Raw genomic sequence first — 137824 nt, forward strand, 5'->3', positions numbered from 1 at the left:
CTAAATGGGAGAAGGAAGCAAATTATGTTGAGTTTGAGGAAAAAGAAGAAATGTTGTTGATGTCATATGTGGAGTTTAATCAATCAAGGAGAGAAAATGTTTGGTTCATTGGCTCAGGGTGTAGTAATCATATGTGTGCAAATAAGGAGTGGTTCTCGAATCTTGATGAGGAATTCTGGCAATCTGTGACGCTCGGGAATAATTCCAAAATGGTCGTACTGGGAAAAGGCAACATTAGGTTACAAATTGCGAGAGTTTCTATTATTTGAGTTGAAAAATAACTTATTAAGTGTTAGACAATTGCAAGAAAGAGGTGCAGCTATTTTGATACAACATAGAGTTTGTAGAGTCTATCATCCCAAACGCGGGCTTATTATGCAAACATGATGTTCATTTTTCTTGCAATAATTCTACTGAAGCTCCTATTTGCTTCCAAATTTGTCCAGATTCTATTATTTAGGATCTGTAGATTACTTCCTTAGTTATTTACCATGTTATTAGGATAATAAGACGGGGGTTTGCTTTTCTATTTTTAGCTATTTGTAAGCCTTACAAAATCCAATAATATATTTTTAAATAATATTGATCCTTCATTTATTTTTTGAATTGCATTGTGCTTATAGTCTACAACTGTCAGAGTGTTTCCGTCCACTCTTGTAGACGATAACTTTCACCTAAAAGATCGGTCTGTTGAGTATATTAGCTAGCCGCTATCAACAACTACTACTGTTTTCTAAACGAAAAGGAAACAGTTACCAATAAAAACTTAAAAAAAAATTAATTATCAAAATTTTAAAATATTATTTTTTTATTTTCTTTTCCATTTCTTATATGTATCCAAGAGAAATTACATTTCTATTTATTTTCTCTCCTATTTACCATGAACAACCAAAAGAAAAAATAAACTTCTTTTCTTTCCTTTTCAAACACAACCTTTAGTAATTTTTCTCCGATATAAGATTTGTTAGCAATTGATTACGGGAGACCAGGAATGTGTATACAGGTTATCTAACTTATGTGACAGAAACGATAAAACTACATAACATACAGACAACGAACAAATATACGAAACCCAAGTGCCAGGTGCCACTGAATCTCCCTTAGAGCTTGTTTCAGACGTCGAGTCAAATAAATGCTTCTTGATCTCTTATCATTAACTCTCCATCAAACTTCTTTCCAATCAGTTTTAAGCGATTCGACACTGACAAACTTGTCGACAATACAGATGAGATCATCTCCTTCAGCGCCAACAGGAAACCAAAAAGAGGTTAACGAGTTCTTGCCTTCTTACAGACACGATAACGGAAACATATAAACCTGACGTTTGGCAGAAATCTAGTGCAGTAAATCCAAGTTTTTAGCGTCCACTGTGTAGATAGCGCAGGCCATACGGGTTTAGATTATATGGATCATTAGAAATTAAATTATATAATAAGAAATTTAATTGAGAATAACATGAATTATATAAAATTAATTAATACTAACAAATTATTATTATACATAAAATATTCTTATCATATATACATAATTAAAATTTATAATATTATGTATAATATTTAATTATATACCAGAAATACATAAAAAATTACAAAAAATAAATATATAAATATTCAACATAATTAACACACGACAGCCAGTGATGGCGCCAAATATGTTGAATTCGCGGGTTCGAATCCCGTCATCTCTCCGGCGTCTGAGAGTTATAACGGTGAGCCAAGTCAACTCGTTCGAGTCGACCTGAATCTCCTTATGTTTTTTTACACAGCCTGGCAAGAGACTCGATTGCCGAGTTAAAACAACTAATCGTAGATGACTCGGTCTAAAACAACTCACTAGTATTTACCAAAATATCTTATAATTTTAATTAACCATGACTCTGCATGCTAGGTTGTCAACCTCCGTTCGCGCACAAAAACTTAGGTGCGTATGCAGTCCTTAAACGATATCGACGCCGGTAAATCTATCGGAATTGTCGCTGGTGCCGACTTCGACACTTTACGACTACACGAGAGTCGTCGACTATGACGTGCAGTGAGCGCACAGCGAGCACTCAGTGGCGCTGATCAGCCTTCTAAGCGAACGCCGCTGGTATGTATGATCAGCTATATCCGCTCAATATTCCCGCTGGTCTGTATCAGCTTATATCGGTTCCATATTCCCGACGATTCTCAACCAAAAAAATTTAATTTATCGTATAAACGATGCTCCATCCTACTGAAACAGAAAGCACGAGCGAAAACAACCCGACGCTCAAAGGGAACCGAATACGTAACATCAGAGACCAACTATAAGCTAACATAAATTTTAATTATCCTCATAAAATTCATTGAATAAAAATATAAACTGTAACTAGAAATCTTACCTCCCCCATCATATTCCGATTCCATAAAAATCACCGCCATGCTATGCTTCTTTTGCGCTTCCGCTCTCCAATCACTAACGATAGTGTAAACAGAAGGGTAAATCCATGAATGAGATTGAGACCAAACAATTTATTTATAAGCCAAAAGCCAAACTTCCATCGGACTTCCTGGAACTATTACCGATGGGAGGGACGACTTATAAACTGAAGTTACTCCGCGAAAGAAGTTTACCAACCACTACTTAACAATTAAAAAAAAAAAATTATCAAAATTTTAAAATATTAATATTTTCTCTTCTATTTATCATGACCATCCAAACGAGAAAAAAAAACTTTTTTTCTTTATTTTTTCTATTTTTTTATTTCTCTTCCTTTTCTTTTACTCACTACTGTTTGTATTCCAAACACAACGTTAGTAACCTTCCTCCGGAGATTTGTTAGCAATGAATTACTGGAGACCAGGATTGGGTCTGTCTTATGTGACAGACGACGATTAAACTGCATAACATACAGAAGAACAAATAAACGAAACCTAGTGCCAAGTCTCATCGAGTCTCCCTCAGACGTCTAATCAAATAAATGCTTCTTGATCTCATATCATTAACTCTCCTCCAAAGTTCTTTCTAATCAGTTTTAAGCGATTCGAGACTTGACAAACTGGTCGACAATACAGATGAGATCCATCTCCTTCAGCGTCAACAGTAAAGCAAAAAGAAGTGAGCTCATTCAAAGAGAAGCAAACGAGTTCTTGCCCACGATAACGGAAACACATAAACCTAGTGCAGTAAATCCAAGCTTTTTAGCGTCCACACTGTGTAGATAGCGCAGGGAAGAAATAGACTCCAGACGGGTGAAATCTCAGTTCTCTTAACAGACATGGAGTTCCGGTATGAGCGCAAAGGAGCTGCTACTCAAGACTCGGACTCGATCTTATTCATACATAGACGCTTATTACATGACATTTCTCGTACATAAGCCAAAGTACTTATAGACAACACTCAGAAGCAGGCAGCTGCTGCTCTAATTATAGGTCTCTTCTTGAGTTTAATTCTCTGGAACCTCTCCAGCATAACTACAACATCTACCACAACCGCCACCGTAGTTTCCGTGATAGCAGCAACCATGGCTACAGCCACCTCCCCCACCGTGCCCTCCACCACCATATCCACCGTGCCCTCCTCCACCATATCCACCACCTCCCCCACCATATCCCCCACGTCCACCATATCCCCCACCGTGCCCTCCTCCACCATATCCACCACCTCCCCCACCATATCCCCCACCGTGTCCACCTCCACCATATCCCCCACCGTGTCCACCTCCACCATATCCCCCACGTCCACCATATCCGCCTTGCCCTCCACCATATCCGCCATTTCCACCTCCATACTTGGCATCCTCAACTCCTGCAATATCAACTTATCAGTGACATATTAATGTGAGCAAAAGTCTTAAATATGGTCGAAGCACTCAATATGCTTTATCAGGTGAAAGAGATGTTTGAAAAAAGTAGATGTTGTCTTCCCAAAAGCATATATAAACTCTCTCTTACCTGCCGACTCTTCCTTAGAAACCTCAGCTAAATCTCTACCGGCTGCTTCAGATGAAGCCATCAGGAAAACTGCCAAAAGAAGAGCAAGAACTGCAAATGCCTTGGAAGCCATTGCACAAAACACTACCGAGTATCGAGTTGGATGTAAAGCTTAGAGGACCCTCTCATCCTATTTATAGACTGAGATGCAGCGAGCAGACACATAAATGGATAAGCTTATATCGGGCTGACTCACGATGCAGTTAATTGTTAGCAATAATAATTCGATTCAATCGCTTCAGACGGTAAAATTGCTGGAGAAATATGAGTAGGGATTCCTGTCAGAAAGAATAATGAATGTAGAGCCAAGGACAGCGACCATGGTAGCAGTCAACAACCGGTGTCGGCTAGAGATTCTGAGAGGATTGCCATAGTAAAGACGCCTGATATTTCTTCAGCCGCCCTGATTTTGTCTTAACAGATGCTGGGGCAAGGGGGGTCGTCTCCCCTCCCAATTTGGAAAATGAAGGTATTTTCCGTTCCTTTCACCTTAATTACTAGCCAGCTCACCCCTCTACCATTGTTGTTCCCTTCATCCCTGTTCCTCTTCTTAGAAATAGTATTTGACCATTTACCACAGATGTAGAGTTCTAAAGTCAGCCATACAAAAAGAAAAACTCTTAGTTGCAAGACCTCGATAGTGAGCCCAACAAATATATATCCAGCACAAATTTGTTAAAAAAACATTAAATGGAGGGTATAAAGGCATAAACGGTACTTAAGAGTATATAAAGATGAAGCTAATATATATATCCTTATTTAATTTAATCTAATTTATCTAGTATAGTTTACTATACAAGCATTTGTTTTTCTTCTAGAGCATAATGTGTGCCACAAAATAAGTAATAAGTGATGATCTAATATATGTATTTAACAAAATTAATCTTATCTAACCTTAATACCATAAACGGTCCAATATATGTATTTAATCAAGTTGAAATTGGCTTCTATAGCAGGGCTACAAACGAATCGTTACTCAATTAATGATTAAAGATTCAACCAAATTTATCGATTTACTACATATTCAATGGAACAGATATAGATAGTAATTATATTATAACTAATTTCCAAAAATTATTAAAGGGTAATTTTATAATTTTATAATTTTAATTTCAATAAAGAAAGACTTATAAAACCCTAATTTTATTTACCTGATCCATACCCTTATCTAGCTTGTTATCCTCCTTATCAATTATATTATCAATTGTATGAAATTGATTTAATTTTTTATTTTATGGGAAATTGAAGAGATGAACAACATGAGCCTACCCTAATTCAATAAAAAAAAATTTCTTTTACCTATTACCATCTGAGATTAAATAGTAAATGAGTGGACAATAGAACACCTTCTCCCATTTCAAATGCCACAAATAATAAAAATGAAAAAAAAGAGTTTTTTAACATACTAACCAAATGTTGTTAGACTAGATTGAAAACATACTAATAAACCAAATTTTCTATACTTGTCTTCTCCTCATAACTACATGATTTTACTTAAATTTTCTAAAAAGTTTCTCATGACTTTTTTTTTTGGTCTTGATCATCTTCTAGCTGGCTTTCAATCCCTACCATTTACTGCAAGCAGCTTTGGAGTTTCAAAATTAACACTGGAAAAAGGTTTTGGATGCCCAGGTGGTTGATCATACTTTATGCTTGTCCTGTCTTGAAAAACTCCTCAAGTAGAAGTGCGAATTTTTATTAGAAAATCACAACTAATAGAGGTCTACTTTTGATGAAAAATTACAAGTAATCTAGAAGAGTAAATGAATCATAAAACAAAGACTAGCAAGCCAAAGGCTAATGAATGAGAAGAGACCAAAGCACACCTTTGTCGATTACCTCCAATATTGTTCTACCCAATCAAAATCCTCCATCTAATTTTATAAAATAATAATGGAATAAGAAAAGTGACCCAAGAGGGATTTACATTTCCTTTGCCCACTTCATTTAGGGGAGAGGTATCCAAGTAAAGGAAGAACATGGACTTAAACCTCAAGGGTCTGTTTGGAAACCATAGAAAAGAAGAGAAAATAAAAGGAAATGATAATTTGACCATTATTATTCCTAAAACAGTTAGTGAAAATAAAATAATAATCAAATTCTTTTTTTCACAAACTATTTTTAGGAATAATAATGGTCAAATTCTCCTTTTTTTCCATGGGGCTCTAAACATACCCTAAGTTTCTTTACATGAGAATAGAGTGTAAACTCACTTCTAAGCCTTCCGTTGTGCCAATGATCCCTACGGGGAATTTCTCATTCTTAAGAATCAAAGATTTTTTCAAAGTGAAAACACTTGTCCTAAGAGCATAAAGAAATAATCCTAAACCAAGAGTATTCAATTTCCTAAAAACAAAATTTGAAGTTCATCAAATCAAAACTTGAACAAATATCCTTTCATGCTCATACAAGTACATGAAGGCAGAATAATTTCATTTTGAAAATGAACATTCACCATATCTAAAGAAACACATGGTACATAAGAGAATTCTATATGACACTATCTTTAACAATTGACATTAATGTAAAACTAGTATTCTTGAATTTAGGACCCCATGAATAATACCTTGAACAAGGGGAGAGAGAAAGAAAAAAGAAAAGAGCTCTCGGGTAGAGAGAGAAGAGAAAGAAAATAAAAGAGAGTAGAGAGAGAACACTTAAAACGAGAGAAAAGAAAAAAAAATAAGAAACTTGCTTGATAAATTCTGAGTTACAATCACCCTTATTTTAGGTGAGGAGGGATAAAGTCCATGTACAACTAACCTTAGGAATCCTAATTACATTCCAACTAGAACTCTTTAAGATAAACCTATTATGATAAGATTACATTATCTATTTAAGAGACTAATTTAACTCAACTACAAACACTTTCTTTAAGGACGCGAATCAAGCTAGAGAGGCAGCTCTTGGTCTTATCCTGTGGGTCTTACATGGTCTTCCAGCTCATGTAGATAGAGATACCAGTTCGTGGTATCTTTGTGGGTCCCACTTAATCTTCAAATCTTCTATTTAATTCCAGCACATGTTGCTTATCTCTTAGCTAGAGCCACTTTGTATGAGGACTCTTGTTGACACCTCTCGAGCTCACGATGGAAACCATCAGTTTGTGGGGCCATAGTAGGTCCCACATTGTAACATGTATGATTGTCATAAGTTAATATATAATACGTGTAATTCTTTTACTGATAAGTTTCTTAGTTTCCAAAATATTGCAGCTAAAGGTACTAGAAAGTACAACCAAGCTACTTGGAGTCAGTTTCCAAACAAACATAGCAAGAGAAGCTACCAATAAGTATGAAAAATCTACGGGGATTTAATTTTCTTAATGCATTTACCACATGTTGTTTGGCAATATATATGCAGGAGATTTGTTGTTGAGTGTGAATGGTGAGGAAGTGTGCTTGTGAAGAGCGAGAGACGAGAAGAGTGAATGATCAAATGATGCCTCTGACCTTATTTTACATGGGCATCCAAATAAGAAAAAATAAACTTTTTTTCCTTTTTTTTTCGAGGGGTTCCAAACGGACCCTTAGAATGGTCTACCAAATGTTCTATATATCAATTTGTACATATTTAGTCTTAAGTTAATAGACGCTAATAGACTTCAAAAATATCTCAAGAATGAATTACAATAGGGAATTTCACTTAAATACCCATTTAAAATAAAATATTTTTAAAAATACCGACGTCATCAAAATATTTCTAAAACTACCCAACTTTGACCGGTCAAATGCCTATGTGTGCAGTCAAAAGCGACACATAAGCTTTGACTGCTTATGTGTCACCACGTCATCTGTGCAGTAAACATAGATCGACACGTCATTATTTTACCATGTCATCTGCCACGTAAGCTGACACGTCATTAAATAAAAAATAATTATTTTTTTTAAATAAAAAAATCAGATACATTTTTTATTACCTAATATCTACAATATTGGACATTTATCTTTGGGAAAAGTAATAAATGTTATGTCTCGAAGCCTAAAAATTATTTTAGAGTTTAAAAATACAATTTATTTGTATAATTTTTATCATATTATTTACAAAATAATAAATTATTAAAAATATATATTAGTTAATTAAAAATCTTACAACACCTTTTATTATCAATTAAAAATATTTATTAAAGAAAAAAATATAAAATTTTTACTTGAGTTTAAAAAATAAATGTACCGGTACATTTTTTATTACCTTATATTTAAAATAATAAGTTATAAAAAATCTTACTCTTACCATTTTAACACCTTTTTATTATCGATTTAAAATTTATTTTATTAAAAAATTTTGAAAATTTTAGTTTTGAGTTTAAAAATCAAATTTAACAATAAGTTTTTTTTTTTAAATTTATTATTACCTTATATTTAAAATAATTAAAAATAAAATAAATATATAATTAATTAAAAAAATTTACTCTTACTAATTTAACATATTTTATTATCGATTTAAAATATTTTTTAATTTTTTAATTTTTTAATTGAGAGGGGGGCGTCGAGGGCGAAGTCTGAGGCCGAGCGGTGGGGAGCGGCGGCAGCAGATACTGCGAGAGGGGAGAGGAGAGGGGGGGGAGAGGAGAGGAGTAGAGAGGAGAGGAGGCCGAGGCTGAGCGACGGCAGCGAGAGGAGAGAAGACGAGGCCAGAGGAGGCCGAGGCAAAGCGGCGACGAGAGAGGAGAGGAGAGGGGGCGAGAGGAGAGGAGAGGAGGCCGAGCGGCGGCGAGAAGGCGAGAGGAGAGGGGGCAAGAGAAGAGGAGAGGAGGCCGAGTGGCGGCGGCGGCGGCGAGAGGGCGAGAGGAGAGGGGGCGAGAGGAAAGGAGAGGAGAGGAGGCCGAGCGGCGGCGGCGAGAGGGCGAGAGGAGAGGAGAGGAGAAAGATGAGAGGGGACACATAAGGCATTTAAAATAACTTATTTTGAAATACAATGCGGTGGAATACAGTAAGGATTATTTAATTTTTATTTAATGATGTGTCAGCTTACGTGGTAGATGACATGGTAAAATAATGACGTGGCAAACGATGTGTCGATCTATGTTTACTGCACAGATGATGTGGTAACACATAAGCAGTCAAAGCTTATGTGTCGCTTTTGACTGCACACATAAGCATTTGACCAGTCAAAATTGGGTAGTTTTAGAAATATTTTGATGACGTCGGTATTTTTAAAAATATTTTATTTTAAATGGGTATTTAAGTGAAATTCCCATTACAATAATTCCTTAGAAATATCTCACAAAATTTAACTTCTTTCATTATTAAAACTTAATAAACATTATTTTTAAAAAAAATATTACATTTTTATTATTAAATTAAATACAAATTTGAGAGGTGCTCAAACTCCGCAATGTGTTTCTAACTCGATGAGTCGATCATGACTCTATTTGGATTTGGGCAGGTTGAGTTGTAGGCTCAGACTCAACCACGATTTATTGATATGCTGGGTCGACTATTGACTCGATTACAGGGGTGGGGTTCCACCTACTTTAGGCTAGTCTTTCCGGCCTGCCTCGTGTCTGGTGCAAAAAATCAAAACTCCGAGCCAATTATCAATTCCGAGTCAAAAACCATCGCCGGGAAGAGGGTAATCCCTCAGATTAAAATCCAAGTAAACTCAAATCCAGCGTTTTTCGAGCCACTGGAATTTGCTTTTATCAGAATTTTTACAAAACGAAGCTGGATGCCACTTCCAAAGAGTTTCAACTCTCTACTCTCAAGACTTTGTTCTTATCATTTTATGACACGTGGCATTGCCACGTGGACGCCTAACAGTATACAGAAAACCCTGCCTCATAAGCGTACGTTAGAAGCGACCGGTGAATTTTCACAATTTCATGCATCTTCTGATCCGTAGAAAATCGATGCTCCACAATCAACTGCTTGGAAAATTGAGGGAAAAGTGGAGATGAAATCGTAAAAAAGTGAAAAACGGAAATTTCATCGATAACGCTTGTTAAGTTCTCATGGTGCTTCTCTGACGAGTTGTTCTCTGGACTGTGGTTAGAGCTGGATCCCGTGGAATTTTGGTTTGGCTTTGATGGTGTTTCGGGGTTCAGGTTCTTAGTCTCTTAGTTTGATCAATCTTGTGTTTTTTTTTGTTTCATCTTTGAGCTGTTTTGTCTCAATTGATCGTCATCTATGCGTTTACTTGATTGGTTTGGGGAAGCGCAGCCTTTCTGTTTTATTTGTGATGACATTTCTATGCATTTGAGATTATGCAACTTTGATCTAGCTTGTGGGTGGATCAGTAAGTGACTCAGTTCGTGGAGCTTCTTATTCAGTAATCTAAGTTTCGATTTTCTCCCGATGAGGGAGTCTCAGTTTTTCGTTACCTTTCTTTTACCTCTCGTCTGGTAGTTTTTTCCTCATCTGCTCGTTTGTTGAGCGTCCTGAAATCTGTCGATGATTTGAACTCTTTGTGTTTCTGTGAGTTTAATTCTATCCTGAATGGCGGAATATGGCCCGGAGAGGGAGAATGGTGGATTGGGCTCCATGGACTCCATCGAATCTCGATGGGTGTTTCAAGATGAAGACAACACTGGTGATGATGAAAGTGATGATTTGCCACCTAGGATGAGGCTTGATTCCGAAGATGAGGAAAATGGCGAGCAACGGCTGATTCGAACTGGGCCTCGTATTGATTCTTTCGATGTTGAGGCGCTTGACATTCCTGGTGCTCAGAGGCACGACTATGAGGCATGCTAATTTTGTTTTTCATTTTATGATGTTTTCTGATATATAAATAGTAGTATAAAATCTTCGAGTTTATTAATGTAGCTGGTAAGCAATCAGACAGCAGCGCACTTTAAGACCAAAGTATGGCATACTGTGGACAATATTGCCCAAATCTCATGGTAGTTTTTGCTAGTTTTTCGCTGCTTGATGTGAATTAGTTGATCGTTTGAGCTAAAACTCAGTCTAGGCTGTCTACAATGATTGAGCAATAGCCCTTTATCATAAAGAACGTGAAATTTTATATGAAGTTTCTTCTAACACAATGATCATATGTGAAGTGTCATTCCGTGGTTCTTTTCTTCTTCACTTAGCTGATTGGAGCTTTACATCTTGGTCATTTATCTTTTTTGGAAGTGGCAATTTGAAAAATGCAGTTATCCTGGTTGCTTTTGAAATTGAGATCCCTTCTTCTTAGTTTTACTAGTTTATTCATTCACTATTTTGTTGGTGTTGGACTTGGTTTTAGTTGGACAGTGCATGTTTCATTTCTTGAAAGTGACAGGTTGACTGTAAGGTGCTTCTTAGGCACTGCATATTATACTGAAATTAAAAACTGTAAACTTAAAAAATTTGTCTGATTTAATTGCAGGACTTCACCTTGGGCAGGAATATTGTACTTATTTTTCAGACACTCGGGATTGTCTTTGGTGATGTCGGGACAAGTCCATTGTATACTTTCGATATAATGTTTAATAAGTCTCCTATTCAAGGGAAGGAAGATATTCTTGGTGCTCTCTCTCTAGTTTTGTACACGTTAATTCTCATCCCACTGATCAAATATGTTCTCGTTGTTCTTTGGGCAAATGATGATGGTGAAGGTATTGTTAGCCTAGATCTTTGATTTGCATACATGGACAAACTCTAGTTCAGTGGTCTACCTTGCATGTTGCATGTCTTCTCCTGTACCTGAACCCACCCAAAACGATTTACAAGTTTTGAATAGCTTGCCAGTCTAACTATTGTAATTGTATGATGACAAGAATGACTCGGATTCTACATCTTAAAACAATCAACTAGGATAATCCCATGGGCATCTCTAGAATCATTACTCTTCTTGTTGCCCACTGATGATTCTAGGTGTCTAGTTTTGATATGATGTAGATTTTAATGTATTTTAAATGATTTATGCATGCTAAATGCAAATATTTTAATTATAGAATAATTCATGGAGGTTATCATAATGAAGTATCTGTCATAGCTCATCCTTCCCTTTGGTTGCTGCTGATTGCATTTTCAGGTGGCACATTTGCTTTGTACTCATTAATTTGTAGGCATGCAAAGGTCAGTCTTCTTCCAAACCAACTTCCATCTGATACACGTATCTCCAGTTTTAGGCTCAAAGTTCCATCCCCAGAACTTGAGAGGTCGCTAAAGATCAAGGAGAAACTTGAAAATTCATTTACACTAAAAAAACTCCTTCTAATGTTGGTGCTTTTCGGAACATCTATGGTGATTGCAGACGGAGTTGTTACGCCAGCTATGTCAGGTTTGATCCACTCTTATTCATGTTGTTGTGCCAATTATGTAACTTACAGGGACTTAATCCTTATTTAATTTTTTCAAATATATATTAGTATTAAAATGGTTATCATCCTCAAATATTAAATTAGTCCTTTTGCTCAATTGTAATTGATTATATGTTTTGGTCAAGTGCAGTTATGTCTGCTGTAAGTGGTCTCAAGGTTGGAATTGCTGGATTTCCACAAGGTAATTCTAGAAATCTACTGCTGTAACATTTCCTAAGGAAGCCACTGTTGGTTAATTTATTTTTTCAATTTCTGCAGATAAAGTGGTGATGATTTCGGTTGCATGTCTTCTAGTTTTGTTCTCTGTACAGAGATTTGGAACAAGCAAAGTGGGGCTTGCAGTTGGTCCTGCTTTATTTGTATGGTTTTGCTGCCTTGGAGGCATTGGAATATATAACCTCCTAAAGCATGATACAAGTGTCTTGAGGGCTTTTAATCCCATCCATATCTATTATTATTTCAGGAGAAATTCTACTCAAGCATGGCTGGCTCTGGGTGGCTGTCTTTTATGTGCAACAGGTAATTATGACATCATATGCTGTAGTTTTAAGATGCTTTGCAAATGGATGATTATTTGCATTGTGAATGATTTGATCAGTATTATAGGTCTGACTTTCTGACAAATTGTGCTGATAAATTGATCTAATATCTCTATTTGGAAGTTGCATGGAAAGATAAAATCTGTAATGAATGCTCTCCTTTTATATTGCCACTCAAGTGTGGATAGAGGGGCTTTACCCATTTGTGTTTTGGCTGCAGGGTTTTAGCCAAACTTGAGTTGACTGAGGTGATGATATCATATATCCTAGTATTCATTTTTTTTTTATATAAAAGTGATTATCTCCTAGTATTCTTTTTTTTTTATATAAAAGTGATTATCTCCTAGTATTCATTGGAAAATGGAAAGTAATAACTATGAGGCAACCACATGTATGTCGTGGATTTTGCAAATACTATAGCTTCTGAGAATGTGATGGCTGCAATATAGTTGAATTGAAGTTTTTTCTGTATTTATATTCAGTTATTCTGAAAGTCTAATACCTGATTATATTCAGGGTCTGAGGCAATGTTTGCTGATCTTTGCTACTTCTCTGTTAAATCAGTTCAGGTAAAAACACCAACAAATAAATAGCTTGTGAAACGGTTGACCAAAATTTTCCACTTAGTTTTTACATTAGTTGATATGATTTTTTTTTCTTATTTTATGTGATGACCAGATAAGCTATGGATTACATAGGATGAATAACTTTAATGATTTTCAGAAGAGCAGTATAATTTCACAGGCTAATTGTATTGCCTCTTATTATTTGTTGTTTCTGATTTTATCTCTGTTTTTTACAGCTTACCTTTGTGTTTCTGGTGTTACCTTGTCTTCTATTGGGGTATCTTGGTCAAGCTGCATACCTTATGGCTAATTTAGATCAATCAGAGCAGGTTTTCTTTTCTTCCATTCCAGGTATTCTTTATAATTGAAGTATTTCTTCATTTGCTACAGTCAGTGGACAGAACTTTGTTTGTAGTCCCATTAGCAAGCTGCATGTGCGATGGGCCTGTTGAGGTCCACGAATCTCTTTGTTGAAGATACTTCCCCTAATGAGCCATGATCCAAATATCTGATCCAGTTGAATTAGCATAGCAATCTGACTGTAAATCTTCTGATTGTAGTTAACTTTCATTATAAATCATGATAAGTAAATCTTCAGATTGTAGTTAACTTTCATTGTAAATCATTATGTCTTTGCTTTTATCCTTTGTATCTTTCTCTCCTTTCCCCACTGTTTTGACCCAATTATGATATCAATAAATTTTATGTCATGTATTGTCTCTAGGTGGAGTTTTTTGGCCGGTCTTCTTTATTGCCAATATTGCTGCATTGATAGCCTGCCGAGCCATGACGACAGCAACATTCTCATGTGTAAAGCAATCCACAGCACTTGGGTGTTTTCCTCGCCTTAAGATCATTCATACATCTCGAAAGTTCATGGGTCAAATTTACATCCCAGTTATAAACTGGTTTCTGCTTGTTTTCTGCTTGGTTTTTGTCACCACGTTTGGGAGTATATATGAAATTGGTAATGCATATGGTAAGCCAAAAGATCTTTTGATACACTGTCTCTCGCCCTGTCTGTCTGACACACACACTGATTAAATGCAGTATATAATTTGCTGTACGCTGGACATTTTCATCTTTTCATGCTTAACATACAATTTTTTTTCCCGGAGGTGGTTGGGTGTTTGGATGCATGGCGTCATCCTGGTCTAGTGAGTCTAATCTTCCTTTATAGAGTTCATGATATGAACTTGGTAGCTGTGAAAACATTTAAACGGAGAGAGTCTATGTAGATACAGCACATGTAAATGACGTTATTGAAATGGCAGTGAAATACATACTGAAAAAAAAAATGTTCAGAACTTGTGGTAATTGTTTCAAAAAAGCTTTGAAAATTCATCAAAACTCAATAGTCAGCTTATGACTGCAAGGATGATGGGGCTATTGAAGGCATGATGGTTTTCAGGATTACCGGAGTGGTGGTAAACCTGGCCTGTTTTTAAAAAAACAGAATAAAAACTGTCAAGAATGATGAGAGTCAAAACACTTTTTTTTCACATACATTAGAAAATCTATTTGAAAATGGTGATTGAATTAAACGAACAAGGAGAAATACTGGCTGGCTAGAAGCCAAGATACAGATATACAAGGGCAAACATTCACAATGAGGTGTTTGAGGTCAACTCCCAAGAAAATCTTGAACGGCAGTCTCTAGGTCATTTCTTGTCCTTTAGACAAACAAATGAAGAAAACAAAAGAAATTGCAGAGAAAATGACTTAGAGACTATCCCTTAATATTTCCTTGCATCAATTTTTTTTTCTGTAACTAAATCTAATAATTAATTTAGAGAATGATTGCACTTAACTTTCATGAGCTTGAGTCAATATTCCTTGTATACACACTCTCTATTTGTGATATTTCCTTATTTATCTTGTCACCATCTCCTCATATTCCTGTTTTCCTGTATTACAGGCATTGCAGAACTTGGTGTGATGATGGCAACAACTATCCTTGTAACCATAGTCATGCTTCTTATATGGCAAATAAACATCATTACTGTCTTTACTTTCCTGATTTTCTTCCTCGGATTGGAACTCCTCTTTTTTTCCTCTGTCTTAGGAAGTGTGGGTGATGGGAGTTGGGTGTTACTGGTGTTTGGCGCAGTTGTTTTCATGGTAATGTTTATCTGGAATTACGGAAGCAAGCTCAAGTATGAGACTGAAGTGAAGCAGAAACTTTCAATGGATTTGCTGATGAAGCTGGGCAGCAATCTTGGAACAATAAGAGCCCCTGGAATTGGCTTGGTTTATAACGAGCTGGTGAAGGGTATTCCAGCTATTTTTGGCCATTTTCTGACCACCCTTCCTGCAATCCACTCCATGATAATATTCGTTTGTATAAAGTATGTGCCAGTTCCAGTGGTTCCTCAGAATGAGAGGTTTCTTTTTCGGCGAGTTTTCCCAAAGAACTATCACATTTTCCGTTGCATTGCTAGGTATGAACACTTTTAGTGTGGTTGGCTGAAGATTTAGAACAACTTAGCTATAAGAGGATCTGTTGGTTCTGAATCCATGCTTTGCATGTCAGTGCCATTAAGAATAACTTGGAAGGACAGTTGGGTCCTCCCACAGTAGCTAAGACTTGGGTCCAAATTTCTGACCTATGGAACAATCCTGCCATACTTCTGGTGGGCTTTTACTATCTGAACCAATGTCACTGATCTGCTTCATTTTTGTTTACTGGTCGTACATGGACCAATGCCTTGGATGGTGAGAACAAATTTTAACTTCTGGGCTCTTCATAATTCTTGGACAAGTTTAACCTCAAGATCAACAAACTTGATCATCATTTCCTTTATACCTTAATGATGTCAGACTTGCATTTAGTTCCAGTGGCATTCATTACTCAGTAGGTACTTGAGTATACTGTGATGGATATGCATTACTACTCAATTGTCTCAGCATCTTATTTAACATCAACTGTGCAGTCATTTACGGTTGCTTACTTCTGCTAACTCACAAATACAGGTATGGTTACAGCGTTGCTTACTTCTTCTAACTCACAAATACAGGTACGGTTACAAAGATTTAAGAAAAGAGAACCATCAGACGTTTGAGCAACTTCTGATTGAGAGCCTCGAGAAGTTCATCCGCAGAGAGGCCCAAGAGCGTTCTTTGGAGAGTGATGAAGATGGTGAATCTGAGTTTGAAAGTGACAATTCAAGCTCAAGACTTTTAGTAGGTCCTAATGGAAGTGCTTATGCCCTTGGGACTCCGTTGTTGGCTGACTACCGAAGCACAGGGAAAGAGATAATGGAGGCGAGCACATCAAGTGATGTGGGTCCAGACCTCCCAACTTCAGATTCTGGGATATCAGATGCTGAGCAGGGTTTGGAATGGGAGCTTTCTTTTATTCACAAAGCCAAAGAATCAGGGGTTGTTTATCTATTGGGACATGGAGATATTCGTGCAAGGAAAGATTCATGGTTCTTTAAGAAACTAGTCATAAACTATTTCTATGCATTTTTGAGGAAGAACTGTAGGAGGGGAATAGCAACTCTAAATGTGCCTCATACGAATTTAATGCAGGTGGGCATGACTTACATGGTCTGAGGTTGGAGAAACATAAAAAATTAGAGTGTTTTTGGTTTTAAAGGATTAGCTTTTGGTGATTTTTGAGAGGCTAACAAGGATTCTGAAAGTGCTTTCAAGAGGTTGTGGATCAAACACCAGCTGGAGCTTCCTCTTACAACTGGAATATTGTGTTGTAGCTCTGAATTGTAATCCGTTTTCGCCATTTTATTTCCTTTTGTTTTTAGAAGATGTGAAATTAAGAGTCGTAGGTACACGCCGTAGATGCAATCCCTTCATATAGGAGTGAGTTGCTGCTGTTAACTGATTCATTAAAGAAATGCGAAGTATACTTTCCTATGTTTTTTTTGCTTCTACTTGATTATGCAGGTTTGACAAAGCAATTAGGCTATAAAGCTTTTTCCTGATTTCCCAGATGAAAGAGCTTTTGGGTGAGCAGCAAGCATACCATTTGGGGTTTTTGTGAATTTGGAGTACTCGGTCGACATTCTTCAGTACATGAGCGTTCAAACGTGATAAATTCATGCTGTGACAGAGCAGGTAAGATTCCTGACAAAGATATCTGGCAAAAGCTACATTGTTTAATGGGAGAAACCGATCCAGTAATTATGTGAACAGGATTTTGACTTCAGGCTTCAGTAATTGAAATTTTCTAATCCTCTTGAGGTGCAACAAGGCAAGGGAAAGCCTGTACCGTGTCACTATAGCCGTAGAGAAAGGTGATCGATGAAATGAACGGATTTCGGATATGGGTTTCTTGGAGTCAAACTTGAGTTTCAAAAATAGTGAATTTCCCGTTACTGCTATTGAACTAAGATGCATGAGAGCTCCTGCAATGGAAGGAGTCGGCATAGTTCCACTCACAGGAAGTAACGCTCCAGCAGCGATTGGGATTCCAACCTGCAGTACAAATATTGTTGCATAATGAGAAAAATAGAAACTTTTTAAGCCATAAAAAAAAGGCCCCGCTTTTGTTGTTCTGGGTTAATTTACCCACATTCAATGAACTCGCCTGTAATTTACAGTAGCTGCGAAAAATGAGGAAGGGACATCAAAGCTCTGTGTTGCTACTGAGTAACAAAGAAATGAGAACACCATGGATTGGCACTAAGAGGAATAATACAAGCTCTATGACGATACGAACATGTTTCATATGGATATCATATATCATAGTTACTGATGACATAGATTTTTATGCATGTCAATTGATAAACCAGTATGACATGAAGAAAGATAAAAAATGTTTTTGATACTAGAAAATTGGAAAAGGTTGACAAACAGCGGAGTTAGCAAATGATAGATCAAATCAGAGAAAGAGGTTCACGTAGCTAAATAAAATGTCACAATGATGATTTAAGAATGGTGCAATAGCTAGGAGAAGTAAGCTTCAAGATAATAATTTCTGTTAATAATTCATTAAATGTGGTAGAGAGTTCTTCAAAAGTGGGCTAGAACTTGCATTATCAGCACAAAAGGGAGCTTACAGTGTTATAGGCAAATGCCCACCAGAGGTTTTGCTTCACAGTTTGCATGGTGAGTTTGCTCAGCTCCAAAGCATCGAGCAGCTGCATGAGGGCAGTAATTGGCTTAATCTTCAAAATTGTGTATGCAAATCAAACAAGAGAAAGCCATGCTTTTTTTTTTTTTTTTTTTTTGAAATGGCAAAGCCATGCATGAAATTTTCTGTAGATCACAAGTGAAAAAGAAGAAAGAGAGGATACTAAAAAACAGAAAGCCATCATTGATAAACGACCAATACTAAATGCATCTGCTATGCTTTACTGAGGTAATCAGATGCTTGAGTGTAATTATAATAATTATATTTGTAAACTATTTGAATAATTTACATTAGGAAAAAGGTGTAGACTTTCCATTCTTTCCCTCATATCATGTATATCTTCAACAATTTGTGGAGCAAATGACACAAGCCTTAGAATTTGTTCCACTATTCACAGTCTGCCAAGTATGTAATCCCCACTAGCAATCAATTGACAGCAGCTGGGATGTCTTTCCTGATAGAACATTTGTATCTTTCCTGATAACATGTCCATCACATGCTCCAATGAAATTAATAAACGTTATAATGAACTCTTTTAAGTATTTTCTCCAGACATCTGATACAGAAAAGCACATGCTCTGCAACAATCTGCCACAGCAAATTATGTTACATATGGGCAAACACTAAAGCTACTTATTTAGTAGGATACACCTCATGCCATCATCCGACTATTACCAGGTTCACTGTTGAGCTATGTTGGGAGTCCAGGGGTATTATCGTCTTTTTATGTGTACATGTGGTCCTTCTTAGTTGTTTAGTTCTAGTAGTGTGTGGGATGTTATTGGGTGTCTTTTATTTCAGTTATTTGTTGCTTTAGTAAATTTTTTATGTAAAGTAGTTCTAGAGAAGCAATATGGTCAATTCATGTACTTCCAACTTAAGTTGCGTAATTAAGTAGGCCAAGGGACAATTTTTTGTCTCCTAACTGGATGCTGGCTCTTGCACATTTTTTCTGCTTCTCTTTATCTATTTCTCTCCTCTTTTCTTTGTTTCTTCTTCATTCTTCTTCTTTTCCTTCTTCAAAGACTTCTTTTGTACAGATTTTATCCTGGTATCAGAGTAGTTGGTCCAAAAGGAGTTCAAGTTTCAGCCTTTTATCTTTCTTTCTAATACCTACAAATTCTTCAGGAACGGATTCATTATTTATTTGTTCTGATTGTTCTTAAAGTTTCCAGTTTCCTTACTCTGTGCACTAGAACCAATTGGTTCATGGCTTAATGTGCTGTATAAGCACTTAAGTATGTGTTGAACCCGATTTCTGGGTATGTGACTGCCCTTTGGTGGATTCTCTTATCTGTGCAAGCCTGAAAAGACTTGGTTTTTGCTATTTTTATGGTGTTTTAGTACAATTGTATGCTGTTTATCTTAATAGTGTGTTGAGAGCTTTCTTAAGTACCCATTACATGTTTGAGTGCTGTTCAGTTGGTTGTTTGAGTATCAGCTGTCATATCTTCTATTATTTACAGCTCCTAGAGGAATATTTTATAGTCTACACAGAATTATAACTATAATCCATTGCTGTTGGTGACTGAAATGGTAAAAAAAATAGCATAATGGCAGACCAAGCTGAAATTGCTACCCGTCTCAGAGGTCCCAGAAAATCAGAGTAAGGATTCAACTTCAATTCAGATTACTTCAGTAAAATTGAATAGTTCAAACTATGTTTTCTGGTCTATTCCGCCCAGATCTATCTTGGGGCCAAAGGAAAGCATAAATATATTAAGGGATAAAACTCCAATTCCAATGAATGACGACTGAGATTCAGATAATTATCAAGTGGTGACTTGGGGAGCCTAAGATTGGTTCACAGATTATGACTTGTAAAACTGCCAAAGGAATGTAGAGGACTCTTGAATCTCTTTATTCTCATAAAAGTAATCTAACAAGGATTTATGAATTTTATTCTCAATATTATACTATGATGCGTACATGCATGAAAGTAAGAGTGTCACCTATTACTTTGGTGAGATGCTGGCAGTTCTTCAAGAAATCAGCATTTACCATCCTTTTACTACAGATGCAAAAGCTTTAAGGAAGAAAGAAAATCAGATGCAAGTGGCTCGGTTCTTATCCAATTTAAGACCAGAATATGATGTTTTCCAGGTGCAATTATTGGCAAATGATGATGTGCCCACTTTAGAAAAGGCTTTTTCCAAGAATTTTAAAAGCTGAAGGTGCAGTTACTTCTAATTATAAGGAACCTAAATCATTTGATGCATTGGCTATGAATTCTGTCCCCGTACAAAATAAATCAGAAAATGTCAGGGGTCAAGGAGTTGGAAGTGGTGGATGTAGCAGAGGTAGATGGAATTGGTCATAGCTGTGGTCGAGGTCGAGATCGAGATCGAGGTCAAGGAGATAGAAAAGGCATATATTGTGACAAAACAAATCACCAGCCTGATAGGTGTTTGGAAAAAAATTGGAAAGCCTGCATGAGCAAATGCTAGTGTGACAAATGTTCAAAAGTTAGTAGTGCTGGTAATGGTGAATCTTTTGCATCTATTCAGAACTAGATTCAGCAGTTAGTTCAAACGTTAGGACAAACATTGCTTCTTCTAATAGTTCAGTTTCTGAACCTCCTTCAACTGTCAGTGCCACTCTTGCGACTTCAGGAATGACCGTGTCACATGTGTCTCCCTCTCCTAGTTGGATCATTGACTCAGGTGCTTCGGCACACATATCAAGTATGTCATCTTAGTTTTTGTCCTTAACTGCGTCACCTCCTAATAAATCAATTGTGTTAGAAAATGGTTCCAAGTCTAGTGTTCAAGGGGAGGGTGTGGTTTAGGGCACACCTCGTTTATCTTTTCATATGTCCTATATGTTCCTAACTTCCCCTTAGTTTGTTATCGGTGAGTCAATTGACAAAACCGTTGAATTGTATTGTAACATTTTCACCCATTGGTTGTGTTTTTCAGAACTTGAGGACGAAGAGGATGATTGGTGGGGGCCAAGAATGTGATGGGTTGTATTATCTTGAAGGGTCATATATGACTATTGGGCTCATGCAAAGATTTCTCCAAATGAGTGGCATCTTCGTTTAGGACATTCATCTCCAGCTTAGATCCATTCACTTCTTCCTTTGTATTCTTCAGAGAGATCATTTGATTGCAAGGCTTGTCATCTTGGGAAGTATCATAGAGCATCGTTTCCCTTCCAATTGTCGTGCAAGTAGTTATGTCTTTAAATTAGTTCATTCTGATGTATAGGGTCCATACAGGGTACCTAGTTGCTTGAGAATATGTCCAGGGGTATTTTGGTCATTTCACTACTTAGGTGGAGTTATTTCTATATGTAATCTTATTCTATATATTGAATTATGTCTATGGTTTAATTTTCATGTACATAGATGGGGATATAAGGAGAAGAAACATTATTGTGCAAGTAGGGGTATTTTTGTAAACTTACCGCACTATCGAATGAATCCCGCTGAGTATGGAAGATTACATCAGCAGGTGAATGAGCTCCTCCAAAAGGGATTCATCAGGGAGAGCTTAAATCCTTGCACAGTATTGGCCCAACTCACATCGAAGAAGGATAGCAATTGGTGACTGTGGTCGGTTCCCGATTCCCTGGCTAGATGATATGATAGATATGTTGATGGGTACCAAATTAAAATTCTCTACTACCTACCAACACCACCCCCGTCCGCCCGAACTAATGGTCAACTGAAGTCGTTAACCAAAGCTTGGGAAACCTCCCTCGCTGCCTCGTAGGAAATCACTATCACACTTGGTATTTAATTCTCCCAATAGCCCAATTTGCATACAATAACTCGGTCAATAGGTCCATAGGCATGAGCCTATTTCAAGTTGTCCACGGTTAGGAAACCTTTGGATTTCATACCCATGTCACCACGTGCTAGGGTATTAGGGTCCGCCACAACAATTGCATGGTTCAAGACCTACATGTCAAAATCACTAAACGAATCTAAGCAAGTAATGCCTAATATACACATTAGGTTGATGTCCATAAACGTGATAAACAAGTTAACATGGGTGATTATATCATGGTTCGGATTAGGCCTGAACGATTTCCTACTGTTCGAAAATTGCAAGCTCTTAGAGCAAGAACTTTTAAAGTTCAGAAAAAGTTAGGTCAGAATGCTTATGTTGTTGATATGCCATCATATTTAGGCATTAGTTCCACTTTTAACATTGAAGATTTGATGGCATATAGGGACTACTACTCCATTCCTTTTTTTTTTATGAAGGATCTAAACCACAACTCCATTCCTGATGACCCCTTTTTATCACATCTTGACTCCACCACATCACCCGATACACCCTCGCCCGATACCCTTTTGGATCCTGTTCCATTACCTATTACACCAGCACATAACGAACATATTGATGCTATTTTGGATGAACAAATTGGTTTTTACCAGGAGGGTGACAAGATTCCGACTGCACATGGATTACGAGAGACACATTATAACAGTTGGACCCTTATTTATTGGAGTACTATCAGAGTCATCAGAAGTCCCACTCGACAAGGTCGAATTTTCCCCACCCAAGGAGAGTTGGTGAGGACACCACTCGTGTGCCGCCTATTATACGAGTTTACACTAGAAGACATTGGTTTTGGGCAAAACCCACCATGTTGTGGTTGGGTAGTGGGTCATTTAGGACTGATTAAATGTTATTTTATTATTTATATTTTTTATTGTCCTTAGGAGTAATTATTTTAATTGTTCAAGGGCATTTTGGTCATCAGGGGTATTCTTGTCATTTTGCATTATGAATTAGGGTTTTGATTCCTATTTTAGCATGTAACGTTAGAAATGAATGACAGTGATTTTGAGAAAAAATTTCCTCCCGATTGTTCTCGGCTTCTCCTCCTCTTCTGCTTCTCCCTCCTCTCTTCTTCCTCCTTTCTTAAATCTCCCTCTATTTTCTCCATTCTCCCTCACTGCAGCAACACACCACGTTCACTCCATGTCAAGTAGAGGACACATGTCTAGGCCAAAAGGATACACATACAGGCCATAAGGAATACATACACAGGTTTTCAAACAGAAACAGATGGGCCTGGATTCACTTTGACATGTTGAAGTTGGATTGCTTCCCCTCAAACTGACCAACTACTAGAACTCTTCTCAACTAATAAAAATGATCTTCCTAAATCCAAAATCAATTAGGGACTATTTGCCTACACCAACAGTCATCACTCTAAGACAGCTAACTGGAGGCATACAGCATATGTACTGCAATAGTATAGTTAAGACTTTTTTTAGCACCAACAAGTAGTTTTGTCAAGAGGGCATAAAGCAGCTTGCATTATATAAAACCTTTTTCTTCTAGAATCATGAACAATTGAAAGGACTTTCCCTAATGGATGAACATATAAATTAAAGTAAAGTGTTTTGATAGCACCAATAAACATGCAAATCCAAAAAATAATCATAATTAAAAAGAAGTGTGTGGCATACCATTTTCCTTTAAATGTCTAAGCTTTTCGTCTATCTTCCTTTCAAAAACCTAGTAAATGTCAGGTCTTGAAGAATCTGAAAGAATACCATTTTTTAGAAACATGATACCTAAGTCTTATAATGTCTTATTTAATCAGTTGAAACAACAGATCTTTTTGTACTGGTCAAAACAGCAGTAAACGCTCAACAATTAAGAAAATAGGGATATTACACCAGCTTTAAGGATACTATAGTAAAATAAGAAAATGAGCATAAAATAACAGAAAAGGAGTGACACATTAATGTAGTGACAGAATTTCAGATCATTACATCTATAAATAAAAGTCACGGAAACACATCCAGAATTAGATATTAAGTCCTCAAGCTGTTGATGATTACACTTGTATAATTAGACAAGTGGAAAAATTACATGACAGCTCCCCGACAGATAAAAACAGAACCAATAAAAACCAATCGATGACTCTACAGAAAACAAATAAACAACAAACAGAGCATAGTTTACACTAATCTGATAGTTTTCTGTTACATATTCTCTGTGTCAAAGTTCCAAAAGTTCAAATAACATCTAAATTAGTGATGGTGCTTTTGTCCAAATCCACCGATTGAAGCAGCTCAGACCCACCTATTGATAAAGAAATTGCTCTATTAGATAGTCATAGACAAAAACACAAGGTTCCACAGAAGTGGAGACAAGCTTAAGAAGTGAATAATTTTATGTATCAATCACCGTGACATACCATTAACAATTGAAGATGTTGAAGCTCTTTATTATAGGTCGGCAGATTCTTAAGACTCGATTTCTCCTTCAATGGTGTACACTTGACCTGCCAATTTCCACCAAATGACACGTTAATCATGGGTAAACCTTAATTTGCAGTAGCTTTAAGTCACCCTCTTACTCTAGGGAATTTCTTTCGAAATGGCCTACTTAAATTTTTTTTTTTTTTTTTTAAGGATTTGTTCCTAATTTAGGGGATCTGTAGATAGCATGATTCTCTTATTTCTGTGAGAACTATTCCCATATTTCCATGGGAAAATAGGGAACGAGACCAGTCTTAAGTACAGCATAACTTTTTTCGCTGTTCATAAAAGAAAGATATGCAAAATATGTTGTCAATGAGGGACAAATGTTTTTAATTCTCGTGCACTTCAAGTCCTTTGAAAATCGAGTTATAAGATTATGTAGCAATTTGGCTTCGTCTACTCTGGTTTATAATCCCCCTCTAATCATACAAACTCCACAACTATTCTGTCGAACACAGGACTGAAAAATGACTCAAGACTCTAAAGAGTAATTAGATAGCTAAAACATTTTGTGTAATGCCCAGAAAAGTTTTTTTCCATTATGAAATAAAAATAAATAGGTAATCCAGCAATGGGATAGATCCTACAAGAGTAGGAGAATATATAAAACATAATATTCATAATGTAAAATTACAGATCTATGTACGGTTACTGTTATATATGAGAAGACATTCTAGTCAATGATTTGGGATACTTAGATCACATGAGTTTCTTAATTTAATGGTATCTTTCTAACCCTGAATTGCTATTGCACACCCCTATTTGATCATTCAATAGCAAAAACGGAAGTGGTTGCTTTTCATTAGAACAGACTTAGTTCTTTTTTTTTTTTTTTTAATGGCATGTCTTACTAAGATATGTTAGCTAAGGCTGTTTGGTCTAGTGGTATTCTCTTTACATAAGGAACGTCAGGTCGCGAGTTCGAATCACGCCACGCCCCTCTCAAAAAAAAAAAAAAAATGTTCGCACAAGTAACAAAACTGGCAAAAATCAATGGCCAAATCAAACAAGAAATTGAACTTGATTCAGAAATGATAAATTGATTAATTAATAAATGAGCAAGACTACCCCAAGAAATAACACGCTTACATTAGTTTCTCAAAGTCTCACATCAGCTTTGAAAATGTATGCTACATTGTAGAATGTTGTTTGATAGACTTTCTATCCTTAGGCATTATGGCTAAGAATTCTTATAGTATCGCTATACAAACTATTTTTGGGAAGCCAGTTATCAACGGTACTATCAATAATATGATATGGCTTATTTGAATTAATTTCATGACATTATAAAGGATTGACTCAACCATGAAGATGTCTAAGCATCATCTATCCTTCTAAGAAATGAATGCTTTTGAATTTCAGATCATTCCTTTATGCACATACAAGGAGATATTGCAAGTGTCTCTATTGTTGCATTAACTGAACTAACTTCATGCCCTTGTTTGCAATTCAACAATCACTTTTTATTCCTTGACCATGCCAACCAATTCCAATCACAACTGATACAAGCAATCCGATAATAATATCAAAGCAAAATAGCGACCACTTATAGCACCATTATGTACTTTGCCTTTCATCATTTTCATATTGATCGTTTTTGTTACATGGAAACCATAAAAATCATTTAAGAACATACAGTCAACATTATAAGCATAGCAATACACATAATGATTAAAATCTTCTTACCCCGAAGGTTAGATTTAAATCCACAGTTGGTTAAGTGCTTTGCAAGAGTCTCTCCTACTTGCTCTTTCCAATTTTCTGAAACTTGAACTTCCGGTTTAACCCATACTAAGGCTGTCTCCGTGGCTAGGATGACACTAGCAGATGATAACTGAGGCTGTTCATCAATGCAATATGAGCAAATTTGTTAGACCAAAGCTCCCAAACACATAAACTACTTTACTAAATCATTATGCAATAAACAAGACGTAGATATCAGTGATCATGTAATTTTACACTCTCCACACACATCCAAGACATCAATCGATGAAAAGATGTATCAAAAATATGAATGTAAAGTAATAAACAACGACATCCATAGTCTCTGACTTACTCAGACATCAAAATTCTAGTTAAATTAACAAAAACTGAAAAATATCAGCATAAAAAGTAAACTTGTGAATTATCAAGAAAAACAACAAACAGATAAATAACAACAAGAAAAACAACAATTTGATAAGTCACTGTCAAGCACTCACTTGACTTTCGAGTATGCGTTTAACACTTGCCGAACAGCCTCCACAAGTCATTCCCTACATGCAGCTTATAATATTAAAACTGAGCAATGCAATAGACGCATAGAAATTCTGTCAGAAAATATCTTACTCCAACATCTAAAATTATCACATCAGGGGACGACGCCGAAAGATCGTCAGCCTCTGCGGCAAGCGTCTTCTTCTTCACCTCTCCACCATTCAGTCCACCATCCCAGCCGCCTCCTCCGTTCCCACCTGCACTTCCATCTCCACCTCCACCTGAACCAAATGCGGCGGCCGAGCTCGAAATAGAAGCCAAATGGTGGAAATTCGAGGATGTAGATGATGCGTTTCTCAATATATGTGCAGCCGAAGAAATCACAAACCAATCTTTCGAGCTATGAATGTTGCTCGACTGTATGCATTTAACTCTGCCGAAAGAGGATAATCCCACGTCGAGAGTTTGATTGTGAGGACATCTGAAGATATAGCGGTTGAAATTCTGGGACGCTTCAAGGTTTTTGGACAAGGTAAAGAGAGGTGACGACAGAGCTGCGGACTCCATTGGAGCTCTTTTCCTTCTGAGTGGAGGCAATTCAGAGCTCCCTCCTAGTTCAAAATGAGGTCGAAAGCCGAGAAGACGTCCACCAGACGGCGATACTAAAATGCCCCTAGAAGAGAAACAAAATTCTTGGGTGACTTTTTAGTCTTTCACTCTTCACTCCTCCCCCGGTTTCAGTACCTCGACGGGACTTCACCCTCCCCCAAACTTTTCCGCGTCCCGTTAAAAGGCTTCTTGAAAAAACAAGTCAGCACGTGGAAATCATTCCGAATTGTCCCTTTTCGTAATAATCGTGCGAAGGCTGGTAAAAGTCAGCACGTGCAGTGTAGCATCTAGTTTTTATCTGGATCGTTGGCTTTAGATCCGACGGACAAGAGCTAATTAAATTTCTCTAGTACAAATAATCTGATGTTTTCATTTAATTAGATAGTAAAATATGACTGGTCTCATTCAAAGTCGTGCCATCTATACATGCTTAAACTTGCACAAGCTCTATTTGTGTGGCAAATCATAAGCTCCTTTCATTAAAAGTACTTAGTTTTTTTTATATTATTTCATAATTCTTGTGAATTTACCTTATTACCCCGCCATTTTTGGAAAATAAATATTTTCTTGAAAATTTCTCTTAAAAAACTCAATTTTATGGGGAACAATTTTTGGTCAAGAGAGGCTGAAAATCCTCGACACACGCCCACCCATCCACCTACCTGATGTGGTCGGTGCTCTCATCAATGAGTACTTTGGCAGTGGGGGGGGGAGCAAATTTAGTAGAAAGTAGAGAATGAGTTTATTCATAAAATACTGATAAAATTAACTTTATTCAGATAAATTTATTTAAAATAATAAATTAATTAATTAAATATAAAAATAATATACTTAAACAAACATGGTTACTTTTATAATGTCTAGATACTTAAGCAAATTCTTACTTTTATAATATCTAAATTATCACTCTTAAATTAGTAATTTAATATACTATTAAAAGTCAAAAATATAATAAATAAATAAATAGAGTATTTTATTAATAAAATAAGATATATTTCTCTTTAGTCTAAATTAATACGATAACTACAAAATAAAAATAAAATATTAATTTAATTAATTATAAAAATAAAATACTTAAACAAAAAATTATTCTAAATACTTGATCAAATTCTTACTTTTATGATATCCTAATTATCTCTTAAATTAGTAATTTAATATAATATAATATTGAAAGTCATGAATATAATAAATAAATAAGGTATTTTATTAAAAAAATAATATAAATATTTCTATTAAAATCCAACTGAAATAGTTTAGTTTCAACGTCGAGTGAAAGGACAAGTGAAAGTGAATTTACTAGCTTCGTAGAGTACATTCACTTTTACTCGTTTTTTCACTTAAACTATGTAATTCAATTTCACTTCCCACCTACACAGTGCACCTAACACCCCCCAGTTGGTTTTTGGCCTAGATTTTATCTCACAAAAAGGGTAAGAGAGCCTTCAATTTCTGAAATAGCTTTTAGCTAGCTATTAGTTCTTGCAAAAATGAATAGCTTGAGTTATGCTTCTTCCAATTAAAAAACATGGGGCAGTGGGTGCCTTGTTGATCTAAATTGAAAAGGAAACTGATAATGGGTGGATTCTTATCAACAGTCTCTATCTTCTTTCAAAGTTCTTTATCAACAAACCAGATAAATCCCAAGAATTTCCGGTTTACTGGTCTTGTCAAGGTCAAGGTTTACAATACTTCTGGCTAACTTCCTTTTGTTAAAGTTAACTTCAAGTTTGTAAGCATTGTGGGTAACATCAAGAATCTAACTCCATTATGTAAAGGCACTCTAGCAATGGTGATTGATGGAAGAGAGAATCTTGCAAAATCTATTGGCTAACATCTTGGGCTGTATTCCAAGGAAGACTCATGAAGCAATCAAAGGAGAATCCCATTTCAATGTTAGTAATACCATTATGAAAAAAATTGATCTTTAAAGGGTTTGTTCGGAAAAGAAAAAAAAATGAGAATTTGATCATTATGCCTCACGGAAGTATGATTCTTCAATAGCTAGAATAAATAGCCTTCTCAATGTTATATATGAAAACCAACCAAAGGATGGGCTAGTTCGAGATGAGTCCCTAAACCCTAAACCCAAAATAGAAGGGGTTAGTCTAACTTTCCAATTTAACCTACCTCTTTGAAAATTTGAGTCCATTGGCACATGACTATGACTCCCATTTCAGGGTTGGACTTAGTGTTTTATAGTTTGAATTTGATACAAACTAAGGGTTTTTTTACCCCCAATTGCAATTCAACTGGGATACTTAAAAATTTGAGTTAGATAAGATGAACCATCTAGATCAAGACTTTGAGCAAGTATTACCATATTACCATTCTCATAAACCTAATGCATCTCCGGACTTGTCTCTACCACATTTTATATCTTTCTCACCAAGCAGATCAGATTCGGAGAAAGTCATATTTGACTTGACCCGGGTTTTTTTCTCTGCTTAATCTGTGAAACCCGATCCAATGCCTACCCCTAGTTGGAAAACCCGAATTCTCGTCATGGATCAGGTCAATCGCTTTACAAATGTAACCCAACTCCAGTTAAGTCACTGTCTCCGAGTCGGGAGATGCGCACGATAACAACACCAACCATATAAACAAGGAATTAACAGGACACGTTTCACGATCTATACCGTGAAAAACTCCGGCCCCACATGGCTTCGATCGCACTCGTATTTAAAAAAGGCGTCGGGATTTCGTGAAGAAGCAAAAAGCAAAAGAGAGTGAGAAAAAAAAAGAAATAAAGGAAAAAGAGAACCGAGAGTCGGCGCTGTTGTCCAGACTCCAGCCGACCAATCATGACATTTCTTCTTCAACCATAACGGAAGAGAGTGCTCTCTCGCCAAAGCTTATTCTCAGTTATTCTCTCTTTTGTTTTTTCGGTTTTCTTTGCTTCTCCTCCCTCTTCACTTCTCTCTCTCTTTTACTTCTTTTGATTTATTCGTTGCTTCTTGATTCTTCGCTTTGTATCCCTGTTTTTTTTTTTTTTTATTCTGCTGCTCTGCTTTCCGTGGTTTTTTGGAGCGGAAGAGAGCCAAAGCTGGGAAAAGGGATTTTTAGAGACTAGGATTAGGTTACTGATCTAGGGTAGATTTATAATTTTCTCTTGTTTTTAGATTTTTTGTTCAATTTTTTTTGCTTTTCGTTGGGGCTCTGGGTTCGCTATGAAAGGAGCGATGCAGCAGCAGCAGCAGCAGCTGCACCATCAGTCAGTTGTAGTTGTGGAGAAAGGAGAGAAGGAAAAGGAGAAGGAGAAGGAGAAGGAGAAGGAGAAAAAGAAGAGAACGCGTCGGTCGAATCGTCGCTCCAAGCAGAGTACGCCTCCGCCACTATCAGGTTCATTGTTTTTTCTTTGAATAAAAGTTTCATTTTTTTACGAATTTGGTGTTTTGTGTGGTTCTGATCTAAATTTAATTTTGTTCTGTATACATTTAATAGTCCAATACGTAGCCTATTCTTTATTTGTTTAATTATCGTTGTGAGTTGTTGTTATCTCTTGCTTCTGAATACCCTGCGAAGCTCTTATCCTGATTAAGTCTAAAATTTTAGACACCTGGCAAGTGGAAAATTTTCGGCACCTGACTAAGCCCATGGTGCTCTTCTCAATAAGACATCAGTATTTGTTCTCAGGCTCTACGATGTCCTTCGGATGTTCAAATATTACTTGGGCCTCTTCTCCCGTTTTCTTCAACCGGGATCACGTGAAAAATTTCTGTTGTTTAACTTTTAAGTGTTAACAGAATAACGTTATCTATTTCTAGTCTTCCTTCTTTGGGAAGTGAATTAGAAGGCTAGAGGAAGGAAGTTTTGGAAGATAGGAACTTCTTCGTTACTGTGTTCCGTGCTTCCTCAGTGTAAAATCCCACAAATTAAATTGTGGATGATCATAATTCTTTAGCATTATAGCTGAATCCTGGATAATGACTTATCATCTGATATTCACGTTGTTTTATGGCTCCCTGTGTATAAATTTGTTAGTTTCTCTTTTTGAAATTGTTGATTTGGAGGTTTAAAGTTGAGAAGCCCCATTTTATCTGTTCCGTGCAGGAATTGGTTGTAGTTCGACTGATGGAATCACTGGGCACGCATGCAAAGTGTTGGGAAAGTATAGCAGTTCAAACAACGTACCTGGCTTTACAGAATCGTCTTTTTTGAAGGGCACGGTGGGACCAGTTACTGCATCTAATGTTGCTTTTAGTTCACTTCCAACTATGCACATCAACAGTGCAGCGGAACTTGGCACTTGGTCCTATCAATTTTCCTCTCCATCTCCTCTTGAGGGCAAATCTTCCATTTTAAATTTCAGATCTTGCCCAGAGCCAATTTTTAGTTGTGGCAAGGTCAATTGTTCACCTTCAAAAAGGGAAGGAGATCCTGATAGGATGCAAAAGAAGTATTTTCCTTCTCACTGGTCGATTGAGGATGCTAACATGGCAATTGAGGTTAGTTTTGAATTTCTTAGAAGGGTAGCTCCGTGTTCATTAACTTATGCTATTGGGTAAGCACAGGAACATTGCAGGTTGTTGTTTATAAGTATTGGCCTGCAAGATTGTAGTATTTTATTCAGCTTGAACCTCTGGTATTTATTTTGTGACTACTGGAAGTTGTATTTAGCAGATACATCGTAGCTATTTGTACTTTATCCCATGAATCTGGTTGACTGGTGGAACTTTCATTCCAGATGTGCCAATGGTTAAAAAATTACTGTAGGTCAAAACCTAAAGATTCAATATAACTGGGTGATTAATAGCGGCTCAATTCTACCTAAGGCCGTGTAGTCCGATGGTATTCTCTTTACAACCAGGAGCGTCAGGTCATGACTTCGAATCGCACCATGCCCTCTCAAAAAAAAAGAGCGGCTCAATTCTTGTCTTAAATCTTAGTACCTTGATTGGCTCTAGATCCATCTGGTTTTCATGTGTTTTTGTTGGCAAAATTTACCATTTATTAGCATGGAGGTCTGCTGCTGTACATTACTATTATCCTTATATAACTGTATCACATAATCAGGAATTATTGAATTCGGTTGATACAAATTTAAAATTTTAATTTTTTTCCTTTCTAAGAACATTTGAAATATTTGCTTTTATAGTGCATTCTATATCATATGCTTTCTAGGGATTGAAACCTCTATTGAGTGAGCAATACTCTGATGGTAATTGAACTTGCCATTCATCTTTTTTTTCCCCATGTTTTTGAAGATTGATCTTACCATTCATTGCAACAGGGTTTTATTCATGAACCCTTTCTTCGAGAAATGTAAAATGTACTTTTCCTGTTTGTTGCAAATTCAGTTCTATTATTATTGGAGAGTATATCACGTTGATTTATTAGCCGGGGAGTTTAACGTAAGCAAGTTTAATATATTTTCTCATTCCTTTTCAGAGAGGAGCTGCTTTTAGAGCATCATTCCGTGTGAATGCTCATAATAGGCTTGAGGTGAGCCTATTCTATATGGAATACTTGATTCTTTTCTTTTCTTTTGCTTGTTTATTTTTTTAATTGAGGCATTGAATTAAGTAATTTTTGGATATGTTTTCCAGGCTTATTGCACTGTAGATGGAGTGCCCACTGACATTCTCATAAGTGGAATAGTGGCTCAAAATAGAGCAGTGAGTTACTCCTTCTGGTCCTTTATCCCTTTATATATAGTTTTTTAAATATGGAACTCTATACCCTAGTGAAACTTTATCACAAGGCCTCAGACTAGAAGCGTTCTCATGTGGCCATTGAGCCAAAACCCAATCCATTATTCCTTTATAGTTTTAAAGTGTGATAGGCAAGCATAACGGAAGTGTCTTGGTTACTGTAGGTTGAAGGTGACGTTGTGGCAATTATGTTGGAGCCCCACACCTCCTGGACCCGTATGAAAACTGGTCGTCTTGGAAATTCTATACCAATGGATGATTTTAATGTGGTCTCTGATGTCACAGATATGATGGATGATAATTGTAAAGGGAAAGAAAATGTGAATTCTGATTATGAATATTCTTTGCGTGGAAATACATTGCTTCAAGGGTCAAAGTTTTCTGGTGAATTGCTTCATTTGGATATGGCAAATGGAGATAAAAGTTCTTGTAATGGGTCATATGGGCAGCATTCATCCACTGTGTCTCCTTCAAATGGTGGACCCTGTGAACAAGGAGGTTCTGTGACTGCAGTGGAAGAGTTATGTGCTCTGTTAAGTGCCTTCCCATCAAAACGACCTACTGGTAATGTTCTGACAATCCTTGATAAGTCATCTCGTCGAGAGTCTGTTGTAGGTTTTCTGAGTGTTAAGCAGTTCATGTCTTATAAAGAAGGGTACAAGAAAGACGTTAATGGGCAGATCTTGAAGAAAACACGGAATCCCATATCATTCGGTGCGGAAGATTACATTCAATTAATCCCCACTGATTCAAGATTGCCAAAAATGATGGTTCCAGTGAGAAGCATGCCAGCCTACATTGAGGAAAGGCTGAAGAAGAGAGATGAAACAGTTGGGGCAGAAATAATGGCTGCGAGAATTGATGATTGGAGTGAAGAAAGTTCCCTACCACAAGCAGAAGTAATGTATGTCTTTGGGCGATGTGGAGAAATTGAATCACATAGAGCTGCAATTATATTTGAAAATAATATTTGTAGCAGTAAAATTTCCTCTGAATCTCTGGCTTGTGTTCCTGAGATCCCATGGGTTTTGCCAGTGACAGAACTGCAAGAAAGGATAGATCTTCGGGATCTTTGTATGTTTACAATTGACCCTTCCACTGCCTGTGAACTCGATGATGCACTATCAATTGAGAGAATTTCTGATGACAGATACAGAGTTGGAGTCCACATTTCTGATGTGTCTTATTTTGTTCAGCCTGGCACAAGTATAGATAAGGAAGCGCAAATCCGTTCTAGTAGTGTTTATCTCTTACAGCATAAGTTACCAATGCTGCCACCTCAGCTTTCAGAAGACATTTGTTCACTTAATCCTGGCATGGACAGATTGGGTTTTTCTATGATATGGGAAATCAACCAAGAAGGCAATATTATTGATCAGTGGATTGGTCGCACTGTGATTCGGTCTTGTTGCAAACTCTCATACTCGATGGTGCAGACCATAGTTGATGGGTCATTTGATGCTGGATGTCTTGATGACTCTCAGGATGGGTGTCCTAAAATGCATGGCCGGTTTGGGTGGCCAGACATTATCAAATCTATTGGAAGCTTTCACGAGATCTCCAAAAAGTTGAAAGAAAATCGATTGAGAGACGGGGCTTTGTGTTTAGAAAGCTCCAAACTTGTTTTTTTATTTGATGATCACGGTGTGCCATATGATAGCATATTTTCCAACCAAATGGATTCAAATTATCTTGTTGAGGAATTTATGCTTTTGGCAAATAGGACAGCTGCAGAAGTGATATCTAAGGCTTTCCCTGATTGTGCTCTTCTGCGCAGGCATCCAGCACCTAACCTTCGGAAACTTAAAGAATTTGAAGCATTCTGTGGCAAACATGGGTTTGAATTAGATACTTCTTCTTCTGCCCAGTTTCATCTTTCTTTGTTGAAGATAAGGGAAAAGCTTAAAAGTGACCCAATTATGTTTGATATTTTGTTCTCTTATGCTTCAAGGTCAATGCAGTTAGCTGTCTACTTCAATTCAGGCGATCTGAAAGAAAAAGAAAATGAGTGGGCCCACTATTCATTGGCCGTTCCACTTTATACTCATTTTACCTCTCCTTTGCGTAGATATCCTGATATTATTGTTCATCGAACCTTATCTGCAGCTATAGAAGCTGAAAGAATGTGTCTTCAGATGAGAGGCGACAGTTATAATGGAGGTTTAACTGGTGCTTCTGTTAAAAATTGCTTTACTGGAATCCATTTTGACAAGGGAACTGCAGAATCAAAACTAGGCAAGGAAGCCTTGTTAGCTTCTGCATTGACGTACGAAGTTCCTACTACTAAAGTTCTGACAGATCTTACCACTTATTCCAATATCAAAACGTTGGCTAGCAAACGTGCACAGGAGGCAAGTGCCAAACTTTGCCTGTGGACTCTGTTGAGGAAAAAAAAGGTACAACATATCTTTGCTTCTCCTTTTTTTTTTTTTTTTCAGTCTTCTTTCGCTGTTGCTAAGTGCCATCTTCTTTATCTTCTAAGTATATTTTAGAGTGCAGTCAGGCCAATGCTTGTGGACTATGCTTAAGTCACAGTTATTTATTTTGTTGGTTCCATCATGTCAGGCAAAAGTTTTCTAGCTTTGCTTTATCCGTGAGGACAGTCACAGGATTCAACATTTTATCTTTGTCAAGCAGTACATTCTGGTCCTTTTTTTTGTACGCCTTAACCTATGTTCACTGCACAGTATACTCCATATGTCAGTACAGTTCTGCATGAATTGTTCTTGGTGTATTTTGGTCATGGCTTTTATTCTTCTTTAATTTTTGGCTAATTTTGTTGAAGTTTAATTTTGCATGGCCATATGGAGCACCGAGTTTCTTTTGTGGAAGGATCAGGCCCATGGCGTGAACATTCTTAATGTTACTTCTGTTCTTTCTCTTTTTGAGACTTAGTTTGCCAATATTTGAGGCACTGGATAGTTGGGTAAAAATAAATGAAAGTCATTTGGGATGGTTTGGACATGTCCAACAGTTACTTAGTAGTGCACCAGTTAGGTGCTACCACGGTGCTGGTAGAGGGAAATAAATATAGGCACATTGGCATGTATCTAGCAATATACTTTCAAAAGAAAAAAGACATGGATCTAGCAATTGGTAAGATAAATGGAGGAAAAGATTCATGTACTCAAGGGAGAGGAGGCTCTGATGGAATATGTTGATCGCCATGAGGAGAAACTGTGTGAACTTCCTTTTTTCTGGTCCAGTAGATCTCTCAGCAGGGCAGTTAAGAAAACTAGCCAGCAATTTGGTATGATTTCCATTTAAAAATTTAATATGTTCATGATTATCAGTGACGAACTTGACTGAACCTTGTCAATATGTCTGAAGAGTTTAAAGTGCTCACAGCCGAGAGTCCTGAAATGCTAGTATTCTTTTCCTGTTTGTTGATGCAGCTACTACAATTTTTTTGCACATTTGACATCTTAGGTGTTTGATCTGTCTTCTTGGGATACTAATTAAGGCTGTAAATAGACCAGGTTCAGATAGGATATGACACTATCTGGATCCGACTGCTCTACAACTTTCTGGATTTCTGAAATCCAGAAAGTAGAAAGAAAAATATCAGATTGGTTATCTGGATCCAACTTTGCCAGTCGATATCTGGATGCGGATACTATCTGATTCTGAAAACTTGAAACTAAAGTTAATAAAACAACCAAAAAATGGAAATAAACCCGAAACAGAATAAATAAAAAAGTCAAAAAAGGAAAATAAAACATATGAAATTTATAGGCAGAGAGAAAGATCTTTTTGCTGTTGAACAGAGTCTAATCACTTTAGCCTTCCAATTTTAGCAAGTCACTAACAGAAGCCTAAAGAGATTGGCCAGTCTAATAGGGTTCTAAGCTTGGTTGAAAAATTGCTGGCCTAAAATGATTTTTTGATAAACTATGATGTGAACTGGATTAACACCTTGGATGAGTTCTGAGCCTTCTTTTTGTGATGGAGATGGTTAAGCACATGGATGGGAGGGGAGGCTGTGGTGGAACTTTGTAAAAACAGTGGAAGCCCACACGATATACCAATAAAAAAAGAAACGTTAATCGGATGAAGACAAGAAACAAGAAGTTTGTTTTTTTTTTTTTTTTTTTTTTGAAAGGATGTATATATTAACAAAAAGAATTACAAAGAAACAGGGAGCAAATCCCTAACAACAAGAGATTGAAAGGTTGCTCCGGACTTGGCAAACACATTTGCCACCGAGTTAGCAGATCTCGAAGTGTGAGACCAAATACAAGAAAATTGAGAAGCAATTTCTATAATTTCCCGAAGAGAATCCCAATGCCGCCACGGGGGGAAGATGCATTTTCGCACCAACCAATAACCACCTTCGAATCCCCCTCAATGTGAAGAGGACCACTATAATTGTCTCGGAAAACACGGAGCCCATTGAGAAGACCTTGGAGCTCAATCGTCTTTGAGTCAGCAATGCCTAACGGACTAGCATACGACAGACACTGGTTGCCTGAGGAATCCAAGATAACACCCCCAAAACCACCCATTCCGGTATTACCTAGAGAATAACCATCAAAATTTAACTTTTGGAAATCAGGCTCTAGGGGGGGTCCATTCCTGCATGATTGGGATCTTGGTTCCACACCGCATCTTTGCAATGATGCTCCAATTATCATGTATAGATGAACCAGCAAAGGAGGAGAAAAACTTCTTTGTAAGGAACCCTTACCACAAAATTACTTCTAGCATCAAAACGCCTCCGGTTACGCTCATTCCAAAGCCCCCATGGAATGAAACCAGTGCTAGCGGATATCATAAACTTTCCAAGCCCAGAAAGGGGAGTACCAATGAGCATCTTGCAGAATGAAATCAGATCAACTGGTATACATAATTGCAACCCCGTCTTATTGAGGATGGAGGTCCATACATTCCACGAGAAAGAGCATTGAAGCAGAGAGGATCAATAGCTGGGTGTCCTCTTCTTCTGAGCACATTTGCCGTGGGAATCTTTCCTTGGCAGGCGCTCCATACGAAATTTTTTATATTTGGCAGGGCGTAAAGACATCATGAAAAGAAAATCTCATGATCCCTTTGGTTTGAATACCAACCATTGATGAAGTTGTAAGTAGAGGATGCGGAGAAAATTCCGCTTTGATCGAGCCACCATATCATCTTGTCAACAACTGAAGGCCTCAATCTGCAGGATTGCAAAGATTCCATCAAATTGCTTGCCTCCAATGCCTCAGTATCAGAGAGACCCTTTCTAGGGTGCAAGTTCAAACCATCCCCTTCAAAAGCCTCTGCAACCGATATTTCCCTTCGTACAGATAGGAGGAGAAAGTTCCTAAATGCTGACTATAAAGGAGGAAACAAGAACTATTAATAGGGCGAAGGATGAGAATCAAGAAGATGATAATGAAAAAAAAAGAACCAGCCTTACCAGTGTGACTAGTATTAAGACGATCATCTGTTACAGGTTTTGTTCCGAGTGGGAGATTGAAGGGAGCGCTCCTTTTTATTCTCCTTGCAATCTCTTGTTGTCAAGAGCTAGCTCTTTTTTTGTTCTCTTAGTAAAATCACATTTCATAAAAAAAAAAAAGGGAGAGAGAAGAAAGAAAGGAGCTCTGAATTTGACTGATACATACTGGATGGAAAATGAAGAGAGGAAGAAAATTTTCGTCTAGAAGCTCTAACCCCTTGACAAAAGACCGTAAGTGGGAAAGTCAAAAAATTAGGTGAGCAGCAGGTTAAACAAAACTTAGGCCGATGTGGTTTTTGACCATGTATTTAAGATATCTGGATCTCTTGGTTTCAGTTTCACTTCAGAACATAGTCGAATATTTTATTGGATATTCATCTAGGGTTTGTTGGATCTGTTTTTTTTTTTTTTTTTATAAATGTCTGCAACTTCACATTGGGGATCTTATTCAGACCCAAAACTTATGTGATTATTAAGAAAGTATTGTGGGTCATTCCATAAAACCAATTTTTATTTGTTAGCGTAACTGGCTCAATGGAGTGAGATCTTGGATTCAAGTCTCAGCAGGGGTTCAAGATTCAAAAAACAAAAAAAAAAGTGTAGGATTTACACTTTAATAAACCAACCTTAGGACTTAGCACCAACCAGAGAAGTGACAAACTTACACTTGATGTGGTGTATTCCAGCCCTTTATGTGTGTAGTGGCTTGTAGTATATTTCCTCTGTACTCTTTTAAGGCTTGCACCTGTATATTTTGTATGTGTTTGGGTTCTGCTACCTAAGCTGCTTCTTTCACAGATAAGAACTAAAGAGATCTCTTGGCTTGATGCTTCTGTTTGTACATATGAGCTACTGTGATGACCTGTACAATAATAGGATTCCTGGCAATGACTCCTTGAGTTTTTTTCTTTTCTTCTGTGGAAATATTAGATTAACGTTAGCATCGAGCTGATTCTTTTTGCTTTGGCATTAGGAATTATGAAAAACTGGAATTTAAATAAGAAGAAGTGGTACTTTTGCTGCACCGCAGTTTAAATTTTGTCAATTAATATGTAACTTATCAACTTTTTATCGCATCTTTATGGCAGATTTCCATTAAAAAAAAAATCTTTATGGCAGATCTTCTCAGTTTCTTTCTCACCATTGGTGTCATTTGCAGGCTTTAATTTCCGATGCAAGAGTTCTGGGACTGGGGCCCAAGTTCATGTCTGTCTATGTTGAGAAGCTTGCTGTAAATACTTCTCTCTGCTTCCATTACTTTGATCATTCTTCTCTTCTTTATTTAATTTAATTTGGTATTATATCTTATGATTATATCTGTTGAATTGCAGATGGAGCGGCGGATATATTATGATGAAGTTGAGGGTCTAATTGTTGACTGGCTTGAGATTACTTCAACTTTGGTACTTAATTTACTTCCTAATAAACTGATCCAAAAGAGGGGTAGCCCTGGAAAATTTCGACCCCTTGAAGAAGTTGCATATGTCATAAACACTAGCTCCATCAATTGTGGGAAAGTGACTGTTGGGGATGGCAATCATGAGTTAAAAACTACCTCGGGAAAAAAAAAAGTGGGTCAGCCTGAGCGCAAGCTCGGCAATTTGGAAGAAAATAAAACTGATCCTGCTGTTTTCCCACTAACTGTCCGACTTCTTTCATCTGTTCCTGTAATGGTGTATGCGGCAGGTGGGGATGGTGCTGCACTTGATATAGGAGCAAAGCTGTACCTGAGTTCATATTTTAGCCGCTAAGGCTAGGGATTTAGAATTTGACAGTTTCAATGGTCAGGGGCAAATCTTTTTGAGCTACCTGGTGGTAAGTTCAATCAGGTTACAGCCAAAGAGGACTATTCTGGAACAAATAACTTAGATGTAAAAGGTTTGGCTTTTCAAAGGTTTGCGGTTGTATATAATGTTAGTCTTGTATAGTGTAGTCTCGGAAGTGAAGAAAGAGAGATCTCCCATGGCAGTAGCAGTGTTGTGAATAAACTGACGTGGACAGTGAGGGAGAGGTTTTCTGATGCGGTTTATGTTTGGCCTGTTCTGCTGAGGAATGAATAGCTGCTTTCTGTCTTACCAACCTGCTCGTGGGAATTGGATCAAGGTTTTTTTCATAGGTCCAAATCCTTATTTGGTGTCAGGTGATGATACACACCCACGGCAAGTTCATTAACTAGGTACTGGTCTGCTTGGACCATTCTGAAACTGTGCATTTGTATAAGCCCAAATGTTTTTTTTTTTCTTTTTGGGCTGTTTATGGTGTCTACTGCCTGTGACTTTCAAACATCAGTGATACTTGTTTATCTTCTTCTTCCACTTCGTTCTCCTTGTCAGTGTCCACGTTTATTTTTTTTTCTTTCTATATATTCTTTCTTGTGAAGACAAGCATGGACGTTTCACTTGTTTAAACATTTGGTTACTTTGTTCTGATGGTTTTGATTGTGAATTTCGTTAAATTCTTTACTCTAAATAGTCTGTACAAGCTCCAACTCATGAGTAGCAACAGAAAGTAGTTTCTTTGCCTTCATGTTTCTCTGCAGGACACTGTTATCACAATGGATTTAAAGCATTTTGACACAAAAGTTCACGTTAAGGTATGCCCAATTTCTTGTTTGAACTATTAATTCAGATTTGGTGACTGAATGACATCGTTTGATTGAAGTGGTATGCTAAGTGAAAATCTTGACTCTTGGAAAGGGAATAGTTGGTTCTAACTTTCGGTGGATTTGTGGCCAGTTTTCCTTCTTTCTTCCCATCTTGGAAAGTGGGAAAATGGAGTGTCTCCGCAATTTTGTATCTGAGAAGCAAGAATGTTTACTATACAAAATTAAATCAAACCTGACCAGCCCCCACGCCTAGACAAATAGGAATAATATCATATTATAAACTGATTGACAAATCCATTTTTCTTCTCTTGTTCTTAATTAACTGAGGCTCTACGCAACGTGCGTCCTCGCTCAGCAGACTGCATTTCCCCCCTTTCTTCCTCTTCGTCTCTTCTCCGCCTGAACAATGCAGAGTTTCTTATCTTCTTCCACACAGGAACCCACACGGTGGTGTTTTTACTACTCTTTGCGAGTTTATCATACTCTTGGTGCAGAAATGAATAGTCTTGTTGCAACTCTGAAACTTTATCCTTCATCTTCTCAACCTCCTCTTTTAGGTTCTGTACTTCTTGTTTGGTGGCCGACCAAATTCCTTCTTGGTCTGAGAAGTCTTTTTTGGAAATCGCATCTCTCTGCATTGTTTCTTTCATCTTTACTTGCTCTGTAAATAGTACCTGAAACTCTTTTAGTTAGGAAAATATGTTGCTGGGATTACTGCTGAAACCCCCTGAGGAAACAATCCTGAACGTCTTTCTGGAAAATCTGAACTTAGTTGAACTTATATGTAAGAGAATTAATGTAGGTTAATTGGGTTATTAAATTCAATCCGTTGCTTAATCTGAAGTCTATAATATGGAGAGCACTTCAAAAATTTTACTTCCCACTAACACCAACTTGAATAATTCTAGTGTTTGGATAAATGGCAAGTAGTTTGGATTTGTTGTGGATCTGCAGCAAACTCAAGGAACCAATCAAACACTTTATTTATCTAATATCAAATGAAATTTTTTCATTCAAATGGCAACTGAGAAATAAAGAAATCTAGTCGGTTTCTGAATATTAGGTTAATCACCCGAATATCCCTGAAATGAATGTGAGTTTCAAATTGATGCTTGCTTATCCATCTTCAATTACCAAAATTACTCATATTTCCTGCTACTGAATTTTAACAATTAAGTCTAACTTCGACATGTAAAGAGACGAAATCCCCTTAACAGTAGTGTTATGATTTTCATGAGAGACCAAATGAATATGTGGATATGTATGTACATGGAGTCATAGTAACTTGTTTTGAATCTAGATTAATCTTCTGACATCTCAAAGTTAGAACAAAAAAAAAAAAAATGATGGAATTAAATAATCATACCATATTATAAGGAAATGCATATAATTAACCCTAAAATTTGTTTAAAAAGTAACAATATATGCCTGTCATGATTTTATTGTTAGATTACTTGCTAGAATATAATATACTCACCCACTTTTAATATTAAGCTACGCAAATAAAAATAAAATATTCAATTGACAATTTTTGGACTTTAAGCATTAACTAGACTCATTCTATGTTCCATTAAGGATTAAAACCCTTACTTTACAAAATGATCACATTTTCATAACCGGCTTCCAACTCTCAAACAAAAATTCATGTGAAAGACAGATATTGTTTGCCCTATTTTTAAGGGCCTATTCGGAATCCACATAAAAGAAAAGAAAAGAAAAGGAGAAAGAAAGGTATTGTTTGTTGTTTGGCAGTAGAGAATCACTGAGAGAAGAGAAAATAAGAGAGGAAATCACTCTCGTAGTTAATAAATTTTCTCTCACAAAATGATGGAATTTGGGAAGAAAAGAAAAGAAATAGAAACTCAAGAGAACATTTTAATCATCAAAATTTTCAAATATTACTAATTTTATTTTCTATGGGTATCCAAACAAGATAAAAGAGATCTCTTTCTTTTCCTGTTCTTTTCTCTCCACTTATCTGTGTTCCAAACACAACCTAAAAATATAACATAGAGATTTCCAAAAAAATGAAAGCAACTATGCAATATCTCAATAGTATAAAAATTACAAACAATAAAATGAAGGTTTTATCACTTATGAATGCTTAACTGAAAGGGTTTTTCTAATCATTGAAATCGAAAAATCTTCTCATATAATGGATAAGTCGGAACTTTTGAGTTTAGCTTATAAATTGGCTTTGTCAATTCCTTTCGATTTTTTTTAGATGCATCTCAATGTAATATAACAATTCAAGATTATTCATTATCATGCATCTCATGCTAAGACAAGCCATAAAACAACCCACGTTTATTAAACTAGAAAGATCTAAATCCTAAACCCTAAACCCTAAACCCTAAACCCTCCCTATGTCATATTTTGCAACTCAAGTTCTTGAACCTTTTCTTAACATGGGAAGGGAATCAAAGCACATCTACTAAGAAGCAACTCAAAAAAAAATCTGAAGGTATATTTTGCAAAAAAAAAAAAAATAGAATTTACTTTGGTTCTTTTTTGCTCTAGGGTTTATACTTATTCAAAGGCAGACTAATCCTTAAAATCACATAGGGAGGATGAATAACCCCAACCAGCTCCCTGCTAATTCCTACTTTATGATGTTCATAGCTGACTCTGACTCATGTAAATGGTTCTAATACATATATTGGTGTTAGAGTTTGGATCTGCTAAGGCTCTCCTTGTTGCTCCTTTTCTGCCCATTAAGTTCATAGCTGATCTCATTTCCTAATCTCAGCCCTATGTTGGATTGATAAAAAATAGAAAAGAAAAACCAAACTGAGTTTACCTGCACAACTGTTCTTACAGGCAACCTCTCGTTTTGTGCTGCATGGAAGCAGGCGTCCAGCGAGAGCTTATCATTGTCCATCACCCTGCATAGCCTTCGTCGCTCGTGATCCGTTAACGATGGATGATTCTAACATTAATTCCAAAGTAACGGGGAGTAATTCAGTCGCCACAGATCTCCCTTTCAGTAACCATTTTAAATTTTCAGTATCCATTACCTTCAGGTAAGTATCTAGAGCTCTGTAGAGACCATCGTCGTAGGTTCTTGCGTTACCGGGCAAAACGTCAGCAAGAGCTTGGAACTTTACCGGGGAGAGATTTGGGTCAGTGGCAATCTCCGCCAAATAGCCGTCCAGCAGCTTCCCCACTTTGATTTTCGCGGAAGTTTGTTGCTGTGGTAATTGCTGATACTTCTGTTCGTGCATCAGGAAATATTCCACGATCCTCTGGACTGTATCGACGTTGTGCATGGTGCATCCCTTCATCGCGGAACTGTTTCAGAACGGAGTCATGGTAGGAAACGATTCTTCCAGAAATGATAACGATAAATGAATTGTAGCTCTCTTTTCTATTTCTTCGAGTAAGGACTCACTACCAGCTTTCCTAGAAATTGGAATATCTGATTACATTTTTTAACACAGACTTCTAAGGAATTGTTTTTAAGGAATCAATTGGAGAAGATGATAGCAGCACCGTGAAGTTAATGAAAACAATGATGCAAAGACTTTTTTACTCACTCAGGAGATGTCCATCCATCTGCAACTGGGAAATTTGGAATCATAAGATCATCCAGAGTGGCATCCTCCAATACCATTCCCACCCTCATCTCCAGCTCCGTTAACAGCGCGGCCGCCGCAGAGTAAACGATCGCCATTTTCAGCAACCACAGCAAAAACCCACAACTCACAGCTTCCCTATGTGGCGGTAGAAGGCTCACCAAGCTCTCTATTATCATCCGCTCTTCCTTGTTCTGCCCTCCCCTGCTCTCCTGCTTCCACCCACTCGAGATGCTCAGCTGCAACTCATTCCTCAGACGGACGTGCGGAGACTGGCCTTCGCAGTCCCCATCATATCCCGGCAGCCACTTGATAGCATAATAGGCGATGCAGGCGCCAATGATACTGTCCGCCATTCCCTTTGCCCCGATCGTTTTCATTATCCTCACAAAATAGTTGATCTTTAGGGTGGAGACGTCGTCGAACCACCATTGTTCATCAGAAGCATCCTCCTCCTCCGTCAAGTGAGTATCCCTGGACACCTTCCACCCGATGGAATCGCTGCATCTTCTAATGATCTGAAGATTCTCGGCCCAAGGAGAGAGTGGCTCGCAGGATTTGAGGACGGAGATGGAGTTTCTCCAGGAGGTGACGACGGCGAAAGTGATGAAAGCTTCGGTTTTGGATATGAGGTTCCCTTCTTCCAGGTCTTCCGTCATTTCCAGAAACTCTGCAGCGCATCTCAGTGGAGCGACGTTGGTGGACGTCAGATCGATGGAGATGCCGTAGCAGAACTTGAGGACGAGCTCGAACGTCTCTGTTCCGCCGGGGAAGTTGTCCATCTTGACGTCGTAGTCGTAATTTGATCTGGGTGAATGGAGATTCATTCGACTCATGTAACCACTTCTAGATTGCAGAGGGAACTGTTCTCTCTCCCGTTTTTGAGAAGGAAAACAGTAAAAGAAAGCATAAGCAAATAAAATTTTGTTCGAGAAAAAGAACAAATTATACAGTTTGGCCTTTGGACTTGGATTGATTCATGAAAATTTATTTATTTAAGAGGTTATTTTCATTACTTTTTCCTCTATGATGTTTGCTTAAAAGAAGTGATTTTGAGCTTTACCTTGTGGAAGCTGAAGGTGATGTCTTGTATCTGGACAGTTATGTCTGTAGGTATCTGTGAACTCACAAACCTGCAAGAACAAACCCAGAAGAAGAAACCAAAAAATATCACTTTCTCATTTTCCTTGTTTACGAAACTTCAAGAAGCCAATCAGGTTTAAAGATTACAGAGTATGGCAAAACAAAGACAGATTAGGTGTTGCAGAATTGATCAATAATGAATGTCTAGCTGCAGGGTAGTAACATTCTCTCATATGGAAAACCAAAAAACACTGGCTTCAATTATCACTATTTCCCGGCCGGTAAAAACTGTTTCAGAAGAAACCCATCTAGTCCCCATGTAAGATAGCAGCAGAACTGAATAATAAAGGAGAAGGAAAATGAAAGGTAACAAAGGAAATCCATCACATAAAAGATGGATTGCAGGAAACTACCATGATCTGTCTTTCTTCTCAAACCTCTCAGCGAAAATGGAGTCCTTCCTCGGAATCATTATCTGTCGATCGTAGACATGGGCAGTACTGTGCTCCAAGTCATAAAACTGGTTTCCTGGTGAAGCCATCGGAAGACACTTCCTCGTGGCGCTCTCTGGTTAAGTGTAAACATCCAATTTAGTGAGAAGGGACCGAGAGAAAAAGAAAAAAAGAGAGAGGATGAAGCCTGAAGGCAGGTGGGGCTTTCTGGTATTAAATGTGAGAGAAGTTTGTGGATGAGAGAGAGAATGGCGGGTTGGATTGGTGAGAGGTGTTCCTAGTAAGTAATTTCATTGTCTGATTAAGTAGTTGTGATTTGTGATGGGGAGTAGATGGAGGAGAATGTTGGCAGTGAGCAGTCTTCTTCTCCATAGAAATGGTGCTTGGCACTATACATGATGATGAGCTCAGTTCTTCATGTCTCTCGCCAGGAAACTCTTCACATGTCTCTCCAGAAAACAATTGAATGGAGGAGACAAGAGATTTGATCAGAATTTCTGAATTGGATATTAATTTGAATTTCTGCATGGGTCTGGAAGGACTTCTTTTTTGAATTACCAGTCGTTGCAGCAGCTGTAGTCTCGTTTATTATTCAGCCTCAGATTTTCAATTCTTCAAATATTTTTAGCCTGAGACAAGATCAGTAGAAAGGTTACTTAAAAAAGAACGTTTCTAACATTATTTAGATTTTTTTTTCTTTCAAACACCCTCCTAAACAGACAATTTGAACAAAATATTAAATATTCTTTTTAAAATATAAAGGTAGTATAATTAGTAAACAAAGTCGAAAAAAACACATTCCTATCCCAAACCTGTTCAGAGAATGCCCCCATTAGTGCAAGGTTAGTAAGGCACCAGGCAGAGCAGAGTCACAATAACTCTTATCATTAGGTTAGCCCCCTCTGATCACATGGAGAGAATTAACAGAATCCGTATTTATATGTAGGTGGTCCTTCATACCCCCATGTGAAATGATGAGACTACCTCCATTACTAGTATATATACTATCAAATCTGAACCCGTATGTTGTAGGAAAAGAATCTAAGTATGGCATTCGAGCATTGTTACCAAGTCATCAAGCAAAGTTCTGAATTGGACAGCTGGTTACAATGGGTTCAACTGGACCACCCCTTATTCTGATAGTTCACAAGCCTGGTGAGGAGTAAAAATCAGTTGACCCAGGCTGGCTAGTCCCTTCAATCACTGGAGAAGGGTCCAATTCATCCTCCTCCTCTAGTCTCTGGAAATGACTAGCTTCATGGGGCTAGCACATTCCAGCTCACTGGTTCAAGCTTCCAGATTGCATTGTCACCACTGGCCTGTTTTAGAGAGCACATCCCCCTGTTCAGGCTCCTTTTCCATCCCTTCAAGAAGTAAACTATCAAAGGCTGTCTCTGAAGAATAGGCTGTGAAAGACTTGCCTACAAGTCCCGTAGCAATGATTTGGCCCCTGCAAAATTCAATTTTGTGCACTACAAACTCAACTTTTTTTAACCCTGTGATTCTAGCCTAACTAAATCATGTGTTTACTGGTGCAGCAAAAAAGATTCTATATATTTCAAAAATCAGATCTCACAAGAGGCTGCTGATGCTGAGAAAGCTCGCAAAGTGTGAGAGCTCAGTGAAAAGCTGGTTGGCCTTGCTCAGAAATCACCTTTCATCCATGTAGTCCAATCCTTTTGGGCCAGGGATCCTGCCAAGGTAGAGAAGAATGTGCTTAGAAGATTGTGATCAGTCTCACTGCTTGGTAAAAAAGAATTTTGAGCGCAAATCGAAGCCAACTGAGCAAGATATAACACATCTTTTTGTAAAAGAGGATATAACACATCTAATAGGGCAACAAAACACAACATTCTTCCTTCCATAATTAGGATATGCTCATGTCAATGTCCAATTGTAATCCTTGTTCACACAAGACATTACAGATACTTATAGTAGAGTTTATGGAAGATGTTAGCCAATATAAATAATGCTTGTAAAAAGAGTCAAGTGAAATGAGACAAAAATGACTTTGATAAGTCCCAGCCACACATTCACAGATCACAGATCATTTGGCACTGCAGGCCCAAAAGAAAGGGCAGTCAAGTTCTATTTTCCTAAATTCTTTTGTCCCCAAGCAGATGGCTGATGCACGGGAGGTGATGATCAGTGAACGCTGATTTTATTGTTCTTGAATTGAAGGGAATTATCATGAACTTTAAAACTTGCAAGTGAAAACAGAAATATAGAGAAAAAAGCTTCAGAAGAAAAAGTTACATATAAATGGCTTTCAAACTGTGAAAAAATAGAGAATGAGAATGTAAGGAAGAGAAAATGTCATGAGAGAGAGAAAAGAAGGGAAGAGACAGGACGTGTGTTATGTCTCTCATACTTAAATTAAATTATCCATGTCCTAATTACACCCAACTTAAACATACTAATTTAAACATTAAAAGACATAAAACACAACTAGAAACCTCTTGTAAATGTCCTCTTCATTCTAGCTTCTTCTTTGAGCTTGCTTCACTCATGAGACTTTACTCTTCATGAGACCAGCCTTAGACACTATGAAACTATCTTCTTTGACACTCACCCTCAAGTTCCATTTGTCCTCAGTATCTTCGATTAAAAATTCTCAACCTTCATTTCTCCCCCTTAAACGTCCTTCGAAAGCTTGACATAGGTCACCAACTGTAATAAAAAAAATTATCACACCTCGTGGAACTCTTCATTTTAAACTCCTCCCAACACATTCTAGGGAGGAGAAGAGTTAAGAGACACCAAGCCTACCCACATGTAAGGGTAGCACCACATACACCCACTTTTAAAGATCCAAACGACCTAACTCAATTCAACTCGATTCAAGCTAAATAAGACATGAATACATTCTTCTAAACTACCAGAACATGCAAAAGTTAATGACCATAAACCAGATTGTAGGAGAGACAACTGAGAAATGATATCTCCTTTGCCAATTTATAATACAAAAAGTAGCGACTTAGTCTGTCAATTTGCAGATTTTAGAATCAGTTTTTCAAAATCTTATTTAGAAAAGCTTCAAGTTTCAACTATATCGACAACAGCAAATAAGAGAAAAATCAAACCTCAATAAACTCCATTGTTTTTAAAAACATTAAGATAAAATAGAAAAGAGATTAAAAACGCGAATTTCGTGCTCGTTTGTCCTGGACAACTAAAGTCACCCGACAGATGGAGAGAGACTAAGAGACCGGAAAGACAGATCAATAATACAATACTGAGGTGCAATGCACCTATTAGCATTGACGATGCCAAAAAATGATGACAACTCAGAATCTACATCAGATGTCACTGCTAAAACTTAAAAAAAAGGATGACGAAAAAAGAAACAAAATATAGCACAAAAACGCTTATACTTACATATGTATTAAGCACTTTTTTTCACCTCTTCTTCCTCCTACATCCTCGCCGGCTGAAGCGCGAGGTGGGGAGGGAGGGAACCTTCTCCCGCTTCACTTCTCTTTATTACTTTTTAAGTTTCACAGAGGGGAGAAAGGTTGGAAAAGGAGGAGGAGCCTCCAAGTCCCCTCCCGCCGGCGCAAGGACGAACCGAGAACAAAGGGCTCCTCGCTTTTGCCGCTTCACTTCTCTCTTCTTCTTTTTTCTTTCTTTTTTATCACAATGAGAGAGATGGGACAGCGTGGAGGAACCTCTTTCCTCCCTCCGGTCGGCTGAAGGGCAAAGGTGGGAGCAGCCTGCCTTCTCTTCCTTCACACCGGGGGTAGGGGAGGACGGAGGCAACTCCACCCTGTCCCGCCTCGCTAAGCATTTTTCGTCTGATGTGTGCGTGCAGTTTAATACATAATCACAGTCTCCAAGCCGTTCGAAATGAAGTTAGTTCAACAAACAGCGATTACGTGGCGCAAAATACGTTACAAGGACTTTGTAACGGCCTATACTTCTTCAGTCATTTGCCATGATGAAATTGCCGAAACGATGTAAAATAGAATCTTTGAGCCCATTGAGCTCGGGCCGAAAAGCTGTGAAGCCCAGCAGCACTTATTAGGTTAGAGTAGCCCATTATAAACCCATTATAAAACCAAAAATAATTTTTTCGCCCACCGTGGGGCTCGAACCCACGACCACAAGGTTAAGAGCCTTGCGCTCTACCAACTGAGCTAGACGGGCCGACTGAAATGTAACTTGTCATATTAAAATAGTTTCTTTCTTTATACTCCAGAAAGAACCTTTGCTCTAACGCGTGGGTAAAATTCAGGTTCAATCAGTTCTAACATCTATTGCAGTCTAGTAGACAACAATGATATTTACTGATTCCGTAAAATATGTCTTTCCTCAGAAATTCCCATCAAATCGTTTGTAAAGTAGTGAATGGTTTCACTGAAAGAACGAAATTCATCTACTATTGTGATCTGTTTGAAGAGCAATGCTATTCATGTTATACTTGAGCCACATCCAACTTTATTAACTGGATGGATTATGCCTAACTGCTGGCAAATGGGTCTCCCTTCGGCATTCACCAACTAAAAATCATAAACGAAGCCATCACACTTCATCTGGAGCTTCGGTAAGAATAGCTAGCTGCAAGAAGAAAGGACAAGAAGCACATCTGTGTATCCATGGACCAATTAAATGACAGCAATAGCATTAAAGTGAGAAGATTGCTTCATATGTGCCAACATGAAACTGGCAAAGAATTGTTCTCAGCCATCACTACAAGGTATTGTATTCACTATTAGAGTCTAACATGATTACAACAGCATATTACATTCTCTATTGCCTTCATGTACAGAAATTACATGTTTAACTTAATCCTGTCTATAAATGAATGTCAATGCACCAGAACCTTTTCTAGTTCTTTCTTTGATCATCTAGAGCTAATGTTCCAAATGTGGCTTTTTGAATAAACTTCCTATATCTTAATTATCGTGTGCCTTATCTTTCTCAGAAATATCATGTTTGTGGCAAGTGGGTGGCACACCAAACACCCAATCAAGAACATTCAAATACTTGGAGCGAAACACTTCTCTTTCTTGTGCATAACAATGCATGATAATGGCAGTTGATATGCTAAATATAACCACATCTGCTCTTTTCAACCTCTTTACTTGAGGAAAATAGCCAGCATCCACTATACACGTGAAGAAGCTTTCCAGAGCCCGTGCAAAACAGTAGAGTGATATCTCAATCCTTCTAGTCTTCTTCTCAATTAACAATGCCAGACCCGTAGGAAACTGCGAAAGAAAATTCATTGTTCAGGAGCAAAATTTGAAGAAACTTTATGAAAAGTGCAATTTCACTTCCATTCTCTTTTTCTTTTATCAATCTTGTCCAGTAACAGAAATTTGAAACAGTGGATGAAACTACATCACCAGAGACTCATTGTTAGATATGCATACCGTCCCCATTGCAACCATTGGAATGTTACACCTCTTGAAAATCCTAAAGAACAGGCAAGTCCACATCCTAAGGAAAACAAATCTTTACCATATTAGCAACTCAAATCAAATAATTTTTTTTATACCAATTTTTTCACAAAACAAATTGGTCTAACAGGTTCATATCAGGAAATCGATCCAAGCTCTGGATGATGCACAGGTATTTAACCATCCCAACAACACTCATAACTGATAAAATGGTCTTTGGTGCATGCACTAATATTTTAATTTGTTATGTCCAACATAACCATTAATCATTTCAAAATAATTCAATGTAATGGACATAGAATACTGACCAGGCTGTTGAACAGTAAACAGAGAGAAATAAGCTTGATTTAGCTGTACCAATGAGACCCTTCCCCAAAATTCTGGAAGGCCTGTAAGTACGCACAAGGTAAAGAAAGTCAACTCAAAGGAGAGAACTAACAGTCCAAAAGATAATGAAATTAGCGACAATCACGCATAAGAGTGGATCTATGGGAGGAAGACAAAATGTTTTACATACATGAATTGCACTATTCTCACCTATTGATAGAAAACAAGATTAAATAATTTTATAACCAAACATGCGGAATTATGATCTTACAATTTAACTGATATTGTCTCATCTAATCAGCCACAGTGTGTTCGAAGACTTACTATTTTATGTATTTCTGAAATTTGTTTTACTTATGTTTTTACCCTCACCTTGGGTTATTATAAGAAGGGCATTTATGTCACAAATGTTTTTACCCTCACCTTGGGTTATTATAAGAAGGGCATTTATGTCACAAATTAAATCAAGTTTAATGAAAGGTATTACAAGGAGAGTACACACAACTAATTACCTCTTTTTGCTTCACTTCTCTTTCTCCTCTCACCTCTCACACAAACTCTTCTTCTCTGTATATTCTCTCTCTTGAGTTATCTCTACGCCTTAAGGGAACCCAAGAATTTAACATATTGAAATGACTTTATAACAATAAGACTTACCAAACACTCTACAGCCATTAATCTAATTTGAAAATATGGGATAAATGTTAATTAAGTTTACTTTCTAAAGGCCCTTCTTTTGACTACACAAAAGCTGATCTTAAAATTAATCAACAAATGATAGAGTAGAATGGTGGACTTAGAGCCAACCTCTACATAGTTGGAACAAGGGAATGCGAGTGAGGACATTCAAAAAGATATTACAGCAAACTACTTTCCCTTCTAAGAGAGGACGGGACAAGAAGAAAGATTAGCTTTCCACTTATGCCATACCGCAGAAAGGGCATAAGCAGCATAGATGTCTAATGTTGTGCAATTCCTGCATCAAGGTAGCAGGAAAATATCTGTTAAAGTAAGCGTATATAACAATTCAACCAGTATTTTATATTTTTATTTCAGAGATTTCTCTTTTTTCTTTTTCTCTTTTTTGGCTCAAAACAATCACTGAAACTGTCACAGTGCCAAGTATTCGGGTCATCAATGTAGTTGGGCCAGTACTTAGAACCACTCCTAATTAGCCTCTGTACTCATTCAAAATGATAATTCATTTAGGCTGAACTGTCTGGTTCCAGGTCTTCCTAAATTTGATGTGGTTTATGTTTAAGATCTTGTAGGATGGAAATGAAACAGAAATTTACCAAACAATTTCAGAATAGAAAACATGAGTAAGAAAGAAACAATTACTGTTTCAGGAGGTCTTGTCGATGAACTATCAGTGCAGGAATCAGATAAACAGGCAGATAAACAGGTAAGGCTCTTTTATAAGCCTGAAGAAGAAAAGACAAGATATGTCCCGTGCAAGACTGATTTCCATGCACAATCTGCATATGAAAATTAAAATTAGTATTCTAAAACATATATTTACCATGAAGTATTATATGAAGGAATCTTCAATCTTCATAACACATCAAGTACAGGAACCATATGCAAATTGGTAGACCAGAATGTACCAAAAGAAGCATCATTTGAAAATAAGCAGCCTTACTGCATTACATACTATATAGAAGTCCCAATAGAATGATAGTAGTAACACTTACTCCCCAGAAAGAAATCCATGCGCATCCAGAAGTAGCTTCTTATGTAGCAAACAAGAAATGGATTAAGACAGTGCATGTACTAGCTTACAGCACTATCTCACGAGTACCATACTCATCCCCACACAGAATAAACATTATTAAGTGACAAATATCCAAATTCTTTTCACAAATCTTTAACTGATCCTAAGAAACAAGGCTTTTATATTGTAACCACCTCAAGAATGCTATGTCTTCAGATGATAACAAAAAGAAAACAAGACATGGAATGCAGAGATAATATGATATAGCCATAGAAGAATAATTATAAAAAGAGCAGTCATAGAAGTAAGAAGAAAAAGGTTGACATGACGTGGTAATAAAAGAGCAAGTAGCTACACCATAGTGCCTGGTGCATCATAACCATTGAAAGAAAGAAGAAACACATACTGAGCAAGGCACTTTCATTGCTGGATCTAGTTTTATGTCGACACCAGTCCTTTTATAATACTTTTCAATCCCCTCCAAATTAGTAAAAGGAGTTCCAGTTGCAATATCTTTGATCCCCTGCAGAATAGCCATGTCTTTTCCACCATGCTTATTGAGAAAAGACTTATAAGAAGAAGGTAAGCTGTCTTGCTTCAATATGTACGCAGACCTGTGCAATGAGTACCATCAATAATCAATACTAGTCCTTTAAAAAAACAAAGGATACAACAGCAGATGTAGTGAACAAGTTCTTAGTCATGAAGATTGTTTGCTAAAGAAAGGTGTCTCCAGCACAAACAGAAGGGCAGGAGAACCAGCGCCATGGTGGTGCTGAATTTTGAAGCATCCAGCTGATCACATGTGCACAAGCGCACTCTACAATGATATGGCAGTGAATTTCAGCTTCAGCTGCATTACAATCAGGATTACACGACTCAGACTTGGGATTGAAGTCCTCCCCATGAAATCCGGGTTGGATCACTGAAAATAGAAGGGAAGATTCTGACCACCCGACCCAATCCACCCCTCCTAAATCTGAGTTGACCCAGCTAGTTGTGTCAAAGGTACAAGTAGGAGTGAGTCAACTGAGTGAGTCATGTAACCATGATTGCTAGGAGAATTTTCGCTTATGATTGCGAAAGACTACTCTTATCCACTAGACCTGAACTGGTGAAAGAGCTCCCGTCAAACAAGTTTTAGCCAGCCTAGAAGTGGAGGGACCCAAGATGAGCTTGATGGGGGTGGCTTTGAAAGTAATAAAGAAATTTAAATGTGCTTGGCAAATTTGTTTGTTGCTTAGTAATAAAGATAATTATGGAGTTTCACTTGTACAAGCTCCATAATCATCTTGTTTACAGATCTCACTTCATTAGGTACTTGGGTTCACAGCCTGGATTTGCTTTTATGTACCATTTCCCCTCTTCTGAAATGTACCTCCTCTTCCACCTCCATCAAAACAACAGGACGGTTTACATGCTATATTGTATTATCATTTGATTAGCAGAACAGATCCCATGTACAACTAAACAATAAATACAAGAAAAAATTCATTAGTCTGAAGATCACCAAATGGTAGAACCAGGCCAAAACGCTCATTCAGTATACAGAACTAGAATAAACTTCTCCAAGGCAAAATTTTATCAAAGAGAAAGAAACAAGCTGGTGAAGTGAACAAAGGAAGAGAGCATACATACAGTATCTGTGAAGAGGAGAGACACATGAGGAAAGTATCACCATGTGACCAAGTCAATGGCTTGCACATGGATCCAAATCTCTTGCTTTTTATCCCACAACGTGATGCCAGAACAGCAGCACGCATTAAAATGTACACAGCCAAGCTTGTATGCTGAGTATGGGGCCCGGTCAAAAGCATCGAGGGCCCTGCAATTGCCCCAGCTAAGAGAGCCCTCCAGCCCGCAGTCCTACACAAAAGGAGAACATTTGATGATCACAAACCAGCATTTCAGGCAGAAATATGATTACCAAACAATTTAACACTTCATAACAGACAATAAAGAGAGGGAGCATTATCCTTTTTGTTTTGGGAAACAGATGGAGCATTATCTAAAAGACTAACAGTTTTACCATTTCTTCTATTTGGACTCATCACAGACTTGTCATTCATTTTGTGGAGATAAACTCATGCATCTATTGAATAAAAAAAAAACTATAAAACCTAGTAGTTCCTAAACTTGTAATGTTCATAACCTAGCAAGAATAACCATGTGAAGTGTATAAGCATTTTTAGTATAGCCAAAGAAAATAACAACAATGTAGATTCACCCTTATGAAGGGAGGCTATGCAAAAAAATTATGAGGAACAGCTTCTGATGCACCAATGCAATTTTTGTTATTGGATAACTAAAATTTACAGTGATAGAAGGGTTAACAGTAGATTACTGAAGGACGACTCTTTTTCCTCATTAATTCATGCAAGCAATTATATGCATTTACGTTTTCAAGTTAACCTCTGAATTAATCCTCGCAGAACTAACTCAACGCCAGCTGCAAATCAATATTATCACATTCGAGTTCTCCTTCCAACTTCCACTTCAATTACAATTTTTTCTCGTCTAAATGTACCACCCGCATAGTACCTAAAACAGACCAGAGCAGACAACGAAACAAGATTCTCGCGAGAAAAAGCAATCACATACTCATGGTCTCCCCGCAATGCAACAACGCATTCGTCCACGGCAACAAACGTACCCGCGAACGTCCCAAGGAAGAGACCGTATCTCAAAGTCTCCTTCAAAGCCTCCACAATTGCCTCACTATTGGTTACCACCCCTGATTTCCTAAAGCAGAAGACACAGAAAACAAAATTGAATTACACTTAAAATCAAAAAGGCTCGAGGAACAAAAACTTCACACATTCTTTCACCTCGTAGATTTCAGAAAACCACGGCTCCTCAACTTGGCCAGTATTGCAAAAACAGCGAGCCCACCTTTCAACCCGGCCCCAATAGCAAAACCCTTTCCGAAGGCGCCGGCCCACCTCCGAAACCTCTCCCAATCGCTCCCAGGTCTAAATAACAAACCAACCAAATCCAGATCACAAGAAGACGACCTACGTAGCTTCTTACACTGAGGGCACAATCGATCTTCAACAAATCCTCCACCATTTTCGACGCGGGAACTACTGTCATTTTGAATGGATAAACAGTCACAGCTCCCAACTGATGGCGGCGACATGATGGCAAAATTCTCAGAAATGTTCCATGCAGAGGGAGAAGAAACGGAGAATGAGAGGAGTTCAAAAGAGGGAATCGGAGGAGGAGAAGACGGGGGAGAGTGAGAGCTCCAGTGCGAAACGTCTCCGGGAACCAAAAAAACGCAAACATCGCAAATAACGAAGAATTGCAAATAGGGACCCTCCACGTGGGTACAAAACGGGCGGCTGACAGCTAGTTAGTTCAGGGAGGACCTCTCCGGTTCGCTTGGTTCGTAGCGGCGGGTTTCAGCGTTGTTCCCGGCAACGAACTTTACCGGTAGTTGACTATGGTAAAATGAGAGAAGAGGAAGAGGCAAAACAAGGTTTCTTTTTTCCTGTTTGGATGCTCACGAAAAACTTAGAGAAAAAATGGAAAAAAATTATAGTTTTTTGGATACACGTAAAAAAAGAAAATTAAACAGCGGGAGAACTTAAAAACATTATATAGGGACTCTGATATTCTTGAACATGAAACTGCATTTGGATCAAAGTACCAACTGATTAAATCACATAATAATCTTCACAAGCCACACCAATTCAAAATAAAATAGCCAGAGAACTTAAAATAAAATATAGAAACTCTGATATCTTCAACATGAAACTGCATTTGGATCAAACTACTAACTGATTAAATCACATTATAATCTTATCCTACATAGATGAGATCATGTTACAACCCAAGATCAGGGACAACAGTGAAATATTATTAGTACTGTACATGGCTATTCCTCAGATATCCTGAGGTAAACATCAGCCAAGGCAAACCCTTTCAAGTTGCTGTTGGCATGTAGGTATCATCTCCTAGAAGAGTTTCCAAGTCAAAAAGATCATCCCCTTAAACATCAGCCAAGGCAAACCCTTTCAAGTTGCTGTTGGCATGTAGGTATCATCTCCTAGAAGAGTTTCCAAGTCAAAAAGAACATCCCCTTCAGCTGCTTCTATTGAATCATTTACTAAAACCTGGAAAACACCAAAAGCAATCTCATCAACCGGAGCAGATAAACAAGAAACAATGGAAGAACCAATCCATTAACCCTTCTTTTCTCACCATCTTTTCATCACATTATGCTCATGAACACAGTTTAAGCTCACAAAACCAGTGAAAATTTGCAGCAACTATTAACAGTGGGCAAGAAAAGAGAAGAAAACTTCCATCTTTTTTTCAAATTGTGTACATTGTTAGAACCCAAAGACGCTAATGGGACTTGAAATTAAGAGATCACATTACAGGAAACAGTTTTCAGCTTTTCAGCCAAAGCACAATCCACTAGATTCAGAAGTACCACAATGGCAGTAACTGAGTCAGACTCAGGCTGGACCCAGCATGTAGGATACATCCACATCATTCGAGAAACTTATCCAGTTTGCTGGATCTAAATCACTTACATTACAAGGACCATTTGGATTCAGACTTCACAACCAATAAATACTTTAAAATTTTAAATAAGAAAACTACAAACTTTGTCTCCTAACAACTCCTGGTTATTTAGAAATGACCATCCAAGGTCTAGTTTACAACCTTTGCATATCTGAAATACTTATTAATATACTTGCTTTCAATTTTACTTACAGTAAGAAACTTGATAGGCTACAGTAAGCTCATACTTTTTTTGAGGAAAAAAATAAAAGAAACATGGATATCACATGTGCAGGAGAACAGAGCATACACTCATTATTTTAGTTCTTATATAAGACAACCAACAAACAAAACTTACAAGGCTTTGTAGTTGTTTAGAGAAGAAAGAAAAGAAAAAAATACCCTTGTCTCTTGGATTTCTGTGACGACATTTAGAAGCCTGCGGTACTGATCCCTAGCTTCAGGGTACTGAACCATGGACCTCACCCTAGCCAGTGCCTTCTCCATCCTTGCTTCTGTCTGCTTTCTGCCCTCTTGCAAGAAATCATAATCATCCTCTGTAGAGGGCCCAATTTGCATGGGGGTGCCCTCTATCAGTGCTTCTGATCGGAAGCCACGTAAACCACTCCTTTTACGCCTCCATCGCAAGATTGCTTTCTCCACTATCCCCACAGACCAGATGATTTTTCTGAAATGTTTCCTTACCTGATGACCCCTCACAAGAGCCTGTCACACACATATTAGTATTTGACACATATCTAACACCCACACGAAAAGGATTTTTTTTTCTTTTTAAAGGTGAATGCAACTAACTAGTGTCAACGCCAGTTATAGAAGTTAAAACCAAACACACCTGGATCTTAACTATACGCTGTCGAATGATCAAAAATTCTTTTCTTCCCTTCCACCCACGAAATTTGTTCTGTATCCTAATCGCAGCAGTATGTACAGGCTCATCATGATGTCCTGCTCTCTGTGACTTAACAGATATCAAAGAGAGGGCACGCTCATCTGAAATTCCAACTTTTTTATCACCATACTCAATCAATTGCTTTCTGTGGAAGGAGTGTACTCTGAAGACTTCATGAATTCGAGCTGCAGCCTGTGCAGCATTACGAACAGCGGTCAGAGAGTCCTTAAGTGAGAGGCCTTCTGGCACATCTCCCTCATTATACTGGGTTGCAGTTCGTGCTGCAATTGTTTGAACTGCTTTAGGGTCAGAAGATTCTGACTCTTGCACATCTTCTGTCTTCTCCTTTATGGTGAGTTTTTCAAGATGGGATGTCAAATGAAATTCTGCAAGGTAACCAGCAATTCCTTTATGTCCATTACTTGAAGCAAGATCTGCAGGAGTCCTTCCAGAAGGAAATTGTGGTGTTGGATCTGTTAGTGCTCCAGGCTCTCCACTCAGTGAAACTAGGACAGCAACTGTCCTTTCTCTGATAAAAAATAGTAGAAGCGAGAATCAGGGCCATAATAATTCAAAAATATTAATTCATATCATGTCACAAACAAGTGCTAAATCAAGGAGTGGGAACTCCAGCAGTGGATCTGCCAATGTATGTGGGCCAGATTAGTTCCAGACAAAACCCGCCAGAACTTCAGTTCCTACTCTTGCTGCTGACAAGAATTAATAACTTCTCACCAACAAATGAAAGATAAATACAATATTACATTTGTTTACTCATGCATACTATCTAATTGGTGCATTATGTAAATGAAAGAGATCCATGGTAGCCCAGACCATCAGATCTAATTGAATAGATCTGAGGATGGCTCTTTATGAGATTTAATCAGTTTCATTACAAGACTGATTGCATTCCAGCTAGGCTATGCTGTCTGTTCAGCTTGGACACTCACACCTTCGATGATTGTGGCACTCAGACTTGTGTATTATTTACAACATAGAAAAAGTAAGGCTTATAAAAGACTTTACCTGCCATAAGATGCTGCCCAATGAAGAGCAGTCCATCCATTTGCATCACGAAAGTTGATATTAACACCTGCAGCTACTGTTGGAGCAATGGCCCAATCATAATCAAGGGCAGCAACTAGATGAATTACACCTTGCCCCTCCTTGTCCAAGACATTTGGACCTTTACCATCTTCAGCCGCCTTCACAATGAGCCATGTGCACAAATTCTCCTTCAGTAGCTTTTGAAGCAATTGCTCCTTCACTTTATCCACAGAGAAATTCTCACCAGCAGTGAGATTTAACATATGAGACCATTCATTTTCATCTTCTCTCAGTAAAGAACTGATTTTATTGTTTACATGAACTCTCTCAACAACTGTAGAGAAGGGTGGTTCAGGACGCTCAACAGAGTCCAGAGACAGTAACTTTCCAAGACGTAGTCGTAGAAGCAGTTCACTTGTCACTTGCATGTCCATGGCCTCTGGAGGTTGAAACCAATACTCAAATTCTCGTACTTCACTACAAGCCAATCTGTTGGAGCAGGTGACATAGAACGGTACACGTCCTGCATTATGTATTGGAGCAATGCATCGAAGTACCCCATCTCCTAGAATCTCTGCAGGAACCTCCAATTCCCCAAACATACATGACCATGTACAATTTTGTAACTCATGCTGATTCTTCAAGAATGTTCCCATAATCAAAACCTGATAAATCAGAGTAGACAATATATATTGACCAATGTTCTTGAGCCTTCATATAAATACTAATATTAATAATAAAGAGTGACAATTTCATATAAAAAAACAAGTATAAAGGCAAAATACCTTGGTTTCCAAGCCTGAGTAGGCCCAGTTGGGTGAAAAATCATCAATGCTGAAAAGTTGATCTTGGGCAAGTGAAGGGCCTAATAAGCATCCATCCATCTGCACTTGTGGGGAGATGGTGGAATCTTCAATGACATTTCCATTCTCATCAGTTGTCCAGATATCACCAGAAGTAGATTGAATTTTTGTGTCATCCACCTCTCCCAGCTCTCTACTCATCCATCTAGAGAAGCTATCATGCTTCTTTAATCCTAAGTCTTCTGTTTTACAAATGTCTATCAGTGAGTGTTTGGTAGTAGAAGCAAAGTTGATTTTTCCTTCTCTACTTCCTTCCTGTTCCTCCTCAGACACATTTGATTTTGCAAGTGGCCCAGCATCTGAGGTTATCAAATGCTTTCGGAGCACGGGTGGCAACGGAGATCCATTTTGCTGATTAGAGCTTAAAGATAGAGCTTCAGGACCATTGTGATCCATATAAGGATCTCTAGGGCCCTGAAATTTAATACCCAGATCCTCTGTTGACTCTATTTGCACTTTCTGGTCCATTGGCCAAGCTGATAAAATGGAAGAGCCGCCTCCTACATCAATCTGATAGCAGCAGAAAAATAACAATTTAAGTGATGACCATTGAAAGCAAAACAAGGATTAATGTGCAACTGCTACACAAGAATGATAGAAACACAAGACTTAGGAATAATGATATATCACATTGACACGAAGATTAGGAAAACTATAATAAATAATTGCACTATCAAACAGATTGTGCAACTTTCGTCTTTAAAAGAAAAGTGCAAACAGATTAAGCAAAAACTTTATAAACCAATATCAGACAGATTGGGTCATACTACTGTTGAAGAGCAGGTTTCTCTTTTCTAGAAATTCAACAACTAGATATTTGAGTGAAAAGAGCAAATAGCCTTTTAAGAAACAAAATAAGAGGGTACTATGTAACAATGGCCATATCCATTATTTACCTGCCATTTTATTTCACTTCGTGGAACCAACCCAGCCTCTGGCTTGACACTGAGCTCATCAACTGAGAGCTGACCAAGTTTTACAATTTCTTGCTGAGGCAAGCCCTCTACATTGGCAGACCGAATGGAATGGAGAGGTACGCTTTCGAGGCCCATTGTACAATGATTGAAGACCTCTTCCCAAGATGATGTCACATCAATTTGTTTTCTAGGCTCATTAACAGTCAAACCAAACCCTATATCACTAATTGTTCTGGAAGGAATTCCCTGTGAAAACGAGACAAAGTCCAAGCCAGGAATGTTTGGTTGCTTCCCCTGATAACCACCTGCAACAATGCAAAAATGTCGTGTATTCAGGAAAAAATAGATCTTCAACTATAAAAGGGATGAGGATGGCTTTAAGCGAAGCTGCTATGAAACAAGAAATTCAACATAAATCTCAAACAATGATGTAAAAGCCAAAGTGGACAAAGAAATGCATACATCTCAAATAATTATGTAAAAGCCAAAGTCGCCAAAGAACTGGTGGCTCGGCATTTCAGTTCAACCTGGTTGAACCATTGTGACATCATATTGAATACCCATCCAAACTTCTAAAACACAAATATATACACACATGCATACCCATGTACATACATACTCCAAAATATTGCACAAAGCAAAGCATATTGTTGAGTGGGAAAAGTCCCACATTGATAAGCTTTAAAAAGTGTTATCGGTTTATGAAACAAGAGGCCTCCTAACTGGCTAGTAATTTTTGGATGGAACTAGGCTCAATCCAATAATGGTATCAAAATGTCTACTTAGGCCTTGACCAAATTTGTGTTCATTAAGTATGCTCCATTGATTTTATACTCTGTGTGTGTTGTCCATCTCAGGACCTTTCCATGTAAAGCCTGGGGAAGGAAGGGAGGGAGGGAGAGAGGCACGGAGCAAGGGGAGGAGGGGCAGTTTTGAGTGGGAATAATCCCACATTGAAATGGGTTAAGAAGTGTTATTTGTTCATTTAGGTTGAGCGATAGGCTTCCTAAGTGGCTAGTCATTTTGGATGGAACCAGGTTCAATCCAACATATGGTGGCTAGAAGATAGGGCCTGATTCTCGTGACTGGTTCTTGTCTCATCTCAAACACTTTAAACCACTTTGCTTCAAATTTTGAATTTTTACCAAGTTTATCATCAGTCATTGAACAATGTGGATTCAACTAGACCAGTTTAATGGTTGAACCATGGCTGCAATTTTTTAGGGCAAAAGCAAAAGGAGTCAACCAGCTGAGCTACTAATTTGGTCCAGTTCGCCACCGACTTTCACCTCTTTGGTGCAGCCTGCCTGCACACCCTCCTCCCCACCTTCAAGGCCACAATCAACCTTGCTATTGGAAATGAGCGGCACATTTATTTTTGGAAAGACTAGAAGATTGGCCCCATGCGGTTAGTGACTCCTATCCGGCTTCAAGGGTGCTTTCCACATGCCCTCCATAGTGCCTACTACTTACTCCTAGTTCCTCCTTGATGCAAATGGTTAAGATCCTTCTCTCGGCTTGCCTTGCCTTACCTACATCCCCTGGGGCCTCTAGAACGAGTGTAACAACCAGTGATTCACCCTCAAATTTTCCAGTGCTGAAGATATCCAACCGCATCACAAGTCAGATCTCCACTTGGATGCACTAGCGAAATGAATACATTAAACTTGGTAACCTTCCCCTTCGAAATTGTTGGTAGGCTCTTGCCCAGATGTCTGGCCCCTCCCACAGCCCTACAATGCAAGAATGGAATCCCCCGCCTCTTGGTATGCTAAAACTCAACTTCAATGGCAATGTTTTCAACAATCCAGGAATTGCTAGTTTTGGCGGTGTCATTTGAATGCCCGATGGTGCTACCCTGATCTCCTATTCCGGGCCTATGGGTATTTTTGACTCCACCTCCATCGAACTTATGGCACTCCTCCAGGTAGGGGTGGCTTCGAACCGAGCTGGCTCGGTTCGATTCGTTATCTATCGAGCTCAAGCCGAGCTCGAGCACCGAAATCGGCTCGTTTACCTTAACGAGCCGAGCTTGACCAAAGCCAGGTTCGGTTCGTCGGCTCGCGAGCCAGCTCGAGGTGAGTCGGAATTGGGATTGGGATCGGGAGCGGGGGAGCGGGAAAAATTTTTCCTCCCCTCCCGTCAGCTGTTGTCGCCGCCTCTACCGCCGTCGCAGCTGTTCACCGGCCGTCTCTACCGCCATCGCAGCTGTTCGTCGGCCGCCTCTGTGGCCGTCCGTTCGATTTCTTCCTCTCCTCGCTGTCGCCTCTGTTTCCGTCACTGTCGCAATCGTCATCCTCGACGACAAGTCCTCCCAGGCGCCGTAACCCCCTTCCCTCCGAGTCGTCTCGGCGGAAAACCAGAACCTAACTTCAGAGGAGAAATTAGGGGAGAAATAATATCCCCTCTCCCCCGCGCGAAGATGATAAAAAAAAATTTTTCCTCTTGAAAAAATTAAAAATAAATTTCATAGAAATAAGTTTCTATAAACTATTAGTGTCTCATGTTTTTTTAAACATTTTTCTAATTGAAATTTTTTATTAAAAATCATATAATTTTCTAAGTAAGATTTTCGTACCAAGATGGGGTAGAAAACTGTATAGAAAATTTTTGAATAAGTATTTAACAGTTGATGCTATAATACTTTTAGTATGAAGCAATTTTCATTGCAATTTTGTGTTTGATATTTTATTTAATTAAAAATTTATCGATAAGTATAATAGTATATTAGATTGATTATTAATTTTTATTTATTTCACTAGAAGAGACAATAAAAGGTCCATTTAAATTTCCTAAGAAAATTTTAAAATATTTCTTGTAATTTTCTAATAAGTCACTAATAGTAATTAGATTTTATTTAAAGGTTTTTTTGGGAATATGTATCATAGGAAAAATATTTTTAGTTTTTCCTAGAATATAAATTTTCATCTAGGGGCACTAAGGAGGCCATAATAAATTATGGCTAGATTCAAAAATTACAAAACAAGCTAGACAACAATTGGAGTAAAAAAGATTAATATTGGTGCATTTTAATCCATTATTGAAATTCAATCCTGAACCTCCCCTATCATTATATTTTTTAAAAATGTATGCCTAATTTTATATATAATTTATTCAAAGCCACCCCTACGTGTGAGATCATAAACAAGGGGGAAAAAAAACTCTTTATCCCTTCCTCATGGCTCTTAAAGAAATTGAAAAGATATTTTACTAGAAATACGTTTCTAGAGACTATTAGAGGGTTTTTCAATAAATGTTGAAAAGACATTTTTAGTAGAAATATAGGGACCATTAGTGCCTTATGTTTTTTCAAAATATTTTTTTAATTATAAATTCTTTTTAAAAAATCATATAATTTTCTAGGTAAGATGTTCTTGCCAAGATGGGTTAGAAAACCATATAGAAAAATTTTGAATAAGTATTTGACAGTTGATGATATAATACTTTGAGCATGAGGCAATTTTCATAGCAATTTTGTGTTTGACATTTTATGTGATTAAAAATTTATCGATAAGTATAATAATATATTAGATTAATTATTAATTTTTATTTATTTTCTTAGAAAATGCAATAAGAGGTCCATTTAACTTTCCTAAGAAAAATTTAAAATATTTCTTGTAATTTTCTAGTAAATCTCTAATAGTAATAGGATTTTATTTAAAGGATTTATAGTTTTTATTTGGGTGATTGTAAATTGATAGTGATATTTCATTTAATTTTGTTGTGTTTGATTATTGTATGGAGTTTATTTATAATGTTATGCAGTGTATGGTATGTTTATACTATTTTATGGAGTGTATAAACAATTTCATGGAGTGTTTATGGAATGTATAGACAATTTTATGCCCAATTTTAAGTAGAGGTCATGCCGAATTTTATACAAGTATTATATATATATAGATTATGCTCAATTTTAAGTAGAGGTTATGCCCAATCTTATACACGTATTATATATATAGGTTATGCCCAATTTTATGTAAAATGTATGCATAATTTTATATACATTTTATTCGATATATATTTTTTGAAAAGTTTTAAATGTATGTTGAGGCTCGAGCTCGGCTCGAACTCGTTGGGCTCGAGCTCGATAACAATTTTAGGCTCGAGGTGAGGCTCGGCTCGAAATATTTAAATCAAGCTCGGCTCGAACATAAGCAGGTTCGGGCTCGGCTCGGCTCGATGCCACCCCTACCTCCAGGGTCTCATCATTTTACACGATCACTTATTTGGCCTCCTTATTATTGAAGGTGGCTCTAGTGTGGTGATTGACAGTGGCTAACCAATACAACCCAACAGACCGATCTGTTAGGTGCGGAAAGCTACCGCCTACAAGAGTGGACGGAACTACTCTGACACCCACCCCGCCCATTCTTGACCGCCTCTCATGGGATTCGAACGCGGGACATGGTATGCCCAGCTCTGATACCATGACAGCGGCTAGCCAATACACCCAAAAGACCGATCTGTTAGGTGCGGAAAGCTACCGCCTAAGAGAGTGGACGGAACCACTCTGACACCCACCCCGCCCATTCTTGACTGCCTCTCACGGGATTCGAACGCGGGACGTGGCGTGCCCAGCTCTGATACCATGACAGCGGCTAGCCAATACAACCCAACAGACCGATCTACTAGGTGCGGAAAGCTACTGCCTACAAGAGTGGACGGAACCACTCTGACACCCACCCCGCCCATTTGACAGCGGCTAGCCAATACACCCAAAAGACCGATCTGTTAGGTGCGGAAAGCTATCGCCTACAAGAGTGGACAGAACCACTCTGACACCCACCCCACCCATTCTTGACCGCCTCTCACAGGATTCGAACGTGGGACGTGGCGTGCCCAACTCTAATACCATGATAGCGGTTAGCCAATACAACCCAACAGACCGATCTGTTATGTGCGGAAAGCTACCGCCTACAAGAGTGGACGAAACCACTCTGACAATTAGTTGGTGCTCCTCTCCCTTCTCTGAGCCCCCTTGGCGTCATTGGCCTAGCTTTCATAGCATTATGGATATTTCAACCCTTTTCTCTTGTATTTGGACTCATGTCCCGAGATCAGCCAACTTTGTGACTAATTCTCTTGCCAAAAATGGTGCTTCCTTGCAATCTTTTATTGTAACCAGAATGCCCCCTTAATTTTTTGTGCTTTTATCAATAAAGCTCATCAGTTTCAAAAAATAAAAAATAAAACAAAAAAAGTTCGGAGGACTAAGGCCTTGTGTCTTTTCATGCAGGGAAAACTACACATTCATTATGAGGTCCAAAGCTATGACCAGAACAAGAAGATTAAGTAGTAATATTCAAAAACAAAAAAGAACAAGTAAATTTGAAACCTAGATCAACAAAACATTACCAAACACAAAAGAAAGATGAAAGGAAGAAAGAGAAAGAGAGAGAGAGAGAGAGAGAGAGAGAGAGAGAGAGAGAGAGCAGTTTAGGAATTACAAAAGACATTAAAGAACAAAACATCGTTTGAAAAGTGTCTTTTCTTTAAATGGATTTAAAAAATATGTATAAAACATGAAATAGGTACAGAATTTTCTTTTCATTGTATAGATACAGAATATGTTAGCTCTCTAAAAAAGAAAGCCCAAAACCTGTTAACACACTTTACAACTGTCACACAGCTCATACTTCTCTCTCTCAGGAATTTTCTTTATGAAATCCATTTTTCTAATTGCAAAGGTATTAGACAATTAAAATTTTTAAAAAAATTAAAAAAAATAACCCTATCGATTGGAAAAACTGATGCCTTTCAGATAATCTCAATAAAATTTTCTAGAACTTTTCTAATTGCATTTCACAAGTCTTGGCAAATATATCTTGTCAATTATCTGCATGAAGAGTTTACAGCAACAAAGATGCAGATAAACACCCTATATTTCTTTTTTAACAAGAATAAATACATTATGAAGGTCAATTAATAAATATTTGGATTTTTTTGCCCATTTAGTATGTTCAATCTATTATCTACTAAATTTTTAGGACATGAAAACAGGATGAAACTAAATTCTCTTCCCTGAACCAGATTTGTTTTGCATAACTGAGATGCAGCTCACAAATGAAATCAAGGTTGAATAGGTATGGGCCTAACCGATATTTCAAGGCCAACCTCAGACCTACCATTTAATACATTCGTAAGGATTGGACTTTCCCCTAATTCAAACCCTTTGCACCTAAGATAGAGCAACGAACACCATAGCTCACATAAGAGTGTATACCTGGCCATTGAGCAGGGAAGCAAGCATTCAAGAGCCCCATATCCATCTGATTCATCACAGGTCCATCTTCAGACTGCTGCACCTCAACGAAAGAGTGGTATCTGGAACTTGCTTGATGGTTATCTGCTGCACCGAATTTCGCTTTAGTTGCACTGAAAGGTGGGTTCATGATGTAAAATTAGATACAGTGTTTTTGCTTCAGTAAACATGTAAAAACATGGTAATAATTCAATCACTTTTACCAGATTCAGTATCTTCATATTCTGACATCTGCCCACTGTTAAGACTTGAAGTATCTGTTGTCTGAGAATGCACTTGGTTATTGTTTGGAAAGAAAATACAATTCACAGGACTGCTATCCACTGGGGGACTTTGAGAGTTTTCCTCAGAATCCCTGGCACGGCTGTAGTTTGTTTTGTTACCCTGAATATCAGGAAGATCAACACTGAATCAAAACATATTCCCTAAACGAAATGATTGTTTTCTCTGGCCCTCAGGCTTTGGAATGAAATGCGCCCAATTTTCAAAGAAAACAATATTCCCTAAAAGAAATGAATAATGCAATATGATGTTGATACCATATGCACGCAGTAATAACTCAAAAAGAAATACGCAAATGATAAAATTTCTTTGCACACTAAAGTTTCTGCACTCACTATTATCTAACAAGTGATTAAACAAATACTTCAAAGGCCTTAATGAGATAGGATTTGGAAAGTCAAGTAAAATCTTTAAGCTCATGGTTTTATGAACATTATGAAAATTATAAGAATTCTAAAGTTGGTAATCATTGAGATTCAATTAAATCCAACAATTTTGAAAGTTGTGTTAGAGAAATATTGTGGATTTGTAAATTATGAGTGGTCGGTTCATACACAAATCAAATCAATTTTTTTAAATCATTTTTGTTGAATAAGATTGCAGAGATGGCAGTATTGCAATTCTAGAGTTATGAGAGGACAAGAGATAGTATTCTTAAATCACACAACTTTCTGGTATGTGTGATCTGAGCAAAGGATCAAGGCATTCTCACCAAAGTTGTAATCACTGAATAGCTAATAAAATTAAGAGGGAGAGAAGACGACTAGTAGCCCAAGAATCTTCTCATTTTCTTGAACAAGAACTTCCTGGTGTCCTTTTCTTGCTTAGTTCTTATCAGACTTTCAATTTTAAGTATTCATTTTATTCCAAAACTTAAATATTAAACACATACATGATAGTTTAAATAATAGATATAATTATACAGTTTCATAAAATAGTTTCTAGATTAAACAACATAATTTATGGTTTTCATACTAATTAAGGATTAAATATGTAATTAAGTTATTTATTTAAAATATTAAATTTATTAATGAATAAAAAATTATCAAAATTATTTAAAATCATTATATAAGCCATAATCATGTTATCTATTATGTTATTTCCATAACTAAAATATTTAAAATATTTAAAATAATTTAATTACCAACTAACTATAAAGAAATACTAAATTAGAAGGAAAAAATGGAGAGGAGACCCTTCAGCCTCGCACTCCCTCCCTTCATGGTGCCTTCTCTCATCCCCCTTTACTCTGGTGGGATAGGGGATAGGGTCAAGGAGGTCAGGAAACACGCTCAAGAAAGCTTAATAATGAGTTTGACCCCTTTTTTCCGTGCATTTTGAGTTATTTTGGGTTAAAATATAACCACAAATGGATTCAACATTAGAAAAAACATGTGCTCATAACTTGAGAAAAGAATTCGTGAAATCAAGTAATCATTTTGAGATAGAGGTGAAACCAACTTTAACATAGCATTAGAGTGGGTAGTTGTACATGTGCCAACGTGCAAAATTGTATGCATGTTAAGATTCATGAAGATGGCCCACATGTGAGAGGGAGTGTTTGAATAGTTCCACTTGGATCCAAAATTAGAAAAATCTTGTTCTTATTACTTGGGAAGAGGTATCCTAACTTCATCTAGTCATTTTGGGATGGACACAAACCTAACTTTAATAGTAAGATAAGATTCCATAGACGGTTTGTTTGTTTGTTTGTTTGGGATTTTTTAAATTCAGGCAAAATTACCTTCATTACCCCAACTCTTGTAAATCCAACCAAAGCCGAGGAATTTCCTAAATCTAGGTCAAATCACCCCCCCCCCCCCCCCCCCCCTGCTACCCCCCTCTGACCAAAATTCAGAAGCACAACTTGACCTAAATTTACCTACCTCTATTTTCCTTTCTTTTGTTGGCCTTACTAGTAATCACATCTTTTTCTTATTGAGTAACAGAATCATAAATTTTTATCCTAATTGAATTTTGCCAAAAAGATCTTGTCTTTAAAAAGATGTCCAACTCCAGATGTCCATCATATTTCAAGTCCAACTAGTATAAGTGTATCTTTTAAACCAAATTAACGATGAGGTAAAGTTAAGCATTTGAAAACTTCCACCATTCAAACCTGAACCAAGCATTTATGTTTTCTTTCTCAAAGTTACTTCCAATTATTTAAATAGTGAGCTAATTATTGTACAACATATGAAAATTGTTATTAAGTCAATAAAAAATATATATTATGAAATTTTTGTTTAATGTGTGAGGGAAACACATTACAAAGACAACCAACCAAGTTAGAACAGTCATTGATCAAGAGAAATTTCATGGTCTAACCTTTACTTCGAGATAGTGGACAAGTACTATGTGCATGAAGTCCCTGCAACACCACACAAACATGACAAAGCAGAATTAATAAATACAAAAATAATATAACTAATCAAACAACATAACTCAATGTTATGTAACCCACCCTGGAAGGTGGACGAGTCCAATTGGACCCAACTCAACCCAGTTTGGCTAGTGGTCAAAGAGAGGGGGGAGCTTCCCCCGTGCAGCCTGCTCTCAGATCTGGTCAGTTGGGTGAGTCAAGTAACCAGTAAAAAATGGTTGGTCAATCAGGTTTTGATTGGTTTCTAGGTCAGAGGTATGTCAGACCTAGTGGAGGGACCGGGTTTTGTTCAACCAGCTGGTTGTCCAAGGTTTGATAACACTAACATAACAAATAATATTTGCATATTATTCTCCACAAAAATGCTACATCAACTCTCGAGATGCTAAAATTTTGGAGAGACCAGCAAACCAACCAGATTTTTCTAGTCAGTCACCTGAACAATAAATAACCACTTTGTTTTGAATGGCAAAATAAATAAAAAATTGATAAAGAATTTTTGTCCATATAAAAAGAATAGACAGAGTTTCTTGTTTCCCATGATAACATACTCCTAAAACAGAACAAGTAGATCTCGCATATCTACGTGCACGTGCTAATGTTTAAAGCATGTCGCATCATGTTCTGCAGGGTCAATTGTTTGATGTAATAGTGTCCATAAATAAACATAGGGGCTAACAAGAAAATTTTATGAACAACCAACAAGTCAGAGATATATTGGGAGCCGATAACGATGAAAAATCAAAAGAAAAATGTTATTATTTAAAAGAATATACAAACAAGTATAAGGGTTATATGGTGCATATAAAAGACAGTTTGCAGCACCTGTGACCTACAAACAGTTCTTGACAAATAGCAAGAAGCAAGATAAAGCAACTCTTAATCTGATCCTATGAACAAGAAAGATACTGTACCAAGCCTTGACACAAACTAACAAGAAGATTAAGATGGTTAGTTTCTCCTGTATTATTTCTAATTACAATATTTTTCTTAGATGGTTTTTAGATTTAGAGCATATCAGCTAACACTCAAGAAGCAAAAGAAACAAAAACATGTCAGGTACTCACTCTTCAAGCATCCAATAACTACGCCTTTGGAAGTTTTCATTTTCCTCTCCATGTGCATAGTAACAGTGAAGTACATCCACACTTCCATCCTACAATTTTTCAATAACATGTATTGCATAAAGCAAAATGTCAGATACAACATCTAAGTATTTTGAAATGAGGAGAAAGTGTTCATAATCCTTCAACAAGCATAAAAGAAAAAGAAAACTTAAAGAAGAAGCTTACAAAAACTTAAAGAAGTGCTGAAGAAAAAAACATGGAAAAAATTTGAAGAACATCCAGACTAAACCAGAATATTTTTGGGCTATCCTTACAATAAAGAGAAAAAAGATGAAAATTTGTCCTCACTTTCAGCCTTTCATGTGCTTCCTTCACAGTTTTCCCATCTTTCTTCTTTCGCCAATTGTGGCCATCCTTTCTGAAGTACCTCAATACTTTCCGATCAAAAAGAAAAAGTGAACCACCTAACAAAATAAACACATGAAAAACCAGTTAAGCTAACAGTACTGTATGAAAAAGACAAAGCAATAACAATTGAAAACTCATGATGAATTACAGAAAATATGAACAAATAAGCCATCTAAAGTCTAATCTATATTCTGTGCACTGTGCACGCACAAAAAGTTAACGTTGTATCATCCTCTTCAAGAAGTCCAGAACAATGGAGATTGGCACAAACACAATTTTGGGAAAGCAGATTCATGGGTAAAGGAGAAAAAATCTCACAATGAGCTTATCTTATCAGCTAAAGTAACTCATGGTCAACGACTTTTGCTTTATATTAACATAAAAAGGCACCTTCCTAGGTAAATAACATAGAAGACTGACTAGTCCTTCCATAATAGGAAACTGCTAGTAAGTCTGCAAAGACAAATTCCCAAGGTGTGTTGTCAATTAGACAAGGTCAAGGCTTTTTTTGGGAAACTATTCTAATTTTGTTTTGAATTTAGAAAACATGTTCAAGGATAAGATTTACATTGATGTCCTGAGTACATTAGAAATGTAGAACAGGTGATATCAGTTAACTTCACGAGAAATGCTTCCAGGATAAGGAAAAAAGGAGTGGAAGAAAAAGCTCCAGTGTCCTATATTAACCCTTTTTTTCTCAGAATGTTCCTTTAACTTCCCCACATCAGCAGCAAACAGTCAAAATCAAATTAAAAGAATAATTAGAGCCAAAAAGCATTAAAGAAAGCATCTTTTCTAATCAGTGATGATTTTCTTAATTAAATTAAGGAATGGAAGACAAGGACGTTAACCTCCTAAGCAAATGTACAAGAAACTGTAGATACTTTATTCTGTGTCCAGGATTTCAATAGATAAGACAGAGAATAAAAACTCACCAAGATATAATCAAAAGAAAAAGTTTCCAAACAATAATGAATTCATCAACCAACTCAAATTGTTGCAACACAAATGATTTTAAAATTACTATTGAGGCTTGGCAGTGCTAACGGTTACATTCATTATCATGAAGCAGATATAGCTTTAAAAAATAACAAAAGAATGAACCTCCGATATGACACAAATAAAATTTTAAAAATAATACACATAGTGGTCATCTTTTGACCAGAGAATCATACAGGGTGGCTTATTTGGAGGTTCTGGAGCTATACGAAACTTCCGATAATTCTTAAGAATTTCACAAATTTCAGCTGGACGCAGCCATCGATTTTGTGCTTCCACAAGAATCTGCTCAATATCTGCAAACCCACCAACCATGCAATTAAAATATAATCCAGAAGATGAAAACAACATCTTTGTATAGAAAATATCTGAATTACTTGAGCATTACTACACATGCTTCGGCAAAGCTGTAAGATTATAAATGATAATTTAGCTGTTACAAATGGAATACCATTTTTGCCATCCATTTTGGTGCTGGCAGAGATAACTAGCTGTACAGTTTCACATGCAATTTTCTGAAAAAAAAATTGAAAATGCATGCAAATCTAATTACATGTTTCAGCTACAGGACTTTTGAGTCCTAAAATTTTCTGAAGATCAGACAGAGGCAACTTCATACATATGATGTATTCTATATGGATGCACACTAAATTGGTCCTCCCTTAGGAAATGGAGGTGGAAAGATCCACCAGAATCAAGCTGGCATTCAATAATATCTTGCATCCTGTAGTTTTCTTTGCAACTTCACATTTGCCGGTGGAAAAAAAAAAGGAAAAGAAAAGGAAAGAGGTAACTGAAATACGTTTTTTTTTTTTGAGTAAAAGGTGTATAGGTAACTGAAATACTTAACAACTAAATTCTTCGGAAGGGCACATTTCAGAAAGAAATAACTAGGATACATTACCAACTGAAAACTTAAAAAGTAAAACTATTGTCCAACATGCTCTAGGTGGGTAGTTATTTTGTTCTTTCCATTTGTTGCTCTTTTTCGTACTTTAAAGTGGTTTTGCTGTTGTGAGTTCAACAAATTTTAAAACTTTTTCAGTTTTTTTTTATGTTTTTGTTTTTCCCCAGAGCTGCAAGCCATAAATTGTACCCACCAGGTAGATACCCCCTAGAGTGCCAAGCAAAGACATTTCTTTAGACCATTAGTGATTGAGAGTGACTAATTTATACCATCATGTAGGGCAAAGAAGTGGCCATGACAATTGGTGTATTTCTGTGACAAGTTATGGACATCTTCAACTCATCCATATGAATCTCATGGAAGCAAGTCAAAAGAGAAGCAATCTCCCAAGCACAATGGTTGAAAAGCAGGAGTGACTAAAGAGAGTAATGGATTACAAACCATGTACATTACTCATCTTTTCCTCTTGTCAATCGTAATCCTTTCCATTAGATTTGTGTACATCTTCTTTGTTCTCTCATTATCTATTTCTATATCAACAGAAGTTACCTGCTCCTCATAAAAAACGTTACGCTTGTGGTGGTCTTCCTATGTTTGTCTTTTAAAATGCCATACTCAGACTAGTACCATGGAGCATTTTCCCTATAAGTTTTTGCTCTACTCCAAAATTTCCAAACACCATAGATGATCTTTTTATAGATTCAATCACAAACAAACCTCCAAGGTATGCCAAACACACTTTAACTTGAACCAAGACCTCTTTCTTTTCCTTTTCTTTTTTTGTCTGAGAACACAAGATGTCATGTTGATAAACTCCACACCTCTGAGGCAACCCCAGACATATCCTTGAGACTTGAACCCAAGACCTTATACTAAGAAACCCCCAAATGTGATGAGGCCCCTAAGCAAAAGGCTCAACCCAAGCACTATATGATTCAGTGGAGATTTCAAACACTATATGATCATAACCATCATCATCACCACCACCGCCACCACCACCATCACCACCACCACCACCACCACCGCATCACTATCACTATCACCATCACCATCACCACCACACCACCATCATCGCCACCACACCACCATCATCACCACCACCACCACCATCATCATCGTCGTATCTTTGTTGTAACTATGTGGGCTAGGCTTACATGAATCCTCTTCTCCATTCAATTCCATCGTTTGCTCGTCTAGTCTTCTAGCCTTCTCTCACCACTTCCAGCCATGTCAGCTTCAGCCTTCCTTTATTTCTTGTTGGTTCCTCACTTGACTTCAAAAAAAACCCTTCCGACCAGTCCTATCAAGTTGAACTTGTACATTGACCATTTTAAAAATTCTTATTTTGTTATGTGTATTACTTGTGATTGTTCTCTAAAAAAATCATTTTTAATTGCCTTTCACAGATTCCAAGCACATCCATATCAACCCTCTCAGCCACTTTTAGCCACAACAGCTGTTTCTTCACTGCCTAATACCATGCTTCAAAAAGTGTGCCTTTCAAGTGATTGTGTGGAAGAGTCTGGCACCCCAAATAATAATCTCACCTCAGTTATTACTCCTTAAACTCCGCTCCATTCCAAATGATTGAGTATAGGTAATACAAAGAGTCTCCTTGTGTATGACCTTCATTGGCACTAAAAAGTTTCTTTTCTTTTTTTAATTGTTCACTAAAATTGCAATTCACATACTCGCTCCTAGATGAGCTAGCTTTGGAACCTTTGAATTCGAAAGCCTGACTCCATATTTCTATTATCCTATTTATGCTATCTCCAGATGCATCAACAAGCTGCACGTCATCTGCAGAAAACATACACCAATGGATTCTCTATTGTTATGGACCATTACACAATTACAATTAGTGCAAAAACATACTGACTTAAACTTGATCCGTGTTGTAAGCCTAGAACGACAGGAAATGCAATTGTACCCTACCCATTGTTCTTGCACTAGTTACAGCACCTTCGCATGGTATGAATGATACTAATTTGGAATATCCTTTCTACCCCCAACAGCTGCAAATTCTTATGGAGAATTTACGAAGAAGAACCCACAAGTTATCGAAGAAGAATTCCACCTCCGTCAACTAATTTGCACGAGGTTGATAGACTACACACGAAGATATACCAATTTCAGAACTTAAAACCAAAGTGCAATGCGAAATAAGTTTTAAAAATCCGATCCAATTCACTCAGATCAGCGGTAGATATCCGCCGCACAACAAAATATAAAATAGAACAATTCCAGTAAGAAGAACCCAACAAACTGTATCATCACCATAACATAGCAAAACTAAAGACAAGTCATAAACATTCAACTGACTCCCACCTAATTGAGTATTCAACCCATAGCGACGGCTGTCCGCCATGACTGGATCAGTATCAGACACTCCTAACCTCTCCTCAACCCGATCTACCAAGCACAAACCCAAAATTCTTCCCACACCCAAAATTCAAACACCCAAACTCCCAGTCCCCCACATCACACACCTCAAACAATCAACAGTGGAAGAGAACACTCCCCCAATAGAAACGAAGGGGAGACTCGCCAAAATATCCAGAAAAACACATAAAAATCGCTAAAACAACTATAATTCAACAAGGGGTCGGGAGTTCTGATGCGAATTCGGAAGAGGGGAAGCGCCGCCTATTTGGAAATGTCAGGAAACGGAAACGGACTCTAGCTTACTTAGTAGAAAGAATTTCTTCAGAGCAACTAATTGACGCTAATGCCCTACACAGTTCAGATCAATTACATTCTTGATTACAGCCTTCGCGGCTTCGCCGGATTGACCTTTCCGTCCCCTTTTGACTATTCGCCGCTCCATTTTAAAAATCTTCATTTACTAAATTGTACTTAAATACAGGTGGCATGCACTTGCAGGATCTTTTCGGGCTTGTCCTCTTTAACGCGGCTAGCCCGCCGAGAACAAGGGGGGGAAATGGATCCGCCCAATCAAAGTATTAGTGTGTCCCAAGTGACAGTGGTATAGAACCCCTCCCCCTTCCATTTTCCTTGCTCTATGTTCACTGCTTGGAGCTTGATGGTTTTGATCAATTTGACCAATTCAGGACTGAGCCCCTCCCTTACTGATACCAGCAAAAGGAAGGGGAAGGAGTAGACGAGTATATAAAAAGGAAGGAAAAGGGTTGGGAGAAGTTTTCCTTTTTCATTTAGGTTATAAAGGAAAGGTATGCTCTCATATTAAATCAATGATTGGGATCCAAATATGTCTTGTGTCCTTTTTTAAATATATTTTGTTGCTTGATGATGTCTATGAGATCCAAAATGATAGATCCCAACAACATAGCTTGACAACATAAATCGTTTTAAATAAATTAATTTTGTGATATGCAATTGATCTTCACTGGGATTTTAATAGGAAAATTTTTTACCTCGATCATATATAGCTTTAAAATATGTTTTGTTCTTTACTTGTTACATAAGGTTGTTGATTATATTTTTATATTATGATAATTTTTAAATCCAATCCTCTTAGATGTTGCATTTGATCTAAATGTAATTTCTTAGATATTAGGTAAGTTTTAATCACATAACCAATGTTAGGATTCAACCAATTAGTTTAGTTCAATTATGCTAACATTGGTTATGTGATTAAAATTTGCCTAATTGTCTATTGGACAATTCATTAGTTGGAGATGCAACATTAATAGATATATCAATAAAAGAAATAAGTAATAGTTTGGTGAAAATCATCAAGAGGCTTATGAAGAAGTCATTATGGAGAGTGAATCAACAAACAAGCAATGGAGGTAAGGAGGGCTGCCCCTCCCTAATTTTATTTTTTTCATTTAAGAGGAACTCGTTAAGAGACTGGTCAATGCAACCTAAAAGACTAGTCAGTTAAGTGCGGAAAATCACCGCTCACAAGAGTAGACGGAACCAAACAAAGCCAAGTACCTATTTTGTGAGTGATGGGAGAGGTAGTGCCTCCCCTCCTACTTAAAAGGAGAGGTTGTCTTTGTCTTCTTTCTTTATCTCTTCCACATGTAGAAGACAAAGCATACAAAAATTGGACCCTTTTTCTTTGAAATATAATTTTAATATTTTCTACCACTGCTTTTAATGAATTTTGGTGCTTGTATTTGAAAATTACTATCCAGATTATAAGAGAGTTTATACACAATATAATGCTTGTATAACCCGAGTAAATCATTGGAATATTTCTAAATGCAACAAAGTAGTTGTAGTATTTTCAAACATGATCAAATTCGATTGATTTATCAAATTCTAAACAAAAACGTAAGATACCTCTTTTACAAAGGAAAGTGGAAAATCACTCATCTCCTTCGTCCCCATGGAAAAGGAAGGGAAGTTTGCCCACTCCTCCCCTTTTCTCTCACCAGATAGAAGAGGGTAGGAAGTGGAAAGCTCTCCCGTTCCCGTTTCCTCTTGAATGGAGGGCGGCATTGCCTCCTTCATCCATAGAAAAGGGAGTACTGGAATAAATATGCTCAGGAAGAATGATTGTAAAACGTTCACAGTTATAGCACTTAAAGCCTTCACTTCAAAAACAACCAAACTGAGAAAGTGAAAAACCACCCTTCTCCTTCGTCCGCAGGAAAAAGAAGGGGAAGTTCGCCCACTCCTCCCCTTTTCTCTCACCAGAGAGAAGAGGGTAGGAAGTGGAAAGCTCCCCGTTCCCGTTTCCTCTTGAATGGAGGTGGTGTTGCCTCCTTCATCCATAGAAAAGGTCGTATTAGAATAAATCTGCCAAAGGAAGAATGACTGTAAAACGCTCACAGCTATATCACTTTGAGCCTTCATTTCTGAAACAACCAAATTGAGAAAATGGAAAATCACCCATCTCCTTCGTCTGCAAGAAAAGGAGGGGAAGGTTACCCATTCATCCCCTTTTCAAACAATTGAAAGCTCCCCATTCCCGTTTCCTCTTGAATGGAGGGCGGCGTTGCTTCCTTCATCCATAGAAAGGGGGGTACAGAAATAAATCTTAACAGGAAGAATGACCTTCCTCCCCTTATTAGAAAACAATTGGATTTTCAAACTTGTCATCAGCAACCCCATTGATCTACACTCCCAATAATTTCAAAAGTAAACTCCTCTATTAAGATATTTTATTTTAAAAACAAAATTTGATAAAAATACTAATCTTATGTTAATTTTTATCTATAATTATCTTGTCTAAAAAATAACTTTTATCTATCCATCAAGGGTAAAATAGGGTTTTTATTTATTATTTATGGGAGTGGAGAACCCTTCCCTTACCCACTTGAGTTTTTCATTCTAAAACCAACCCCTATATATTTGATTAAAAAAAGGTAAATACCTTATATACCCTTGAACTAGGTTTAAAAATAGGACTTTGCCTGAACTCCCTGAACAGAAGCCTTTATTTTGTGAGAGTATTTTTTAAAATCTTATCAGAGTTAACTGACTCTATTTAACAGGAAGGACATGAAGGTATTATTTTATAGTTTAAGGATATAATACCAAAGGGGTACATTTGTAATTAAGGCTAAAATTGAAGTCTTGTAAGCGAAATGCCTGTTTACTGAAGAATTGGTAGGGAAATTTTTGCTTCTCCGTCCCAGCCGACTCGACGAAGGTTTCTGCCGTCTGCTGGGTTCCTGAGACTTTTGAGGACATTCCAAAAGATTGGTGTTCGGAGACAGCCCGAAGAAGTCGAGAGGAAAACCCTCCTTCATCTGTCCCCCCAGATCAAAACCCTAACGACGCATCCTGGAATCTGAGTTTGGTTGTTTAGCTTGAGGAAATAGATGGCTGTGGCGGGTCCCGGGCAGCTCAATCTCGACGAGTCGCCTTCGTGGGGGTCTCGAAGTGTCGATTGTTTTGAGAAATTGGAGCAGATTGGGGAAGGGACGTATGGGTAAGTTGATAAAATAAGAAATCATGGACGTAAACTTTCCTGTGGACTGTTATATGATAATTTCTCTATTGCTGCATCGAGGGCTTTTCGGTTATTCGGTTTGACTGCTGTTTGTCAAAGGCTTAAAAGGTGCCTAGGGAGCTAATTCTTTCCGCAGGTTGTTCTCGAGTTTATTTTCGAAAAATTGCGGTTGAAAGGGTCGTCGCTCTTTTTGCTTTAATTTTTGAAACGGTCCTAGGGATGAAACGTATGAGGTGTTTAATTGAGATTAGTAGTTTCATGTGAATCAATGTTAAACTTCACTAGTAGTTTCATGCAATTTGATATTGAACTCGCTGTCCAAGCTAGTCTCCTGATCTTTTTTAGGTTTAAATATATTCTCTGTCTTTTTATTTTCTCATTCCAGTGTTTCAAGCATATTTTATCTTGAATTTTCTAAGTGTTTGTTCCCTCAGTCATCAGTTTTGAAGTGTCCTCGTCAATGAGATAACTTTGGTAGCATCTCTAATACTATTTTACCTGTGTACCTATTTGCAGACAAGTATATATGGCTAGAGAAATTAAAACTGGGGAAATCGTTGCTTTGAAAAAGATTCGTATGGACAATGAGAGAGAAGGGGTATTTTTTTGTTCCTTTTCTCATATTTGGCTTCTTATTGTAATCCTTGTTATTTTTCCTGTGCCTTTAATTTATGATATTTCTGCCTCTATCTTGGGTACTTAAAACTTTCATTTCAGCCTGTTCATACATACGTATACGCAATTGTCTTACTATGCTTGTCTCCATCTGGTTATGAAGTTTCCCATAACAGCCATACGGGAAATTAAGATTCTAAAAAAGCTTCACCATGAAAATGTGATTCAGTTGAAAGAGATTGTGACATCCCCAGGTATGACCTTGTTTTTTTATTGTGTAGTTGTTGATTGGCTTGTTTAGTTTCTAGGCTGCACATATCTGAGTTCTGTTTTTCGCATTTGCTTCCAGGTCCAGAAAAAGACGAGCAAGGAAGACCAGGTTTGTTTGTTGGAGTTTTCCTTAATTTTCTTTTTTCTCTTTAAATGAAACTTGCACATTTTTCTCTTGTCATTTAATTCCTACATACTTCTCTAAAATTGAGATTGTACTCATTGTTGCTACTAACCCTTAAATGTGGGTTCTGTCGTTGTTTATTCACTTACACCAAAAGTTGCTTGGGACATACAGATGGTAACAAGTACAAAGGTAGCATCTACATGGTGTTTGAATACATGGATCATGATTTGACAGGCTTGGCAGATCGCCCAGGCATGCGCTTCACAGTTCCCCAAATCAAGGTACGATAACTTCATATTCCTAAAGATCTTTACTTTCTTAATTGTGTTTGCTTTAAAATTAATTCTCCCAATCATTTGCCTTATCAGTGCTATATGAGGCAGTTATTGACGGGGCTTCATTATTGTCACGTTAATCAAGTACTTCACCGTGACATTAAAGGTTACGATCAGATGCCCAATTGTATGTTTGATTGGGTCTGGAATTTTTGCAGCCAATATGACATCATTTTGTGGTTTTTCTGTGCAGGATCTAATCTGCTTATTGATAATGAAGGAAATTTAAAGCTTGCGGATTTTGGCCTTGCACGCTCTTTTTCCAATGACTACAATGGGAACCTTACCAATCGTGTCATTACTCTATGGTACAGGTAAGAGGTTATACTGGGTCACTTTTTGTGCAGAAATACAGGTGTCCTAGTTAGCATCCTTCGTTCCATATTTTTTTGTGGTTATCTACCAATATTTCATATTTCTTCTTATTTTAATGGTTTCAAGCTTCTTGATGTGTTGACAGACCTCCTGAATTGCTTCTTGGGACAACAAAGTATGGCCCAGCCGTGGACATGTGGTCTGTAGGTTGTATTTTTGCTGAGCTTCTTCATGGAAAACCAATATTGCCTGGGAAAAATGAGGTAAGCTTGCTTAGGTATCTCTTTGTTTATAGTTAGTTCTCAAAGTATCTTTTCCCATGTCCTACAATGGATGCTCCTCTTCTTTTTGCTGAATGCAAAAAAGCTTTGGTCCTTGGAAGATGTTTATTTGATAGTTTGATAGATAGACATCTCAGACTTCAGGGTGAGTAGCATTGACTTGCATATAGGCTTCTGGCCTTACATGGATGCTTTGGACCCCTTTTTAAGTATTACTACAATAACTTATGTGGAAAGCTTTGTCAATATATTCCTCAAAATCAATAATACATAGCGAGGTTTGGTAAAAATCCCCTCTCGCAGTTTTCTTCCCCATTCTCTTATATCGTCCCTTAAGTGATAAGTCAAAGAAAATTACAATAATGCCCCTCCTCTCTTAAACTATTATATATATACAATAACATCCCTTCTCAAATTGATGCTGGTAAGTCAACTAGCAACAGTTTGCCAACCAAAAATTGATGTTGCTGTCGAGTCATGGCTTTGATGAAGACATCGGCCACTTGGAGATCCGAAGAAATGTAAGGAAAAAATATCATGTGATTCTCCAAGGTATCTCGGATAGAATGACAATCAACCTCAATGTACTTTGTGCGTTCATGGAAAACAGGATTGGTGGCAATCTGAATAGCACTAGTGTTATCAGCATGAAGAGGGGTAGAAGTAGTCTGAGGAAACTCAAGCTCCTCAAGAAGACCACGTAGCCATACAATTTCAGAACAAGCAGTAGACATGGCACGATACTCGGCCTCAGTACAGGATTTAGAAACACGATCTTGTTTCTTACATCTCCAAGAAATTAAGGCATCACCTAAAAACATACACCAACCTGTAATAGATCGACGTGTATCCGGACACCCATCCCAATCAGCATCACTATAGCAACAAATTGAAGAGATGAACCTGTAGAAAAGAATAACCCACGAGCAGGAGAACCTCGAAGATAGCGGATGATGCGTCGAATTGCAGCCTTATGGAGATGTCGAGGAGAGGACATAAACTGACTGACTTGATGAACGACATAGGAGATATCTAAGCGAGTAGTGGTCAAGTAGATAAAACTCTCAACTAGGCGCTAATAGAGAGTAGGGTCATCTAGAAGGTTCTCTTTATCTTTCCTGTATTTGACATTTACCTCCATAAGAGTATCAACAAAAGAAGTGTCCTCCAAACCAACCAAGGCAATAATATCTTGAATATACTTCTATTGGTTTAAGAAAATACCACTGGCCCGATGATGTGCTTCCAGTCCTAAGAAGTATGTGAGTTGGCCAAGATCTTTGATATGGAAAGTAGCATGCAACAACTGTTGAACCTTAGTAATCAAACCACATTCAGTGCCAGTAATGATAATATCATCCACATAAACCAAGAGAAGGATTATACCCGATGCAGACTTGTGGAAGAAGAGAGAAGAATCATATTGACTTTGTGTAAAACTAAAGGTAAGAAGCGTACTGCGAAACTTCTCAAACCATGCCCGGGGAGCTTGCTTGAGCCCATACAGAGAACGCCTTAACTTACGAACATCATGAGGAGAAGGAGTAGTCATACCAGAGGGAAACTTCATGTAGATCTCTTCTTGAAGATCACCATGAAGAAAGGCGTTTTACACATCTATCAGATGCAGTTGCCATGACTGGGAAGCGACAATAGCTAAGATGGTTCGAACCGTGGTCATTTTGGCAACGGGAGCAAATGTATCCTCATAATCAATCCCATATTCTTGTTTGTTGCCTAGAGCTACTAGGCGAGCTTTGTACCGATCCAAAGAGCCATCAGAGCAAAACTTTACAGAGAAAACCCATTTACTCCCAATAGGCTTGATTGTAGGGGGCAAAGAACAATATCCCAAGTGTGATTCTCCTCTAGTGTTTGAAGTTCTGTTTGCATTGCATTTTGCCAACACTCATGTTCCATGACCTGTTTGTAGCAAGAGGGAATGAAAATAGATGATAAAATAGCTATAGGAGAGACAATGGAGGAGAATCCATACAAATTAGGGGGTCGAGAAGGGTGAGTAGACTGGCGAAGAGTGGTGGAAGCAGGAGCAAGAGTAGGAGCTGGTGTCAGGTCAAGATCATGAGGGGGCACAGAGGAAGTGGAACCAAACTCATATCGACTACGTTTTCCATACACAAAACCAGGTTTGAACCTTTCCACAATTGTTGGGGAATCATAAAAGCTAGGTAGAAGAGATAAAGATGCAAATATCAGTTCAACCTGAGATGGAAAGAAATATTATTTTCAAAGAAAACCATATTCTTAGAAACACGTATACGATGAGCATGTGGATCATAACAAACATAACTCTTTTGAGGTATAGCATAACCAAGAAAAACACACTTAACAGATTGAGTTGTAAGTTTATGTCGTTCATGAGCAGGGAGATGCACTAAACAAACACAACCAAATGTCTGAAGATCAAAATATGAAGGAAAATGGTCAAACAACTTAAAGAAGGGAGAAACATGATGTAACGTAGGAGAGGGTAAGCGATTAATCAAATGAACCGAAGTAGAAAACGCTTCATACCAAAAACAAGGAGGAACAAATGATTCAAGTAAAGGGGTTCTTAGCACATCAAGAAGGTGACAATTTTTCCTCTCAGCAACACCATTTTGTTACGGTGTCGAAGGACAAGAACACTGAGAGACGATCCCTTTGCTTTGAAGAAAGTCCTGAAACTCATTAGACATGTATTTGCCGCCAAAATCAGAGCTCAAGACCTTGATGTTGACAGAGAATTGAGTCTCAAGAAGCGCAAGAAAGCGCTTAAAAACTAAAAAAACTTCTGCCTTAGCCCGTAGGAAGTAAACCCAAGTAAAGCGACTAAAGTCATCAATAAAAGTAACAAAGTACTTGTAATGTGCATGAGAAACAACAGGTGCAATCCCCTAAACATCATTATGAATAATATCGAAACATTGTAAGGCATGAGTTGCATGATAAGGAAAAGGTAAAACTTTACTTTTGCCAAGTTTGCATGATGGACATTTAAAAGAAAAATCAAGAGAACATGCGTTATGTCCCAATAAACCAGAATTAAACAACATATGAAGTACATCAGAGTTTGGGTGACCTAGACGTCTATGCCACATTTTAGTTCCAGAACCAACAACATTGCATGCAAAGGAAAGTAAAGGAAAACTAGGAATAAAGGTAGAAAGAAAAACGTGAAGAGGAAAGAGTCGTCCCACTTTAGGCCCTTTTGCGATCATCGTCCTTGACACTTGATCCTGCACAACACAACCGGAACGAGAGAAATGGACATTACAATTATTATCAACCAATTGACCAACAAAAATTAGATTTGTGGAGAGGTCAGGAGACACAAAAACATCAGTTAAGGAAGAGGAAAGCTTACCGACAACACTGATAGGCAGAGAACTGCCATCAGTGGTGTTAATTTTCAAATTTCCATCATAATTTTTGGCATTGGAAAGAGAAACAACAGTAGTGGTCATATGGTTAGAGGCTTTAGAGTCAAAAAATACCATGGCTTAGAAGCAATTTTATGATTACCTGAGAGCCCAAAAGCAGAAAATGCAGAAATGATCATTTGTTGTACCATTTCAGGGGTGAGTATGTTTAGGTTTGCTAAGGCTGTAGGGGCTAGGTAATAGGCAATGCAGCAGAACTAGAGGCACTAGCGGAGGCATGATAAGCAGTACCCTTCTTCCTTTCAAGTCGAATGGGACAAGCAAAGATGATATAACTCTGTTTTTTGCAGTAGTTAAAAAACTTCTTAGGGCAATCCCGAGCAATATGACCAAAAGCTTTACAACTAAAGCACTGGACAACACACATGTCTCTACCCTTATTCCTCCCCTGTGCTGCATAAGCGACAATAGTAGGGGCACTAACATTAGCCCGATGTTCCATGCCAGCCTGAGTTACTATACGCTGCTCTTCACGAAGAAGTTCACTGAAACAAACATCTAGAGATGGTATAGGATGACGATTCATCATATTAGAACGAGCAATTTCAAAATCAGAACAGAGCTTCATCAAGAATTGATCTCTCTTTCTTGTTTCATACACTGCTTGAACAAAAGGGAGAGTTGCAACGGGAACATTAACATAAACAATGTTTGAATAGTCAACCCAAAAATTTTGAAAACCAAAACAATATTCTTTAATGGAGAGACTTCCCTGTGTGAAATTAGCCATCTCATACTCCAATTGAAAACGCCGAGCCATGTTGTCTTGATGGTAAACCTTGTTGAGGTAATTCCACATGTCAGCAACATTTTTATAATGCCTTAGATTGAGAATAAAGTGAGGCTCAACGGAGCCAAAGATCCGGGTTATGACCCTAGCACCCCTAATTTTCCACTTGGACAAAGCCTAAACCTCTCGAGGTGCGGGATCACTCCCATCTATATGACCCCATAACTCTTTTCCCATAACAATAAACGAAACTAAAATTCCTAGGCAATGTAATTTTTACCCGTAAAATGAATAGGGAACGAGTCTAACCTATTAGATAACATGATAAAATCCAGATGACACCGAAACCTCTCTGGACAGAAACCCACACCGAAATCCACAATATTCCACAAAGAAGTCACGGTGATGACACCGAAATCCACAATAATCCACAAAGAAGTCACGGTGATGACACCGAAAGCCACAAAGAACTCCACTCTTCAACACAGATAGAGCCAAGAAAATGTCGAAGGAGTACCTTGTTTTGGTTCCGAAATCCACTACAGACAACACCGAAAATGTCGAAGGAGTACTCAGATGGCACCGATGATCTCCAAACTCAACTCAGACAAAACCTAGATGACGACGAAGGAGAACCTTGCTCTGGTTCCGAAATCCACTACAGACAGCACCGAAAATGTCGATGGAGTACTCAGATGGCGCCGATAATGCAAGAGATTAAAAAAAAAATTCAAAACTATGAACTTCGCTCTTATATCATGTCAATATATTCCTCAAAATCAATAATACATAGCGAGGTTTGGTAAAAATCCCCTCTCGCAGTTTTCTTTCCCGTTCTCTTATATCGTCCTTTTGAGTGATAAGTCAAAGAAAGTTACAATAATGCCCCTCCCAACTTAAAATATTATATATATACGATAACAGGCTTTTCCTAAAAAAACGCATGATGTAAGATTTGCCATGTTATGCATACAAATCAGAATAATCATGTCATGCAGTTGAAGTGTCTTTAGCATGTATAACTCAGATAAAGTGAAAAAAAATGAAGACAGAAAGGAAAAGAAATAGCTTGAGATCTATTTGGCTACAAGGTATTATGAACTTTGCTCACTATATACTTACCTGTTCAGTTGGAGTGTTTTTAGTACATATAACCTGGATAAAGTGAAAAAAAAAAAAAAGACATTTAGAGATCTATTTGGACACATGATATATAACGAACTCTGCTCAACCCTCCCTTCCCCCTGACCTGCAAAAAAACTGAAGCCAATATTTTGGATGCATTTGTTGTTTCTTTGGTAACTCTGAGTACCTGATATAGAATATCGCATTTTTTTTATTTTATGCATTGAAATTTTGACATCTGTTGCTTTAAACGATTTTTATGTCTTTGCCATCATTCTTCTGGTAGCCTGAGCAATTGAACAAAATTTTTGAGCTGTGTGGATCTCCTGATGAGGTCAACTGGCCTGGGGTGTCTAAGATTCCCTGGTACAACAATTTCAAACCATCGAGGCCAATGAAGAGACGTTTGAGAGAAGTTTTCAAACAGTAAGTAATTTTACAGATTTGTTGTTCCTTTTAATATCTAATACCTTATCCTCTTTTAGTTTTGTCATATCTTACTCTGCAAAAAGTTGCAACTTTTTTTTTTTGTGTGTGTTTTATTGTTGTTTTCTCCCCATGGCAGGAGTTTTTGCACCTAATTTTTCTTTCTGAACAGTTTTGATCGCCATGCTCTGGAGCTGCTGGAGAGGATGCTGACTCTAGACCCTTCTCAGGTCTCAGCTCTTATATAAAATTATTTTCGAATAAACTCTAGCATTGTTGATTTAATCCTGAAGTTGTTAATATCATAATCAAAATATCTGCACTTCTGAGATTTTAATTTGACCTTTTATTTTTATCTTTTTGCCATTCCTATTTTTATAGAGAATATCTGCCAAGGATGCACTTGATGCTGAGTACTTCTGGAATGATCCTTTACCTTGTGACCCCAAAAGGTTAGACACATTTCTTGTATTTTCATTTATTATTAAGACTGCTGTGTCTGGAAATTCCAAGTAGAAAGCCCACTTCTAATTGTTCCACTTGGGAATAAGTGGATCGCCTTTCTTTGTCCTGAAGCATCTTATGAAATTTTGAAGCACTTACTGAAATAGTTATTATTTAATTGCACAGCCTACCAAAGTATGAATCTTCTCACGAGTTCCAGACAAAAAAGAAACGGCAACAGCAGCGCCAGCATGAAGAAACAGCAAAGAGGCAGAAGCTACAACATCCACAGCAGCATCAACGCCTCCCTCCTATCCAACAAACAGGACAAGCCCACCCTCAGCTTCGGCCTGGACCAAACCAGCCAATGCATCCTTCCCAGCCCCCTGTGGTTGCAGGACCCAGTCACCACTATGGAAAGCCTCGAGGGCCATCTGGTGGGCCAAACAGATATCCCCAAGGTGGGAATCCAGGTGGAGGTTACAATCCAAACCGTGGAGGACCAGGTGGAGGTTACAGTGGTGGTCCATATCCACCAGAAGGACGTGGACCACCCTATGGTGGAAGCGGTATGCCTGGTGCAGGTCCTAGAGGTGGCAGTGGCGGTTATGGTGTTGGAAATTCGAATTACCCTCAGCAGGGCCCATATGGTGGTGCTTCAGGTAGCGGGCGAGGCTCAAACCTGATGGGAGGTAACCGCAATCCACAGTATGGTTGGCCTCAGTAAATGAAAATGGATAGGCACCAGGCAGCTTGGACATGCTTCTACTCAATTGCAGTGGAAAGACCACTAAAGCTGATGAACATGTTAGGAGGCTTCAAGCAAAGCAAAGACACTGAAGAGCATATATGAACTTATTGAGCCGGCAACCTGAGTTTTGGAGCAAGCACCTACTGCTCAAATTAAAGTGAAGATTGGCTTTGCAGGAAGTATTGAGCTTTTTATTTAGATGTGTGCAGCTTACGTCTTGTTTGACTTTACAGTTTTATCACACGGGATTCAATGGGTATGGACTCTTGAGGGATTGAACGAGGCTTTATGATGAAGAAGAGTTAGATTGGGTTCCTTATTTCTTGTTTCTTGCTTCTGTCCATTGTACATCATTCGGGATCTCGAATTCAACAGTTAAATGTCATTACAGGAAGAGTGGATGTGCTCAAGTGCCATGTTGAGGCTTCTATTCCTGTATCTTCTTTGAGAGATTAAGCATTAATCAAGAGAAATTCCACAACGCAATCCGGGTTCAACAATACATCTGTGAACATTTTCATTCTCTCCTTTAAACTAGCTTTCAAGTCTTATCCGCTTCGCCCTGCAGTTTACTTTCAAAGTAGTTTTCCTTCTTCAAAGAATTACTTTCCTTCCAAAGAAAATTTTCAATTTTACATCTCATTGTTCTTCTCGGTCTTTACTAAATGTGACCGAAACATGGGATGGAAAATAAAAAATTTTGCTGTCACAACAAAGAATATAAAATAGTTGTACAAAATAAGCCAAGAACAACTTCCAAGAGTCAATCCGAATGCACAATAGTTTCTTATAATTGAGGTCAGCACCTGAAAAAAAATGGACTGAACCATACAGGGGATGATTTTGGAAATTAAACTATTTTGAGGATGACGTCCCTCTTGAAGATAAAATGGTATTGGAAACTGTAAGACCCGTTAAAATCCTTTCATCATTTTTTGATTTATGCCTGAGTTCAGCTTATAATGTCATTATTCTCTAAGCAAGTTCCAGAACCACTACAACTCAGGCATAAAGTTACAATCAGATTGGTTCACCAAAAATTCAGGTTGTATAGTCATTCATTCAACCTTGAGAACAATCTTCATGAATTCGTATACGAAGTAACTGATAGCAGCAGATGGTAAAACCTGAAAGAGACAGGAGTAGACGAGAATGAGCAACAGCTAAATGCATTCTTCTCAGTTGTTTGTAAAGAAATGCTAGTGAATCAAGTCGCAGTTAACGTACAATCCCAGGACAACTTTTATACTGAGATCTTTGCACATTACCTGCAATAAGCTGGGAATGAGACCAGCATAAAGCGCTGGGACACCACCTCGCTCAACTATCTTTATGCAAGTTGCAAATGCATTCATTCTGGTGGCCAGAACTTGCATTTGGAGCTGTCTTCTCACCACTTCAAAGGGGTAAGTAGCAGCTTCTGCACACGCACCAGCAATAGCCCCATATGCTAGAGTCCTTACTGGCCCCAGTTCCAGCTGATCCAAAGCATTCAGTTCTTGCCCTTCTTGTAGTTGGTTCATCAGCGAAAGTCTCTTCATGCCTTCCGGTGAGTGTAGATAAGCAGATTTCAGGATGTCATAAACACCATAGAAAACTGCACCTGAAGGTGCCATGCTTATGATGGAGGGTAGTAAGCCCTTATAAAGGGAAAAGAAACCCTCAGTTTGAATCATGTGCCGGAAAGCACCAATTACACCACCCAAGGCTTCCCCACCTGGTGCAACCAACTGTGTTCGGATCTGAAATTTTTTAAAATTTGATGTTGAGGCAAAAGCAGAAGTATGAAGGGATAAAATAGTCAAATATAAATAATAATGATTTAGCACACAGAAGGTCAATCAAATTTATAGCTTCATGACTTTCTCAGTGTTTCTGTTCATCTTCTTGAAAATAGAGTCAAAGCTAGGAATCCAAGCTTAGAGCCTTAGTATTAAAGCCAGTAGAAAAGAAGGAAAAGGTGCTTTCTTGGGGAGACAAGTAAAAGCAATCCATGCAATTAAGAATCAGCACCAAATGAAGCCTTCCATGACTTGTGCTCTGCATAGCATAGAATCAACAATTGCACATGATGCATAGAAAACATATTAAACAGACAGAGTGATCAATATAAACTGAACGCATACATGTGCATCTTTGCATGCACACTTTAATAAGATGGGTGTGGAGCAGGTGTTTTGTGGTGTGCGCAACTGCAAATGTTTATGTATATCAGTAAAGAGGTAAGTTTGATGACAATAATCTCATAAAACTGGTAAATGCCATCAGTAGAAACCATTTACATCAGTTCCTTCAGATCCACTAGATACAGTGCTATTATGAAGCAGCTCAAAACCTCAACATGGAAACATGAAAATTTCCAGCTTTCTTGAGAAAAGCATCAACAATGTGCAATATATCCAAAGTCAATTGCCCAACATGATTAAGAAAGCCTCAACATGGAAACATGAAAATTGCCAACTTTCTCGAGAAAAGCATCAATAATGTGCATATATACAAAGTCAATTGCCCAACATGATTTAGAAAACCTCAACACGGAAACATGAAAATTGCCAGCTTTCTTGAGAAAAGCATCAATAATGTGCAACATATCCAAAGTCAATTGCCCAACATGATTTAGAAAACCTCAACATGGGAACAAGAAAATTGCCAGCTTTCATGATAAAAGCATTAATAATGTGCAATATATCCAAGGTCAATTGCCCAACATGACTTAGAAAACCTCAACATGGGAACCTGAAAATTGCCAGTCTTCATGATAAAAGTATCAATAATGTGCAATATATCCAAGGTCAATTCCCAACATGGCTTAGAAAACCTCAACATTGGAACATGAAAATTGCCAGCTTTCATGATAAAAGCATCAATAATGTGCAATATATCCAAGGTCAATTGCCTAAAATGATTTAGTAATAGCAAATTTGCTACCTTTTCTATAAATTCCCAGGTCACTCCACAGAAAGAAAAGGAAGAAAAAGATAAGAGAGAAAATACACGACGTACAGTGTCCATTGGTAAACAGAGTACAGTAGCTGTAATGCCAGCAGCAGCACCAGCAAGGAACCGCTCGAAATTTGTAGTTTCTTCATTTCCAGACATTTTGAGCAATTGTTTTCTGTATGTATCATAGGCATAAAAATTAACTGCCTTAAATGGAGCTGTACGAAGAATGTTGACAAAATTTCCTTTCCAAAAGCCTTTCAAGCCCTGAGAGATCGCAATAGTTTGAATAAGCTCAAACAGGTTCTTCTGTTCGCCACGAACTATATATTCAAGCTTTAGCCTCTCAAGTGGAGCAACAAAAGTTCTGGTGCAGGAGAGGACACTTTCAGAAACAAGGCAAAGAAAAAGAAACGATACATGTAATAGTCACAGAATAAAAGACTCGTAGTAAATGCCAAATTTTGTTTGGAAATGTTTTCAACCAGCCAACATTATTCCCTAATTAAACAAATAAGAATCATGTTCTTTAAAACATTTACATTAAAAAACAGTATTGATCCATTCATTTATAGCCATTAAAGTTCAGCAGGTCTGAAGGTTATCGAACATCAGGAGTAAATAGATATATTTCCTGATGCCCATATAGAGAAGCTGCACGTAGCTCATCAAACAATTGACAAAACACAGAAGACAGTTTCAATAACTAAGTTTGACTTCTTTGTAAAGAGGAATAAGAATGGTACAATGAGTAAAAAGACAAAAGAAACAATCAGATTTTGCAGATGCCAGTCATTGTGTTAATTATAGAACAGCCTATGAAAGTGTGCTAAATCATGCAAAAGCATTGATGTGCGCATGAGCATTCTGACACGTTTAACTGATAAACATGCACCCAGTCATGTCCCTTCTTTCGCCAAGAACTTGTGGTTTTGAATATTCAAAGAAATCTATGAAAACACCAAGAGAAGGTTAAGAGGAAACAAAACTCAGCTAAAGTTGGCAACCACTTCATGCTCCAGAAAATAGACAGAGCGAGTTAAAATAACAGCAACCATAAACGGACTAAGTTTTTCGCTCTGCACCAGCCATACGAACCTGGAAACCATGGCCGCCACAGCCCCAGCCCACAAGTGCTTTGTTGTGTTCAACGCCCTTGCCCCTGTTTGCTGATGTAGAAGCTTCTTTCCCACCTTTTCTTCTTCTTCCACCACACGCTTTGCCTCATTTTTTTCCTCATTTTGCCCCAACAACTGCGATGACTCCTGGACAAAGCCTTCGTTCCCTTTAATAGACAAACTAATAGACAAAAAACCACTGCTGCATCCCCCTAAAGCCCTCAAATCCACCGCTCTCCTCATGCATGAATCTGGAAAAGAAACAGTTGAACTCTTGACACCAACAGAAGCAAGAAAGGAAGACGGAACGAACGACTCGAGAAATAATCCTCCAACAAAAATCGACGGCTCTTCGGATATCTGCAACGAAATCGACTCCTTCGGACAAGACTGAAATCTCAGCATTGTACTAGATCAATGACAAACACAATGACACGAAAAGTAGACACAAATGCAAAAAAACAAACCAAAAATTGCTGTTTTTAACTACTGTTTGTACAGAAATTTTGAGGACATAGAACGAATTTTATCATCCGTTATCCGAAAAGGGAAGCTTGCAGGAGAAGGGAGAATCGGATAATTTGAGAGTCTTCGACATGGAGAGATACAGACGGGGAATAATTCTTAGGCCTCGCTTCCATCGAAGCACTAAGCTGAGCAGAACTGTTTTTACTCAGTTTTTTAATTATTCGATGCCTCACGCTTTAGTCAGCAAGCTCGACTAAAGTGCGCCTCTGAGCGCCAACGGCATTGCAAAAGAAGTGCTATCTAACGTGCGCCAACAAGGCTTAAGACCCGGTTCCCAGGCCGGTTCGGTTCGACTGGTCCAGAGTAATATAGAAAGAATTACATCTTTACTATTCTTTTTTTTTCTTATCACTTGAATGGTTTATCCAATTTTTTTTTAATATTTAGCACTTAATAAAGGGAGGATGGAAAATTCGAGATTTGGATGAAATTGACACTCATAATGAGTTGGTGAGTAAGAATCATGATCAAGAACCCGGTCCGGGTTGATAGTCCATCATTAGAGGGCACTTTCGTAGTTTGTACTAGGGATGGAATATAATGAGGGAATGTTCGGATATAGTGCAGTGCCCTTTTTAAGTGAAAGCAGTTGGCTGATCTTGGTTTGGCATGTAGCAGCAACATCCATATAATTAAAACTTATTGAATAAAATATTAGATTTATTTTTAAAAAGTAAGGTGGAAGGCTTCTTTTTCCCCTTTATTTTTGCCCATGCACCGGTTGGGTCGAGGTTGGGGTCAGGTTTCCCAAAACCCGAACCTAAACGCAAAATTAACCCCAAAAAAATCTAAAACATCAAACCTAACCCCAACCTGATCACCATCCTTGCTTCGTCCCCATGAAACTGACTTAAACCCGACCTATCTTCGCTTCTTGCCTACAATACCCTATTGACCTATCGGGAAACTCGTCTCTAATTTGAAACCAGTAGGTATCTATACCACCTCTTCTTTAACTCGCAGGGTGAAACACAAAAGCCAAACCCGGTGCCCACCCTTAAAGAGGGAGGGTTGGCATAGTAATCAAGAACCGTTTCTCGTAATTTCCTTTTGGATCAATAGAAACTCATTTTGATATATATATATATAACATTTTTCAAAGGTAAGAGAATTAAAAGGAATAAGGCAATAAATCTTTTCCTCCCAAAGAATGGCACCACTGCCAGACTATTTTGATCAAATAAAGAGTTGTCCTTTTGTCATTGTCTAGCCTTTCCTATTGGCACAAACACAACCATAAGATTTCTTAGTGAGAACGGATATCAAAAGAGCATAATGGTCTTCGTCATCTAGAGCATCAAAGCAACCACTTCTAACATCTTCATTTGGTTCATGGGTTTCCACTAACCTTTTATTGTGCTCTTTGACCTACTCTGACTATACGAGAGAGAACGGAAGACGAGCTTTTCAACAAAAAACCAACATTTCTTCTTGCCTTCCTTCTCTATTTGTGGTCTTTTTGTGGTTTTATGATGCTATATCTACTTTTAATTTTTTTTCCCCTCTAGGGTGTTGCTTGTTACTTTCTGATCAATCTCTCACTTCCACGTGGTTTTGTGCTCAATTTTCTGAACTAGATTAGCTCTTTGCTCGATTTCCATCTTGTTACCTCCATTATTTTGTTTCTCTGTTGTACCATGCAAGATTATCAGAAGGTATGCTTTGAAAGTTTCTTTGATTTCTAGGAAGTTCCTCTGCCCTTTTATCTCTGTTTTCTGCCTCCTATTGCAAAATCTCTCTATGGTTTTTCAGTTTCTGTTTCATCTTGAAAAATGAAGTTTCTTTGCCCTAATATATCTATTTTCTTCCTCCTATTGCAGAATCTCTCTATGGTTTTTCTGTTTTTGTTTCATGTTGAAAAATGAAGTTTCTTTGCTTTCTAGGAAGTTCCTCTGCTTATTATCTCTGTTTTCTGCAGTGACTCCTATTGCAGAATCTCTCTATGGGTTTTCAGTTTCTATTTCATCTTGAAAAATGAAGTTTCTTTGCTTTCTAGGAAGTTTCTCTGCCCCATCATCTCTGTTTTCTACCTCCTATTGCAAAATCTCTCTATGGTTTTTCAGTTTCTGTTTCATGTTGAAAAATGAAGTTTCTTTGCTTTCTAGGAAGTTCCTCTGCCTATTATCTCTGTTTTCTGCCTCCTATTGCAAAATCTCTCTATGGTTTCACATTACTACTCCAACCGTGGTTCGAGTTTTGAAGGATGCCCGAGTACCAATTGGATACCACTTATCTATTTCTTCCGCTTTAATGCAAAGACCATGCGTCGGCTGCCTTGTCGACCTGCTGCTCCTCGGTGGCGGCGAAAGAGGCACGTGGCTCACGAATTTTCCGCCGCCAAAAGCGTCTGAAATCGTCAGCAAAGACTTTTCGTTATGTTTGTATTATGCCCTCGAAGCGGTTATGGTTCGGTTCATTAACGCGCGACCAAAATAGCTAACCGCCTTGCAATGTGTTGCACAATGGGCCACGTTATTATTTCTCGGATTCTTAGAGGCAGAGGTAGTATCTTTGAGTTTAATTTGTTCTGAGTTCGAACTCAGTTTCTAGCCTAAAATTAGAATTGAATTTAAACCCAAAATTTTTAATGAGTTTGAACTCGAGTTCGGACTGAGTTCGAGTTCCAACCTATAATTAAAACTATAAAAATAAATAAAAACATTATTAGGATAAACTTAGTATCATTGAACTTCAAATTATAATAAAGGTACTCTGTTTCAAACGGTGTCAGTACACTGGACCGGGAAATCCAAACATTTATTTTGAAATTTTTTAAGGGATCAATGCATTGAACCCGGTTCTATTACTACCACTGCCAGTACTTTTAACAGTCACCACCACTCTCTTTAAGAATCGGGAGCAAATCGGTAAATAAGTCATATATACTTAACGAGTTTTATTTCAAGGTTAAGTTTTGGCTGAGTTCAAGTAAAAATTAAATTAAACCCAACTCTCTACTGATTCACGAACCGGTTTGCCTTGATGCCACAGCTCCCGGCAGGTAGCGTGACAACTAGCTAGAAACTAGATAGTGTTCGGCTGGGGTCCCATGTGCGCGCACGTATGATCTGTACTGGTGTGAGGAGAAAGGAGTCATGGGCCAAAGTAGGAAACCCCTGAGAGTTGAGACACGCACGAGGCGCGTGAGCTTTGGCACCCACGGGCCACTCGTGGACGGTTTTTTAGTTTTGAAGAAAGACATTGAAAACCAACTGGTTCAAACCGTGTCGGTACTCTGGACCGGGAAATTCAAACATTTATTTTGAGATTTTTTAAGGGATCGATGCATTGAATCCGGTCCTTTTAACAGTCACCACCATTCCCTTTAAGAATCGGGAACAAATCGGTAAATAAGTCATATATAGTTCACTCGGTGCTTCTCGTAACGGTTGACCGTCTCTCTCTCGTTCTATCTAGTGTCTCCTCCTCTTCGGGACTGAGAATTAAAGATAGAGAAGAAATTTTTTATTACTTGCAGTTATAAGATCGTCTTCTTCGATCCTACAGATTTGTTTCGGAGTGCTGAACCGAGAATGAACACGAATTGCGCAAGACTTCTTCTGCGAAATCTTGTTCGCCAGCAGAATCGAGTCTTCTGCAACCACTCGAAAGCTTACTTTCCTCAACCTTTGGTTCGATCTTGGGAAACCGTTAGCTCAAGACAGCCGAGTTATTTTTCATTTGCGATTTCTTCATGGAACCGTTCGTTAAGCTCAGCATCGGTGCCAGAGACTAAGCTGGAGAGTAAGGAGGAGAATCAGAGTGAAATCTCTGTTTCTGGCGATAGGAAAGGAGACATCGGCAAGGTTAGCGAAGCTGGGATCGTGAGATCTAGTTATTGGGGAATTGAGAGGCCAAAGGTTGTGCGAGAGGATGGAACAGAGTGGCCGTGGAATTGCTTCATGGTAAGGAAAATTAAGTTGATTGTGGATTATTTATCGATTATTTGGTTTACGTTTTAAACATTTTTATTTTTATTATGAGGGAAAATAATTTGGCGGAGCTTATGAAGTTTGTTGATCCTTGATATTGTTTTAGTACTTCTTGCTTGATCAGCTCTGAATATCCTAAACTGTCTTCCTCATTTTATAGTGTAATGATCTACTCAAGCAACCCTTTTCCTCATTTTATACTGTAATGATCTACTCAAGCAACCCTCTTGTGTGTCTTCTAAATGCTACAGATAAGACCAAATGAGATGGACAGGGAAATCTAAGACTAGATCGTACATTCCTGTTTCACTTTTTTTTTTTTGTGGCCAACAATTGCCGTTGGGATTTGACTTCCAAATTACTGATGATCCATGATTTATCCATGTTATGCAGCCATGGGAAACTTATAGATCAGATGTGTCAATAGATCTGTCAAAACACCATGTACCAAAGACATTTCTAGATAAGGTTGCTTACAGGACGGTGAAATTGCTCAGAATTCCAACAGATATTTTCTTCCAGGTATATTTTTCTTACAGAAATTGAAGTTCTCACTCTGTATATCTTGTGGTTTTATTTTCCTAATCTGGCCTCATATGGCCTTTTCTTATGCTTCATGGGATTAATACAGAGGCGATATGGTTGTCGGGCCATGATGCTTGAGACAGTAGCTGCTGTTCCAGGCATGGTGGGAGGCATGCTTTTGCACCTCAGATCCCTCCGCAAGTTTCAACAGAGTGGAGGTTGGATCAAGGCTTTGCTAGAAGAGGCTGAGAATGAGAGGATGCACCTTATGACAATGATTGAAATAGTGCAACCAAAATGGTATGAAAGGTTTCTGGTTCTTACAGTGCAGGGAGTCTTCTTCAATGCCTACTTTGTTCTCTATCTGTTATCTCCTAAACTGGCTCATAGAGTTGTTGGATACCTTGAGGAGGAGGCTATACATTCCTACACTGAGTTTTTGAAAGATATTGAGAGTGGTGCAATTGAAAATATCCCTGCTCCTGCTATTGCTATAGACTATTGGAGGTTGCCCAAGGATGCCACACTGAAGGACGTTGTGGTAGTCGTGAGGGCTGATGAAGCTCACCACCGCGATGTAAACCATTTTGCTTCTGTGAGTTCATCCAACTCTTCTCTAGTGATTAATATCATCTAATCTTTCCTTCTATTCTTTTTTTTTCTTTTGCTGCCCTTTAAATGTCCAGACTAAATCAACTTAGAAATTTTATGTTGGTTTTTGACATTTAAAATGATGCTTCTGTGATGCCAGGACATTCACTACCAGGGCAAGGACTTGAAAGAGTCCCCGGCACCAGTTGGGTACCACTAATCTGTTTCTTACACATCAATGTAAAGATCATCAGTCTATAAAGAACCTATCACAAGGCTGGGTGCCAATGTGTAGGAATTATGATATCAAGTAAAAGATTGGCCTGTAGTTGCAATTCATGCTAGAAGAAGTCGTAATGGTAGTAGTTGAGATGCACGGTGAGATTCTTTGTCTTTGATATTTTTTATGTGCTTAGCTTGTATAAGCTTGTATATATACAAGCCAATTTAGCTCTTGTATCTTTTCTTGAACTGAAGATCGGTTTGGCAAATGACTTGTGGTTTTCCTTCATGGAAAAGTGCTATCTAGAACAATGACCACCTGTGCTATTAATAATTGATCTTTCACTGCAAGATTTGAAGCAGTAACATCGAATCCAACTTGTAACCAAACACAGTAATAATAATACAAACATCGCCCTAGTCAATGTCTCCGTTTAGAAAAAACCTTGGAGGCAATAAAGACAAGAAATATAAATGGTATCGACGGGGGCAAAGATGTTTATTCCCATAATGGTTGAGGGTGTTGTCAAACTAAGATTGCTTCTTCTTTCCTCTATATGGGTACTTCTGGTAAATGGTAATGCTACCTGTTAGACTTGATGTCTAATAATAATAAAATAAACATCATAGAAATAGATATTAAATCCTCCATAATTCCATTATCATGAAAACCATACATATATCATAGAATTGAAATAAGAAGAATAAAGAGAGTGTACCTTTCATCTTGAAGAATATAAATAGAACTTGAAGTGCACAAGATTACCTTTGATAATTTGTTTACAAGTGATAAGCTTGCTCCCGTTCAGCCAGACTGGGTGTGCAAATAGCCTTAGCCTCACTTGTAAGACCATGGAGGAATTTATAGATTTTCAAAGGGTGTGACACTAATGACTATTCAGAAAGATACATCTCCTTAAGAGAGATACATCCTCTAAGGAGAGATACATCCCCTAAGGAGAGATACATCCCCTCAAGAGAGATACATCTCCTTATGTCCAAGGGATGTGCCCAGTCAATGCACCCAATGAATCTACCTCTACAGGGGAATGTGCTGGCCATTATTCCTTGTACTGAACATCCAATGACAAAACATCTAGAAGTGGGCCCCACGCCTCTAATATCATGGTAATTTTATTTTATAAATAAGATATTTGAAACCATAATTCCAACACTGCCAACCACAGGAGGCAAAGCTAATAGAGAATATACAGACGGTGGCTTACCATCAAAAAGCAATGCAGACACAATTACGAACCCCTGCACAAATAAAAGGCTGGGTTATATTGACAGACTAACTGAACAGAATCATCTGATGACAGGACATAATTTTCTGGCTCCACTTGCCTTTCTGACCCCACCAGCATGGGCTGTAACAAGACCAACAAGGATCCCACCAACTGCATTGGATATTACTGGTATCTGTTACACAGAAGTATATCAAACAAAAGAGAACATAATAACTCCATTCATGGCTGATATTACCCCTCCAAAAGCAAAATCAGAGATTAGCATGTAAATTTTAAGAATGAACAAATATTCATGAGCTGGTTGTCCTTCCAACAAAGATAACAAGGTGTCAAGTCTTTCTCAAAAGTAAATTTTTTCTCTTTTTCAGAGAGTTTACACCAAAGAAAATGACTATCACCATCTATGTTTGTCACTTTCAAATCGGAGAAGAAGGTTTGACAATAAAATGTAAATCAGCTCTCAATAAAAACTTCCTTTTGCAGCAAAAACTTGAGTTGACTTTCGGGTCTAATTGAGAGAGACTTTTCGTCCAGCCTTAAAAATAACTGCCTCTATCCCAAATCTTTACTCTCTATTTCTAGTAGTTGCATGATTGACTTTGTCTTTTAAATTTGACAAAGAAGCCCAAGCATCACCATATAGAAGTCTTCCATGATAAAGTAGAGAAGTAAGCAACCAGCTACTTTTTTAATATCCTTTTAACCCACTGTAAATCTTACAAAAGCCCAATACTAACCAATGAATAAACATCTGCTATAATCCATTGAACTCTGGTGAGAACTTCATCACCTATTTGATGACCATATTGGACCTTAATCTAGCAATGCGTCGAGTACAAGACTCATTCCCTGAATATACACCAAATGCCATACTTTCTGGTATTCCCACCTTTGCACTTCTCTCTATAACAGAAATCCCAGCAGACAAGGACCACAAACACCCACATTTTCATCTAAGAGAAGGTCAACCTTGTCTCGGTCACCCACCATTCTCAGCAGCCAAAGCAGAGAAGAATGAGATGCTCTTTCCCTTGAAATCTTGGGCATGTCACACTACCTTGTATAACCTTTATATGTCCAAATTTCTTAATATTTACACCAGAGCTGAATATATGAAGCAAACTGTAACATTTTCAAGTATCACATAACAAATGGACAACAGTGTTGAATATAGGCACCTGTTACAAATTTATTGGCAACAATCAAATTGTTGTGAAAAAAAAATCATCAACATGCTGAACTAATATGCAGAAATCGTTTCCACAGAAAAGTAAACAGTTACCCATGTCAAGAGTGTCCAACCGTGGAAGAACCCATAACGTCTAATGGCTTCTCCATCTGGTGATTTGTATGTACTTGTCAACAAGCATATGCTCCCAACAACTGACATCTCTACCGTCATCATGTATGAGGTATACTTCTTCACCTTAACCAATAGAAAAAGCAGTGGCAACAGAAACAAATTTTACATAGAATCTAACCTCAAGGAAAAAACAGAAAGAGAAGCCCACTGACATAGAGACGAAGCCAACCCAGAGAGTATTGATGCCACCAGAACAGGAACAATGCCATAAAACAAAACTTGATCTGTGTTACTACCACTTGAACCCCTGCCCTCTCCGGTGCTTAAAAGGATAGCAGCAATGATCAATAGAGCCAATGCTCCAATTTGCTGAACTGATTGCTTTTGCCTGTGGGCTCCAACCAAAATCAAGATTTTAATTAAATTTAATAGAACATAAATAGATCATCACCCCCTCACCCCACCTTCCCAAGAACAATGCCTATAATCATTAATCTTCCCATCTTAACTAAAGAAAAATGTTACATCAAGTGGAAATAAATTTACTGGGAATCAAACAGAGACAGTATAGCACATACCCCAATATAATATATGAGAACAGTGCCGTGAAAAATAGCTTTGTCTGGTTGAGCATGGAAAAAGTTAGCGAGTCAAAGTACTTATAAGAAATCTGCAACAAGCTATTCTGTAAAGCATAAATAGCTGCTGGCAGCCCAGATGCAGTTAGAGATCCAACCAAAGTCCACTCCTTCAACAGTTTCCTTAAACGACCTTCCTTTGCTAAGAGAAACAGAGCACAAATAACCTGCATGGAATGTGAGTTCAGAAAGATGAAAACTTCAAATTATCATCACATATTATTACCTTTGCTACCTCACATGAAATAACTAGTGAAGTGACAATAACTTCTTGACTGCACAGTTAGAGAATCCAAAGATTAGCAGTTACTATAAATAGTAGCAACTCCTGCACCCATACTCATACTTTTACTCGTTAAAAGATTATAGAGAGCAGTGAAAATGAACAAAGTCTACCAGGGAAAAAAATACAAAAAATGAATATTTACTGTTCTTTTGATATTTTTACACAACCACATCAAATCTAGCACAGCCAGGTGTATTAAAAGTTCGCATACACAAGATCATCAGATAAATGTCTCTAGTCTTCAAATTTTCAGTTTCACATATAGTTAAATCTCTGTTTTACAATCTTAACACCACAACTTACAATTCTTCTGCTACTTTTGAGCTTTAAATTCAAATTGGTTTGTAGCTTGGCAACAGGTGGTAGAACCCACTTGTGGAGCCAAGCTTTGCTAATTCTAGCGTGCTCAACTCACAACTCAAAAGAATAAGTAGGAGAAACAGTCAATCATAGACAAACATAACATTTGCAAAGTTGAAAGATACAGGGGCATGTTACTAAACATAACTACAATGAAAATTAATTGAATTAATTAGCAAAATCTATTGGTTGACTTTGTATCAACATTTGTAAACAGTTTACCAGAAATGGATTCAGTTAAGGAAACAAAAATGTATATTATGTGTGCAGGTTACTGAATAAGCATCATATATTTCATAACTCCAACTAATCCTTTTAATGAGCCAGATGATTTTTTCAAGAAATCATGTTAAAATACTTATGTAGGAATATTTTGGTCATTTTGTATACTTTTATATCTCTCATAAAGTTTTTAATTTTCATGAATTCTGACTTGTATTTGTGTAAGTTATGGGAGTGTTTGTAATGAAGGGCAGAAGTGTTCTTTAAATGTAACTTTCACTTAAGTGAGATTATTAAAAGAGAAAGCTCGATTTCTGAGCTCTCAGTCAACCCATCTTTCATTGCTCCTTTCCTTTCTCTCATCTCTTTCATTTCTCCTTCTCTTCTCCTTTCTTCCTTTCAATCTTGAAAGTTTACAAAATCATCCACCAAGAACTTGTCTATTCTTTGTAGTAAATGATGCAAGTACATCACAGACTATCCTTCTCCAAACATCACAACTTTTTTTCTCATCAAAAGGTTGCATAGTATTTTTTATTCTTCTCTGAAAATTAATAACTTAAATTCTCTCACATCTAATAAATTAACTCGGATTTAATATGTCTCTCAATCCCTAGAAAAACGGGGTTGTTCTGCCAAGAGTAAGAAGTGAAAGCCGCAGAATCTACTTTAGCACAAGCTTCAGTCATGGAAGTTCCCAGATTCCATAGAAATCTGATTGTGAAGGTCCAAAGAGATATTGCCAGAAACATGTGTTGGACTGTCTGTAAATGGCTAAGAGCAATATCCTCTTTGTCCAAAAAACGAGCAAGTGAGAGAGAGAGAGAGAGACTCAAACCAGTCCACAGTAAGGCCTTCATAAAATAAGCTTACATGCACCAACTAGAACAGAGGGACAATCAGAGAAATCTGAGAGCTTGCATGTCTCTCACCTTGTCTTTGGTGATCACCTTTGGTTTTCATTTTCGATAAAGAAAAACACTGGCTTGAGATTTGTAAGGAAACTTCGTTAGACAATTGTTTGTGGTAGATCCTTAACTAGCCTACGTAGAGAGGGAGACAATTGTGACTTCAATGATTTGTCAAAAGAAGATACATCCATAGCTTACCCGTCATAAGAGCTCCAAGTGGAGAAGATTAGGGGTCTCTCTTTTGTTTGTGCCCCCAATCTTTCCATTGCAACGAATTGCAGTTAGCTATCTTGACTGCTACCACAGAGGCAAATAAAAGGATATCCCTTTGGAGGTGATAAAAAGGCTTAGAAACCGTGGGCTCCCTTTACCCCTTCAACTATTTTTAAATGTTTTTTTTAAGACAAAAGGGAAAAGGAAATGACTCATAACTCTTTCAATGCCTCAGCTAATGAAGAACGAGCTACCTATCAAGATTATTGTCATTCTCAGGAAGAAATTAAAGAGAAACACTATATTAGGACCACATCTCCACCAATAACCGGTCCTCATTGAGTTTTCATGGAATCATCAACTTTATGTTCCTGGTGATAAGGGATAAATATAATCCCTTCAGTTATCGGATAAGAGCCCATTAGATTTATCTCATGTTGTATTTATCTTCTCATATAAAGTTTATCTTTTTTATTCTAAATTGTATAAATACCACCTTTACTCGATTGTAAAGATGCGGTTTAGTTCAACATCTAACATGGTACCAGAGCAGATCGGTCCTCTGCATCTGTCATCCTCCCGATTTGTTTTCCTCTTCCACTACCTCTTCACCGTAACTCACTCTTTGCCACACCCTCCCAGGCTGAACCACCTGGACGATTTGCTCTCGATTTTGTCTGCCCCAGCCGCTACCAGTGTCGCTACTCTTCCACATCTCTTCATCGGACGATGTGTTCTCTTCAATTCTGTCCGCCCCAACCGCTACTCTTTGACATATCTTCTTCGGAAGATGCATTATCTCCAATTTTGTCCGCCTCAGTCGCTATTCTTCCTGTCTTTTTGCTTCCAAGACCCTTGAAACAAATCTCCTTACATAGTTAGTGCCAAGTTCACAATTTCAGTTGCTACGGGACAAAATTGGCATCTCTAACGGTGGTCTATCTTGAGGGGGTATGATAACGGATAAACATAATCCCTTCACTTATCGGATAAGATCCTATTGGATTTATCCCATGTTATATTTATCTTCTTATGTAAAATTTATCTTTTTTATTTTAAATTGTATAAATACCACCCTTACTAAATTGTAAGGGTGTGGTTAGTTCAACATCTAACACCTGGAACTAGTTTTTGTAAAATCAATTCATATTATCTAACTCCCTCTATGTTCAGATGTCTTTCTACTCATGACAGCTGAAATCGTAATTTTATGTCTGGATAAAGCCACCTTTTAGAGGTGCAAATCAATGTCTCGTAACAATTCTATCAAAACAAATCAAGAGTGCAAATCAATGCCCCACAGCAATTAAATGGAATTAAGGCATAACAAAAAATTATTACCAAGATTAGGCATTCAGATAATTTTACCCAATTACCTACTTATCGTTTATTAAATAGAATTAAAAATAGGTAAAATTTATACCTTGTCCAATTAATCTATTATATGTGAGAGTGATTTGGTAATATTTTATTTGATTGAATATATGTTTAAGACTAAATATTATTTCAACTCATTATTGTCCCACAAGTGTGGAGTTCTTATTTAATAAGATACAAAAATTCCTATTTAATCCCACTCCTTTGCGTTCTTTTCGATAATCCACATTAAAATCTCAGGGTCCAACGTAATTTGGCCAAAAACTGAGGTGAATAAATAAGGCTATTCTCTCGATCCTTTTCCTGGCCCTCTTTATATGTAGCTCGTTAGTACGTGGAACCTCAGCTTCCAGAGACTTCAGTGGTAGTTCTCTTACCTTTTCGAAACCCTAACCCTAGAGCACGCGTCTTCCTTCACTGAAAATGTCTCACTTCGGAAGATCGGGTCCCCCGGACATCAAAGACACGTATTCACTACTCGTTCTCAACATTACCTTCCGTAATGCCTCGTTCATCCACTGTTTACTGTCTATTATCTTTATTTTTTTGTTTTTTTGGCTCTTGTTCTGTTGGATTACTTCATGCTCCTGAAAGAAAAACTTGATTAATTTGTACCGTTATTGTGTTTGGGACGATATTTTCAGGAACAACAGCTGATGATCTCTTTCCCCTATTCGATAAATACGGGAAAGTTGTTGATATCTTCATCCCCCGGGACCGGAGGTTTTTCTTCGAGGACTTTTTTTTTTCTGTTTGTTTATTCTAATGAAGCTCCTTGACTTGATTCAGCGTGTGTTTCGATTATTTTCTGTCTAAGTTTTCATCATCGCTGAATTACGTAGGACTGGAGATTCGCGTGGGTTCGCTTTTGTTCGGTACAAATACGCAGATGAGGCCGAGAAAGCTGTTAAAAAGCTTGACGGTAGGTTTATCTTTCGGTGAATGTTTACTTGTCTGAGTTATTTCATGCACAATTTATTCAATGGAAAACATTTACCAATTATTATTTGTTACTTCCTAGGGAGAAATGTTGATGGAAGGGATATCATGGTTCAATTTGCAAAATATGGTCCTAATGCGGAACCTATGTAAGCTTTCTATAGTTTGCACTTTATAATCTGTCTTTTTTTTTCCGCATCGCTTACCTTTTTGGGAATTCTCATTTATCCGTTCAGTTTGTTTATTTGTCAATTGATGTCGGTCTTTAACTTGTTATTGCTTCTTGGGGTTTGACTTATTTTACGATGTTGAAGTTATTTTCTTGTTTGCTAATTGCTGTACGAGTTTTGAGTATCTCGGCAATCTCAAATTTCTTTTATGTGAACCTCTTTGTAGTAAAAAGGGGAGAATAGTGGAGGCTCTTGAGAAGTCAAAAGGCAGGTCTAGGAGCCGCAGCCCAAGGCCAAGGTAAGATCCTAGGGATTTTTTGTCGTTTCGCTATATAGAAGTTGTTCAAAATCCTGGCGATCATCTTTCTCTTTCTAAACTATTCTGTTACATCCATGTCGATTTATATGTAAAGGTATTCTGCAGTTTATTTCATTGTGCTGCCTGGCATGTTTGACCATTTAACTAGTACTGCCTAAAAACTGTAATTGCAGTATTTCTTCTCTTCTTTATTATCTGCTGTTGGAAACTTCTAACTGTAATTACTAAGTTATTTATTTATTTTTTGAATAGCTGCTGTTAGCAATTTACAAGCCATTCTATGGTTGTTGATAGTTCTGTGGAATTTAGACGATATAGTTAGAGATAGTGTGCTCTAGTGAGCTTTATATAGGCTCCTGTCTTTGTTAGATGAAATTTGGGTTTTTGACATTCAATGGGATATTACTAGACGACAATCTCCGTCATGTTGCATGTGGGACTCAAGGTCACCTGGCCGTGTTTTCAGGTATCGTGATGATTATAAGGGGAGGGATAGTAGGAGGCGAAGTCGTAGCCGAAGCAGGGATAGACATTCTGAGCGTGACAGGAATAGAGGGAGGGAAAGAGATTATCATCACCGAAGCAGAAGCAGGAGCCGAAGCATTAGTCCTGATTATGACAGGGGTCGTGGTAGGGAGCGAGATGATGATTACAGGAGTAGGAGCAGATCTGTGGATAGGTATGCATGTTTTTGCTCTCAGGAATCAGGATTGATTGAAGTCTCAAACCTTTTGTTCTATTTCAGTGCTTCCCCTCGTCGCCGTAGTCCTAGTCCTGGAAGGAGTCCGTCTCCTCGCAGGACACTGTCTCCTCGCAGGACCCCATCTCCTCGCAAGATCCCTTCTTCACGTGAAGCCAGCCCTGATCGACATAGTGCAGACAAGCGATCTCCGCCTCCACGAAGTGCATCACCACGTGGGCGACAATCTGTTTCTCACAGTCCATCACCTCACAATTCAGATGCTGATGTAGGTTGAGCTGCCACTGTGTAAAAATATTCAATTATGCAATTGAAATATCTTATTTTTCTAGGAAGTAGTTGATTTATTTGTTATTTATTATTAAGTACTTGTCTTTGCAGGAGTGATTGCTGCAGGCGGATTTGTTATGTGATAATTTCTGAGGCAGATGTAACCTGATTCCATAAGCAGGAATATGCATGTTCTGTCCTCTTCGATCTAGATGCTAGTTTTGGTTTCCATGGAACTTCGTTTCAAGGTTATTTTTTTGTTTTATAAACTTTATTGTCTACCACTATGCTGGGGATATGCTACTTTGCTACTTTAGTACCTGTGGATATTATTTTGTAGAATTTGTTACGTTCAGCAACATGGAATGGCTGATATTCTTGTGTATTGTGGTAAGTGTCTTTGCTATGACTCACCATACACCTTATCCTGGACTTTTATAGTTCTGTTCGGGAAAAGAAGTGATTGTAGCTGATTGGCAAGATGGTTAGAGTGGGTGTCCTGATGATATTGTTGATGGTGCTGTTTGTGCTTGATGATGTTCGTGTTTTGATGCTGCTAACAATCATCAGTATTGCTGTTCATGCCACTTAGCTGGACCCATTCATTTAGATATTAGTGACCCTGTGATTGGTAAGGTTCATATTTTGTCCCTTTTTAATAGTCTTGTCCTACGGGATTCTGACGTTTGCCCTCATGATGCTTCCCTGGTTGTTGCTGTTTCTAACTTGTGGGCCCTGAAAAGAGAGTTGTAGCTGTGATGGCCTGATCAAAAGATGGTTGCAAGGGGAAGAGTGTTGTTTTCTGTAGCTGATGCAGCCTGTGACACAGTTCTGCAGTTCAGGTGTACCGATGCTGATTAGAAGATACGAACCTTAGAACGTTGAGTTGAGGTGACCTATATCGTAGTACACCTGCACGGCTGGACGTGGTGACAATGAAGAAATGCAGTTTCTATTAGGTTTTTAGTTATACGGAATCTTTTTTATAGTATGACTTGGTTATTATTCTTTCATAGTGTATGTTAAGGCACTTCAAGTTCCATCTGATTGTTTGATGTTTGTTAGGATTGGTGCATTTGCCTTGAATTGGCATGGTGGCTTTCTCTTAACCTGTCTGCTGGTATTTCATGTCTGGTCATGTATTCCATGATTGCAATTGTGTACCATGCCAGTGGAGATGGTTCCTCTGATGTGTCACTGCACTTGCAATGTTTATTTGATGCCCTTTTGGATTTACGCTAATTAATGGTTTTTGTGTGTTTATATGTTTGCATAATTTACTGGTATACAATTTCACTCAATCTTTACAATGTAGACTGATTCTTTAACTTTGCATGAAACGTGCCTTTTTTTGGCTTTCATCTTACTGGTTTCTGTTGCTATTCTATTACAATTTTCTGGGGTGTTTATGCAAATACTTGGAAGGTAACACAATAATGGGAAATTCACTTTTCCTTTGAACAAAAATAATTTTTTTTTTACGAAAAAATGTAATGATTACTTTTTTTTTTACCAGTCATTTCCTGTTTGATTCATCAAATTTCATGCTATCAATAGCTTTCGGTGAAGGGCATTATTATTTCGGATGTCTGGCTTTCAGTGTGTTGAAACTTTAGTATGGTGTTATATCTCTGCGGATGTGTTAGGTATCTACTTTTACTAACTAGGGTCGTGTTATGGGTGCGGTATTATGGATTACTACATCTCTCTTGAAAGTGCATCAGATTTTAAGGCTCTGTTGACACGTACATTATGTGAAGTAGTTTCCAGAACCATTTTTAGAATAATTTATTGTTTAAAATTTACAATAGTTTATATTAGTATTTAGAAAGACCCTAAGAATAACATGTGTATACTTGGTGTGGCTTCTATGTTGATGCGGATGGTGACATATCTACGTGTGCTATTTCAGTTGTTATAGTGTGATTTAATATGCGATTTTAATGTGACATATCAACATGTGCTATTAGCTGATTTTAATATGTGATTCCTACAAACAATGAAATTATTGGCAAGGCCCATTATCTCATAAAATAGGTGACACAACTTCCATGGAGTGGCATTCTTGTCACTGTATCAGCTGATGTTGGTCTTTGAGTATCCCTCAACGGAGAAGTGCCTTTGGAGCTGTTCTTTGAAGATATCTAGACCATGAACGAGGGTGGAGAGCTTGGTGAAGATAAGAGTCAGCCACACCTGAAGGGCTCATTGTAGGAGGGAGAACTTCTTGGGGATAGAGAGATGATTCTGAGAGAGGAGCAAGAAATAGAAGGAACCTTAAAATCACCGTTGGACTCCAAGAGTCCAAATGAGGCACAGTTAGCAAAAATCCGTACTCAACTGCTAGAGGAGAGTAGAAGCCTCAATAGATTCAACATCAGTGGGGTGTTTTTATGAAATTGAGATTCCAGGTGAATGAGTTACCTTCACCAGAGAATGGAGTCCAAGACAAGGATGTGTAAGTATGCGGTGATGCAGAAGAGCCTAGAGGTTCGTTACTGATTCGTTGGTCATTCTCACACCCAAAGTATCCCAGAATTTCGGCCGTGGAGGTCTAATTGATTCATACTAATTCCATATACAACGAATTTGGCCCAATGCATCTTCAAGTCAGTGATGCAGAAGAGCCTAGAGGTTCGTTACTGATTCGTTGGTCATTCTCACACCCAAAGTATCCCAGAATTTCGGCCGTGGAGGTCTAATTGATTCATACTAATTCCATATACAACGAATTTGGTCCAATGCATCTTCAAGTCAGTGGTGAGTTCAAATGTAGCAAGGTGGCTTTGTGATTGAGGAGTGACTAATAGAAGTGATACTGTTATTGATAAATTGGAGGGTTGGTACCCCCAAGTGATGATTCTCAAAGGAAAGGAGCCGACTAATCTCACAGGTTAACTAGAAGAGGCTGGAGAGTATTTGAAAAGGGAGATCAAATCACCTGGCTTAACTTCACAACTGCCCTTAAAATAGCTAAGATATGCAAGCTCCATAATAAATCCAACAAATTGAATTTCAATTAACTAATTGACGGGTTAACATCTCATGAACTTCTCTTATTAAAAGAAGTAAAGGGATAAGTTTACCAAACAAAGTGCTCTTGAGATTGTTTTGGCTGATTTGAGAGCAATACAGTGAGTGGAATAACCTGAGACTAGATAAAACACTTTGTTGTTGATCTAAGAGCAACTCAACGAGTCGTGTTACTGCTGTGTTTGAGTTGTATAGGTTGAGACTAAATCAAACACTTGTTGTTGCAGTTTAGGCAAGTGAACCCCAAGAGCAAGGCAAAGAACCGCGTTTTATCATCACTTCTTTAATACGAGTCAATAAACCTAAGATGAGATCACTTGTTTTATGATCAAGTGTCCTTGTCGAGGAAGGACTCAACTTCTTGTTTTTGCTGTTTTTCAGGTAGAGACCAAGATAATATAGATCGTGTCCTTGTTTCACTTGGACTTAGATTCACCTAGATATTGCGTTTGCAGAGATTGGGATTCAACCATGTATAGCCGCAGTGTTCTGATTCAATCAGGAATAAAAAATGCACCAAAAGCTTTATACAACCACGAAGGAGGGAAACTCCATCGTACTTCATGCTGCTACATCCTGGAGTCTTAGCACCAAAAGCTTAAAGAACCAGCAAAAAATCAAGCTCTGAAGTAGCCTGAAAGGTCTTTCTTTCTTAAAAATTCTTCACGTCAGTAGTTGTAAATGAGAATTCTCACTTTTGATTTATGGTTTGTGAAGAGAAAGAAAAACAATGCCTTGTATAGCGGTAATAAGCATGCATGGGCAGAAAATCAACAACCAAGCAGACGTACTTTCCAGTTGCCTATGAATTGTTTGTTCTATGTATCATCTATTTAACCTGAGTAGAAAAAAATTATAGAATTCTATGATCATTGCTTTGATACCAAGTGAAAGTGTTATTTTTTTGTAATATTGTGTTCAATGAAAAATGCAGTGTAAAATATTTTCTTGTATTAGTGTACACCACGAAAAATGAGTTTATTAATAAAATATAAAATATACCGATAGATTTAATTTTATTAAGATGGTTTTATTTAAAATTTTAATTAACAAAATAAGATAAGTAATTTAAAATTTTAATAGAATATTAAATTAATTAAATATAAAAAATATTATAGCTAAAAAAACATCTTTATTTTTATAATATCTAGATACTTAATCAAATTTTTACTTTTATAATATCTAAATTTTTTTTTTCAATTGGGAATTTAATATGCTATTAAAAGTCATGAATATAATAAATAAATATATAGGGTATTTTATTAATAAAATAAGATAAAATTTTTTTTATCTAAATTAATACAATAATTACAAAGTAAAAAAAATATTATTTTAATTAATTATAAAAAATAAATACTTAAACCAAAATATTTACTCTAGATATTTGGTCAAATTATTATTTTTATGATATTTTAATTATCACTCTTAAATTAGTAAATATCATGAATATAATAAATAAATAAAATATTTTATAGAAGAAAGAAAGACCAGTATAAATCTGAATAGTATAAGACTGACAACTTTCATGATTAAGATTAGTATTCGACTTGGTGACAAATAATCCTAAGTCCTAATTTGATGTGCAAAAATCCTCAAACTCAACTCGACCCAACTTGGTTTGGAACCCAGTATGAAAAAAATATAAATAAATGAAAAATTAGTGTAAACATTTAATATTATAAAAAATTAAATGACGTATTTGCATATTCAAAGTTCGATTAGAGTAATTCGTATTAATAAAATTTAATAATTATTAAATGATAAAAATATTATAATATATTTAAATTAAATAAGATTTTATCCAATTAACGAAAACTTTGAATTTATTTTAATCAATGAAAACTCCCAAGAATTTTTTGGAGTTAAAAATTAAAAATTATAAGGAGTTTTTTTTCATGCTCTAAACCCTCACAATTAATAATATTAAGTTTCCTCATTTTTTCAAGTTATTTATAACTTTTTCTGTACTATTTTCTCTCAACCGTTCTCAGTCAGGCCTGCCCGTGGAAACCCTAACTTCTGCAAAACGTCCGCCATTGCCATCCGTTGCCATCTTCCTCTGAAACACTTCTTCAGACTTTCAGATTTCTCTTGCCTGCTACTATCTCTCTTTCTGGTGAGTATATTTGAGCTTCAATGTTTCGTGTTTGTGAGTAGGAACAACAGCTTATCCCAATCCGTCAATCGTTTTGAAACAATGTTGAGGGAGGTAACATGAGAAGATCAATATCACTATATCGTCTTATTTTTCTCGTTTTAGTACTCGAACATCCATGCTCAGTAATGAAAAGAAGCAACAGTTAGACATTCGAAGCCAGTAAACTTCATAAACAACGAAAATTTGGCTTAAAAAACGGGGGAGATATCGAGCGATCGAGTATTTCACTCGCCTAGGAGAGGGATTTCACTTGAACGAGTGAAAGTGAAATCCCTAGGTAATTCACTTTCACCTGCCACTGTACTAATTTCTCAGTGGACCTCTACTCTTTATTTCCTCCTTTACTCCACGTATCTCCGTCTTCGTTCCTCTTTTTAGTTTTCTTTCTTTTTTATTTTCTGCATTATTTATTTCAGATCATCTTGTTATGCTCCTTTGCTGATTTTTTTTTTTTGGAATTTCATTGTAGCATTTAAGAAAAAAAGCATGTGTTCTTTACTCAAATTACCCAATTTTTTGAAATTTCAGTGAAACATTTAAGAGAAACAGAATGCAATCTGTACTCAAATTATCCATTGTTGATTCGCATTCTTATTGATATTGATGCATGACCAATAAAAAGGCATTTTTCATCATGTTAATTGTTTTATCTACTTTTTTAATGGTTGGAATTTAATGAAAACAAACTGTGACCATTTGCAAAGTGTTGGATTAGGATTTGTTTCATAAAATTTCATCAGTGTTATCTTCCTTCTTTTTAATATGGCCTTTAAAGTGGTAAAACACTTTGGTGTATCATTGCAGATTATTTTCACATGCATGATCTTCCATCTAATTTGCTCCAAATGTGGTTTAACCTTTATCTTATTGTTTGAATGCAAAACGAAGTGACCGCCAGACAGCCGCTGGACATATGAAAAAGGAAAAAATACTGAGAACAAAATATTCAAATGGTCTTTTTGCTCTCCTTTTCCAACATACACTTTTATCATTTCTTTTTTCTGTTGTTCTCTATATTGTTTTATATGGAACTGATATTGAGGTTCATGTTTGTGGTCCTCATGTTTTTAGTTTATCATTCTCAAGGTTGTAAGCATGAGAACCAAGATTATCTTACTATTATTTATTATAAATTCAGTTATCACTATTTGGCTATGTGAAAATAGTGTTGGTGGTTCTATTATAATACAGTAGGTAGTTTAGTTCATCATCTCAATAAGCCTTATTATTTTGTCATGAACATTACCTTTTTTCACACATTCTATCATATGCTTAGCAACTATGAGTTTGCTCTGGTTACTTTGTTTTTCTTAACAAAGGATGAATTGTTCTATTTACTTTTATATTTTAATATTTTCTTTTTCAGGTTTTTGCTAGATTAGAGGTTTGTTGGTCATCATCATGGGGATGTGAAGAAAACTGATGGCAGAATAACATTGACAGTTGATGGGATGCTATAATTTTCGTTGACAAAGGCCTTGAAGACAACTTCTAATGGAATCTGAAAACATAATTGAATCTGGTTTCCCTCTCTTCTCGAGGGGTGTCTCTTTGAAGACCTCTCAGAAAACCTCGCTAGAACTTAAACAAAATCTTAATTTCTCTCAAAATGAGTCTGGGAAAGCACCACACTCTTGCAAATCATTCTCTGATCTCAGCCTATCTGATTGGTCCGTCCGGACCTGCAAAGAACTTGGCATGAAACACCCTACACCTGTCCAAACCCATTGTATTCCCCAAATACTTGCTGGAAAAGATGTTCTGGGTTTGGCTGAGACTGGTTCTGGCAAAACTGCTGCTTTTGCCCTCCCAGTTTTGAATCATCTTGCCAAGGATCCATATGGTGTATTTGCACTTGTTGTGACAGCAACAAGGGAGTTAGCATATCAAATTGCGGATCAATTCAGGGCCCTAGGATCTAGTTTCAGATTGAGATGTGAGGTAATTGTTGGTGGTATGGATATGATTAACCAAGCACGGGCATTAATGCAGCGGCCCCACATTGTAATTGCAACACCAGGCAGGATTAAGGTCCTTTTGGAGGATTGTATGGACATACCTGCTGTGTTCTCTAAGACAAAGGTCAGTGGACTCATGGAAGTGTTTACTATTGTACAATGGGATTTTCAAAAAAATTCTCTCTGGAGAAGATTGGCTACTTCTCTATTGTCTTGGAAAAGATTATTTGCTTCTATGTTGGTCTATGATTTGAATTATTGTTTGAAAGAGAATTTTGTTTCTGAATCTTTGTATTTTTTATCAGTTTTTGGGCAATGATTTTTATGATAGAATTACATTCAAAGCAGGATGGCTGAACTGTAAAATTCGTGGAAAATAAATAACTGGATAGATATGAAGTAAGTACCATTTAAGTTTGCTTATCTAATTATTGAAATTAGAAATGCCAAGGATTAGGATTTGAGTTGTTCCTTCGAGGAATTTTTTTGTGTTTTTATTTGAAGCGTTAGTCTCCTGTAGAATCTTTTTACAAGTTTTTAAAGATTTTAGAAGCTTTAAAAAATGTTGAGATTTGAGTTTCAATCACATAGGTTGGTTTGTATTGTTTCTACTGTTGAAAAGGGTTGTGTTGCTTTTATCACATATTACTCCTCTTTTGTTTTTTTCAAAACAATGACATATCGGTACTCCTCTAAACATATTCTTGGTGGGTTTGATGAGTTAATCTTGAGTATTTATTTTATTACTTTTGGTCGTAGTGTTAGCTTCTAGGATTTGGGGCAATCCTTTGACTGGACAACTCAACTTGGTATTTCAAGGGGACTTGGTTTGTCATGTTGTCAACTTTATGTGAAAAGTATGTGCTATTTTTTTTTTCAGATATTCTTATTTATGATTTATATTTTTCTATGTTTTTAGTATCTTGTATTGGACGAGGCAGATAGGGTGCTAGATGTTGGTTTTGAGGAGGAACTGGAAGTCATCTTCAAGTGGATCCCTAAAGAGAGACAAACTCTTCTATTTTCTGCGACCATGACAAGTAACCTTCAGAGTCTGCTTGAGGTTTCAAAAAATAAGGTTTACTTTTATGAGGCTTATCAGGGGTTCAAGACTGTAGAGTCTCTGAAACAGCAGTATGTTAGTGTTCCAGCCAAGGATAAGGATGTTTATCTTTTTCACCTTCTTTCAAAAATTGAGGAGATGGGTATACGTTCTGTGATTGTTTTTGTATCTACATGCAGGTATTTGAATCTCTTTGTTACTTTCATGGTTGTAGAAGTTGTTGAGACCTTTGTTATGAATTATTTTATTTATCTCCTTTCAATTGTTGAAAAAAGAGTTGTCATTTCCATAGTTTGTTTTCCTTATAAATTATTTTAATTATCTCCTTTGAATTGTCGAAACAGGAGTTGTCATTTCCTTAGTTTGTTTTTAGAAGAGTTGGAACTGGCAGTTACTGCACTTCATTCCCACAAATCCCAATCTTTGAGGCTTGCTGCCTTAAACCGATTTAGATCTGGCCAAGCCTCTATCCTGTTGGCAACAGATGTAGCCGGCCGTGGATTAGATATTCCAACTGTTGATCTTGTTATCAACTACGATATTCCAAGGTTACTCTCCGTTTGAATACTTGTACTGTTTTTGGTTTCCTTTTGTTCTTTATTTTTCGAATGCTTCTAACTATTTGTTAATTGAGTGATTCAATTTCCAACTAATTGCAGGTATGCAAGGGATTATGTTCATCGGGTCGGTCGTACTGGAAGAGCTGGAAGGGAAGGGTTGGCTATTAGCTTCATTACTCCGGTAGTTATCACAAACATGTGTTTCAAATGTTTTATTTTATTTATTTTTGTAGAAAAAAATTCGGTATAAACATTAGTTTCATTTAGTGCAAGCTTTACAACTTTTCTTCTTGTCATGAGATGTGGGAGTAGACGTTGTTTTGGATGGTATATTTCAAAAAGGAAGTTGCAGGAACTGAAATACATCAATTGAATAGTAAAGTGTCAAACTTTGATAGGAGTGATGTTTTCCGCTCGTATGTGTATTTTTTGTTTTCCATAGCATATTTTGTTTTCCCATTTCCACCATTATGATTGACATCAATTCGTATGATTTCTAAGACAATTTAAGTAAAAGTACACAAGTAGTACTTTTCTGAAGGAGCATTTGTATGATCAAAGTAGAAAATTTTACTCGCATTGTTCTCAATCATATGAGAGGAATAGGAAAGAGGAAATAACACCCAATTGGTGTTTGATGGACTTTTTTCTTTCTTTTTAATGAAATGAGAGTAACTTAATTTTCTTGAACATTCATCTTCATAAGGGCCTCCTGTACTTTTATTTCTTGCCTTACAAGTATATTTGGTTGCAGAATGACGTTCATCTTCTTCATGCGATTGAATCTGTGATCGAAAAGAAGCTGGATCAAATAAAGCGTAAGAAATTTGGAGAGCATGAAGATATTAAAAAGGCAAGGTTTCGTTGGAAAACTCTTGGATCCTATGTTTGACTTGGTTCTACGTATTAGATTCAAACAACATTTTCATCTTGCAGGTATTTGATGCGAGAGGAGTTGCCAGAATGAAGATGGTCGATGATGGTTTTGAAGAAAGGGCGAAGTCAAGAAAAGATCAGAAACTTAAAACTCTTAAGGCGAAGGGCTTGCTGAAGAAAAAGCGTAAAAGTCGTAAATCATGAAATGCTGTTACAACAAGGCAAACATTGCTGCTCACCAAGATGTCCTGTTGAAGTTGGCTCTTCTCTTTGTTTGGGAGAGATTATAAAACTCGGGCGATTCCTCTAAACAATTGACCTGGTACATCGGAGCTCATGATGGTTGGGCCATTCAGCACCCAAGAGGCCAAGACTGCCCAAGAAATGGGATCTCAATACAGATTTAGTGAGGTTAGTATTGTATAGATGCGCGGCATAGGAGGAACTTCGTTTGAGTGTCTCTGTTATAATTTTGATAAATTATCTTCGTTCGAAGTTTCGTAAGTGACTGGTCACTTCATCCCGAACTCGTATAGGGGGGGGGGGGTGTCTTCATCTTATGCATCTATATGATCTTCATCTTCGAAATGGGTGTTAGTGTAGACAAGTTTTTTATTGTCAGTGATATAAAATTTTATCTTAAATGCTTTATAAGTAATTACAGTATGTTACATACCCTAGTTGTCTACTTATGTAGTCTCCAGCATTCTTGGACTTGTGTGAGTCTCCCGTGTGGTGGAGGCTGGACCCAGGCCTCGGTCCAACGCCTTCTCCGTACCTCATTCCTAGTAGTTGGGGGTGGGCATTGGTTGGGTCAGTAACGGTTTTTTAACTTGAAAAGCCTAAAAAAATCCGAATGGTGTCTCCCTCTGTTCTCTTTCCTTTCAATCTCATATAATATTAGATCAATTTCTAAACCAACTTGGGGTTCATTTCTAATCCAGCTCCAGACGGCCTTATAAGATAAATTCTATAGACTTATAAAAAATTACAAAAATATCTATATACATAAAATTTTTACAAGTTTATATCTCCAAAAAATCTAAAAATAAAATATATATATGATACATATATTTGTAAAATGAATTGGATCCAACACGGGTCGAGTTAGAAAAAATCCGTTTTTTTTTTTTTCCGACGAGTTTTCATGAAAGTCCTGCCCAATATCCACCCTTATTCACTGGATGCGTACTAAAACGGGCGTGCAGTGATATTTGAGGGACTGATGATGTTTAAATTAGACAAATGAGGCATAGGAACAATTCGCTGTAATCCTTGCTGGAACAATTTCGCAAACGATGAGCTTAGCTCTAGTGTTAACATAGAACACCTTTTCAAGAATTGATTGTGGAACAAAAATCTCAGTAAAGTTGTATGCTTATTTATACACAAACCACAGCTGTTCACAGTGGATAAGACCTGAGACTTTTTGCATGGTGAACCATATTTACAACGTTACTGAAACGCATAAAGCAGAAACAATAATCCAGGCAAGAAAACGGCTGTCGGTTGGAGGTGTAATCACAGTGATATTCTTTTCCAAGGAGTAAGTTAATGGGGATGATCAGACTCAGCTTGTCCCATATGAGGGAGGAAAAAAGGTCCATTTCATGCTTGAGGATGATTCACCATTTACAAATTCCGGGTCTCTCGGTTCGTGACAAAGCCAATACTTCCTCATACTTTGATCCATATACAAAGCCCCATAGCTGCAAAAGGCATTATAATAAAACACATACACTAATTTTCATTTGAGACCAGAAAACCATGAAACAAAGGTTATTTTCATTTTTACCTCAACGTCCTTCACTTCAAAATCTTGCGAGTTTGCCAGGCATGAATTGCCAAAGGTTTCTGATGCGGAACTCGATCCAGTCAGCCTTGGCAAACGAAATAATTTTTTACAAAGTTACAAAAACATGAACTCGTTAACTTCTCGATAGAAATAAGAGATGAAATATCATTGAAGAAGATGTGAGCTTACAGGTCTCCATCTAAATAGAGAGCGAAATGACCACCCCCGCCCAACGCTAAGTAATCACTTGAGCACAATGTGAAATAGCGATTAGCGCCTGCCATTACAGAAGAAGCAAGATTATTGACTAATTACATTTTCTCCAAACTCATAGACGGCAACACAGTAAAGGACACATTTTTTCTGCTGATGAATGATAGGTTCCTTGAGGATAAACTTTCCATGTAGTATTGCTCTATTATAGAATCATGACCATGAGTAATCTAAGGGACCCAATCACTATTTTGATATATTTTGGATTTCTCATTTCATGCTTATAAATCAAAAAGCACCAGTCGCAAACATGTAATGTAAGCTGCATTGAGAACCAAGCTACCTCATTATAGTGCAGACAGATGAATTAAACAAGTTTTGCGAATGTATCTAAAAAAATAACTCTTCAATTGTAAAATTGTCTATGAATTCACAAAAGGCTCAATGTTACATAAAACTAGTATCTTTAACAGTCTGTTTAGTATAAACTCTACAAAAAAATCATGGAGAAGAAACATTAACTAGATCAAAGCAATCAGTTAATCCATGAACAAATTAGAAGCAGGCCTACATGGTATAAGGTCTGATTAAAAAACATCGCAGTCCTTTGCAAGGATGAGCTGCTGGCTGAGATGCATCAGTGAAACCATATTGTGATGTAGTTTGTACGATAATATGATACAGACTCTTTCTTTTTATGGTCTGGACTGATCACTTAAATGTTATTCAGATTAAAAAGGAGACGTTGAATCTGATTACCTGTTGGTCGAAAAACAGCCAGATTACTCGATCTGTTCGAGAAGACAAAAGTATTATTTGTCCCCTGCTTTTAAACATAACCAGTCAATCCATCTAGACAGTTGCCTGATGAAATGAAATGAAATGTGACTTGTAGTAAGCCAGTACAAAACAGACTAGTACTCAAATGCACCTGATATTTTCTTCTATTGGTTAGTCCAAGTGGAGCCTCAATTAACCCTCCGAAAACAGCACCAGTTCGGTCCCCAACAACCTAAAAGTAGTAGTTAACACACATACAGTAACTCTTGGGGGGGAGACAGAGGGAGAGAGGGAGAGAGAGAGAGAGAGAAAGAGAGAGAGAGGGAGAGAGAGCAATACCAGGAGGGAGAAGCCAGGGCAAAGCATGCTTCTTCTGTACAGAGTTGAAAGTGATATTCCATGCCTCCAAGTACTGCATCAAGATTAAAATAAATTAAAAACCTTTCCGTGAAACAATTACGAACAATAAAGGCACATACCTACCTATAAAGTAGGATCCATTTCCTCTCTTGCACAAGTACTGGCAGTGAAATATAAAGACTCCTCCGAGTACTCTCAGAAAGAAGTAAGGAAGGTTCAGACATGTCCGGTAAAGTAACCCGTGATAAAGTTGCCTCTGGAACCTGAAGCGAACTCAACTCACACCCATCATTTCTTCCATCGCTGTTTTTCACAATGCTTTGATCTCTGAAACCATTTACTCTTGATGCTAGGTAGATAGCTTTCTTAATTGATTGTTTACCAAATGTAATCAGAGATCTCCTTCGACTTTTCTCTTTTACAGTTGAATCTGAAACCAATTTTTTGGTCAGGTCATGTGTTAAGGCTTCTGGGACCAGATCTTATTGAATGAAATGACAAGAAAAGACTTACCCAATCCAGCATTAATATCACTGATTTCTTCATTAGAATGTTTGCCTTGTTCTGGAGAGGATAGCAGTGAATACAGGAATGCAGAAAATGATGATGTGTCAGGACCATCGATTTCAGCAACTGAGGTCTCTGCTGTAGGCAACTGCTCTTGGGAATTCAACTCTGCCTTGTGATTAGTCTCCTAGTGAAGAAAGAGAAAGTATGTTGAATCCTTCTATGGGTTTTGACACAACTCGAATTAGTTAAGAAGTAAATCAACATCCTAAAACATCCAACTGGTAGTCGATGACGAATTATAGATAGGCCTCTGAAACTTTATCATGTTCAAAAAATTCAGACTTGAGAGCATGAGAAACGAAATGCCTAAAGGACTCAAATCCACCAAAAGGAGTCCTTAAAGCCGGCATAAGGCTGTGGCAATTTTCTATCACAAGGAAAGTAAACTGACTGCAACACGAATATCATACTTCAAAATTCAAAAACTAATTGCACCAAGGAAGGGAAATTCTACCTTCTCAGAAAAAAAAGAAAAAAGAATGGCATTGAAAGACAAAAAAGTAATCCCGCATTATTCTTAAAATGGAGATTTCATGAAGCGATCAATTCAAATCATGTGACCAAGCTAAAACACCAAAGATATGCAGAAATGAATTATCTTTCGGACGATCAGGAGGGCTTCGAGCTATATAGACTTGACCCGAAAGTCAACAATGATCGACCCCAAACCAGGGAAGGGAATGCCGTAGTTTTTATTCTAAACACAACATACTTTGACAAAAAAACAGTATCGACCAAAAAGCATCAAAATTCAGAAAAGGGGAAAATGAAAAACAACAAAAAGAACTCCCCCTAGAAGAGTTAACTAGTAATCGCTCAGAAACAATGAAAGAGAAACATTTCAGTAGAGAACTCATCGACTTATAATGCTAGGCCACATATCGAACTACTAAAAATTACAATAAAGCAGCTTCCGAAAAAACATGAATAATTTCAGTAACCCACAAATAGCAGTTAAAGGCTCAGAACTCTACTTACATCAGGTGTTGAGGGCTCATCAGAGATTGGATTGAGGATAACGGCCGTCAAATCAGAGACGAAATGCGCTGCTTTATTACGAAACGAGGTTTTGTAACCCATTAGAAAGAATCCCACAAAGGATACAACCTGAAGATTGAAAAGTAGAACTTGCAGAGAGAAAAGAAAGAGAAATTCTATCCGACAGAGAGAACCCAATATCAAAAGAACGGATAAGAATTAAAGAACAGCAGCTGCGAACCAGATGTGGAATCGTTACACTGCCTTTCGGTATATCTCATTTTCGCCTCTCCTTCATCCAGGAGCAGTTGGTGAGCTCCTGCCGCCACTTGCGCAGTTAGTGGGCCCTTGTTGGTCCGCTGATTCATCGCTCTTGATCAATGTCTAGACTATTGGTAGTGTGCAAAGTCAGGCTACAAGTCCAATCAATTCATGGGCCTTATTGGGATTTAACAAAAGAATACTTATTGCAGCCCATAATATGCTCTATATAAAGCTTACAATATTAAATTGAATGATGTTATATTTTAAAAGCCCAATACCCCTCATCCATGTGTGTTCAGTCTGGCCAACTGGGCCAAGTCTCGGTGAGTTGAACGACTGAACCAGCCTGTCCGAGCGGGTCAATGGAACCATGACAAGATACGATTGGACTGAGTTCAACCGGTGAGACTGATCAAGTTATATAACATTAGGGATAAGTGATAGAAGATGTTTCATGAAGAAGTTATATAAATGTAGTCGTGATAATGTAGGTGACAAAGCAAAATGATTTTTAATCATGAAAAAAGTTGTGGTAAGAATTATTTAGGACTGAGAACAACCGAGTGGAAGCTTGTAAGTGTAATAATAAAGCTTAAAACTAAGGGAAAAGTGGGCACTCGATGTTTTATATAATGGGGAATACACATATATGACCCCTATATATTGTGATTCATGTTATCCATCGCCTTTTTTTAACTGCTCGAGATTGTTGCATACAATGTTAGCTCAATTATAGCTTAGGTGAATGGGTTTATTGCCAATATTTTTCAAGTATTTTTTTAAATATTTGTTATCATTAAAATTAATTTCATGGGATTTTTCAAGCCAACAATTAATTATCCGGACTATTTTTTTGCGATTCATTGATCGAACAACAATTGAGGTTTTCAACAAAAGATTTCTCAATCATTGTTTACAAGGGGCCGAGTTTAGTTGATGATTCAACTGTTTTGTGTCGGATTGATCCAAGTTTGATAACACTAATAAAACCTTTACACTTTGAAAACATCTAAGAAAATTTGATAATTATGATAAAAAGGTGAAAAAGGACAATTTTAGAGTGCAAAGTCATCATAAGATGGGATGTTTGAATATCAACATAAAAGCATGATGGCTTTTTATTATTCAATTGGCTCGATTTAGGATTTGGGTTTAACTAATTTATAGTTATCTATATTGCTCAATAATGAAGAATGTAATTTGCCAACTTCTTAGACAGTTGTAACTTTATAGATACATCTCAAGACACTTATTAAGCACTTCCAATTGCCCAATTGGGGGTGATTCGAGTTTGTCATGATCTTGGTACCTTGGGGATTGAACAATTCCTTCCACAAAAAGGATTATGAAATGGGTCAACATGTACACAGTTACAGTATTACACTGCATCATTCAAGACGAATTGCGTCTAGTTAGTGATTGAAACACAAGATTTCTTAAATTCAACAATCTGGAGAGTCACGCAAGGGCTCAGCAGCTTTGAACAATTTTAACTTTCTTAACACAAGAACCAAACCGAACGCCAGTCAAAATCTCGGAGGCTTTACCTAATTCCCAGTCTTTAAATCCATATGTTCCTCTTTTGTTCGGGAGCCATCTATGATCTCTCATTAGCCGTCACCTTTTCGACAGGTCGGGCATGTCTCATACTTCACAAATCCGTAGTAAATTGTGGAATTTTAGTTAGCTGGAATCACCCATTGTGTTCGAACTTCAGCTCACGTTAGCACCAAGATTAAGCAGCTACTATTAGTTTTCTTCTTGTTTCTGCCTTAACTCACCAACCAAACAAGCTCGATCCAAAATTGAATATACATTTGCACAAAGGTAACTCTGTGCGTCGTCTCCATTTCCATTTGGAAATGACAGCACAGAGATGTAACTTTTCGACCTAGAGGAACAGCAAGATCGTGTTGGCTGTGGAGCACTCCGCAGCTGATCCGACCTCAGCAACTAAGACCTTAAAGCCTTTCACGACTTCAAACCTTCAAAACATCAAAGTTAAGTCAGAGTCTACATCCACAGACTGATGCAACGTAAGAGCACCATCCTGATGCAAGAAACATCCTACTGGAAGGAATACCAATCACAAAAGAAACCCAACACTGTTAAAGAGTTTACAGATCATTCCTCTACGAGCTCTAGAAAGAATTTCACATGAACCTTTTCCATAACAGAAGGATGTTAGGTTTCAACCTTCATTTCTGTTCAGTGAGGCGGGGTAAGACGAACAAGAGTTCTCAGACGGATTCAAAAGGCTTCACAAACTGAAAATTGGAGGGACTTGAGAGCTGTTGGATATGAAAAATAATATAAAGACATCCACAGCCACCAGACAGTAGTAGTACACTTGAACACAGTTAAAATCTTCACTAACGCATTAGCTGCATATCGTCAGTTCCCAGCCAGCTGGCCATGCACTTGAAAACGCAGGCAAAATGCACATAGCAAACAACAACGGAGGTACACTTCTTCACTCATCTGAAAGGCTTCTAGAAAAAAAAATTATGCCTAAATATACGAGTAAGCTACCAAGCCAAGCTATCTCAGAGAAGCACTCCGAGAGAAATACCTCTCCACCTTGAATCTCGTTAAACCCAACAAATGTCTCCTAAAAACTAGTAAAACATAGATGATCTTAAGAATGCTTCATGACCTATAAAAAACTATTTCAAAAAATAAAAGAGTGAAATAACAACTTAATGTCTTTTTTTAAAAAAAGAAAATGATAGTTCAAAAAGGTTGATATGATGTTCATGTGAAACTTTAGAAAAAGTGTTTTGCATCAAAGTTTTGTCAACGAATAACAACTACAGTTAAAGATGTAAAAATAGATGAGATGAAAGTGAAATAAAACATAAACTTGGGTCTTCAGGCAGTTTTTTCCAAAGATTTAATAAAAATCAGTTTGCACAGGTCTCAAAGCCAGAAGCCGGGGGCTGCTTCCAACTGGAACCATATGTTGTCCCACTTCTGAAAAGAATCAAAAGAAAGTAAAGTTCTCTATCTCATCTAGCACGAACTTGAAAAACAAGCAAAGAAACAAACTCTGATAATCGACACTTTTTTCTGGCACTTTACAATAGTAGCTAGCTCCCAATACTTGTTTCCAGCCTACCTCACACAGGCAAAATTTACAATTAGATTCTCTGACTTGACAATATTTAAAAAATATTCTTCTCAAGGAATTGTTCGCTTTATACAAAACAGAGACTAAATGTACCATAGGTTGTCCCATTTTAGGATGCTAAACGTATATTCTCGTAGTACTTAGGACGTCACCAAATGAATAACATCTAGTAAATAGATAGCAACAAAATCCAGAGCATGGCAACATCATTAAGCCAGATAAACTAGGATTACCTCAAAATAAAAAAATTCCAAACTACTCACATTGCATTAACTTGACCATTAGTGTGATACACAACTTGATAGGAATAATTTTGTTAATATTAGTGGGAATAATAATAAGTAGATTAATTTCAAGAAAAATTCTGTGGTTATTAGATGGGAAAAGGTTTTCTAATTACGGCTGGACATTTTAGGATGGACCTCAACCCAACTTTAACATAGTTAGGACCTCTACCTTATTGGGCCTAATTCCTGCCTTATTTAGTTTGAACCTGGTTCGTTGTTCATGTCTCAAGTCCATTGTCCATTTAGGTCAGCCTTCAACATGAGTAGTGGTAATAACCCCAACATAGATTAATATCAAGAAAAAACCTGTGGCTATAAGTTGGGGAGAAGCCTCCTAGCTTAAGCTAGTCATTTTAAAATGAATCAGGATCCAACGTCACAAATATAATGAGGTCTTTAAAATCTATTACATTATTCAGAAAATAAGTAAAGATGAAAAAGACATATGCTTGAAAATTGGCAGAAATAAAAGATTTAGAAAGCCCCGTGACACAACCTTTGTGCAGAAGAACATTAAAATGCTAAAAACCATATTTTATTAGAAATTGAAGAAAATGAGTTTCATAACCAAAACAGATAACCTTTGACATAAATAACAATCTTTCATCCTATAAAGATCCGTCTTAAGCAGAACATATCCATAACACAAAAATGAGACTAGGAACTTATCTCCAAAACATTCCTGAAAAAATAATATCCATATATTCATACTTAAGTGCTTGTAGTTATAAAACCAATTCAATGAGGACACAATGTACATTCACATAATGCTACAAACTTCACCAGGAGTTACCTGCACTACACTTATATTGTCCAGACTTATTATAGGCTACAGGAGAAAGTACCATAACTGAATGAACAATGGTACAATGTTATCTTTAAACACAAGACTGTTTTTGCACCTCGAGAGGTTGAATAAGGCAAAAGATTCAGACCGTAACAGGATAAGCAAAAGCCATACTAGAAGCCTTGTTCTACTTCCGACTCAACTTCTAATTTTTTTCTGAAAAGAGGCATAAACGTTAATAGACAGAAACAGGGACACCACGGTTTGGAAAGACAACCAAAGTTTCACATCAGCATTACTTTATCTGACCTGTGTATCAAACTAATTTTAATTTTTTTTTTTGACTTTTCTAACTAAAAGAACTATCATTTAAATTAAAAGAGGCAAACGGCAGATATTTTCAATGAAGATTGAGACTGCCTGTGCCAGTAACACAAAAGTGCCACATTTTAGGATTATGATTTAAACTATGAATACCAAATTTTGACTTCAAAGCTGACCTGTTTACCAATGCCATTAATAAGCAACCATTTTTACATGAAGATGGGCATCAATTTTCAACATAATTTATTGCTTCTGGTGGTATGCAATCAGTACCTCTGCATCTTTAATGTCATCAATCCCATCATGCATCTCAGGCTGATTGGTTCTACAGCCATGAACCTGTTTGTGCAGTTACATGACAGTTATCTGAAAGAAGGAAATATAAGAAGCCCAATGGGAGTTCAGTTGTAACTTTCTGAAAGAAAGCTTACCATGATGTGGGATTCAAGAGACAATGCATCACTACTGGCACCAAGAGATGGCTCGGGTGGCCTAGAGAAGAGTAAATGTGCAATAGATCTATCTATAGGATTTGTATTTGTTTCTGCATCCATAAACCCCACACACCTGCATATTGAATGAAAAGTAAGAGAACTCTAATGTCTACAGACATGAACCTCTACAACAACAGTAAAACAATCAGTAAACCCAACTTGTTTGCAATACACCCATTTGCTAAAATTGAGTAGGCAATTGCCATCCCCTTACTTGTTAGTTTCATCTGTCATTGGACCGGCATGTTTCTCTATGCGATTTTTGATGCTACTGTTCATATGTCTTTGTTCCGCACTCCTAGCCAAACGATACAAACTGTCTCTTATACAAAGCTTTGTTTTGATATCCAGCTGGAATCAAGCACATTCATGCAGCTTAGTGAAACTTCAAATGAGTATTCATGGTTTTCATGCATGATTATGTAGTGTAATGCAGTTTGTGTATATAGTTTTCCACAAACTTGAAGTAGTATCTCTGAGACATGCATCTATGCAGGTAAACACAAGCCTATCAATTTGCAGCATATGTGATTAACAGTCAATGGTAAACAAGCTAACAGAATGTAATGCATGCTATCTTGTCAAATGCCTCCAGTAACAAAGAGAATAACAATCCAGGTTCGAGATAGCTTTCATTTGGACACATAAAGATCTCAAATCAATGAAAAGTTAAAAATCATGTGGCCAAACAGTTAAACATGTAGGCTTCAACTAATCTAGTCGATTTGTTCCTAGAGAAGTAGATTCTCTCAGTACTGCATCTTTGTATGTGTTTACAACCCATACAGTTTCAGAAGAGAAAAAAAAAAAACAATAACTTTACCTGCTCCATAACATCTTGGAGCTGCTGAAAACTAGCAGCTTCGGGCGAGATTCCATTAGATAAGACAGAGCTCATGCAGGAAGAGCTGTCTTGTATAGCTGACGAATCTAAGCATTCTACTCTTGTAACTTCTGCTTCACTATCACCTCCTAATTCATCTTGAACATGGTTTATTTGCTTCTGAGTTGGAGTTTCATCATCAATTCCAGTGTGAGAGGCAGTCTGTTCCTGGGATCCACCACTATATTGTGAATGTAGCTGCCGTCTCTGATGGAACTTTTGTACTTTTTCCCCAGGTACGAAGACTGAAGGCTTGAAATGGTGATCAGGAGATCTCCTTAATGGGTGGACATTGTTGGGAGTTTGAGTTGAGGGCTCATACAGTAGGTTTTTGTTCTCAGATTTGGAAGTACATGCTGATCGTAGAACTGGATAATGGTGAGCAACTACATTCACATAAGAATTGTGCCCAGGGAGGTAGTTCATGGTACTGGATTCCCAACATTTTCTTGTTTCAGAGAAATCTTGCAGTGGTTCAGGATTCAGGGAATTTGTATATTTTTTCACTTGAGCCGGACCATAAGTCACACTGCCGTTCATTTCCGATGATCTTTCTTTTCTTTTTCGTTCTGACTGAACGTCGTTCTTCAACTGTTTTGGCTTACTGACCTGTATGGGTAATAAAAGTAGAGCATGAGGAACGAAAAGTCTTTGTACTTTTAGCAGAAAATTTCTAAGCTGAATAACCAAAACCTCTTTTTACCCAATTTGGATAAAGTGAACAAGTTATCACATTTGCCAATTTTTAAAATGAACATTACACTCATCATTAACTTCCTCATCAACAACAGCTGCATAACATGAGGCTACAATTGCTTTCAAGTTAATCAGTACAAAACATCAGAGACATGGGTTAGGGAACAATTGCTGGTCTCATATGAATATCATTAAAAATAAATTTCATCCAATAGTAATTTTAAGTCTGGTTCTACAACAAAATATTTAACCATAAAAAAGTAATAGGTGGCAAAACTAACCTTATTCACACCCTGAGGTCCTGTAACAAAACTTCCACTTGTCACCTTTCTAGAAAGAAGCATTTTGCTCTCTTCCCCTCCACTACCGTCATTTCCCTGAAATATTTTAAAAAATGAAAATTTTATTCTACATGACAAAAAAGGATATTTGATCAAAATTATCAACACAATGCAACTTGCATATTTCTGGTGACCTGTTCTCTGGATGCAGATTCCCTCTTATTTTGACAATTATCATCTAGCCGACTTGTGTAAGAGTAAAAACCCATATTTGAAGCATCGTCAATGTCTGAGGTCCAAGAATTAACCGCACCGGACATGTTGTTCTGATTATCGTCAAATACAGGACATTGACCATCAGGACTACATTTAGGATCAGTCGCAAATTTTGACCTGAATCCTAACTTGAAAGCCTCTTCTGTGCCACTTATTGCATGTGAAGATGGTGAAAACCATGAGGGCTCATCAGCAGTACTACCATTCTGTTGCCCATATGTTGAATCACAATTCCTGCCACCAACAACAAAATAAACATTAGAGAGAAAAAGAGACAGAGAAAAAGACAGAGATTGATAGATGACTCTAGTAAAGTGCCCGGTATATCTTGCAAAGAGAAGAGCACAAAAAAATGTCCTATATAAACTACAGTGGAAAATAAGGCCAAACATCAAGGGTGATCTAAGTCATTTAAATAGATAAAAAATGAAAGCAGTATAAGATCAGCAAGCATGGGCTATTCATTAGCGTAAACTACTATACCATATTCAGGAAAGTATAGATCATCCATCATTCGTAATATAGCAGCACTACAGACCCTGATCAATGGATAACGAATGTTAAATTTAGTTCTGAAGTCCAGGCACCCCTACAGGTTAATTTGGAAGAACACTGGTGTTGACTGAGTCGAGCTTTTCTAGACCCTAGAAACCTAACAAACTTAGGTAACATAATTGGTTCAGCATGAGCAGGATTGGTTAGGTGATTTAACTGGAAATGATAAACTAAGCTTTCTTTTCACATCATAAGAATAGGTTCGACTTGGACCCATCCTGCCCAGTACTCCTTTATATATCATAGCCCAGTCATTAACTGCTCATATTATGCCGATTGGAAATAAGCTCCTTCATACAAACAAGATGCACCAAAGAATTTCAACCCATTGCCTTTGTATCTCTGAACTGACCAGCCTCAATTCTATCACTTCATCAATATAAAAGAAATTTTGGATAGTTTTTGAGAAAAAAACAAGGCATTCTAATGGCAAGTAAGTTTCTACTCTCCAACACTGCCAAGTAAGACACCTGTACTGCAGACGTTTAAAAAAAAAAACCATGAAATACTTCCAATAGATTCCATTTTGATCCTGGAAGAGGGTTCAGAATGTCAAACCAAGGTGGCTACAAAGGAAAGGAGCCTCTCAAGTTATTGCACATTTAGATACCTTTGTAAGACGTTGTTTACGTTTATCGAGTGTCCAACTATATCCATCAATGTTCAACCCAAAAAAGTTCAACAATGTGTGTTAAAAAAATGGAAATCACAACTGCCAGGAAGAAAATATAAGAGTACCTGAACATCTGATCAACGTCCTCAAAGTTGCCAATATCAGGCCACCCATAGTCAAAAATATTCTGACACTCATCATCCTGCTGTTCATTTCTGAAGAACTCCAGCACATCATCTGATGAAGAAATATCTGGTAGTTGGAACTGACACAAGGTCTGATCATCTGTGCAGAACTCATTGCCAACAGAGTCTATTTCACCACTTTTAAAGCAACTATCTGACACTTTTGAACCCTTACAAGCTAAATCAGTAACAGCATCAATACAGCCCATTTCATGCAAGTGGGACAATGCGCTCTTCTCCAACATTGGAGCCTTTGTTTCAGTCAGGCCTAAATGAATAGTGAGCCCTTCCTTCCCAAACAGAACATGTTATAAGGTTACTTTTTCATTTCAGTGCTCCTTCAGACAGGATTCCTACTTTAGGAAGCTTCTTGTATCAGCGCCAAGCTATCTGCCCATATCACAACCACAATACAGAAATGTTGTCCATGAGACATCTAAAACTGAAACATTAACTAAACAATGCCATAATGAAGACGGTAAGTCAAGTATTCAACCTCCAATAAAGGGGGCAATGGCCTCTGGCTTAAGAAATAGGATCAGCATGATAAATTGTGACACAAATATAGATTAAATTGGAAAAAAAATAGAGAAAAAAACTAATTATATGGTGAAATTAACAAAACCTATTCTTTTTTCTTTAAACTCTAGCTTATGCTGTTGCATGTTCTGAATTGACAATGTGGAGAATACTAACATCATGCTCATAAATACTAACCAAGCCAGATACATTGAATACTAAAACTTTATCATTGCAACTCTGATTGAAATACGCTCAGACACAAAACCTAATAAGTAATGGACCTCACGGCATCAACAAGAAACATTATTAAGTACTCAATGCATCCTTAAACTGTCAAGGTTTTCAGGGTAAGCTTATCAGATGAAACTGAGAATAAAGATTTGGTTCCCCTTCACAAGTTGTAGATGTTCTTATTGCACATGTACGTAGCCACTTTGTTGCAACCTCTTATTTGCAGCAAGCAAGATCAGTAGTTCAAGTGCCCCTACATCACTCAGCTAGAAACAGAAGGGTTTAAAAGTAGTTGGACTGCATTAAAATGTGATTAAAACAGTATAAAATAACATTCTTCCATCACTTTGTAGTATTTTCAGGCACCACTTTTAGTCACTGCGAGCCTTCTCCTGCTGACTGTTTGCTATATTTCTGGGTTCAGTTGTGTGTACATATAATAAGTATTAGTTCAAGCACTCGTTGGCTACAAAAGGGGCGAAAACTAGAGCCAACTCAATAACGGACGCTTCCTCAAGGTTCTAAAAAGCATCTTCGGAAACCTTTTGGTTTCTTGGATAAGAATCTGAGGACTACGAACTGGATTAATTCAATGAATTTCTTCCGTCAGCCACATAATCATATCAGTGTTTGCAAAACCTTCTACTTTTGATCAAATATGTATTCCTCTAACCGGTAAAACTGTTCCGAACAAAATAAAATGCCTAAGATGAAAAATGAGTCACTGTGGTAACTACCACTTTCTCGGAAAAGAAAAAAAGAAGAAGAAGGAAACAACCACTTTCTGAAACGTTACGAAGAAATCGGAAAGGCGTAAATTGATCTAAAAGCAAGTTACAATCGTTTGCCCCACCAAGAAAGAACCGGAGCCTATGCTAGAAATCCAAAACCTAAAATCAAGTCCACACTACAAAACAACTACGGATTCAACACAATCACTTCGCTTTCCTGTTGTCGACAAGAGCAGTAAAAGAAGAAACCGAATCGGCATGTAAAGCAAACTCACTTCAAAAACGCCCCAACCGCCTTCCATCCGAGATGCTCACCCCCCACTGAACATATGCTGAACCGTCCAATGAGATTTCATCCTCGGATGAAGAAACGTTCCACAGATCTCCAGCGGAAGAGTCCAAAACCTGACAAAACTCTGAACCAGAACCTACCAACGAGTATTCAACAAAAAAACGCAAATAAACAAAAACAGAAAAATTACCAGCTGCTTAACTCCCGCCGCCCTGCCAAAATAAACACCGTAAAACCAGAAAACTCCGCCGGAAACCAGACTCTTCACCACTTCAAACCTCAAATCTGCTAAAGACACTCCACCCTAGCGAGAAAAATACAGCTTCAGTTCAGCTTCCCGATTTCGAGAGTTCTTCCGCAGCCAGAACGAGTTCTCTTTCTCCCAATTTCGAATTTTAAAAGCGACTTAAATAAAAAGGGGCCGGGAGCGTGCCACGTGGACCAGAGATCAAAACTAGGCGACGCATATTAGAACTGGTGGCCGAGAGTTGCTGATGGGATCCGATCAGTTCCTGCAAAATGATTGGCCAGATGCGCTTCCAAGCCTTTGAAACGCCGACACGTATGACACACCACCATTTACCGTGCCCCCGGGCTGCCTTGTGGCGTCTTGGGATTCCTTCATTTAGAGGGAAAAGAGAAGACTAAAATAAACGCGCTGCCTACCGCAGCTGGTTTTATTCGTGAGTACGTATGCAAGTGGCAGCGTTTTTTCAAATTAGCGCGTCTTTTTAATGTTGTTCGCGAGAAAAAAATGGTAAGGATTTTGCCGCCTTAGTTTTTTTGTGGCTAAGAGTAGAATCAGGCGTTGCGGGACCCTGCAGTGGCATAACTGGATCCCGGTAAACTTGGGCCGCAAATCATTTTTTTTATAATATTCCTCTTCAAAGCCAAGTCACTCTTTTTCTTCTTATTGCCACCCAACTAAACCAGTTCATAATTCAATTTTGTTTTTACTGAAAAGCTGGCTCAAACTAAAACTTGAAATAAGGCCAATTAAGTCTAATAAGTCAAAGTTGAGATTTTTTAAGCTCGCCTTATTAGCTCATGAACGACTTGTTAACATAGATTATTTTGTAAAAATACCATTTATTGTTGTTTGCCAATAGAATAAATACTATTGAAAATGGTATTTGTTCTTTTTATTAGATCTATTAAGTTGGTTATTATACATTAGTATGCTTTATTGCAAAGTCTTTGACTCCTCTCTGATAGTTTGTAGTTCAATGGTACTAAGTTTATCATAATTTTTATTTTTATTTTTATTTTTTATATATATTAATTTAAATATATGATAAGCGTTAAGGTCAGATCAAACTCAAACCTACATAGGTTCAAGTTTGGCTTGACCCGATGATACCCCTATTTTTCTGCATATTGTGTTTTTTTTATTAAATTTATTTATAAAAAGATAGTATATAATTTTTTACTTTATAAATATTTAGTTGCCAATGGTTAATATAAATTTTATTCATGTTTTATAAACTAATTTTTGGAAGTAAAAAATATAAAACCTTGCGATAACCTTGATTAAATTAGGGTTAAATACAAATGAGCTAAATACACGAGAAATTACACTTGATTAAAGTATTGTTTATGTTTCTAACTTCTTATGTATCATTCTCTTTGATCAATTTTACAAAAACTAAGGAAAAAAGCATCATTGCTTGAGAGGGGGAAGACTTGATTCTTTATATCGCAATGAATTTTTTATTGATGCCACTTATTTTTACAAATATTTAGATTTAAAAATAATGTTATTTTTATTTTTTATTTATTTATTTACCCAATTTTTGAGGGTCCAGATAGGCAAACAAATGATTGATCGAATACCTTTTTCTTCCGTTTTGGGGAAACATTAATAGAATGCATACTTGTTTATACCATTAACCTCCTTTAAACCTTGATTGTTAAATAGGCCACTTAATTAAACTCCTGTAGACTTGTTTTTATGTGTTAATACATCCTCAAATAAAATTATGAGATCTAGTTATTTGGCATTAAATATAACCTTTAAATTAATAGTAAAAAATGCCATTGATAAATGCCTAATTCTTCTCCCTTCTATCCCAACTATGGTAGGGCAAGGGTTAGGTTTAAGGTGGGGTTTTAAAAAAATTTAAAATAGCTTATTGAGCAAAATAACTTCTTTTTTTTAAAAAAAAAATACAAGTATATTTTCTTCATAATAGTGCATCACAGGTCAAGTTTTTCAAGGCATGACTTTAATCCCCGCACCACCGCAAGGTGAGTCACCTCATCCTTGCCTAAACGGCATCAGATTAGATCAAATTCCTCGTCTAACCCAACTCATGACTACCCCAAAATCCCAACATCGAGAGATAAATAGCTCTTCATTATCACAAGATAATAAAACTTGGAAAAAGAAGGGATAAATTCACATCAAATTTATAGTAATTCATTAACTAGTTTAAAAATTGGGATAAACCCCACATTTTATTCTAAATAAATATTTGTAATTAAACTAGAAAGATAAAGATGATTATACTTTGGTTTGTTTAAGATTGTACACATCAAAATAATGTAATCAAAACATGTACTTTAAATCTTAGTGGATACACTTGGAAACAGTCACGGGGATCGATTCTTTTACATTCTTGACCTTCTAGAATTGATATCTCCGACAATTTCAAAGGGAAAAGCTTATTTTCACTTTCAAAGAGAATCGGCAGTTTCTCGCAAAGCACTTGCACAAGTTGCCAACTAGCGCTGCCCATACGCCAAAGGCAGGTAGCACAAGTGCAACTCTATCCACTGCGTCGTTTGTTATCTTGTTCTCCGCCGGATAACGTTAAAAATTGAAGCCTTCTCCTGGATGAGAACGAGGCTCACTCACGAAGACACTTGACAGAAAAGTTAGTATCTGGGGAAGCTGACGTTTGGTAACTGTTGAGGTGGCTTCGCATGCTTCTTTCTTGGTCTTTCTAGAGACCATGACGAAGCAAGGGAGAGATAATAATCTATATTTAATAACTAATTGTTTACCATTAATGACTCCATGGCCCAATGGATAAGGCGCTGGTCTACGGAACCAGAGATTCTGGGTTCGATCCCCAGTGGAGTCGTTTTTTTTTAGGAAATCTCCTTATTCTGCATTCCTGTCACCAATCTGAAACGGAAGAATTTTCAATTTTTGGTAACAACTTGAAGTGAATAAATCAAATTGTATTTTGCTTATATGCATTTCTCTGCCTCTCGTGCGATCTGAAGAAGATCTAAAGACAGAAAGCTACAATGCCGACTATAGCAGTAGCCGGATCAACTCCCAACGCCGATCGGAGACTGCGAGCAGCTCAGAAAAGCCTTCGCAGGTTTGATCGGGTTTCCGTTTTGTGAATATGGAGATAGGTTCAGGCATTTTGTTATTTGTGTTTCTTTTTGCTCATGTTTACTAGTACGAAGGGATCGGTGGTATTTTTGGGTAGCCTCTGAAGCAGGATTTGATTACAGAAGATCGTTGGTGATTTCTCATACGAGTACAGCCATCCTTGAAATTACGGTGAAGAAGTACTCAGATAATTATTAGAATGTAATTTAATATATTATTTATTTATTTTTTTGTATTTTACCATTTTGGCCTTTTTTACATTTCACTGTATAAATCTACCTGTTATGCGTAACAGTGTTTTTAATAAAGATTTTATCACGAAACAGAGTCTTCGTCCCCTGGACCGTTGCCAACCTGACGAACAAAGCAACGGCTCTTTTCGATCCATATTTCTAATATGGTATCAGAGCGGATGATCCTCATCCTCTGAGTATTTTCGGCCGGCGACCCTTCTCTCGAGGATTCTAGCGACATAACTTTCGGCAACCTATTTCCGGCGACTCGTTTCGTCCATTTTCGGAGACCCATTTCTGCGACGGTCATCGGTGACCTGATTTCAGCTCTCCATTTCAGCGGATCTCCCGACACAGAGGTTAGATTTTATCTTCCTCCTAAAATTTTGTTTTCGACAGCAGTTAAGCTCCTGCGTGTTTTTCTTTCTCGGCGAGATAGCGTCTCTGCTGTGAAGAATGGTTGTTTTTGGTCGTGGTGCTCTAGCGCCGTTGCCGTGAGGGTTGATTTGCCCCTGTTTTGGTCGTGGTGCTCTGGCGCCGTTGCCGTGAGGGCCGTTTTGCCCCTATTTCTGTGGTGCTCTGGCGCCGTTGCCGTGACCAAAATTTATCTCTACATTTGGCCGAGAGCTGGTGCTCTCTCTAATTTTTTTTTTTTTTTTTCATTGCTTTCGGTGTTGGTGCTCTGGCGCCATTACCGTGACCTAATTTGTCTCTAAATTTGGCCGTGAAGGTTAAGTTTGTGACTGGCCGAACGATGTGTTGTGCTCCATTTGTTGTTCAAAATTTTTTTTCTGTTGCATTCTTAGGTTACATCCCAGCCTTTCATTAGTACCTTCTTGGGGACTCCATGGAGACTTATTCATTGACGGGCGTTTCCGATTCTGGTCTTCGTACCAATTCGACTCATTCCACTTTTGACGAACCTTCACACCCATACTATCTTCACCATTCGGACAGCCCCGGGCAAGTTCTTGTCTCACAGCTACTTACTGGTGAAAATTACACCAGTTGGAGCCGTGCAATGTCTCTCGCCTTATCTGTGAAGAATAAAATGGGTTTTATCGATGGTTTTATACCTATACCTTAGAGTGCTGATCCTCCTTTGTTGAACTCCTGGACCCGGAATAACAATATTGTCATCTCTTGGATTTTAAATTCGGTTTCCAAGGAAATCTCTGCGAGTGTTATGTTTGCTGCTTCTGCCCGCGAAATTTGGCTCGCTCTTCGGGATCGTTATCAACAGCACAATGGTCTGCGCATTTTTCAACTTAAACGGGAATTGATGAACTTGCGCCAAGACAAGGATTCTGTAAACACTTATTTCACGAAGCTGACGACCCTTTGGGAAGAACTGAACAATTACCGTCCTCATTGCTCTTGTGGAAAACGTTGTGGTGGAGTTAAGGATCTTATTGATTACCACAACATGGAGTATTTCATGTCCTTCTTGATGAGCCTTGATGACTCTTTATCTCATGTTCGTGGTCAGCTACTCCTCATGGATCCGATGCCTCCTCTTAATCGTGTTTTT

The 137824-nt window shown here is 37.5% G+C and overlaps 16 protein-coding genes, 1 long non-coding RNA gene and 2 other non-coding genes across 29 annotated transcripts in view; 8 read left to right on the forward strand and 11 right to left on the reverse strand.

Annotated features, from left to right (window-relative positions):
- Positions 1-3120: 3120 nt before the first annotated feature.
- Positions 3121-4044, reverse strand: LOC137942191 (glycine-rich protein 3 short isoform-like). The gene is made up of 3 exons (XM_068787887.1): positions 3915-4044; positions 3745-3780; positions 3121-3654 (listed from the first exon to the last, which is right to left on the reverse strand). The coding sequence occupies exons 1-3, from the start codon at positions 4024-4026 to the stop codon at positions 3407-3409; spliced, it is 396 nt and encodes a 131-aa protein (XP_068643988.1). The 5' UTR covers positions 4027-4044; the 3' UTR covers positions 3121-3406.
- A 5771-nt stretch (positions 4045-9815) lies between these two features.
- Positions 9816-17850, forward strand: LOC137940485 (potassium transporter 7-like). Of its 2 annotated transcripts, XR_011110326.1 has the most exons (12): positions 9816-10639; positions 11268-11496; positions 11916-12164; positions 12335-12385; positions 12463-12723; positions 13260-13312; positions 13546-13660; positions 14034-14288; positions 15228-15750; positions 16327-17172; positions 17262-17386; positions 17479-17850. XR_011110326.1 is itself a non-coding variant. In XM_068785580.1 (10 exons), the coding sequence occupies exons 1-10, from the start codon at positions 10391-10393 to the stop codon at positions 16865-16867; spliced, it is 2526 nt and encodes an 841-aa protein (XP_068641681.1). In that variant the 5' UTR covers positions 9816-10390; the 3' UTR covers positions 16868-17185. The 2 variants fall into 2 exon arrangements, 1 of the variants encoding a protein (XP_068641681.1); XM_068785580.1 differs by lacking the exons at positions 17262-17386; positions 17479-17850 and having other exon boundaries at positions 16327-17185.
- A 6303-nt stretch (positions 17851-24153) lies between these two features.
- LOC137942024 (copper-transporting ATPase PAA1, chloroplastic-like) lies at positions 24154-27570 on the reverse strand. The gene is made up of 5 exons (XM_068787693.1): positions 26968-27570; positions 26841-26894; positions 26326-26479; positions 24573-24659; positions 24154-24457 (listed from the first exon to the last, which is right to left on the reverse strand). The coding sequence occupies exons 1-4, from the start codon at positions 27400-27402 to the stop codon at positions 24622-24624; spliced, it is 681 nt and encodes a 226-aa protein (XP_068643794.1). The 5' UTR covers positions 27403-27570; the 3' UTR covers positions 24154-24457; positions 24573-24621.
- A 2653-nt stretch (positions 27571-30223) lies between these two features.
- On the forward strand, positions 30224-40847 carry LOC137940434 (DIS3-like exonuclease 2). 2 transcript variants are annotated; one of them, XM_068785496.1, is made up of 7 exons: positions 30224-30783; positions 31495-31889; positions 32833-32886; positions 32991-33059; positions 33260-35491; positions 39692-39763; positions 39864-40847. In XM_068785496.1, the coding sequence occupies exons 1-7, from the start codon at positions 30612-30614 to the stop codon at positions 40281-40283; spliced, it is 3414 nt and encodes a 1137-aa protein (XP_068641597.1). In that variant the 5' UTR covers positions 30224-30611; the 3' UTR covers positions 40284-40847. The 2 variants fall into 2 exon arrangements, with proteins under 2 accessions (XP_068641597.1, XP_068641598.1); XM_068785497.1 differs by having other exon boundaries at positions 30224-30762.
- Positions 40848-41274: 427 nt separating this feature from the next.
- On the reverse strand, positions 41275-46570 carry LOC137941602 (BTB/POZ domain-containing protein DOT3). Its single transcript, XM_068787084.1, has 6 exons — positions 46209-46570; positions 45776-45845; positions 44674-45575; positions 44155-44428; positions 43938-44066; positions 41275-41811 (listed from the first exon to the last, which is right to left on the reverse strand). Exons 1-6 carry the CDS (start codon positions 46334-46336, stop codon positions 41452-41454), a joined length of 1863 nt encoding a protein of 620 aa, XP_068643185.1. The 5' UTR covers positions 46337-46570; the 3' UTR covers positions 41275-41451.
- A 583-nt stretch (positions 46571-47153) lies between these two features.
- On the reverse strand, positions 47154-50007 carry LOC137942164 (uncharacterized). The gene is made up of 3 exons (XR_011110485.1): positions 49626-50007; positions 47824-47940; positions 47154-47697 (listed from the first exon to the last, which is right to left on the reverse strand). It is a non-coding gene; the product is annotated as an uncharacterized lncRNA (long non-coding RNA).
- A 313-nt stretch (positions 50008-50320) lies between these two features.
- Positions 50321-50393, reverse strand: TRNAK-CUU (transfer RNA lysine (anticodon CUU)). The gene has a single exon. It is a non-coding gene; the product is annotated as a tRNA-Lys (tRNA).
- Positions 50394-50863: 470 nt separating this feature from the next.
- On the reverse strand, positions 50864-56950 carry LOC137941423 (uncharacterized). Its single transcript, XM_068786827.1, has 8 exons — positions 56519-56950; positions 56292-56432; positions 55329-55556; positions 54097-54304; positions 53318-53454; positions 51958-52038; positions 51623-51689; positions 50864-51457 (listed from the first exon to the last, which is right to left on the reverse strand). The coding sequence occupies exons 1-8, from the start codon at positions 56827-56829 to the stop codon at positions 51143-51145; spliced, it is 1488 nt and encodes a 495-aa protein (XP_068642928.1). The 5' UTR covers positions 56830-56950; the 3' UTR covers positions 50864-51142.
- A 390-nt stretch (positions 56951-57340) lies between these two features.
- LOC137940410 (calmodulin-binding transcription activator 3-like) lies at positions 57341-76961 on the reverse strand. 2 transcript variants are annotated; one of them, XM_068785459.1, is made up of 13 exons: positions 76579-76961; positions 73520-73639; positions 72285-72400; positions 71937-72025; positions 70815-70857; positions 68408-68588; positions 68166-68288; positions 61922-62247; positions 60948-61535; positions 60142-60827; positions 59059-59644; positions 58608-58931; positions 57341-57808 (listed from the first exon to the last, which is right to left on the reverse strand). In XM_068785459.1, the coding sequence occupies exons 1-13, from the start codon at positions 76616-76618 to the stop codon at positions 57710-57712; spliced, it is 3321 nt and encodes a 1106-aa protein (XP_068641560.1). In that variant the 5' UTR covers positions 76619-76961; the 3' UTR covers positions 57341-57709. The 2 variants fall into 2 exon arrangements, with proteins under 2 accessions (XP_068641560.1, XP_068641559.1); XM_068785458.1 differs by having other exon boundaries at positions 68166-68291.
- A 2845-nt stretch (positions 76962-79806) lies between these two features.
- LOC137941644 (cyclin-dependent kinase C-2) lies at positions 79807-89412 on the forward strand. Of its 2 annotated transcripts, none has more exons than XM_068787143.1 (12): positions 79807-80119; positions 80657-80738; positions 80919-81009; positions 81105-81134; positions 81324-81433; positions 81521-81593; positions 81681-81801; positions 81948-82065; positions 87668-87807; positions 87980-88037; positions 88189-88259; positions 88438-89412. In XM_068787143.1, the coding sequence occupies exons 1-12, from the start codon at positions 80010-80012 to the stop codon at positions 88976-88978; spliced, it is 1545 nt and encodes a 514-aa protein (XP_068643244.1). In that variant the 5' UTR covers positions 79807-80009; the 3' UTR covers positions 88979-89412. The 2 variants fall into 2 exon arrangements, with proteins under 2 accessions (XP_068643244.1, XP_068643245.1); XM_068787144.1 differs by having other exon boundaries at positions 80029-80119; positions 80858-81009.
- Positions 89413-89764: 352 nt separating this feature from the next.
- Positions 89765-93691, reverse strand: LOC137941345 (probable mitochondrial adenine nucleotide transporter BTL3). Its single transcript, XM_068786709.1, has 4 exons — positions 93041-93691; positions 92006-92309; positions 90271-90744; positions 89765-90129 (listed from the first exon to the last, which is right to left on the reverse strand). The coding sequence occupies exons 1-4, from the start codon at positions 93463-93465 to the stop codon at positions 90061-90063; spliced, it is 1272 nt and encodes a 423-aa protein (XP_068642810.1). The 5' UTR covers positions 93466-93691; the 3' UTR covers positions 89765-90060.
- A 3278-nt stretch (positions 93692-96969) lies between these two features.
- LOC137941048 (ubiquinol oxidase, mitochondrial-like) lies at positions 96970-99177 on the forward strand. The gene is made up of 4 exons (XM_068786280.1): positions 96970-97493; positions 97914-98042; positions 98152-98640; positions 98797-99177. Exons 1-4 carry the CDS (start codon positions 97122-97124, stop codon positions 98854-98856), a joined length of 1050 nt encoding a protein of 349 aa, XP_068642381.1. The 5' UTR covers positions 96970-97121; the 3' UTR covers positions 98857-99177.
- Positions 99178-99389: 212 nt separating this feature from the next.
- LOC137940130 (UDP-N-acetylglucosamine transporter ROCK1-like) lies at positions 99390-104837 on the reverse strand. The gene is made up of 8 exons (XM_068785061.1): positions 104671-104837; positions 102276-102324; positions 101990-102216; positions 101604-101799; positions 101391-101534; positions 100206-100280; positions 100037-100118; positions 99390-99445 (listed from the first exon to the last, which is right to left on the reverse strand). Exons 1-8 carry the CDS (start codon positions 104835-104837, stop codon positions 99390-99392), a joined length of 996 nt encoding a protein of 331 aa, XP_068641162.1.
- Positions 104838-105760: 923 nt separating this feature from the next.
- LOC137941389 (serine/arginine-rich splicing factor SC35-like) lies at positions 105761-109013 on the forward strand. Of its 3 annotated transcripts, XR_011110396.1 has the most exons (10): positions 105761-105917; positions 106063-106141; positions 106261-106340; positions 106440-106506; positions 106754-106825; positions 107313-107525; positions 107592-107814; positions 107928-108064; positions 108258-108447; positions 108560-109013. XR_011110396.1 is itself a non-coding variant. In XM_068786772.1 (8 exons), exons 1-8 carry the CDS (start codon positions 105842-105844, stop codon positions 107931-107933), a joined length of 816 nt encoding a protein of 271 aa, XP_068642873.1. In that variant the 5' UTR covers positions 105761-105841; the 3' UTR covers positions 107934-108201. The 3 variants fall into 3 exon arrangements, 1 of the variants encoding a protein (XP_068642873.1); XR_011110395.1 differs by having other exon boundaries at positions 108258-109013; XM_068786772.1 differs by lacking the exons at positions 108258-108447; positions 108560-109013 and having other exon boundaries at positions 107928-108201.
- Positions 109014-112845: 3832 nt separating this feature from the next.
- On the forward strand, positions 112846-118128 carry LOC137941365 (DEAD-box ATP-dependent RNA helicase 36). Of its 2 annotated transcripts, none has more exons than XM_068786734.1 (7): positions 112846-113058; positions 114374-115089; positions 115885-116207; positions 116373-116576; positions 116688-116769; positions 117343-117441; positions 117525-118128. In XM_068786734.1, exons 2-7 carry the CDS (start codon positions 114502-114504, stop codon positions 117666-117668), a joined length of 1440 nt encoding a protein of 479 aa, XP_068642835.1. In that variant the 5' UTR covers positions 112846-113058; positions 114374-114501; the 3' UTR covers positions 117669-118128. The 2 variants fall into 2 exon arrangements, with proteins under 2 accessions (XP_068642835.1, XP_068642837.1); XM_068786736.1 differs by having other exon boundaries at positions 112846-112965.
- Positions 118129-118797: 669 nt separating this feature from the next.
- On the reverse strand, positions 118798-122458 carry LOC137941366 (uncharacterized). The gene is made up of 10 exons (XM_068786737.1): positions 122402-122458; positions 122161-122289; positions 121126-121306; positions 120736-121042; positions 120592-120664; positions 120404-120484; positions 120232-120295; positions 119449-119536; positions 119260-119344; positions 118798-119173 (listed from the first exon to the last, which is right to left on the reverse strand). Exons 2-10 carry the CDS (start codon positions 122260-122262, stop codon positions 119090-119092), a joined length of 1065 nt encoding a protein of 354 aa, XP_068642838.1. The 5' UTR covers positions 122263-122289; positions 122402-122458; the 3' UTR covers positions 118798-119089.
- Positions 122459-123741: 1283 nt separating this feature from the next.
- LOC137941697 (protein LNK1-like) lies at positions 123742-133082 on the reverse strand. Of its 4 annotated transcripts, XR_011110429.1 has the most exons (10): positions 132902-133082; positions 132695-132824; positions 130876-131325; positions 129501-129816; positions 129307-129402; positions 128270-128938; positions 127661-127797; positions 127384-127519; positions 127129-127291; positions 123742-124409 (listed from the first exon to the last, which is right to left on the reverse strand). XR_011110429.1 is itself a non-coding variant. In XM_068787220.1 (9 exons), the coding sequence occupies exons 2-9, from the start codon at positions 131178-131180 to the stop codon at positions 124404-124406; spliced, it is 1731 nt and encodes a 576-aa protein (XP_068643321.1). In that variant the 5' UTR covers positions 131181-131325; positions 132695-133082; the 3' UTR covers positions 123742-124403. The 4 variants fall into 4 exon arrangements, 1 of the variants encoding a protein (XP_068643321.1); XR_011110430.1 differs by lacking the exon at positions 132695-132824; XR_011110428.1 differs by having other exon boundaries at positions 132695-133082.
- Positions 133083-135724: 2642 nt separating this feature from the next.
- Positions 135725-135797, forward strand: TRNAR-ACG (transfer RNA arginine (anticodon ACG)). Its single transcript has one exon. It is a non-coding gene; the product is annotated as a tRNA-Arg (tRNA).
- Positions 135798-135966: 169 nt separating this feature from the next.
- Positions 135967-137824, forward strand: part of LOC137940131 (uncharacterized) — a 1885-nt gene continuing 27 nt past the window's right edge. The window contains exons 1-2 of the mRNA XM_068785063.1: positions 135967-136053; positions 137381-137824. The exon at positions 137381-137824 is cut by the window's right edge and continues 27 nt beyond it. Of these exons, the coding sequence (XP_068641164.1) occupies positions 135967-136053; positions 137381-137824 (531 nt within the window). The remainder of the gene's footprint in view (positions 136054-137380) is intronic.

This window comes from Aristolochia californica, unplaced genomic scaffold (assembly GCF_029961685.1).
Source record: "Aristolochia californica isolate CCGP_79_NKW_82.1479 unplaced genomic scaffold, dmAriCali1.0.hap1 SCAF_9, whole genome shotgun sequence".
Lineage (NCBI taxonomy): Eukaryota > Viridiplantae > Streptophyta > Magnoliopsida > Piperales > Aristolochiaceae > Aristolochia > Aristolochia californica.

What these genes read in the sequence shown, in the direction of transcription:
- LOC137941365 (XM_068786734.1), top strand. Translation starts at nt 114,502, where the DNA reads ATGGAATCTGAAAACATAATTGAATCTGGTTTCCCTCTCTTCTCGAGG. An exon ending in CTGTGTTCTCTAAGACAAAG is followed by an intron (nt 115,090 to 115,884) that starts GTCAGTGGACTC and finishes CTATGTTTTTAG; the next exon opens with TATCTTGTATTGGACGAGGC. An exon ending in ATCAACTACGATATTCCAAG is followed by an intron (nt 116,577 to 116,687) that starts GTTACTCTCCGT and finishes AACTAATTGCAG; the next exon opens with GTATGCAAGGGATTATGTTC.
- LOC137940485 (XM_068785580.1), top strand. Translation starts at nt 10,391, where the DNA reads ATGGCGGAATATGGCCCGGAGAGGGAGAATGGTGGATTGGGCTCCATG. An exon ending in CTGTCTTTTATGTGCAACAG is followed by an intron (nt 12,724 to 13,259) that starts GTAATTATGACA and finishes GATTATATTCAG; the next exon opens with GGTCTGAGGCAATGTTTGCT. An exon ending in TCTCTGTTAAATCAGTTCAG is followed by an intron (nt 13,313 to 13,545) that starts GTAAAAACACCA and finishes TGTTTTTTACAG; the next exon opens with CTTACCTTTGTGTTTCTGGT.
- LOC137941602 (XM_068787084.1), bottom strand. Translation starts at nt 46,336, where the DNA reads ATGGCTTCACCAGGAAACCAGTTTTATGACTTGGAGCACAGTACTGCC. An exon ending in TCACCTTCAGCTTCCACAAG is followed by an intron (nt 45,576 to 45,775) that starts GTAAAGCTCAAA and finishes GAGAGAGAACAG; the next exon opens with TTCCCTCTGCAATCTAGAAG. An exon ending in CTGTAAGAACAGTTGTGCAG is followed by an intron (nt 41,812 to 43,937) that starts GTAAACTCAGTT and finishes AAAGAGTTTCAG; the next exon opens with GTACTATTTACAGAGCAAGT.
- LOC137941389 (XM_068786772.1), top strand. Translation starts at nt 105,842, where the DNA reads ATGTCTCACTTCGGAAGATCGGGTCCCCCGGACATCAAAGACACGTAT. An exon ending in AGCTGTTAAAAAGCTTGACG is followed by an intron (nt 106,341 to 106,439) that starts GTAGGTTTATCT and finishes GTTACTTCCTAG; the next exon opens with GGAGAAATGTTGATGGAAGG. An exon ending in GGTCCTAATGCGGAACCTAT is followed by an intron (nt 106,507 to 106,753) that starts GTAAGCTTTCTA and finishes ACCTCTTTGTAG; the next exon opens with TAAAAAGGGGAGAATAGTGG.
- LOC137941644 (XM_068787143.1), top strand. Translation starts at nt 80,010, where the DNA reads ATGGCTGTGGCGGGTCCCGGGCAGCTCAATCTCGACGAGTCGCCTTCG. An exon ending in AGACGAGCAAGGAAGACCAG is followed by an intron (nt 81,135 to 81,323) that starts GTTTGTTTGTTG and finishes TGGGACATACAG; the next exon opens with ATGGTAACAAGTACAAAGGT. An exon ending in TCACAGTTCCCCAAATCAAG is followed by an intron (nt 81,434 to 81,520) that starts GTACGATAACTT and finishes TTGCCTTATCAG; the next exon opens with TGCTATATGAGGCAGTTATT.
- LOC137940434 (XM_068785496.1), top strand. Translation starts at nt 30,612, where the DNA reads ATGAAAGGAGCGATGCAGCAGCAGCAGCAGCAGCTGCACCATCAGTCA. An exon ending in TACGCCTCCGCCACTATCAG is followed by an intron (nt 30,784 to 31,494) that starts GTTCATTGTTTT and finishes TGTTCCGTGCAG; the next exon opens with GAATTGGTTGTAGTTCGACT. An exon ending in CTCTGTTGAGGAAAAAAAAG is followed by an intron (nt 35,492 to 39,691) that starts GTACAACATATC and finishes TGTCATTTGCAG; the next exon opens with GCTTTAATTTCCGATGCAAG.
- LOC137941366 (XM_068786737.1), bottom strand. Translation starts at nt 122,262, where the DNA reads ATGGGTTACAAAACCTCGTTTCGTAATAAAGCAGCGCATTTCGTCTCT. An exon ending in TGATATTAATGCTGGATTGG is followed by an intron (nt 121,043 to 121,125) that starts GTAAGTCTTTTC and finishes AATTGGTTTCAG; the next exon opens with ATTCAACTGTAAAAGAGAAA. An exon ending in AAATGGATCCTACTTTATAG is followed by an intron (nt 120,665 to 120,735) that starts GTAGGTATGTGC and finishes ATCTTGATGCAG; the next exon opens with TACTTGGAGGCATGGAATAT.
- LOC137940130 (XM_068785061.1), bottom strand. Translation starts at nt 104,837, where the DNA reads ATGCATCTTCCGAAGAAGATATGTCAAAGAGTAGCGGTTGGGGCGGAC. An exon ending in GTTGGACACTCTTGACATGG is followed by an intron (nt 100,281 to 101,390) that starts GTAACTGTTTAC and finishes TCTGTGTAACAG; the next exon opens with ATACCAGTAATATCCAATGC. An exon ending in ATGCTGGTGGGGTCAGAAAG is followed by an intron (nt 100,119 to 100,205) that starts GCAAGTGGAGCC and finishes TTATTTGTGCAG; the next exon opens with GGGTTCGTAATTGTGTCTGC.
- LOC137940410 (XM_068785458.1), bottom strand. Translation starts at nt 76,618, where the DNA reads ATGGCGGACAGCCGTCGCTATGGGTTGAATACTCAATTAG. An exon ending in CTTCCCTGCTCAATGGCCAG is followed by an intron (nt 62,248 to 68,165) that starts GTATACACTCTT and finishes GCATTGTTGCAG; the next exon opens with GTGGTTATCAGGGGAAGCAA. An exon ending in CAGAAATCCAAGAGACAAGG is followed by an intron (nt 57,809 to 58,607) that starts GTATTTTTTTCT and finishes GGTGTTTTCCAG; the next exon opens with GTTTTAGTAAATGATTCAAT.
- LOC137942191 (XM_068787887.1), bottom strand. Translation starts at nt 4,026, where the DNA reads ATGGCTTCCAAGGCATTTGCAGTTCTTGCTCTTCTTTTGGCAGTTTTC. An exon ending in TTCTAAGGAAGAGTCGGCAG is followed by an intron (nt 3,781 to 3,914) that starts GTAAGAGAGAGT and finishes GTCACTGATAAG; the next exon opens with TTGATATTGCAGGAGTTGAG. An exon ending in TGAGGATGCCAAGTATGGAG is followed by an intron (nt 3,655 to 3,744) that starts GTGGAAATGGCG and finishes GATATGGTGGAG; the next exon opens with GTGGACACGGTGGGGGATAT.
- LOC137941423 (XM_068786827.1), bottom strand. Translation starts at nt 56,829, where the DNA reads ATGTCGCCGCCATCAGTTGGGAGCTGTGACTGTTTATCCATTCAAAAT. An exon ending in CGACAAGACCTCCTGAAACA is followed by an intron (nt 52,039 to 53,317) that starts GTAATTGTTTCT and finishes GCGTACTTACAG; the next exon opens with GCCTTCCAGAATTTTGGGGA. An exon ending in CAATGGTTGCAATGGGGACG is followed by an intron (nt 51,458 to 51,622) that starts GTATGCATATCT and finishes TTTCTTTCGCAG; the next exon opens with TTTCCTACGGGTCTGGCATT.
- LOC137942024 (XM_068787693.1), bottom strand. Translation starts at nt 27,402, where the DNA reads ATGGAGTCCGCAGCTCTGTCGTCACCTCTCTTTACCTTGTCCAAAAAC. An exon ending in AACGCATACTCGAAAGTCAA is followed by an intron (nt 26,480 to 26,840) that starts GTGAGTGCTTGA and finishes ATTGATGAACAG; the next exon opens with CCTCAGTTATCATCTGCTAG. An exon ending in ATTTAAATCTAACCTTCGGG is followed by an intron (nt 24,660 to 26,325) that starts GTAAGAAGATTT and finishes GGAAATTGGCAG; the next exon opens with GTCAAGTGTACACCATTGAA.
- LOC137941048 (XM_068786280.1), top strand. Translation starts at nt 97,122, where the DNA reads ATGAACACGAATTGCGCAAGACTTCTTCTGCGAAATCTTGTTCGCCAG. An exon ending in GGCCGTGGAATTGCTTCATG is followed by an intron (nt 97,494 to 97,913) that starts GTAAGGAAAATT and finishes CATGTTATGCAG; the next exon opens with CCATGGGAAACTTATAGATC. An exon ending in CAACAGATATTTTCTTCCAG is followed by an intron (nt 98,043 to 98,151) that starts GTATATTTTTCT and finishes GGATTAATACAG; the next exon opens with AGGCGATATGGTTGTCGGGC.
- LOC137941697 (XM_068787220.1), bottom strand. Translation starts at nt 131,180, where the DNA reads ATGTTGGAGAAGAGCGCATTGTCCCACTTGCATGAAATGGGCTGTATT. An exon ending in GACCTCAGGGTGTGAATAAG is followed by an intron (nt 128,939 to 129,306) that starts GTTAGTTTTGCC and finishes TTACCCATACAG; the next exon opens with GTCAGTAAGCCAAAACAGTT. An exon ending in ATGACAGATGAAACTAACAA is followed by an intron (nt 127,520 to 127,660) that starts GTAAGGGGATGG and finishes TTCAATATGCAG; the next exon opens with GTGTGTGGGGTTTATGGATG.
- LOC137941345 (XM_068786709.1), bottom strand. Translation starts at nt 93,465, where the DNA reads ATGCTGAGATTTCAGTCTTGTCCGAAGGAGTCGATTTCGTTGCAGATA. An exon ending in GTGGCGGCCATGGTTTCCAG is followed by an intron (nt 92,310 to 93,040) that starts GTTCGTATGGCT and finishes CTCCTGCACCAG; the next exon opens with AACTTTTGTTGCTCCACTTG. An exon ending in TCATTCCCAGCTTATTGCAG is followed by an intron (nt 90,130 to 90,270) that starts GTAATGTGCAAA and finishes TGTCTCTTTCAG; the next exon opens with GTTTTACCATCTGCTGCTAT.